This window comes from Aquila chrysaetos, chromosome 10 (assembly GCF_900496995.4).
Source record: "Aquila chrysaetos chrysaetos chromosome 10, bAquChr1.4, whole genome shotgun sequence".
Lineage (NCBI taxonomy): Eukaryota > Metazoa > Chordata > Aves > Accipitriformes > Accipitridae > Aquila > Aquila chrysaetos.
The window spans coordinates 17,867,261-17,989,524 of NC_044013.1; the positions used below are offsets into that span (position 1 = coordinate 17,867,261).

Consider the following 122,264-nt stretch of genomic DNA (forward strand, 5'->3'; position numbering starts at 1 on the left):
GAACGGCCAGTATTAAATTGCCAAATGAGGAAAGCAATAGCATGTTTAATACATGTGAACTAGGAAAATCTAAATGGCAAGACAAAACTGACTAAATAGTACAAAGCACTCTGTATGATTAGTAGCCAAGTAGATAGGAAGACTGCAACAGCTTTCAACCAAGGCAGAGATGCAAAGTGTCATACAACTAAGGTACTACAGAGAACAAACTTCCTTCTGGTAACTATCACTTTACAGGTATGTATTTCAAGGACAAATAAAAACTCAGAGCCCCCAGTTCCAATCCAAATCCCCCCAAAGTGCCTTGAAGTAAGACAATTCTTCCCAAGGACATGTCTATACTGTAGTAGAACACAGTGCCACCAGACAGTGACCGAGCTAGCTCTGAGTGACTCTGCTTAACATATCAAAAGCAATTAGAAATAGCTACATTAGCATGCTGCTTCATACAGATAAACACACCAAGTTTTCCACAAGAATTACCAGCGTGAGCCAAGTGTCAAGCAGCTAACAGTGCACCTAGAACCCAATCTAACTTGTTTGGAACTAGCTCAGGTATCAGTTCATGGCACTACACGAAGCCATTTAAATGAACTTAACAGGATGGGTCCACAAGGAAAAAAGGTAGTAACACATTAATACCAGCTACCTTCCTTAAACTTATTATCTTAACATGAGAAAGAAATTACTTTCAATGTGGTACCTGATATAATGTGTTTCAAATATGACTAACATTAATACAACCATATTTTTCAAAGAGCTTTTATTTGTCTGCTTCCTTTCTTGGATATACGTAACATACACAGCACAGTTTTTACGTTGGTGTATAATTCAAACATGAGATCCGAGTCCAAATACAAAATTCAGTGATCCTCTTTGCTTTGAACACAAGAGGTTAGCTTCTTATTCACATGAAAAGCCAACACTTATCAGAATCCCTCTATACTACAGGACTTCTAGAAGCAGAATATTAAACCCTAGTTCAGATATACATAATTTCATAGTACAGAAAATATATTACCTTTACAAGAAAGAGTTTTATAAGAAATCCTGCAAAAAAGTAAACATTCATATAAGCCTCCACCCTATCAACCTCCCCAAATCAACTGTAGTCAAAGACCACTATGGCTACCTGCGCCTTCTTGACGTAAGACCATTTTAGAAGAGCAGCATTGTAACAGTAAAATTGTCAATCAATCCTTTAGTTGTCATAAATATACTTATTTTGTACTTAAAAATACAGGAATCTCGCATTTCTCAATTACAGTTTGTCAACTTGAATTTATATATAAGCATATAAAGCCATATAGGACCCTCTAGCACAGAAAATCCACAAAGCCCTTACTGTCCATTGTAAGCAAAGTCAAATCACATGTTTTCACAAAACATAGTATTCCTGACACAAAAAAATGTTTAGCTTGGCAACAACTGTGGTAAAAAAAAAAAAGGAAAAAAAGACAGACAAGTTTAAAAGTAGGATAAGTAAAACCTGTCTAAAGCAGGCCCTCCTAAACTACATCTGTCCAATGACCAGATTCAATGTATGTTCTCACAGCAAAAAGTGTACAGTGTTTCACAGGAATTGTTCAGCACTGCAAACAATAGCACTCACATGCTCCATCTCATTTTTGTTAAATCACAGGTTTTAATAATTCAAATAATTTCTCATCCAGATTTTAAAACCCCAAGATACTAGATCTTAAAAGTTCACAGGTTATCTTTAAAATTCCGTTCCCAATCTTAACATGTGTAGTAAAACATACTTTTGAGGCACTGCTGAAAAATCCAAACAGGAATTGATTGTCTTACACATAACCATAAACATTCAAGAAATGGTTGGTCTATTTTGAGTTCAAAATTTCAATGTTCCCATGAAAGGGAAGAGTCTTGATGACTTGATTTTCTGTATTCTATAAATGTTAGTATACAGTCAATGTTAACATACAAAACTTGGCACTAGAACTGCCTCTTTCAAAGCCATACAGTCTTCGCATGCACTGTAACCTACAGTCAAACATAATTTCCAGCTGTGCTGGAAATTTTCTATTATTCTATATCTGACTTTTCTATTAAAAATAAACATAGGCTGGATTTTTGTTTTAAAAAGCCTATCTTCTCCCACAACTTGAAAAACAAGTATCAAAAAGGAACAAACAGCAAAAATAGAAGAAACAAACACATTGTGCTAGTTATGAAGCTCTGACACCTGACAGCCACAGTCTGAGGAACATTAAAAAAATTCCTATATACAAATTTTATATATACACTAAGATTAAGAGCTTAAGAAAATTACTATATCTGTTTTTGCATTTATTTCCACCACTTCCACATCTAGCTGCAACTCATGCAAACGCATTTTCAAATGTATTATTGTGCAATAATCTTCTTTTCTATTTGATCTGGCAACAGAATTAGGTCAACACTTTCACCTATAGGTATCTAAAAGTACACACTTTTTGTTTAAAAATTAGGCCTTAGTTTCTTGGATAAAACATAGCATATTTAGAAGTTCGAAAGCCAAGCAGGTCTCTCATCTCATTTCGGAATTTTGACAAGTCTTGCCGCAATTCATTTAGGTTTTCCACAGTTGCCTGATCCGTGCTTTGCATCTTCTGTCTCATGGAAGTCAAGTAACGGTGGACTAAGCAACACATCACCTTTTGATAATTCTCATCTCTCTTGTGCTTCAGATTTCTCCATTCCTTTAAACAAACACCACACATTTACTATGGAAAAGTGGTTTTACAATCCTAAAGCCTGTATACAGTTATACAGAGAATAATATGAACAAATAACAGAGCTATTTTATAGAAATATCCTGATGCGCACAAATACACAATGCATGTAAATTGCCAGCAAAATTTAAATTAAATTATAATCTGCTGTACCAGCAAAACTGAACATTTTTAATCTACCTGGCTTGGTTAATAGTCCTACGGGCAATTAAGAGTTCCATAATCCTGAATCTTTGTCAGTGCACATTCCATAAACTGTCTGAATATACTTTATTTAATGCTATTTTTGTCAGCAGGAAGATGCAAAATTAGTATGCAAAATTACAGGGTATAATAAAAACATTTATTTAAGAAAGAAGAAAAAAAAAAATCCCTCCCCCCAACAATGAGAAGCTTCAGTGATCCATTTTGGTTATTTGACACTTCTGTAACATGTTTAAAACCAATTGCCTTCCCCAAAGAATACTCTAACCTCACCTTTTCTGAGATTAGCACATACTTCCTTGAGGTTTCTATGAGTTTTCAATCAGTCAAAGCATTTTTTCCAGACTATTTCTGGGGGAATTGGGGGTTGGAGGGAAGGGGGTTGAAATTCCCAAAATTGAAAATTAATAGCATCTTACTTACGTAGAACTAGGTAAGACTTATTTGTTTATATTTTGGACACAACACACATTATTCTATAGTTCCTATTTATCTTAGTAGCACTCACCATGTGACAGGCAGCTTCATGCAGCAACTTGCTGATTCATTTTAGCAAGCAGCACCTTTCCAGCTTCAGAGCCTACAGCTTTCCCAATTATTTCTTACCTTTAGGCTGTTCTGACGTTTCACTTTGCCACTTGATGTATGAGAGCAGATCCATTTACTGAGACTGTTGAAAAGATAACAGATAGTCTTGGGAGAGGGAATAACATTGAAAGGTGGAGGTAGCGTGCATTTGTCATCAAAGTAGCTAAGCCAAAGCTTGGCACGAGCAAACTTCCATTCCTTATCTTCATGATTCTAAAGCATCAGAAACATTAACAGAGATCAGAAGCAAAAATATTAACAGGCTATTTTGTAAGTTTGATTTTCTCATACCTGAAAAACTGACCACTATTTAACTTTGATTATATAGTATTTTAATACATAAATTATATAGTATTTTAATAAATTTTTAAAATAAAAACATATATCTTCAATTCACCATATACTGTAGCGCAAATACAAAATTTAGCTACGAAGGTATAAACCCCCTATCAAATGCCCCAGCACCACACCTTATCAAGAATAGCATCTGGACTTGAACAGGCATTGTAGCAAGAAAGTCTTCAATTCCCAGAGGGCCAAAGCCTTGCACATGTTCAACATGCAAAGTACCCATTTTATTTGGATCTAAGTAAATAAAAGGTTCATATTTGAAGGAAAGATGCCCCTTGTGAGCTCAGAGACAGAGCTCATCCATGGAGGTCTGTAGATTAGTTTACACAGCATCGGAAGAAATTTGTATAAAATCCAAAGATACAGCTAGCAATTATTGGTAATTAATCAGAAACCACTTACTGCTATCAGTTGAAAACTTTTATGAAGCATTGCCACAAGGAGTTTAGTTAATACTATCACAACCACCACATTGTAGGTACCAACAATAACAGCACCCACAAAAGACTGTAATTCTTCACCATAGCTAAAACGTGTGACAAAGATTGCTACATGTGCCAGTGAGAATATATACCAGAACAGAGCAAAACATGTGCCAATAAACCTACAAAAACAAGACAAAGAAAAAATCTGGTTAGGTAAATCAAGCACCAAAAGTGAGTTTACTTAACGTAAATTCAAGTTCAGTGACAAATTCCAGTTTTGTTTAATTATTAGGAATTAAGGGCTAGAACAATACAGCTATTTCATAGATATCAAACTCACGAATGGAATGTGTCATTGCTCTGTTGTTCACAGAAAATACCCGCACAGTCCTTTTCTTCATTTACAGTAAATCCTTTATCATAAAGTTGTGTCAATCCAATTGTGAATGAGAACAAGACAAGAAGAAACATGCCCAGAAATTTTCCAAAATCTTGTAGCATCTGCCCCATTGAAATCTGTGAAATAGATTTATTTCCAATTTTAAGTTATTCTTGTTTGTATTCTCTCCTTCAGCCTCTAATCAACAACAACAAAAAAATCTATTTACATTTTAAACATTTAACTTAAAATGTAAAATGCTAAACAGGCCTCAAATTCGGGAGGTACCCTTGTACCATTTATCAGTGAAAAATTCTACATGTTAATAAGAAAATTTAAGTAGTTTTAGCATCACCTGATAAGTTCATATCCTTCCATTAACCATAAGCAATAGTATGTACACCTTATTCTTTATTTGTAATACCAATGATAATAAGGAACTCGCACGTCAATAGATAAAAGCAGTAAATGAAATGCATATGAACATAAATATCGTCATAGAAAGTTAAGAAAACACTTAAAAAGGACAGTGAATTAATCAAAACATTTGGAATCATAATTCATCACTAATCAAAAAGTAGTATACCAAAGCCCATCTGCAGAACACAGAATTAATTCACTGTATGTTTTATGTAAGATTTTAAATATACACAATGTGTAGGTGTATAAGCATGTGAAAATTAAAGGGTGTAAAGTATAGAAGACATGACACTAAATTCAGATCATTAGTTTCCATTTCAAAATATCCTATACAGAAGTTTGCAACAGTACAAATACAGCATCTTTAAAAGAAATAAAATTATGCTTGTGCATTTTTCAAACACAGAGAAGACCTCGACTTGCTTTTGTTATAAGTGTAAATTTTTACACAGACACAGCATAAACTGTTTACATAATTTAAATTAGTCTTCCTACATACTTCTTCAGAGAACAATACTATTATAAAGAATGCAAATATATAAAATGGGGTCAGGCAAATCTAATCCTGTATATAAATCAGTATGTGGAAAGCCTGATCCTATATGAATCACAATCTGTACCAAATCATAGTCCAGAAATGTATGGTCAGGTTTTGCAAGTACAAGTATACTGGGAGGTGAAGTGCCAGCTCTTGCTCCCTGCCATGCTGCTGGAAACTCACTGAGTACCCATGTTGCACAGCAGATTCTCTCTGATTCTTTGCAGTTTGCCACAGTCATGGAGAATCTGCAGCTGTAGGCAGAGCTATGCAGTAATTCTATCGTTTGGTCAGAGGATGCATGCAATCCCCATTCTACTGTTTCATCACATCTAACCCTATAAAGAAAAAAACCAAAACAACCCCAACAACAAAGCATTTACCCTTTAACTGACACATGGCTGCAGGCAAGAGAGAGACAAAGTAGATGAAACAGGAATGCATAAAAAGTGCAAACCACCCAAAAATACTCTGTTTGGAATACTGTGGTAACACAGCCCAAATACCACTTGCTTTCTTCATGTAGTCATGCTATTCCTTTCTAAGTATTCAGAATATCTAAGCATTTGAAATCTAAAGATCTAATCTAGGGGAATATTATTCTATCTTCTGTTAATAATAAAAAACCACCACACAGCCAGCTTACAAATCTGCATTAAAATAGGTTTTATTAATCAATAAGTAACTGAATGCTTAAAAATAACTCTAATAGCCAAGAGAACATAGCTGCCTTCCCTCCCACACACTGTTGGGTTTCCATGCCATTTTTGATTGCCACGATTTGAACTTTGTGACCTACTTTCAGAAAATACTGTAAGAGTTGTTGCACAAGCTGTACTGGCCAACGGTAATAACATAAGCTTCAGTGTGCCACTGAATGGGGTGACTGTTGACTGTTTTTATTTACTTGGAAAATTTCATAACATAGCCTCCTAATAAAAAACTTGTGAAAGATCTAGTACATAAATAAATATGCACATTAAACAGTGAATCTCTTTAAAATGTGGAGAGACTTCAGTGTTCAATCAATTTGTGTAACAAGCCTAATGCCTACTGCAACATCAATATTTTAGTATTTTTTTCAAAGTATGCAAGTACATTTCCATTTAAAAATGTATAAAAGAAAAAAATATAAAAATAATTAGCAGCAACATAGTCACAGCTAGAGAGAAAAGGGCAAGAAGTAAAACAAACAAAACCCTGAGAGGAGAAACAGGCATCTTCCAATAATATAAAACTGGTTACAAGAACTATGAACGTTCTTTTCAAAGCGCTTTTTATGATGATGTTAAAAAGACCAATTTAAAAAGTGATTTGCTTTCTTTCAAGGAAGCACTATTCTATATGAAGCAAAAATATTCTAAAAGTTAATTATTCATGCAGCAAGATTAAGTACTCTAACTCATTAAAATGAACTGAACCATCAAGCTGGAGGTTTTCAGCTAGAACCTAAAGCCTTGATACAAGATCTAGTGATCTGAGCCAAGATTATTTACTTCAGAACCTCCTTCGGTATAGCTCTAGTTGCAGAACAAGAGTTGCCAAATATTTATTCTGCCTTTATGGCTAATAGTGATAATGTTTTTTGCAGCGTCCTTTCAGGTCATCCTCTTGCAACAAAGCTCTTAAAACTAGAAGAGGACAAAGCGTTGATTTGACCTATTAGGACCAATTCCATCACTATGATCACTGGATGACTACCCTATTTATTCCAAGGGTCTTTTTATTCAAAAGACAATTGCAAACCCAGTGACGATGCTGACAACCAGCTATATTAACTAAATTCTATCATGGAAATAAATAAATTAAGGGGGGGGGGGGGGGGGGGGGAGTCCATCAGTACAACCTAACAGTGATTTGTCTGATCCGATTTGTCGTCATAAGTCTCCCAGAAAGCGAGGCCAGAGAAGCTGAAAGTATACCTACGCAACGCTTTTTTCAGTAAGCTATGCTTTTACTAACAGGTGCTTTAGTTTGTTAGGGCTTTTCTCTGGCAAAGTAACAAAATCAGTCAGTGCTGAGGACTTAAGCTGAACAGAAAAACCACAGAAGGGAAAAAAATGTTGCTAGTGGAATAAGAGGCAATTTCTACTCACAGTATTTTCTAGAAGGAAGCTTGCTTTCTCCTATTACTCTAAAAAGGACTGAGGGAGGTAATTGCATCCTAAATGTGATGTCTTAATAATAGTCCAGGTTCCCTCCCCTATCCCCAAAGGTACTAGACCTTCTGTATAGTGTCATATTGCACCCTCAAGTCGACCCAGTTTATCTGAAGTTTATTACGATGAATAGCACCAAGACTAAGATGAGAGGATCTGTGCTTAAAAAAAGAGAAACCAGCTAACAAAAAACCACTACATGGCATAAAACTCAGTAGAAAACTCCATGTCTGCTCTCAATTCAGGAAAAGAAAATTAAATTCTTTACACAAAACCAGGTTAAATTCCAACTTTAAGTGAAAAATCTGAATTCAGCTTAGAAACTGTTGTGGTCTCTGCTGTTCCAGCATCACAACCCAAGACTGTTAATGCTTCCCCCCACCATCTCTGGATGACTGAATTAAATGCATTACATAATTAAAATGTGGGGTTTTTACTGTCATTATTACTCACTGGAGGGCTCCAGCAAATTCCAAGTAAGAATAAAGCTTCTTATAACTGGCTATAAATAGATGACTATTTCAATACTCTTGAGATATTTGTGTTTTTCAAAGCAAAGCAATTTGCACGATTCAACTCAATGTGCAACTTCAGTGAGATCACAGACATAAACAGAAATGCTTTTGATTACTCTTCCTTGCTACACATCTCATTCATCTTTCTTTTAAAGATAAGAAGTTAGGATGATCATTTGCACAGAACTTTACAAGAAGAACCTGACCCTTACAGTTCTCAAACTGCAGACGCTTATGCAGTACGGTAAGGTAAGAACAGATGAAAACAAAAAGACAGTATAGGTACAGTTATGGAAAAATATTATAAGACAGTGAACTACACTAGGTCTTCCATTCTTTTTCATACCTTTTTCCATTGAAATCAGTATGTTTTACATGAGATTAAAAAAAACAAACTTCAATGCAGTATCACTTCTACTTTTTACTTGCTGACTTTCTTACTTTAATTTCTTCTTTTTGTCTTTTCAGTAAGACTCTTCATAGCAAATTAAGAGCATTAATTTTCTCAAGCAGTAATGATATTCACCTGGAGCGGTCCCAGAATAGAGCTGGTTGTGTACATGAAGAAGAGACGCAGATAACTAAGAACATTAGCAAAAGCAAAAAGACCTTCTGCCACTAGGGTAGGATGGAATGCATCCCAGTCTTTCCTTTCAGCATAATCATGAAACTGCAATATAAAAAGGACAAACTGAGATTACTGACGTTATATGTACAGAAATACACCCATGCACTGCTCCCTACTTCTGCCTCCAGAACAGGCGATAGCATAAAAGAAATTAACACATAGGATTCATTTATGGCTTACCTCTTTCAGGTATCTCACTCTTTAGAAAAAGGCATTTTAAAAGCCATTCCAGAGGGAGCCAGAAATCAGATGGTTTAAATTTAACAGCTAACTCTGCCACTCATGTGCTCAGCAAACCATTTATTCCTCTGTTCTGCTTTCCCTTCTACTCTGTTTTGCACCGTTTGTTGAAACGGGGACTCGTGTACTTTATAAACATATGCATTGTCTAGTGTAATAGGCCTCAGTCAAAACCAGTATTAAAATGCTGCTAAGAAAACTAATGCACACATGCAAGTGCAATGTGCTGACAGCTGCTCTTAACCAGTTTTAGAAAGTTTTAGAAAGACTTAGGATCTGGGGTTCTTTCAATGGATTTTATGAATGACTACAGAGAATGGAAATCACAAGTAAACTGTTGGTGTAAACACACCCTTAAAGTATATCCACTAGATACTATTCAACTAGGCACATAATATCCACAGATCCCTAACTTGCAGCTTCGCTGAAAACATTCGGCATTTATATTACCAGCTTCTGCTGTCTCAAAATGGACATTCAAAAACTAAGGAACTCAAACCAGCTTTAAAAGAACTTGCCCAGAAGTACGCTGCACAAAGATGGCAAGAAACAGGGATAAATATGTTTTTTATACACTGCAACTGCATGTGTACAAATCCTTCTGCTACAGAGACTCTTCCTTTATTTCTTACAGCTCCAGTGCCTACAATACAGGCTTAAGATGTAAACCAAACATTTTTATTTGGTTTTCTAAATAATTTATAAACTATAAAAAGAAATTTTGCCATATAAAAGTGGCAAAAAAGCCAGCCTGTGCCTGTTTACATAGGGCAGGAGTCCTGCATCTTCAAAAAGGTTACAACTTGACTTAGTAGCAAAGCGCTCTTATCTCAGCAAAGGAACTACTACTACAAAAGTGCTGGTTGCAAAGCAAATGGTTGGGAAGGCAGCCCAACATGGCATTCTCTCTCTATTTTTTCCAAGAAATGTAGCTTTCCTTTCCAAATGATTACCAGCCTCTGAATCAAGCAAGGATAGGGAAATGAGCCAAACACCAAGTTAGAAAGAACTGAACCAGTTTATTCCCCTCCCAACCACCAGACAGCTGTCAACTCACAGTTTGCAATACAAAATAACGGTGCTACTGCACTGGCTTAAATTTTGCTAAAATATTCATACTCAATTGGTCTGGCAGCTTGCCATACACTGTGCAGCTAACACCACATGCAACAGAATGAGAATGATCATTTTCAGAACTTGTATCTTCAATCAAATCCAGATGGCTTTTCCCAGATAAAAGACAAGGCTCCTCTATGGTCTCGAGGCTTTTTTGCTTGCTACAAAAAAACTCAAACCCCAAACCCCCAAACCAAACCAACCAAAAAAACCCCACCAAACGTAAAACAATTAAAAAACCCCCACAACCCCCTATGACATTTGAGCATATGTAATCAAAAGCTAAATAAAGCTTTCTGTAACAAAAAAGCTTTAGGCAACCTAAACACAGATATTACTATTAGCTTTCTTCATAGTACTGATTTATGGAATCAGGTGAACTCAAAGGCAAAATCAGATGATCCGTATGGGGAGATTTCCCATCAAGCCATTTGGAAGACCAGCCAGTTCTTACAAGGAAGACATTAGCTCTGTTTGGGGTCCCTGAGTACTCAGACATGTCTTGATGCATTTTCTAACTCCCATTTACCCATCAACTTCTCTTTCAAGCCCAAAATGCAACAAGACCAGAGATCTTGACAACTACACAGCATATACCACATAGAACACCTAACTTGGAAGCCTAAACTGTACCCACATAGTAGGCTATTACTAATGTAGTACACTGAACTACAACATACTACTACTAACATACCACACGTAACACATCTTCACATATTTTACAGCAATGTACTAAAATTATATTTGCCCAGTCAGTCCCAGAGGAGCTTTGGATCTATGAAGATGGGTGCTCACCTTGTTATGGGCAACTACTTTGAGAGCAAAAGTTGCCAAATACAGGGAATTCATGACAAAACTAAGCTGATTACGGGATTCTTCTAAAAAGTCTTCTAAACCATCATACCAGAGTCTTTTAACATCTGACCACACCATTCCTGCAGGAAAAAAAAAAAAAAAGCCAGTGAAGTCAAGCCATTGCACTAAATAGATATTCTTTTACAACTAAAGCACTTTTGACTGGCTTTTGTAAATGATATTTTAGCAAAGAGAAAGAAGTAGACTAATCAAGTAAATTTACTAAAAGCATTGCATTGGATTACAAGCATTAATCATAAGGCAACAAGATGTTTAACCTTTTCAAGCCTACTTTCCAACTAAGAAACAAATTCTCCAATGAAAAAAGGGCATGAGAGGAAATGAACAGAAGAAAAATTAGACAGGAAAAGGTCAAATCTAAATAAAGGTAGAGGGCTAGAATACAAATGCTTTTTCTGAATGAAAAGTATTCAACTTTTTCTAAAAGCACTATAGAAAGCATTACATTGCTATATAAAGTATCAAGTATTTTTTGGAAGTGTGTAGGTATTATAAAATGTTTTTTAAGAATAATCAGCTCAGTAACTGTTACCGAAAAGATCCAAAAAGTAGAAACTTTTCCTACCCTAACCGATATTCAATAACATTAGCAGAGAAAAGAGAGGATGACTTAAGATTACAAAAATCAGAAGTTTAACTTAGAGCAACATACATTTAAATATTCAGGATCTTTTTAGCAAAATGAATTTTGCCATTGTTAATCATGTCTGGCTGTATGGAAAAATACAGTTGCTAAGAATTTTACTAACTGAATGTCTCTTACAGATTTGACATTTTTATAAAACTTGAAAAGACCGTTAGATGAAATATAACGACACCTTTCATTTCTGTGAATAATCAGTTATTTAATGGGTTTTTGAGTACTTCAGATATATGCTACTATATTTAGGACAAGAAGAAAAGCATCATGTGTATAAACGGCAGTTAAAAACTGTTAGACTTGGTTCAGCTTTTAGGACTTTGCAACTTCTCTAAAAACTCTGGCCCATTAAGAGCAAGATCCAGCGAATGGAAAAAAAAAAAATCAGATACTTATGCATCCTTATTTGTTCAGTCAGCTTTACAGCAATGTTGGAAGGCATAATAAAAAAAAAAGCTTGCTGTGCACAGTTTGTTAAAAGACTTACATAAATCTCTCTTCTTCCTGGTTATAAAGAAAATATTTCTAAACCAAAACCTCTGTGCCCCTCCAAATGATCACCATTTATTTTTTACAGAATCAGTAAAAGGAGTTGGAGAAGTAGAAGATGCTATAATTGATGTTATTTACATCAAGAATTTGAGTTCTGTTGCTTTATTTTGCTGGGGAAGACACTTGCATGACTTAGGCTCAATAACTTGGAAAAGAGAATTACTGTATTCACGATTTTGAAAGTTAAATCTAGTAGAACACAAAACTAGCTGCTAACTTTAAGTGTTAGAAATTCTGCTGTGACCATTTTGACATTGATTTTTAGAAACTATTTTAATGGGGCTATGGAAGACAATAATGTAGGTAAATCCTTGTTCAACTTCGTTCTTTTTATTCCAGTTAATGTTGTCACACATTTTCAAAATACGTTCTTTTCAACTTACTGAATATTTGTAAGGAAACAGTACAATATGTGATTACAAAATAGTCATTTAAGCTACAAATGCAATTACTATTTAAAAAAATCTTAAGATTCAATAATGTGAAAAGTAACATGATTTTAATGATTTATATTACTTATAGGTCATTTTTCAATCCTATCTGAAATCCACATGTTAAAATACTACATGAAGAAAATAAAATGTTTCTATGGGCTTTCATTAAAATTTCCAAGACCACCTAATGACACACTTTCTGCCTACATTAGATTTGATGGAACAAAAGAATTTTAAAAATCAGATCCTGAATCTCAAATCAAAGGGAGTCTGTAACACTGGCTTGTACTCTATATTTGAAGTTTTCAACTTTCTTGTAAGACCTGCATGCATTTGTATCGGAGGTACTGGGTATTTCCAAAATCCGCATGAACAACTCAACAGTTTTAATACAGCTAAACAATGAAAGGAATCACAATTACAAAAAAACCCACCCTAAAATAACAAATAAACCACCCACAACTACTTAGATAAAAATTGTGGTGTTTTCCACTGTATCACTGCTTTTTAAAAGTCCAGTCAACCAAATGATACATATCTAATTACCTTACATTAAGGAATGAGTTTCCATGAATTTATCTACCAAATTTTAATGTAAAAACAAACATAAACGAACCAACCAAAACATGTTAAAAGGCTTTATGAGTTTTCAACCAAAACAAAAGTTCACGAGTACTCAACAAAAATTATACCTGTGCTCCCTCTACTGCATCAACCAGAATTAACATGCGTCCTTTCAGGTAGTTATGATAATCGGTGACAATGATGTACAGAAATGGAAAATTACAATATGGGAAAATAATACTTGTTTCTATGTTTTAAAACAAGGATGAGGTAAATGCACACCTTCAATTTATTAGACTATGATGGAGTATGCATACACAAACATACACAACATACACTTTTTTCTTTAAACAATACTCCAACTCTGCAACAAGTCCAAACTGTATTATTAATCACTTTTCAAATCAAGCATTACAGAATTCGTCATGAAAGACTGACTTACTACTTACTGTTAATGGCAATTTTGTATATATTCAAAGTCCTCTCCCTGAGCTGAGCAGAATACTATAAAAATTTCACATTTACAACTATGAAAGAGATTTTGCAGAACCCTAAATTTTGGCAATTCTTTAAAGTTGGATTAGTCCAACAAAAATGTACAGAATCCTCCTGTTCTATCTAGTCAGAGCATATTAAAAGTGCAGGAATTGATTTTATGACTGTAACTGCATGCTCACTCCAACTACTTACAATCCAGAAAAATTATAATTACCTTGCATACAATGCACACTTTTCATCTACTTTATGATTACAAAAAGATCTTAGCTAGATTTTCAAAGAAACAATAACTTTACTAGTAATATTCAGATTCTAGCATAATTCCATATACAGACACACAAGTAATTAAGAAGCTCAGATCATTCCTACTAATTTTTTCATAGAATTCACAGAATCATGGAATATCCTGAGTTGAAGGGACCCACTCGGATCATCGAGTGCAACTACTGACTCCATAAAGGGCAACCTAAAAGTTAAACCATATATCTACGCGCGTTGCCCAAACACTTCTGGTAAAAGAGAGCTGGACGAAATTGTAAGTTTTGTGGATTGCTGGCTGATGAAAAAACAAAACAAGTTTGACTCACAATGATTAAACCACTTACATCCTAAATAATACTACCGATTCATGAAAAATCATTGGAAAAAAATCTAAAGCGATGTCTGAATTAATTTTATTCCTCAACTTAGTACCAAGGAAAACTAGTTGATGACAGGCTCCTACCTGTTACAAAACTATTAATCTGAGGAACACACACGTGCTTTGCCTTTGTTGTGGTTGAACCACAGCCAGCAACTAAGTACCATGCAGCTGCTTGCTCATTCCTCCCCACTCCCAGTGGGATGGGGAGGAGAACTACACAAAAAAGTAAAACTTGTGGGTTGAGATAAGAACAGTTCAATAACTAAACTAAACTATAGTAATAGTAATGTAAAGGAATATAACAAAGAGAGAAATAAAACCCAAGAAAAACAAGTGATGCACAATGCAATTGCTCACCAACTGCTGACTGATGCCCGAGCAGTGATCCGCCCCTCCCAGCCAACTCCCTCCAGTTTATATACTGAGCACAACATCCTATGGTATGGAATATCCCTTCAGCTAGTTCAGGTCAGCTGTCCTGGCTATGCTCCCTCCCAGCTTCCCTTCCCATGCTGGCAGAGCATGGGAAAATGAAAAATCCTTAACTTAGGATAAGCACTACTTAGCAACAACTAAAACATCAGTGTATTATCAACATTATTCTCACTCTAAATCTAAAACACACTGTACCAGGTACTAGGAAGAAAATTAACTCTATCCCAGGACAACCTTCAGGTTATTTTTCTTTCTTTTCTTTTTTTTAAGATCAGAATTTTAAAACGATTAGGAAGATACACAGCTTTTACATTAATTTGTTATTGCACAACTGAATCTCACTTGCATCACTCTGAATGCTACCAGTCCTTTGAAGAAACACTCACATTCCTCCTCAGTTAGATCCTACAACATTCTGATACTTCACTTTCTGTGATAACTAGAGATAGTTCTAATACTTCACATCCCTTCCTCAAAATGTGTTTGTTTGTTTTTTTTTTCTTGTAACACTATCCTCCAAAGAGTAAACTTCGGTCACGCAATGAGTAACATGCTAATTTCATAAGAAGATAGTGCAAATAATTACTGTTCAATCAACATCAGCAATTGTCATCCAACATACTCAAATCATACCTACCAACCAGCCATATTATCAGAAGATAGTCTATTCTCTCAAGGGCTGGTCCCATTGTATTCTTCTTATTCTCATTGTAGACAAGGGAGTACAAATTAAGTAATAACAGAAACGTGAAATATGAAGCTCCATGAATAATAAACTTCATAAAAGGAGTGTGAATTATTCGACCTACTCGAGATTTAGGGGCTAACAAGTAACACAGGGACAGAACTGGCCAGAAAATGCCAACTGTCAAAACAGTCAAAATCTTCTTGCATGTGTGCTTGCGTCGATAGCCTGCCATCTGTCCAAACCATACAGTGTTTAGAAACTGCTGGCAGTTAGACTGAGCAACAAACTGAGGGGAAAAAAAAAAAAAGAAACAAACAAGAAATCAGTCTCGAGTTTCTTAATATAGATTACTAATTTACATTAATAAAATTCATTTTCAAACTATGTGTATTTACCAATGAACAGTAAAAGGCAAGAATATTAAGTTGAAATAACTATCTCGTAAGAGAACAAAAGTGCGATGGACCCATTATGATTATAAACATCCATAACTTTGATCTCCTAAAACCAGCAACTAAACATGAATTATACATACTAGACTTTTAATGGTTTTCAGGTCAAGAATGAGTTTTGATTTCTAATTATTTAGATATCTAGCATATAAGTAACATCATACCTCAGACAGCTTCATTATCTGTTATTATAAAGCACCGTGATCTTATCTGAAGAATAAGATAGTGTTACTGTGAAATATTCACACTGTAAAACACAACATCTTGTAAGATGAGGAGTAAAGTGGCCAAGCAGTTTTACTCATATCAGTTCTTATAGTCTTTATGGCTCTGCTCAGCAGGGTTAATTTTAAAACACAGTAAACTATGTTGTATCAGTCCCTGAAAAGATCATTTTGGTCTGAAGGTTATGTAGATTATGCAAATATAGTTTCAGATTTCAGGTGCTTATTTGCATGGAGTTACAAAGGAATATACTTCAGTAGAGGATGCTTTGTCATTTAATTTAAAAAATATCAACAAAAAGAACCTTGATATTATCATCACGGTTTAGAATACATCACAAAAAACTGTCTCTATTGTAAACCTGCCAGGAATAAAACATATTCTGCAAAGATACTTTCCTCATACCACACAAAAAATGTTATTCTCCAACCACAGTCGTAAAAACAAGCTATGCTTAAAGCCAGAAGAACATCTGAAATACTTCAGTATGCTTGTTTAACACATACCAGAAGTGTGTGATGCTGGTTCTAGGACATTCTGTAACTATGGCTTATGGCTTTTAAACACTATGTATTTTAACAGTTTCAGAAACAGTTTAAGCCTAGATACGTAGAACAGACAGAATTATAATGCCTTCTGCAAATGCTAACTGAAAAAGGATTTTGCATGGAAAGGAAACTCTCTCTGTCCCCAGTCCTTGTACTAGAATCCCACAAATACCCATTTGCCTTCTAGTACAGCAAAACTAGAGTTATAATTTGTCAAGGGATAAAGACAACGACCTACTGCATGAAATAAATTCCATACTGATAGCATAAAAAGGCACTACTATTCTGGAACAGAGGCACTATTCAGTTATACCAGCATAGGTCTAACATAATTCTGTACAGCACAGACGAGGCCTGAGCCAAAGCTGAACAGCTAATGACAAATGAGAGGATGATAAATCATGTATGGCACCTAAGAATCCATGCTTCCCTAGGCAAGGATTTAATGAGGATCTGAACAAATAATTACCACTACCAGAGCTGTTCATAAAAGAGCGGTAGTCTATACTCCAATACAGAAAATACTACATTCTTCTCCACAGTAAATACTGAAGAAATACTCGGTATCTTGCAGTATCATTTCCCTGTTTCACATGCAGATGTTCTGTGTTTTACTATCTCTTCTACAACTCTTGCAAATTTATTTCCACTTCTATGTCTAGAGGCAGAACAATAAATTAAATTAATTACTAGCAAAATACAATATGGAAAGCTTATCAAATTACTGCAAAGACAAACCTCTTTTTGATTGTATTTGATTGCAAGTTTTAAGCGACTTAAGTTCATCCTCTCTTCCAACAATCCTCGCTTGTCTACATGTTCATCACTAGATGTGTGATTCAGAATAACTTCCAGCTCCCGTGAATTCCGTGCTTGTGCAAGCAAATCTTTAGCAAAGGTTTTGCACTGTTGAGCTAGCTCCTCATAATCATTTCTGAAAGACACAAAAACAGTACATACTATTACACTGCTCACATACTTTCCATTAAATCACTGACTATCCATTTTTGGTTGGCATTGTATGTTATGCTAAGACAAATTTAAAAAAAAAAACCCTACAGTCGTATGTCAAGATCCAAGCATTCTGAAGACAATTCTGAGTAGGTTTCATCATGCAACATGACAATTACACTTCAGTTTAGTTTGCAGCTCCACCAGATAGAGAAAAATTGAGAAACAGACTTACAGTATACAAATTATTTTATAAGTTCCATATACAGAGTTAAAGCTTAGAATTATTTCCAGGACATGAGAAGGCATAGTAGTCACAAAATATGACCCTGGTAATTCATCATTTGGACTTTCTACCTGGAAGGGAAGCTGGTTTGGGTTTTCCTTTATTCCTGTCATCTGAAAATTAAAGTCTATTCACTGAATACTATTTATGAATATAATAAACACAAGAAAAGAAACTACACTATTTGCTTGTCTCACCTAGCACACAGTCTATTTTAGTGCCAAACCATATCACAAAAACGCAACAGTTGAGCTCTTATTAAGAAAGATAATCAGCTATAAAATATACCTGATTTTATATATATATATATATAAAAGCAGAAAATTCATATGTTGTTCAGGAAAGCAGAATTTTACCCCATACAAACATTTGCTTTCATGTTCTCATAAAAAATACATGCTTTTGTGCTCATAAGTTTCAAAATGGTAGAAACCTGCATAGTTTAAACTTAAAATTATATTGAGCATATGTTCATTAAATAGACAAGGCATTTTCAGCACAAAATCTTCTACACACATACACCTATTTTTTGTATATTATATATATATACACACACATACACACACACTGTTCAGAGTCTCATAATATGAGGAGCAAAATTAAGAAACAATACCCGATACAACTCCCAACATGAGTCAGGTCAGTATAAACAAGGTGTTGCATACTTCCACCCTGATGTAGGGAAAAAAAAGCGCAGAGTACTAATGAGATATTGATATGATTAATAGGTGTGTGATCTTGAAATAAGTCAGCATTTAGCATAATTGCTATTTATTTTTCCAGAGTAGAGCAAAATTTGCACAGTTGGTGCAACTATACACATTGAACTGCCTACACCTAAAAGGATTTAAAGTAATTAAAGTGTCAAAATGACTGCTAATGAGGCATAAATTATGTAACTTGTTATTATGTCTAATTATCAGTTTAAACACTCCAATTACAAAAAATTAAGAATAAACCTTTTCTAATGCATACACATTTCTATAAGTGTAATTCATAAAAGTATTAAAGTTGGTTTTGTGTTTTCAATTCCTACCTGAATTCAACCTCAACAAGGCTTAATTCTTTCAAGTCTGCACTAAGTTCAAAAGCTCGCAGGATTGGATCCTCCTCTGTCAACATGATTAAAGCAGGACTGGCCAAACACCGATAAATGTCAAGACGAAACCTGTGACAAAAGAATAGCAAGCAAAACGAAAATGTTTCTTTTGATTAGCAGTTTCAAATCGGAACCTATTCCAAAAGTTTGCATAGAACAGTCAGCTGAAAGACAAAACAATGGGTTTCTTAAAATCAGACACTACAAGCATTAAATGTGATATATCACGGAAGACATTGTCCTTCACATACTTAGAATCCCTATTCTAAGTATCAAAAATTGGACAAACCGGTTCCCTCTTCTTTTCCTCACTACTTCAACTGTCATCAGTACATCAGCAGAAGGCCATCAGTTAAGGTAACAGTATTGGTAAAATTTCGACATTTTAAGTGTTATACAGTAGCTCTTATGGTTCTTCAAGTGGAAATAAGAGAGGGAAGTAAAGCATTTAAGGCAATCTTCTATTTTAACAAGCTAAATTAAAAACAGAGGGGAGCTTTAGTGTGCAACACAAAAAAAAAAAAAAATGCAGGGAAAGCATTTGAAGGGATGTTTTCCAAAACTAGTGACTCATGAACGCCAAAACAAAGCCTGTTATCCATTCTAGTTTAAACTAAGAGCTGTTATCTCAAATGTTTCTATTGTTTGTTTGCTTGGGATACCCTGATACCTTTTCTCATACTGAAGTTAATGACATGGGGTATCAGATGGATGTTGCCATTACAGGTACCAGAAGGTAGCCTGTAGCAGCTCAATACCAGTTAACAATTATCCTTTGACTTCCCTTATTTGTCATTTGGATACATACTGGAGTAATCACATAATAATTAATTGTATATTGTAATTGTAGTCCACTTATGATCTTCAAGCTCTGTGATTTTTCATCCTCTTTCACATATTACATTGTATTCAACCCTCAAATATGTTGTCTAGTTAACCAGACAAAATACTGTTAAGATTGGTAAATCCCTTTCCTCATTTGAGCCTTTATTAAAAGACTTTCGAATTTCAAAAATACTGGGAAAAAAAAAAACAGAAAAAAAATTGTCCTTAGTTTGCATTCATCAATTCATGCTACATAAACACTTTTAGAAACAGGATACAGAATTATCCACCTCCTCATTCTGGCTCAAAACCCCCGAAGTATTAACTAACTTCAGAAAAATTTATTTGCATAGCTCCTATACTCCCAAGCCAAGAGTAGATAGAATGTTTGTGACACAACTGGTAGAAAGGAAAGGCACTTAGCTTCACATGCACAGTGACTAAGAGTATAAAACCAAAATGAAAAAAAAGCCACTGCCTCCTACCAGTCTTTTCAAGCACAACCCATCCCCAAGAACTACCATCTCTCACAATAAAGGCTATAATATATTAGAGGAATCCACTCATAAACCTCACCTTAAAGAGAAAAAGGAAATATGCATCTGACCCAAGCAACACCAGAGAATTAAGAAAAGATATTTTTTTTTTTATTACTGTCTATGACTGGTAAGTCTTACCTGGAATGTCGTAGACTATCTTTTTTGTTCTTTGCAGTACACAGCGTGCATTCACAGCCTACAGCATGAGGCTTGGGTAATGATATATCTTGCTTTAATAGCATGGTGAGAATTTCATAGTTGTTACGATGAGCAGCTAAAATGACAGGTGCCACATCCATGGTTGTCGAGTACTCTGGGTTCTGAATGCGTTCCATTAGTTTCTGGAATAAAATGTAGGAAGTATCTAAATTTATTACATACAGTTCTACTACAGTGTTCCCATGTAGGGGGTTTTTCGACTGTTCAACAATGAATCTCTTCTTCAAAATATTGAAATATGAAATAATAACATGAAAATAAGGAAAAATTTCTAACAACATTCAAACACCTCTCGGATAAATACTGGAAAAAGAAAACAGGACACAGAAACGTTTATGATTTATTTCCATAGAAAACCTGACATTCAGTGTCTACCTTCTCCAATATACATGCATGATATTAAAAAGTGTATTTTGCTCTAGTTTGCAAAAAAATTATTATATTTACTATCTAAGCACAGAAAAAATATCCTGACTGTACCATACTCTGTTATATAACACCTTACTTCTTCCCTCCCTCCACCTCTACTTGTGAACTTTTAACAGTTCTTTGATACCTGAGTGCTGGCAAACTAAGTTTCAACTCATTAATTTCAAGGTGAATATTTGATGTTTATAGATTCGCTCAACAAATCTACTACAAAGCTTCAATACATTAATATACCTGTTATAGATCAAGGCTGCTAATTACCTTGCAAACAGTCTACAAGAAAAGATTTATAACCACTCTATTTTTTTCTCTTCTGGACTAACTAGGCATCTGTTAGCATTTGGCACATACAAAGCCACTGGATTCCTTAGACAGCAAAGCAAAATAACGTATTCTATCCTTTAAGACAAAAGAGTCTATAAAAATAATCCCTAATGTCCAGATTCTATCACCTTAGAGGTGTAGAATTTCATTTAAGAACATTGTTTTAAATACTACCGTTACCCAGAATGCAATAGTACAGCCCCCCACTCCCTAACCAAAAATCAAGGAATAATAACACTCAACTACAATAGTTGGTCTGGAGGATCTTTTTGGTCGGTGATTAAGCAGAATGTCAACAGCTCCCACCACTTCAGAATCAATAGCCACCAAAAGTGCATCTGATGACTAAGGAAAGAAAACAAGTCATATGTGAGAACAGCAGTAACTTAAACAGCATAGAGTCAACCTGAAGCCAAACTCCATTTTTTTTTTAATTTATTTTTAAAGTACTAAACCAGTGTTCTGTATTATCACCATGCATATGACCAGGATACAAATTCAGGTTGTCATTCCAGGAGTTAACACAGCATTACTGACAATTTGTTTCATTGCACAAACAGCAGAAGAACCAATTGCAGAAATTATTTTCCAGCAAAGATGATGCAGGATACTTGCAAAAATAAAGTTCTAAGGGAGAGTTTACCAGGTTATTAAAAACATTAAAAGCAAGCATCTGTGTAACACAACTCAGGGTTATGGCATACTTCAGCCCCACATTTGTAGTTCTGTGGTAAAGCTAGGAACGTAAGCTTTTTTTTCTGGGCTGGTAAATACTTCTGAAACTTCTCTTAAGTTGAGCTAAGCAGCTTTTAATTTTCCCTACAGTTGATATTATCCTTTTTAATTCACTTGAGAAAATTCAAATTTTTACTTCAAAAATAAAAGAAAAAGACACAGTTTTTATTATCACCACTAAAAAGGAGATCCAGGGAGGGGAAAGTTTGCTGTTTTTTTCCCATCCGATATCAAACAACCTAACAAATGATACTACTTTTCCCTGTTTTACACACTTTAGCTACCATAGCTACAACTCTCCCAGCAGCAGCAGAAATGCTGCAAATAGTTAAGGAAGTATTGTTGGTATGAAACGGCCTCTGCCATCAAGCACAGATCAAAATTTAACAAGAAAGCACTGCAGAAACACATGCTTGCCTTAACTTAAGATCATCTAATATAACATGCATTCTTCTAACTGTGCTACCGGTTTAAAGTTATATTCCACAGCCAAAGAGATGTCTGCATTCTACACTTCTTAATATGATGCACTCTGACTATATACTGTTTATTTTGCTTGAAGATAATGTATACATTATCTCTACAACAGGATTAACATTTAAAATAAAAATCAACTTGTTAATATCATTGAAAATGTTACTATACATTTGCTATGCCAATAAAATCCCCCTAGAAAAGTAAATTAGTGAGAAGAAAACACTTTCATAGTTACTAAATGGAAAAAGAACTGAACTGCCTATAAAGACAGATTCTATTTCCTTCCAAATTCTGACAGATTAACAGAGAAGATATATAAAGAGTAGAACACACAGATCAATGACTACACTGAAATTTCAGTAACTTGTGTTGTATACCTGGCAGCCATAATCCAAAAGAAGCTGTAGTATATCCAAGTTTTCATTTTCAATGGTTATGGTAACTGCATTTCGTCCAAGCACATCCACACAATTTATGTTCATTTCGCCTGAGCTGTTTTCCTCTAAGAGTTTCTTAACCATGTAATAGTCACCTGCACAAGTAACGTATGAATGTCACTTAGTATTATTATAAAGCACTAAAAGCATGTGAACATTATAGGTACCAACTGCCATCAAAGAAGACAACATTCCATAGCTGACAAGAGACATGAATACATCAGACAATTAAGAAGTCAAGGTAGATAAGCCTTCTCTCATCAGGGAGGAAACTAAAGATATTTCGGGAGGTCTCTTTCAGGAAAGCACTAAGGCATGTACTTTAAACTACCCCTTTATCTCCAGTCCTAAAAACAAGCACACACAAAAGCATGGGTACTTTTCAAAACTGGGGCAACAGCTCATACATAACCTGTGAGACATAGGAAACATTAAGTTCAACTACATCAGAGAAGGCTTCTTGGTTCAAAAAAGCCATACACTCAGAAAAACCTTCTCTACAATGCTACAAACAGGTTTGCATCTTCCTTGAGCAGAAGCCACATTCATCTTCTCTGTATCACTCCAATTTTTGCATATATACCATCAAAGTAGGTGTGATACGATGCTGCAATGTTACAAAAATCAAGCTAGCAACTTTGATGAGCAAGTAAAGCTAACTACAGTAAGATGTACATAAGCTGCACTTTCCTATTTGACTGAAGTATAGACACATCAGGCTGCCCTGTTGCGTATTATTCTGTTTAATTGATTCTTCTTGATAAAGATAAAAGTTTTGAATTATTTTTGTCTCTAGGGGAACAAATTATTTTGTTTGTATAAACAACCCCCCCCCCCCCCCAGGAAACAGACAGACTTTAGTGTAGCCTACTTCTGTATGCAGTAGAACATATACAGGTTCTGCAAGAGTGCTAAACCAGATGTTATATAGACAATTTTTATTATTTTTACACCTTTCTTGTGCATCTTTTTAGCTCCCTAAGCCTCTGTTTATACTTAGGGAGAAAGCTGTGGCTTGGTCTGATCTTCAAGACAGACGACACCAGCAGCATGGCCGCAGGCAGTCCAGCTGTCTAACAGCAGGGCATCTCACCACGAAGGACACCAGAACAAACTTCCTAAGCCGGCTGGCTAACGTCACTGCAGAAACAATACTACTCCGTTAACTAACCTAAACACACAACCAGCAGACAGCTCTGCATATAAACACACCAGCTTCTACAACCGTCCTTATGTCCTAAAGTACACATAACCATTCAGCACATGATTAAAACCCTATCTCAGAGTCTAACACTTCAGACACGTTAAGATCAGTTTGACTTAAGGCTGTGCTTCTACTCAAGGGTAACTAAATATATGCTTAAACTAAGTAGCACACTGTAGAAAGGAAAATCTCTTCCCATCTACCACCATCAGTGCAAATCCCAGGAAACCAGTCTCACTCATTCTGGGGATGTCTAGATAAGCCCCCAATTCCACAACAACTATATACCCACGGACTCCGTAACGGCGAACGCAGCAAGTATCTTACGAACTCCTCTGACACAAAACGCACTCCCCCACAACCACAGAGGGAGCTGGCCCAACGCCTCCCTTCCCCCGCGCCCGCTGGTACAGGGGACAGCGGCAGGCGGCGGGGCCGCGGGGCCGGAGCAGGGCAGCCCCGCCGCGGGACGCCTCCTGAGCCGGGCGCTGAGGCGAGGCCAGAGGCCGCGGTGCCCCCCAGCAGCAGCCGCGCAGCGGGGCACGGCGAGGACCCGCCGCCCCCCGGGTGCGAGGCGCGGGCACTCGCAGGATTTACCCCCAGCCCCCGCCCGAACCGCGGGGCCCGGGGCGCTGCCGCCGGGCGGAGGCGGGCTCGGGCGCTCGGAACGAGCGGCCGAGGCCTCCGTTCCCCGAGGGCGCGGCGGGCCAGGCCGGGCCGGGCGGCGGGGCCGGTACCTTTGTCGCAAGCCAGCAGGAAGAGCTTCTCGTCCAGGGTGGTCTCCTCCTTCACCTGCCGCACGTCCTTCAGCGCCAGCAGCTTGTTCGGCGAGGCCGAGGCGGACGAGTCCGCGCTCTGGTACAAGGCGGCCATGGCGCCGGCTCCGCCAGGCCCATCAGAGCGCGGGCGGGGCGGTGGCGCGGCGCGGCGCGGCGCGACCCCCGGCGCCCGCTGCCACCCCCGAGGGAGCGGGGCGGCGATCCCCGGAGCTGTCAGCCCCGCGGGCGGGCAGGGCAGGGCAGGGCAGGGGGCGACCGCTCCCCGCCGCACTGCGCAGGCTCCAACGGCAGCGTCGCCCCTGCGAGGGGCAGCGGGAGGTGGGCGGAGAGGAGCGGAGAGGGGGGCAGCGGCGACCGACTGGCCGACGAGACACCCGTGGCACTGCCGCCGCCGTCTTCGTCTCCTCGCGCGGCTCCGCGGTTTACCTTCCCTCCCGACAGCAGCTAGGGGCCCGGGGTCGGCCGGGGATGGGACCTGCGCCCCTCAGGAGCCGTGAGGATTTCGCGGGCTTCCTTCAGGGGAGCTCGTCGTCTCACCACACAGTGAGGCGTCAAGAACACACACCGCAGCGCGTCACCAGCATCTGACTACTGATTGTCCCCATTTCTGCGTTTTCCCTTAAGTCTGTTTTTCTCTCAGCTGTTACAGTAGCTGCGGCCTTGCTCACCCCAGCATCAGGCTGTACGGCCGCATGAGCGCTGCAGCAGGCAGCTGCTAAGGGCACCAATTCCCACATACATAGTGAACTGTCTTTCATTCACTTTCCTCTTCTGTGAATACTTTAAGAAATCATACGTATTTCCCTTTCCATGTTAAAATTACCTACCATTGTGTCCTTAAACTTCAAAAATACATTTTTGTTATATGAATTGCCAAACTCATTTCTTGTGTGTTACTCTAGTATGATACACAAGAACTCAGCACTTCCGCAAGTGTATGTTTACAGCATGTGGAGGCACAGAACCAGAGTTCATAACTACTGACTTCAGCTGAAAGTCTGACGCACTGGTTTTTTAATCTCCTTTAGAAAAATCATGTTTAATTAACACTTGCACTCTTCAAACACTCTGAGAAGACAATTCTTTTCAGATGATGTTAGCTGTAATTTATCCTTCAACATGCAGCTCTTAACTTGTATGTCAAACTTTTATGTTGAGAAGCATGAGATGGTTGCCCCTGAGCAACCCTTTCAATGTGATCAAAGAAAGTTTACAGTAATTCTGGACATGAAGTACTGAGCCACATAATTGCAGCAGATTTTTTCCTAAAGGGAACAAAACATTACAGCAGTAGCTGATGGAACAGGAAATACTGACCCTTAGAGAGTAAGTTGCCAAGTGCCTGGGCAGGTAAATACAGTACTTTAGAACTGCATTATCTCAAGAAGAGATCATTTATTCTTGCAGTATTGAGATTAAGTAAGCCTCAATTTAGCCTATCTTTTTGTCTCCAGAATCAGGGTAAAGAACTCAAATTCTGTACAACACTCGGTCATCCTTTGGAACTGGGAATAGAAACCAGGTGACTATCAAATATTAATAATCTATTCTTGTCCAGACAACACAAACCAGTAAACAGAGACAAATGGATCTAAATTCAAGCACTTAATTCTTTCAACTACCAGTATCCCCTTATATAATAGAATCTAAATGGATGCATCTTCTGTCTGTTAATATGTTATGCAAGATACTGAAGATGTAAAGCTTAGTCCAACTGCTCACTCATCATGCCACACTTAGGACTGTTTTCAGGAGCTTAGAGATAAAGTAGCAGCTTCGTACTTTGGGAAAAAAAAAAAAACCCAAAACTTTCATTTTTATTTAGTTTTCTTTCTTTCTTACTGTTTGGCTTCTGGTAACAACTTTATTAAATGTCCAGCTCCAGCATGTTTAGTGAAAATTTACAGCTGCAGAGAAAGGAGTACAAATACTTTAAAATTAGTAAGAAAATAATTATGGACTTCATCTCATCCAGACAATACACCAGTCTTACTAGACAAAGCCTCTGCACACATGATATACACTTTAGGAAAATCAAAGCAATAATCTATAAGGAAATGCAATACATTATGTGAAAACCCGAACTGGACTAGCCAGCTCTTTTTTTGTTTTCTTATATAATATTTTATGAAAAATTAAAAAAAAAAAAATCAGATGTTTAGTCCAACTGCAAAAGCTAATGCGTATGAAGACCTAATAATGACATGATTACATTTCTGATTACTATTTGCTGTTTTTTTAAGACACACACCATAAAAGTTCCTGCTCAGTAACAGAACAAAACTACTACATATATTTAAAGATAATTCCCACAAAAGCGTTTCATCAACTTTATCAATATTCATTAGTTTCCAGACATCGTCATAGTCCTTCACTTGCTCTCACTGAAGTCAATGACAAGACTCTCATTGGCTTCAACAGGAGTTAAGCTCTCAAAGAGTAAGGCAAGGATGATAACCTCTGTGCAGTTAAGAGTAATATAATAGGATTGGAATGCACCTTGAAACTTGTATGACTACATGTACGTAACACCCACAAAAATCAAACAATGCTTCACAGTAAGTCCTGAAATAACATATGTAAAATGATGCAGATTCTTACAATGCTATGGAAACTAATACAAGTGAAGCTTGATAAGTATAGTGGGTTTTTTTAAAGCAGTAAATCTGTGATGTTAATTTAGTAATAAACATACTCTGAAAACAATATTACCCATAAATAATCAATGTGTTATGAAATTAAATAAAACTTTAACTAATATAAACACATTATTAAAACATGAGTATATTTGTGCATACGAATTTTCTCCTTTTATACTAAGCTTCAGAACTCTGTAAACCACGAGGCATTCATCGTGCTTAACATGGCAGAAAGTTATATTACGTCTTGATTATTTTATTTTGTTCAGTCCTCTTCCCATCAAACATGCAAACACTGTCATCACCATTTTTGGCTTCACTTCAACAAGATCATCTGGGAGAGCATATATACGAGCACCAATTTTTCGAGCAACTGAAATGGCATACCTTGGAAAACAAGAGAAAATAAATTTTTTTATTTTCCTTGCATCTACTAGTGTGCCAAGATTCACAGCAACAACAGATTTTAATAGCAGGATATGCCTGTTAAGTCAGTACTTACACTTTACGAGAAAATGGACTTTATTGTGAAGAAAGCATGTATTAGCAATTGTATTGGCAGACGTTTTGCTACTGGTTATCAAAGCATGTATTTTTGTCAAAAACAGTACAGGTTATGACAGGCTATTAATAAGCCAATCGCAGTACAATGGTGGTAGGTCATATCAGCCGTGAATGTGAGTCCATATTTTAAATACACTAGAAAAATAGCTCTAGAATATTAGAATTTATAATATATTCCATTTGAAACAAATCAACTAATATTAGTGTAATCCCTCTCTGTTAACAAATCAGTAAATCATTCATTACACCATGAATTCATGCATTTCCTGCACTTTAGGAAAATACAAAGCACGTATTAAAAACTTACTTAGCATTATTCAGTTTGTCTTGGTAAGAAAGATCTTCTCTCTTGACCATTTCTGGACGAACTGCTTTTGGTGCAATGGCATCTATTAAATCTAGGACAGGTAAACTAGTGCTAATTGATTTGTCCTAAAAGAAAAGACTCAAAAGATTAGCATAAGAAATTTGCTTTGATTATTCCGTCTTCACAATGCAAAAAACCCTACAGCACATCTTACATACCTATTGAAAGATTGCAGCATGTCTTTTTACTTCATTGCGTGAAGGTTTTTCCTCCCCTTTATGAGGTCTAATGTTCTTTTCCACAATCAAAATAAGGTTCACACTCAGTGTTGAAACTACTATTACAGAAATGGTTTAAATTTATTTGATGAAAGAAACTCCCCCCCTTCCCTAAGGAAGGCAGGTAACTTAGAAAGAAGTCCAAGGACCAGACTTCAGGACAACAAAAAGGTATTTAAATTCCCCAACTACTTTTATTTTTCTCCTTTTCTTGTAACAGAACTATCTTCTGCAGTAGTTTATGGCTCACACTTTTTATAATTTTTCAACTCAGAGGGTATTCTGAGCTACTGCAAGCAGTCTGTGGTTTGTATTTAATACATGGACATGTGTTTTCTCCTATTCTTAAAACAGCAAGCGCTATCGCTGCTGTTATTTCTTCCCAACTGTTAGGGCAGATGAACAGCTGATGAGGTCAAGCCAACAGTCAGCACACAGTGCCCGTGAGGCTGGCTCTGTTCCTGCAGGGCTCAGCACATAAGCCATGTGACATGGCTGCCTTTGCCACCAGGCCAGAACTATAATTTCAAATTCAGTGAAGTCCCACAGAGCCACCACATTAATTATACATTTAAAAATAGTAATATAAATCTGCTTGAAGACATTGAATGCATGGAGTATCTCCCCAAGACTGTAAGCCAAAACCCACACCTTCGTCATTTTTATTGTTTGAACTAATGGCAATTCAATAGAACTTTGCTATCATAGTCCACAATAAATATCAGGGACCTCTGCTTTATCTGCTACACCATCTGCTTGCTGCAGTAACTCCAAAATACAGACATAAATTAAAATTGTGAAAGACAATATATATGTGAATATTGTAAAAAAATCACTAGGAAAAAAAGGTATACTGAATAATGTCACTTTACATCAGTATCTCCTTATCTTTATTGGTCTACCATCAGTGGAATTACCTTAAAAACACAACCTATCCCCCCGCAAAATCACAGGCATACCAAAAGCAAGATGTTGGGACAGATTATCTTCATACTTTCAACTTATTTATACCACAATTATTACAATTTATGTAGAAATAAGAGAAGCAGTAATCCCTTTTAAGAAGATGAAGATCTAAGTCACCTTCTAGAGTAAAAATGAAATATTTTTTCAAAAAAATTATTTGATATTACCTTTTGCTTAATGCTTAACTAATTCAATTTCATAACACAGTGAACTCTCAAATATTTAACTTGCTAGGTTCTTATGTTCCTGTTGTGAACCACAGACATAACTGTTTCAGCATATTCAATGAACCTGTATAAGAATGTTGTATTTGCATGCAAGTGCAATTATTAATCTACCATTTCTGAAGAATGAGATTCACACAGCATGACACACCTGACATGACTTCGTGTTTAACACTTTAAAAATGTGAAAGGAAAGCTCCTTTATCAATTTGTTCATATTTGCTGAATGGGAAAAGCTCCTGTTTTGTACAGGTCTGCTGCGCATCAGTAGTGCCAATGAAGACAAAAGATGTCGCTGGTTAACTGGGGCTCCCTCTCCTGGCTCTGCCACGCTGGAGTACATCCTTTTGACCAGCTGTTATTAAAAATGGCGATTTCCACACCAACAGCCCCCTGCCCCCCGAGTATTTCCAAAATTGTTCTTCGTGTTTGTAAAACTATGAGAGTGCCTATCTCCAAAAATTTGGAAGATATATGACATGCCATGCCCAAACTTTGGTAACTTCAGACAGAAGCCCCTTTGAAAGTTCAGCCTTTTTGTTGTTGTTGGGTTTCTTTTGTTTTAAATCTTACAGCAGAAATTATAATTTCTTTTTGTTTCTTATTAATAGACTTGTAAAATACTTTTGAAGAGTCACAGACTGTCAGAAATATTTCCTTATACAATTATGCTAGCTGATGGGAGAGCTACTGTTAAAGCCAGATTGTTAACAGATCAGGTTAAAAGTCCCAGATCTGATTGTATGTGGAAAGAAGAAAAGTAAATTAATTTGATTACCTTGAAACTTGTAATTGAAGTTTTCTTATTTGCTTTTGCAAGTGTCTGATTCACCCACTTAATAATAATTTCATCATTTACTTTTTCCCCTTCTCCGAGGTCTGATAGTACATTCAAAGTATACCTTTAATAAAGAAAATATAAGAGTCTGAGTTAAAGTGAGTGGCAGAACTCGACTCTGCTACCAGTACAAAGCTAAAAGCAAAAGTAAATTATTACTTCAGCACAGTGACAATGCCAAGTACTCATCCTCACAAGGTACTCTTACATTATAAACTATTTAGTACTTTAAATCACTTTTTTGGTTGTTGCAAGAATAACATCCCAAACCTCATAATATTCAGTTACATCTTCTTCATATATTTGTTTTACTCAGCACATCACAACTAATTTTACTTTATAAGCTTCAATAGCTCCCTACCATCCAAGTCACCTTGAAAACTGAGTCACAACAGTCTGAGAAACAAAAAGCATTGAGTGTTTTGGGGTAGGTGTAAGAAAGTTCACTTGTGGAAAATATTTGCAATAAAACACTCTTTATTGAAATTAATTTATAATATATTTTTTCCCTACTCAGTGCACTAGCAAGATTTTGATTTTATGACAGTTACATTACTATAGCTGTGATGGCCTAAAAATTTCTTCCCGTTTTAACTTTTACAGCATACGTCACCTCTTCCTATTTATCTTTCTTTTTTGATCTTACAAATATTTAAATGTCCTGGTTTCAGCTGCAGCAGAGTTAATTTTCTTCCTAGCAGCTGGCACAGCACTGTATTTTGGATTTAGTGTGAGAATAATGTTGATAACACATTCATGTTTTAGTTGTTGCTAAGTAGTTCTTATCCTAAGTTAAGGACTTCTCAGTTTCCATGCTCTGCCAGCAAGCAGGTGTACAAGAAGCTGGGAGGGAGCATAGCCAGGACAGCTGACCCAAACCAGCCAAAGTGATATTCCATACCATAGCATGTCATGCTCAGTATATAAACTGGGGGGAGTTGGCTGGGAGGTGCCGATCGCTGCTCGCGGACTGGCTGGGCATCAGTTAGCGAGTGGTGGGCAACTGCATTGTGCATCACTTGGTTTTTGGGGGGTTTATTTCCCACTTTTTTTTTAAATGTTCCTTTTTATTACAATAATTATTATTATATTTTATTTCAATTATTAAATTGTTCTTATCTCAACCCACGAGTTTTACTCCCCCCCCCAATTCTCCTCCCCATTCTAACAGGGTGGGGAGGGGTGAGGGAGCAGCTGTGTGGTGCTTAGTTGCCAGCTGGGATTAAACCACATTAAATTACTCTCTACTTAGAGAAAGATACATGGAATCAACATGAAATAAGTTGTGCTCTTTTTACTTGCTGCAGGATTTATAATTTTAATCACATCACTAATTTTAGTATATAATGTTTTAATTGTCTCTAAATGGATGTGTACACATACACACTATTGTGGTTTCAATCACTACACAGTATGTAAAACTACAAAACTAATGTATAAAAGTTTGTCTTGGAGAAGAGGGATATTTAGAGATGGGTCTGTAAAATACCTGTTGGGTGAACTGAACACTAGCTTTAATTTGCCTTGATATACAGAGACACACACATATACACATGTACACAGATACATATATATATATACACACATCTATCATATACTGTGCTTATCTTACCTTCTCATCAGCTGCCATACCAAAGCCAAAGTCAGAGTTGGATTACCCTCATTTAGATCATGTCCAGCAATACCAACCAGTGAGAATTTGGCTTTTGTCTTCCCGAGTTCTACTGCATAATTGCAATTCTCAATCTAAAAATAAAATTTGTGTGCAAATAATGAAAACACCTTAATATTTCTGTAATACAGACCTATAAACTATGTGTATTTTGAATTACTTAGGCTAGAAATCTTTCTTTAGCTGCAAATGTCACCATAGGTAGCAGTAAGCCATTCTACACTGTGATTAAAATAACACAGTTTTTACCATAAATGCAAGTATGCAAGATTCCAACGATTATCTTTTTTCACACTGGAGAAACCCAAGTTCACTTCCACTGAAGTCAACAAATTAATATATACTTACATGAAAACTGAATTTGGAAAATTATTGAAATGTGTTGTTCTTAAGCAGACAGTAGTTTTTTTTCCCTCTACAATTCTAGCTTAATAATGATCACACAACTAACTGAAAGCTTGGATTCTGCAAGTCTTGCACAAATTCTGGCAGCATATAAAACTGCTCTGTGAGGAAACACCTCACAGTATAAGAGCATCAGGCAACGACAGCAGTGTCAGGCCTGAAAGTTTTACTTATGTACCCTAATTAGACACTAAATTAATATTGCCAAAATTTGTCCATCATTTAGAAACTAAAGTGATATATGCTATAACTGCTATTTTTTCCTTGGGATAACACCTGGAAGATATTTTTTTCCCTTTTTGTTTTGCCAGGACTGTCTCAGTAGCACACAAATCTAGACAACCCAAATTACTACAAACAGCACAATGGGAGACAGTGAAACTGGATTGTATTACAGAGTATCCACCCACCTTTTTCATATTACCACCGAGTAATGGATAAGGAGGTTTGTTGACGTGGTTCCAGTCAACCGGCACACGAGTCATATCATACAATTGGAAGATTATTAAAGCATCAGAGAGGTCACTAAACCAGAGTAAAACAATGTTTGTAAGTATAAAAGCTCGTATTCACAATGAAAATGTTAAAATACTTGAGACTTCTTGAAGTGTAATTAAGATGCTGAAAAACAAATAAAAATGTGTCGTTCTGTGGAGAAACTGGACTATATCCTATTGCTTGAGTTCTGCAATTATTTACATTAAATTGTATGTTTAATTTCATTATTTCCACATATCTCAGTGAAGTAAGCACAGCCACTGGCTTCACCAACTTTAATTAAACAATTGCTTTCATAGGGTAGGTATAGATGAAACATCTAGCTAAAGAGTTTTCATTTATTGATCTAGTTTTAGTTTCCTTAGGACTTTCCAAAATGTTAAATACTCATGCTTTATCTGCACCTACAGATGCTAAAGAATAATCAAAACCAATATGCTCATCTTGTGAAAAAAGAGTATTAGAAAAAGTATTATCTTTCCATTATAAATTGCATTCCTGATAATCCTCTTCAGCTACTTCTTAAATGAAATTCTCCACGTTAAGCTATCTACAGATGGTATCACTTTACAGAGGTCAGAAAACAGAAACAATGAAACCTAACAGCAAGTATACATGCAAGCAGATGTTCCCAGTTGCTCCCTGCATCCCATCCTTTATTGATAGGATTTGAATTAACTGCTGGCACAATTTGAAAGTGATCAGAAGCAACTAAAAAGCATGCTAAAGCACCCTTTGTTTTGAGGGAATATCACACTGCATAGATTCCTACAGTCTACTCAGCAGACATCTATCCTCTCTTACAGTTTAGAATTACATTACTGTTTTAATAGGTTTGCAGTCATTTCATCTGTCACGAGAGAAAATAAAAATCTTGCATTATAAAACCTAATTAACTCAACTTCTTAGAAAATGTAAATCAAAGTACAAGTGAGTGACATGAGCACATGAAAACTTTTTAGGTTTTCTACTATTTCTAGATCATGAGTAGAACACCTGAGTCAGATACTGCTTAATGCTGTTCTACAGACCAGTTTTGAAGTTCCTATCACACTGTGTGGAAACCTGGAAATCACTGTTCCAGCAGAAATACAACTTCCCTTTCTTCATCCCTTCTTCCCCTATCGTCCAAGGGAAATGAAAGTATTGTTTAAAAAAAAAAAAAAAAAGCCTTACCTGTATAAGTGATTAACATACGGGTTTACACCCAGTGAATTCATCCAGTTTCTGAAAGTCCTTTCTTCATTACTTTCTCCTATGGTGACAAATATAATTCTATATAAATTATTGGAGAAAACACGTTAATAAGCAATGTTTAAATGACTCTCATGCCCTGCCCCCCTCCCCCCCCCAAAATGAGTTCATCCTTTCCCTAACAGTAGTCTCTACTGGCCAATAAGCCAAGGCAATCCTATCAAATTCAGAGTCCCTCAGTTCTGGGCACAAGGCCAGAGGCACTACTGGGAGTACTATTAGACTACATTTTTCTGTGTAAATAGAATTTGATAAAATATAGAAATAGACAGTTTGTTGGTCATATTTTAGATAATTACTGTATCATGGAGAAAATAGTGATGATTAATAATTTCCTAAAACCAAAATCAGTGGAAATTGCATTCAATAGTATCTTTGAATCTGTTTGAAATGGCATATTTTTATTACAAGTTAGTACTAACACACTTACTGCAATTGCATCAAACTCCAGAAATTACAGCTCCACTTCTCTCCACACAGAAGTTCCCAGTAGTCATTTGTGAAGGTCGTCCCCAAAGCAACAGATCTCACCTTTTTAGTTTTTAACACTGGAGACTTAGCAAGGCAGTATTGTATTGGTTAAATTTCTGAAGGTATTTATACTGCCAAGGGGGCTAGTTATTCTTGCACTTTTAACTAGCAATGCTGCTTATGAGAAATGCAGAAAATTCAGCAGGGGAAAAAAACCAACGCCTCCATTCACTGTCCTGACTTAGATTGCTTTTATCTATTGTAATCACGGGTTCCTAGACTAAGGCTCTTTCTCTATAAAGTTACAGTTTGCAGTAATAACATTGATTTTCTACATACAACATTACCTAAATTTTAACAATGTATCTGTGGCCAATTGCATGTGAATCAGTGCTGCATGAGCTGTTTTCTCTTACATCAAAGAAGAGCATTTAAGAACATATTTAGCCTGAATATGTGAGCTTGGAATAACCTCATTGCTTTGTTCCCCTGGGTTGATAATCCACAGTTAAGAAAACAGAAAAGACATTAAGGAGGGAGAAAACCTCCCCAAACAACAAAAGAACAGATTTCCCAGGACTGAAACACATAAAAATCTAAGATTTTTCCTTGCTTTTTTCATTTGTTCCTTAGAGCCTAATGGTACTGAGTTTGTCTAGTGAAGTTTATGTAGCATGAAAACTGTCTCATTTAGTACTGCAGTTCTATGTTGACTACAGAACAATGAATGTTTTTGCAAAATGAAGCTACTGTATAAACATGTATTTCTCATTAGAATAGAAAGAAAACCTCTTAAATATTATTTTTCCATGAAATAGACCTATGTCATAACATCGATTTTTAGACAGAGGTTACAATTTTAATCTAGGTCTCTTCCCCTCTTATACAAAAAGTTCTGGACTTCAGTATATTTATAAAAAAATTAAAGTCAGAAATTTCAGCTGTAACTGACATTTTCCAACAGAATAAATTTCATTTAAAAAGTTTCAGCCAGCTTACCAGTTACTTTTCTTTCCAATTATTATGAAAAAGATGACACTCATCCTATTGATATATTGTCTTTCTAAATTGAGGTCTTTCATATACAATTCAAACTAGTATTTGTTTGAAAGATTTACTTGTAAAAATTACCAAACAGTCACTGATGAATACATGCTGAAACAAAGAAAAATACTATTCTGCAAGGTCTTCAGGCAGTCAGCTTTGTTTCACATATTTCTTTCCACAACAGAATTCAAAAGACAACAAAGACTCACATTTTATGACAAAGTTATTAAAAATATCAGTGGTTTTCCATAAAAAAGATACAATCAAAATACAAGCATGATATATAATTTAAGTTTATAAACTTAAGAAGTTACAGTATTTTGAAGCAAGTCCCTTTTGATTTTTTTCTTTTTTGAAGCTGTTAGGCTTACTGAGCTTGGAGTTGGTTTGCAATGCCTATAATACTGACGGCAAAGTGCTTTTAGGAACACTTGTCCATTCCAAACACAGTAACAAGATTATTTAATGAACTCTTACTAAACAAACTGTAGCTACAAAAACAGATACTCAGCAACTGCACTCAGACCAAGAATTTTAAAATGCATGCTTAACAGTGTCGAAAGAATCCAAAGTAGCCAAGCAGGAGCAAGAACATGCAAGTTGAGCAGCACCCTTTTGGATAGCAGGAATCCAGGAACTAAATGCAGTATAATATATTTAATATGCCACTCTAAACAAATCCCTTTATCATGCAACACATAAGCGTTCGTAAGTTTTCCAGATGGCTGAGAGCTGACCAATTTTTTCTCTCTACTCTTTTATTCAAAATATACCTTGTGATCCTAATCAGGAGCATATCTTCTGCTGAGTGGTGCAGCAGATTGCCAAAATCATTGGAAAACTGCAGAAAGGGGGCAGAGCTACACAAAAGAGAGAGGAGCAAATTTGGTAGTATCCTTTATATTTATTGCCATCTCTTTTTTTGAGATATTATACTATGGAACTGAGTGGGGAGTAGCCATAGGGATGGGGTCAAGAATCCAAAGGGCTCCAGATACCTACGAACCCCTCTGAAAGGCAACAGAGCTCAAGATGCAATTTGCACCCCAAGTTCAGCTGGCCTGAGTGGAAGTAGTTAACCCTCTCATGGTAACAGCCTTGAAGGCTGCCAGCAGCAGAGGACATCTACACTGGAGGAAACATGGGTGGACAGAAGTCCTTCCTCTTCCTCCCCCCAGAACTCGGCTTTCTGTGTGACTTAGACTCCAAACTTTGCTGCCTTCCCCACAAGTGAGAAGGTTCCTCAGAGCAACAGCAACACTCAGTTAAAGGTCATGCACTGACTGAGGTCAGGACTCCCCTCCATCCCCACACAATACCAAATGTTCATTTTGTTATGTCAGTATACATGAGGGATATGCTCTCTGTATACAAGTGCACATCACCAGAGTTGTTATCAGAGCAGGTGCCATTTTATGCACAGTGTTCATTGTCTTAAGCCAAAGAGAACAGCCACATCATACTCTTTGGGTGGAACAGTCACTGAAAAGATGGTATTTATGAATGAAAATGAAGACTTTCAGAAAGCTCTACTCACCCACACATACCTAGAACTTTACATCTTGGTTCATGGAAAGCCCCTATTGGTTAAACCCACAGAAAGAACTATATGGCATTTGACTTACTGCAAGTCCTACCCTCATTTTATATGCATCATGTTAGACCTGTAGGGGTTTTGGTTTTTTGGTTTGTTTTTTTTTTTTTTTCCTCTCCTTTCTCATTTACTTATGACGGCATATTAAAGCAACAGAAAAATACAAGAACAATGCAAAAATCAACCAGAAAAGGACAGAGGTGATTAAAACACTAGGGAAAAAAAAAAAAAAAAAAAGAAGAAGAAAAATTGCAGTATAAACACTTTTATGGAGTACAGAAAAGTACTAAATACAGTACCTACATTAGGAGGGGTCAAATCTGCATTTCATGAAGCAAAATAGGAAAGCATTATAAATTATGAGTCAGATTTCAACAGACAATCTATGATGAAACTATAAAGAAATGAATGTCTTATATTTTATATCACTACCTTGAGAAAACATCAGTAAAAGCACAGGATTTTATAGAAAAAATAAAACAAATTAACAGAAAAACCCATTAACAACATCGTCTTTGGCTGAAATTACCATTTTGATGGTTTAGATCTACATGTCACCACAGGAGTTATTATTTGGGGGCAAAGGAGAGTTGTCTACTTGCCTTTGAACAGATAACATTGGCATGATTCTCCATCTCTAAAATATATACTATAAACAGTACGTTAAATTTGGCCGGTATTTATCATTACAAAATTGTAATCTAGCATTCAGGTGATTGTAACTTTTTACAAACTGTTGTAGCTGAGACTTTGATCTCATGTAAATATTTTACAAAAGTTCAGAAAGTAATTCAGCTGGTTTTTGCCATGCCAATGAAAACTCTTCTAAATTTGACCAAGTTTTCAGTATTTCAAGTCACACCTGCAACTTTATGTTCCAAACAGAGAAGCTGAACTGAACATATTCCACCTCCACACAGCTCCTGTATATATTTCCAAGAGCATACATTTCTAACAGAATTGCAGCAGAGGAAGAGCAGGCCTTTCCTTCAATCATTTGTCCTGGACAGCAGGGACTGCAGTGACTAGGGATATCACAGCTAAAAAGGGAAGACTACCTCCTGTGCTCTGATACCTCTACCACAGCTGGCACCCAGCTGAAACTAGAAGAGCAGGAAGCCTGAAACAGGAGTGGTCTGAGGGATACAAGATTTGTGACATAGGGATGCAGCAGAGCAGACAAATTATGAAAAAAAAGAGGAGCAAAGGAAGATGGACTCACCTAGATGGAAAGGAAATCTGATAGGAACAGTAAGAGGAAGGCAGGAGTAGGCAGTGCAGAGGAATGCGTGAACATTGCTGATGATTCTCCCCAGCGCGGCACCCCTGATTCTCACCATTCCTTTGAGATCAGTGAACAACTGTGAAATACACTGGCAGGAGCCATTTCATTATCCTAGATTAGCTGGTCCACAGAAAGGGTAACAGCCAAAGATTGCTACCAATTATCCCTTTATCTCTAGCATTAGGGATCTGAACTGTACAGTTAAAGTCCAAACCTGCTGATATACTAGGATCTATATAGGTTGCTGATGTAATAGATTAATATAGGTTGCTGATACAGAAGCCTTTTTGTTTGTTCGTTTCCTGTTTTAAAAGCCAACAAACTCATACACATACAGACACATATATATAAACACAATATGTGAGAAGTACTTTAAAAGACTATTACAGTTGCATAGTATAGCACTGCAAATTAGGGAAAGCTAGAATTTGTGCATCAAATATAAATATTTATATAAATATAAACAGTAAGGAAAGAAGCACAGGAAACTGGAAAGGGAGTAAGAGGACAGTTTTTGCTCCTGCAAATGAATGATAGAATGTTATTCAGGAATATCCTTTGGTCAGGCTAACACAAGTGAACAATATTCACAGTAACAGGGACTTCTACTAAGGTTTATATTGAAAGCTAGTGAGAAAGCTCTATACACTGGTGTTAACACAGGGACCACCACACAGGGATCCTATATCACAACCTAGAAGGAATACTTAAATAGAAATCACTAATATTCTTGTCTCCTGTATGCTTAGTAAGTTGAGTACCTTCTAATAAATTGAGATCATAAGATGAATTGTCAGGCTTGTGTAGGGCTGGATATGTGTTAAAGAGATTTGCAACAAAAGCCAAATTGAGTTTAGGGTTGCCTGCAACCACATCAGCTGGAGTTACAAACTGTCTGCAGCCCAATTTATCTGCCTGTTGAAGCATGTACTCAGCCCTCCTCAAGTCATTTTTATCCTAAAAGAAAAAAAAAAAAAAATTTGTAATGAATACTAGCATGTTTCCATTCTTTACTGAATCTGCAGTTTGGCAAATCTTTAAATGACCCATGTCAGTTCCGCCCTCATTCCCCCAATGCCTGAGCTAGCTCTTAACAGCCCATAACAATTCCTTCTTCCTATCTTCCTTCCACTTTCTCTGTCCTTCACTTCTGTGGCTGCCTGCACAACATTCCTCATGAATCACAGCAACAGCAGTAGCAGCCAGAGGTGTAGTGGTTATATTTCCATTTCCAGGCTGTTGATTCCCACACTGCATATTCTGCTATATGTGCCAAAGATTCACCACCATTGCTTTAAACTGATATTCTCAAGCAGAGTAATTACAGATGATGCCCAAAACCCTCAGCAAGAGTCTGAATGCTTCAGAATGTGATAATCCACTACCTTGCTTTCCTTTTAATATCTTTGCCTCTGAATCATTTTAAATTGGTAACCTATGTGTTATTTTTTTAATTTGTCTTTATTATTAATCTACATAGAAAAACATCAGTGTTCAAAACCATGAAGCATATACTTTTTGCCTCTAATCTTCACAATGCTAAGAGTTACTATTTATAGGGAAATGAGTTAGTAATTGAATTACTGTTAGAATTGAGTAAGAGTCAGTAATTTAGCATTGGTACACTCAACCAGAAACTTGCTCTAGAACAAAAGTTGTTACATGTTACTGATACTGCTTTATAACCCATTACAGAACATGATTATATGAACTGTAGCAAATTACATGGAAAAAATTAATTACTATCCTGTTTCACTGCCCCAAAAAACTCCAAAATAAAAGCAAACAAACAAAATGGAGCTCTCCTCATGAAGCAGTTTGAGAGGACTAAAGCTTGTAAGCAAACATAATTTTGCATGTGGGTTTTCATTACTATAAGGTATGACGAGATTCTACTTAAGATTCTGATTGATGCATAGATATCTGTATCTCAGACACACAGTTCAATTTTGTATCAAATGCATTCTCAGAATAATCCTTCCAACAAGCATTATGTAGCAGCTTAGAGAAAAGTGTTTTCACATCTATCTAGGCTGGTTTTAGACCCTCTATCCCTTTACAACTTAAACCTTGATGGATGCCACACATTCCTTTCCTACTGGTTACTGGAAGAGCTCACATGTCATTTCTGAATGCTCTTTAGTTTGAGGAAGGATCACAAGGTTTGTGAAGTCTACTCTTTTTCCTTGTCTGAATTCCAGAAGAGCAGAACTGAGCAGGATGTTGTAATATTCATGTTGGAGGACCCAACTGAAAATAAAAACCAGTTAGACACTACTCCAAGTAAAACATAGCTCCAAATTTTACGCTGCAGGATGCATTATCCTGTTTCAGCAGTGCCCTGGAACTTTACTCAAGTTTTTACCCATTTAAAGCTTTTGTGACATAGAAGAATCTGAGCTTTTGTATGCTTTACAAAGCAAAAGAGGATTCTGGGACAGCCCTGTAACCAGGATGTTGCATGCATACATACATAGAGGTCTCCGATAATTCCAGTCTATTTTTACATTTCTGGATACTTACATGAAATCCTGAAAAGTCAATTTTAATGTGCAATTCATCAAGGTCATCTCCTTTGGGTGCAATCTGATTTAACAGATGGTAGTATGCTCTTGAATCCTAAAACAAGCAGTGTAATATTTAAAAAAAAAAAGAGCAAGTATGTAGCCTTTCATAGCCATTTACTGCTCTTACAGTCCCATTCAAAAGCCATAGAAGTGAAAAATATGGCACCCTAGTTTCAGTGAATATGGATGAGGTCATGCAGCCATTTTACTACACTATTTCATATAGAACTTGCTTAGCCAGATGACAGAGAAAAGGAATGTCTGCTAATTATTCTGGACAACGTTGGTTAAATTTATTCTGCTGGATATGAACTAGACAGTTGCAATTAAGATATTTAAGGCAAATGTATATAGGCTATCCACCCCCCCCCACCCCCCCAGTATGGATCTTCTTTTCAGTGCTGGTATTTTATTCCTTCACTGTCCTTTTCAAATCGACTGTTTTATATTATCTTGTCTTTCTTAACTGATGAGGTAAATGGAATTAAAAATGGAGAGCTAAAGTGGCTCTTTTAGGCTGAATCTATAGCAACAAAAGAAATTATATTTATTTGATGCAGTTTTCAGTATGCTTCTGTTTTTTTTTCCCCGCTAAGAAACTAGGAAAATAAAACAAAAATCTGCTGGTTTTAGAAGTATTTAATACTTCTCCTAAATAGCATGTAATATTTTTACCATAGTAGCAATTTTTCATATAAAAAGGTTTGTTAAAGGTTTAGTTAAAGGTTTGCTTTAACAATAGCCTTCTTGGTGGCATTTGAAAAGATATAACTAGCAATTAATAACATGGTTTTCTTCAATAAAGAGGACTTATCACCTTAGGGAATCTTCCTCCTTTGCTATTAGTTTTAGAAAGTTGGGTTTTTCTCTCTTCAGCTGGACTTACTACAGTACTCTGCATACCTTATGCAGAATGACTGAAGAAGAGAGAAGAATTATGCAGATCTGCCATCTGCCCCAAGGAAACATTATGCCTTTCAGTCCCCTTGTGTCAGTAAATTGGCACACCAGCAGAGCACAATGACTGAGGGGGGCTGCTCTCTCTTTGGATTAAGAATCAGTAGCTACTCCAGACTGCCCTCTGAATGACCGTTCTTTCCTCAAGAGGTTTCCTACTCTTCTGTAGAATGCTAGGTATGAAGGGCAATCATCATTAGCAAATATGCACCAGGAGGAGATTTAAAGCCATACACTTCTTTAAAACAACAAAAGAAAGAAAAGATGGGTTTCTGCAGACCCAGGAGCAGGGAATGATGGACAGGAAAAAGGTAACTAATAAGGTAGTGCAAATTGTCCTAAATAACTCTAATAACAGTCTTAGAACATAGAACTTCCCTGAATATGAGCTTGTTGGAAATGTTCGCTTTGCACTGTGATGGGATAATATATGGTATGAGCAACTGCACAGGATATAAGAGATCAAAATAATGCTCTTTCAGTGTTGAAAAACGCAGGATGAACCTATAGCTAGAAAAAGCAGATGACTACTATTTTTCTTAATACTTCTGATCTGACTCATTTGTTCCTATGCATAGTGTGTTTCAATACCATTATACTCAATTATCAGAGTGATAACTACATACCTTAATGTCTTGGCTAAAGTTACTGATTTTCTGCCACCCTGCATTGGCCAGATGGTAGTTCACCCAGCGTAGCAAGAGCTCTTCTGGGGAAAGCTTCATTAACTGATCTAGTTCTTCCCCTTCATTTAGCAAGGCGATAAGAGCTAAAAGCAAGTTTGAAAGAAAGCTGAAATTATTGCTATTGTGGTCTCAGTTAATTCCAAGTTGCCAACATTGCTATACCTGCCATTACTCTTACCTTCGTTTCTGGAGATCTCAATATCAGCAAAAAGACCAACTTTAATGATCTGCCACAAGAGTCCCAATACCAAGTGTGGTTTTCCTTCTTGCAAATCTTGTGATCCAATATTGACAACCGTACAGCCAATAGCAGATGCTGAGTTCAGAGCCAGGTTTAGGTTTTCCTATTTGGAATATCATTAACAAATTTATGAGGTTGTAATTCTTAGTAAATTTGTTCATATTAAATTTTGTAAATTTCAGAAGTTATAAGAAATAATGCATTAGTTCAATGGTTCCCAGTGGAAAACTGCACTCTGTGGAGATTATCAAAATTTAATAGAAAACATTATTGACAGTGTTTAATATGGACCCACCAAAAAATTGTGGACCACCTTCTGCAGGTTGGATCACTGAGGAATACTGTAATCAAAATACTTTTTTGTAATTCATAAGTATCACATACACAAATTAAACAATATTGCTCAAAATATCAGGGGCTTGATCCTGTGGAAAAATGTGCTCATATGGAATTCTGCCCTGTGCAGGAGGCTACTGACATCACTGTCATTCCATCTTAGATGTTATACAGGCTGACACATTTATTCAAGCAACTGTTAGACTGTAATTGAAGAGACAGCATAAGAAAATCATGGCAATTCAACATCCTCATATTGGAAGTAAAGCTAGTGATTGTCACAGATGAAACATTCCAAGAAAAAACACCTGGCAGCTCTCGTAAATATTACTCTCTATTTTCTTTAAATATCTACAAACACACATAGTATCATTTTTGCTGACACATCTTCTTTAAATAAGTAGAGATTACAAAACCCACTTGGACGATTTAGAACATGGTATGTTTTAACTTCTCATATTTTAATGTCACAGCCTGAAATGAAAAGTCTGCCAATTAACTGAGGGTTTTAATCAGGTTTTTTTTTTTCCTCATTAGGATGGTAACTTATGATCTACTTCCCTCTTCCAGACCTGTTTTCATATACTCAAACCAAGGTCTTAAAAACTGTTTCTCAAATATTTTCATGACTTCATACACAATAAAAAAAACAGAGCTTCTCATCATCTGTCCAAGCTGCTCTCCACTACTGAAAATGCATCGTCCTACCATACAGTATACAGCCATGCAGATACCTTCTGCATTGCTAAAATACGACCTGACCATCCACTCAGAAGTCTAAAATTATTTTCTTCAGATACTTAGTAAAGCAAAACAGTAATAGCAAATAGGGAAAGAACTACAGAAAGCAGGAAAAATACAAGTTTTCCTGTAAATCATCTAAGAAACAGGAGAATTCAGCAGAGTTTATTAGAAAATACAGTTTCATGGTTTGACATTTTTTAATACATAGGACTTTTTTTTTTTTCCCTCCACCAGAAGAACTGTCATTAAAACAAAGCTATGGAAACATATTTTACTTTTTCATTTATGGCAAGTTCCTATCTGTGCAGTACTTACAGAAATAGTGAAAGGAGTGAGTTTCTTCTTATTAATAGCCCTTTCATCAATTGTATCTGGTTGTGAAAAGTTGATCATTTTGCTAAGGAAGGAAAGTCAGAGTTTATTCAAACTTTCATTTCTCAGAAAATATATTATTTGATTATAAACTCCTAACACTTTAAACTAGCTGTAAATATTTCTGACAAGGTTTAAAAAAAAAAAAAAAAAAAAAAAAAAAAGACCACCTCATCCTCTAAATCTCCTCTCCCTGTTAAATAATTGCACTTTCATCCAGAAACCCCCAGATAATATGTAATTATAACTTGGGCAATTGGGTTTTATACTTAAGTAACACAGCATGTTTGTGCTGTCAGAAAAAGTTATTGAGAAGATTAAAACTGTAAACTAAAGTCAGTTAAATAGTCTCTAGTGAAAATCTTTGTAATATAAACAATATTATTTATGTACTGCATTTCTATAGTATCTTGCATCTGCAAGGATCTCAAAGACTAATTCACATCAATACTAATATGCTAATCCCTTGTTACCATGGTGTATGAATAAGTACTATTAGTCTACTTTAACTAACTAGAAAGTTACAGCACACTAAAGGTAAGGGACCTACTATATGCTCTCTTATCAGATTTAATTCAGATTTCTGTTCCTCCCATCCTATGATTTAGCAACTACGTTTAGTAACTTTTAAAAATATTTGAAATAGCAAAGTTTTCTCATTATTCCAGCTAATGAATATATAAACTACGTAATTATCTCCTTTATAAACAACCTGCATATATCTGACATGCATAATTATGGGTCTGAAGTGGAAACCCACTTCATAATATATGCACAGTCACATAAAAAATTTGCTAAAAATAACATTTCTAGAGGCAAACAGATTTTCCCCATCTTACACATTGGCTGAAATATTTAAGAATGGAGTCTTGAAGTTAAAGCCTGTCAGAAGTTTTCCAGTTCATGTCACTGTGATTAGCATTTAACCTTTGAGATTAATTTCTTTTTTTTCCTCACAGCCCTGGACTCACCAAAGAAGGATGCCATCTGCAAGGGATTTAAAAAGGCTGGCATCTGATGGGTTCATAGGTAGGAGGTGCTTACAGTCTGAGTCATCTTGTAGAGCTTTATTTATCCAATTAACAAAAGCAACTTTTTCTTCCTCTGAAAAGAACAGCAGCATTAAAATAATCTACTATCACTTCCATGAACACATATTACTAAACATCAGAGTTGGGTCAAAGAGGTTCATCTGCAACAAAGCCCCTTAGTTTCACAGGGGCCAGTTATGGAAAGAATCAGACCAGTGGCAAAGAACACAAAAAATGTCAAGTACAGATTGATCTTTCTCCTACTGCACCCTCTGAACATCTGATGATTTTCTGAAGGACAACATAAAAATCATAGTGACATAATGAGGAAGGTATCATCATGACTGACTTCGAATTCAGTTTCTCAGCAATTACAACGAAAAGAGGGAAATTTGTTATCTGAAGCATGCAACGTCTCAATTGATACACCCTTGGTTTAAAATGAAGCATTTCATTCTGCCTTCTACCAGAACTTCAGAGACTGGCAGTATTTTTGAGACTATCACCTGGATTACTGTGCTGTATTTAGCTTTGAGAAACTTAAAAAGTTTAGTAGGTCAGATTTAAATTCTCTTTCATATTTAGTGCAGAATTTAATGTATCTAAGAATGCTTATTGGGAAAACAGACAATCAAGTATCAGTATCCAAACTCCCAGACAGTATAGGTGGTATTCACCTCCCTTACCTCAAGAAGCATACAAGACGGGTACCTACATGTGACTCATTACGCTTCTTTCATTGTCAGTGGGAAGAAACATGAAATTCTAGTGCACACTTCATGTCAAACTAGATGGCTGGTGAGGCCAGGTTAGATGAATTGCACTCTAGCCAGGTCAGTTTCTCTCACCAAAAATGAAAGGGAGTCTAAACAATTAGCTCTGATTGTGACCGCCCTACAGGCATCCTTTGAGATATATTCTATCTCCTGCTTTTGAGATATACCAAGTGCAGCTGGTGCTATAAGGAGAATACCGAGAGAGAGGGTATCACCACCTTTAGCTAACTGAAGTGAATCTTCCTCATACATCCAATCTTAACACACTTCTGGAACCACAGCAAATCCCAGACTCGAGTCAATCAAAAAAGTTGCAATATTGCTTATTGCAATATGATCCTGGAAGGTGGTTAACATTCTGACCAGGAGCTGCAATGCAATTAGGCACAATTACCAACTTAAATGACATGCAGCAGGGGGAGGTAGAAGGAAACAGAGATCAAATATTAAATGCAACTTCTGAAGTATGAGATAAGCTACGCAAAAATAATATGGGAGTGAACAATTCTGTAATGGCACAGAGACAGCTGAGGAGGCCCTTCCATCCAGAAAGGATATGTGGTTTGTTTTGGGTTTGGTTGGGTTTTTTTTCATTTTGGTCAACACTGTGGAAATGAAAACAGGGATTCATTTTTATCTGAATATAGGAATAAGAGTAGATTAGCATGTAATGAAGTCAAAAACTTTACTAGCATTAGTAGAAGTATGCTGAAGGGGCCATTTATTTCCCCTCACATGTGCTGTCAGTGCTTATTTTCATTTTTTGCTCTTGCGAAGATGCCTAACTTACCTCTGAGTGCAGCATGAAACTAGAAACCACCAAACAGCCCACATTTTAATAAACTACCACCCACACTTATCTTGTCTATTTCCACATGCTTTTTCTGTGTTAATTTGCATTCAACAGCAACATTTTCCAGTTGTTTTTTTCTCAGTCTGTAGTACAAATTTAAAGAGTCTTCCTCCATGCAAAATTTGGTCATGTTTATTTCTTACCTGAATAAGAGTGCTGTGTCCCCTCACTAGATATTGCTGATGTTCCTCCAATTGCTGTAATACCTTGCTTTTTGTTTATTGATTTTCGGAATGATTTGCTAACATCTTTACTTTTCAATTCCTGAATTATCTGGAATTAAAAAAAATAGAGAGCATTTTGTGATTGATCATACCTTCAAATAACTAAGTGTTAACTCATGTAAGTGCTCTAGAGTCAGTAGTTAACCTGACTGCCTTTCTTTGGTATTTACATTGACTTCTGTTCTGAAAAAAAATTACTGTATGGGCAAAACCAGTTTAAAACCCTTCATGAAACTTGCATACTGGATATCTAATTTAGTATTTCTCAGTGAGTACCTCAAGTGCTACCTTTATTAAGCTGTGCTTTCTAAAAAAGTAGACCTTCAACAGTCTACACAATTTTTCCACTGACATTTTTGTAAACCAAAGAAAACAACTAAAGATACACATTTTCAATGACTATAGCATATTTCTTCCACTTATTTCATCACATGCTTTACAGTAAAAAGTTACTACATGACAGTTACAAATGCCCTTAAGCAAGCTGATACCATTTTCCACCTGCAATGTAAACCACATTGGATATACTGGTATCTCCTAGATTTGTCCAAATGCTGCAGAGGTCTCAAAACTGACAATGAAGTATAAGTAACACATACAGTTCAATACCTGGATGCAAATAGTTGCATCTCACCTATGAAACATTGGAAATTAGAATCTTGGAAAGAAAGATCAATAACTAGTTCAACAAGCAACTGGCTGCAATTAGCAGCAGTACTCTAAATTCCAAGCAAAAACTAATCATCCCCAAACACACACACACACCAACACCCTGAAAAGTTTTTCTTTCTCTTAAATAAACCACACTAGCAAGTGATCCATATTAAAAAAGTCTAAACCTTTCAAATTTGCTCACTAAAAGTGAAAAACCGTACCCCACTGCCAGTAAAAAATAGCCTTTAGTATAGAGATTAAGCACAGTAGCACAAGCATTAGCTTATCACTAAGAGAATTCAGAGGCTGGTATCTAATTAGCTACTCTTTTGTCAGGGCAAGGACTTACCCAACAGTTACTAAAATATGCACTCCATCCCCTCATCTCTGAGGAAGTAGAAAGTAGGACTGACTGCAGCTACTGTGCTCTCACATGCTGCCCAAATTAAATGAGAGTGTGAAATATAAAGACTGATAAATAATTATATAGGATATTGTAAATTGTCACAGAAAACTTTCCCATTCTCAAAATATTAGTTATTTGTATCAAAATTGTACTTAGTTGTACCACTTAATTCAGTTTTCTATCCTAGTTCTCAACAGATATCAGACAGTGGAGAAACATCCAAAGGGAACATCTTACAGAGACAAATTCTTCAAAGTTGATTCTCCCATCCTTGTTGCTATCTGTCACTGCAATGATTTTTTCTACAATCTCCCGGACTTTGTAACCAGGCAAGGGCAGACTTGCTTCTTTAAACAGGTCTTGAAGCTCATAATCACTGACATACCCGCTGTTGTCAATATCTGTAAAATGAAAGCACAAGTTGTTTTTATACTTATGTAAAGACCTAAGTATAGTAACTGTTAAGAATAAATAAAGTGTGAGAAATACAGTTCTAGGAGACAAGTATTTCTTCTTCTGACATAGATAAGTAAGCATGAAAGAATACTTGTGGATTAGAGGCACAACTGGCTAGGAGTTGTGCCATCTTGTTACATATTTTCTCAGGAGCTATCTTATAATCCCAAAGCACAGCTATAACAAGATGGCAAATTTGTAAATAGCAAAGTTTAAGCTTTTTTTTTTTAAGACTCCCAACAAAATTCTCTATAAACCTTCAAGTGAAAGGGATATCAATTATTATATTCTTACTGTCAATACTATACCATTTGCAATGAGTAAACTCAAATCTGATGCAAGTTGTTATTAGAAGAACACACTTACACAAGAAAAACTACTTACACAAGAACGCTGCCTGACTGCATTTTGTTTCTTATCCTAGTATCTGATAGACACTTTGTGTTCTTCAAAACTTTTGATGTGGTTAGGCTTACGTGTGAAGAATAAATCTGGGATGATCTGTATCTGTTTATGAAAGGTGACCTTCCTTAATCTATTAACTAGCTCTGTTGGGAGCAATTTGTATTGCCACCTTCACCTACATTTGGCTTCCAAGACCACATGTCAGGAACGTCCACACACAGCAAAATATCAGAATACTTTTTTGAACAAGAGGTATGGTATAGCTCCACAACTGTGGAAAGAAATGAATGGCTGTATCACATAAAAAATAAATTAAGAAAAATTCAGTGTAATTTGTGTTATTCATGATGAATAACGCAGGAGCACAGAAGAAATCATAAAAATACCCTTTGTACTTCCACCTTAGGCCAATCTGTGTGCAGAAGGCTGTCTTGAATTCTTGTCTTAGTATAATAAAGCATCGTTTTACAAACCTGTAATATGTTTTTATCCAGTGCAATGCACAAATGAAACACATTAACTGTTCCTATTTTTTTTATATTTATGCATATTTCCATATATATGTATACACATACCTATACGAGCAGAATCTGAGAATGTCCATTAAAATAGCCTTACCTGTACCTGTAGTGCAATGTCTATGCAATGGAGAGAAGTACTTTTAAAAGCAGAAAAGCTACAGTCCATACACAGTATAGATGAAGCTCAATCAAATACAAGAAATCATATCCAGCGTAACTAGTGCTGGATATAATGTCCATCAATTTATATATTTAACACTAATATTTTCCATGTTTGACAACAATTTTCCATCTCTTTCACGATCACATTAAAGCCCTTGAAAAACCTGAATTAATAGTATTTTCCCAGTTCTACAAATGATGCGTCTAAGATAAGTAATTTAAGAGAACGTCACAAGTAACATGAGTCAGAAACAGAAGCAAGATGATGTGGCCACTTTTCTGACTTGTCAAGGTGCTCCCACTTTTTTTTCGTTTACTAGTTAAAAGACTTCTCTTCATATCGTGTCTAGTATCAGAACTCAGCCAGTAATACCAGAGTGGATAAATACAAATCACATTACCAAACGGCAAGCAGAGAAACATGCTTTCCCCTCTAGCCATAATTGATTGCTATACAGTAATTTCCCTGTAATCCACACTACACTATGTAGTTTTTGTACAGCTTCATAACAAGGCCACATTTCACTGCTGACAAAAGGCTAAAATACCTCTCTGTGGTTTTGATACTACCAACAATTCACAAATCACTACACAGACAAACTTTATGTCTGCATATGTATTAATCCATCCACTGTCTGGCTTGCAGACATGTAACAACACACGTGACGTGTAACGGGAATGGTCTAAAAAGCAGAGGACATGCTCATGAGCTCACTCAGATTACCAGCTATTTTATTTCTCTAGGTTCATCTTTCACTGAGGGTAAGTTTCCATGATGACAAGCAGAGTTCAATAAATGCCTTTTCTCTCAGTTTACCAATATAGTTGCAAGCAATTTATCCATAAAGACATTGGAAATGTAAAAATGAAAAAAGCAAAAAGCTAATGATGCTTAATTTTTCTATTTTAGAGAAAGCATAATACAGTAAGGAATAAAATGCTTTTCAGTGAGTAGAAGCAGTACAGACAATTTTAGAGCAGAAATGTGAAAACATGCAGAAGAAAAGGGAGAAAAAGAAGGAATGCAGATGGTGAAAACCAAACAAATAGAAAAGCTGTCAGATAACATCAGTGAGTATCTATCTATCCTAACACCTCCCAGTAGATTGATACAACTATACAGTGCTCTTTTCTTTGTTCTGTCTTTCCAGCTCCTGCAGGCTATACACTTCTTGAACTACAGACTACGTCAAGATGATTGTTTAATAGCAACTCATGGATTACCTTCCATGGATGTATCTTATTCCTTTAGCATTCCTACTCTTTTTTGGTCTCAACAAAATCCCGAATCAAGGGGTTCATGGTTTTATTATTTGTCATGAAGAAAAAATTACTACTTTTTTTTTTAAGCTTTCTGACTCTCTACTGGGCATCACACAATACATGTATTGTCAGAAACTGAATAATTCCCTCTTCACCTTTTCCATACTAGTCATGGTCTTGCAGATCTCTAACATACAGCTTCCCAATAGTCTCTTTACCAACCTAGAGACTCCTAATATTTAAGACTTTTTGCCTAAAGCAACCCTGTTCCCCCATTATGAACAATTACAAATATGTTTGGTCGATTTGCTGAGCTGCACAGTTACATATCACCCCCTCAGAACTGCAGCAAATAAGAAATAAAGCACTTTAACATTCACAACGGTATTGCAATCTGGAAATAAGGGTTAGTTGCTATATAATTTCTCACTCTTTCTGTTTACTCTCTGATTAATCTGCAAACATCCTGTCAAGCATACAGAATTGCACAGTTATTTATTAACATCTGTTAGCTCCAAAAGCAAGATCAAAAAAAGATCTCCAAGTTCAGCTTATTTAAAATGTAAAATCTGATCCAATAAACGAAAAGAAAAATTACTCGTTCACTAAAGCATACAAGTAAAGCAAAACCAAAGGGTCAGTAATCTAACATGAAAATATATTTAACAATTGACATTTAATCAAACATTTTTTTCAGATTTAAGGAGTTCAAAAAACTGAATTCTCAGACCTATCATGCTGCATGTACAATGGCACAAATAATGCAACTGCCCAGCAAGAAAATGTATCTGTTTTCATTGCTGAAGTTGAAAGAAATTAATAAACACATAGTTTCAGTGAAAATAAGGGGGTTTATGTAAACATTCCTATTTTCTTAGATATTACTGGCCACATAGGAGAAAAACATGGCCCTATCAAAACACAGTGATCCATAAAGATTTCTTCCACAAATCCTACATGCTTTGCAATGTTAATGGCATTCTTATTATTTTCTTATTTAAAACATACCTATTTTACTGAATGCTTCTCTTAGTTCTTCAAGCTCTTCACGAGAGATAGTAGTTATGTTGTTTTCCATCTCTGGACAGCAAGAAGTGTCGTCCCCAATTGCTTATACCTAATAACAACAAACAGGAAATATATAAGGCTTTAATTCCAAGCACATACTAATACAAGTTACTGATCTTTTCAGTACAAGGTACCAGACCTGAATGACATTTCCAGGTCTGACACACTGAAAACATTACAAACAACACTTTAAAGTACATCAAACACCTAGCAATTCTTTTCATTGTAACAGTGACTAAGAATTCACAATAGCAGCACCTGTTTTCATACACTTCATATATTCATTTGCATAGAATAAGCACTGACCAACAATCTACCTCCATTGCTTGAGTGGTTTTCCAACATTAAAATCATTGCCTTATATTTCAACAAACAATTTTTAGAAAAATTAATTTCTGAAGTGCAATGCAGTATCATTGCCAATTAGTAGTTAGTGCTAGGATCTAGTCCTGCAAAGCACTGACCACTCCAACATTTGCACAGTAATAAACCTCAGTGGGACACTTTCAAGTACCTGCTTATAATTAGTGGCTGAACACTGATGAGCCTTTCCACAGCTGCTGCAGAATTTACTACCTCCTGATCTTTACTCTACTCTTCTGACAAGCCTGTTGTCTCATAACACTGTCAAAGAGCCGAATAAAGGCTTTTATTGAGAGTCCAATCTTTGTGCTCAGTATGAATCTACTTTCTCTACCCAGCTACATAAAAAAGTAAAACAAAACTGAAGGAACCTTCCCAAGCATTGATAAACCCCCAGGACATATCCTTGTCCATTTCCCTTTACTACAACAGGATGATTCAGATGCCTGTTAATAAGTGCAAGTTTGTAAAGAAGTCACACACAGTTGTCTCAGTACACAAACTTATATTTGCATTTGCCATTTTCCTCTGTGATCATGCCACTGGCACACACAAAGTAAGCCTACGGCAGCACCCATCTGCATGTGCTAAGCTCCGAGCAACACTTGGCTGTAGAGCAAAATGTGCTACAAGTGGTGCTGTGCCTACCATAAAGTAAAAGTTTTGTCTTTGCTTTTACTTTATAAGCCAAAAGTGGCAAAAATCCACCTTACATAAGTATTTTCATCAAAGGTGTCCTATACTTGTGTATGTTTTCCCTTCTGGTTTAGTTGCTTCTGGTTTAGTGTTTTTGCTTTAGAGCAAGAAAAATATTCCTGTAATGGCCAGGTTCTTATTTGCTCGTAATAATTATCTTCAGATCTGCTATATGCAGCTGCTTCTCCCCCCAGAATTGTGCATAACAGAACTGTACTGGTACCCACTGGATGAGACACTGGAAGGGGAAACCTGAATTCAACAACTGGTTTTACCATGGACCTGCTGGATCCCCTTGGGCAAGGCTGTACCTTTGTATGTCCTGACTAATCAGGTTACAGACTTTCCCAGTGCAGGGACTGCCCCATAACTAGATGGTTGCACAATGCATGCAACAACAGGATCCCTCTAAGGTCTGCTGTAAGACTGTAATAACGGAATCAGAATTTGGTTCAGAATAAGAGATTAAACATTATAAATCTGAATTTCTGTTAGAAAACAATTTCTTCCCCATTCTAGCTGTGTCAGTTTTCTTTCAATCCTTGACAATCTGACAACAAGAAAAAAAAACAAATGAAGCAATTGCACAGGTCGCCAGCACATGAGACAAGAGGCAGCAGAGCACTACATCAGCCACAGTTTGCTGAGGGATTGTGCCAGGAAGTCAGACAGATTTCCTGGAGGTTCCCTAAGGAGTGCCCAAGGAGTGCATACAATACTGCTGATTTAAGTTATACCTACTCTACTACGAAAACAGTTTTAATACAAAATAAATTAGCTGTGGTCAGCCACAGACAGGTGTAACATTGCCTCACTACATTAACCACTGAAGTGTCTCCCGATTTCAGAATCATAAGCGGTGACATCACTGCTGGAGATTATTTCACTGAGGAAGGTATCACACTTCCATATTAGTGATGTCAAAACCCAACATATTCTGCAACTGGGTAGAACGTTTATTTATCACAGATTGCCTCTCCCTGCCTACCTATGAAAGGAGACCAAATGAGAAGTACAGCAAAACCTGTTGGCTTGTGTGGCGTTCACAGGTTGCCCCCTTTGCTCAGAGTGAAGAGCACAGGCTCGGCCTTTCTTCCGTAGCTAGCTCCAGTTAACACAGAAAGTGAAGATTCCCACTGTAGCCAATGCCTAAGGCTATCAATATTCTAACGTCCTCATACTTACACAGTATCTTTCAGGAGAAAAAGGAGACATTACACAACTTGTCAAAAACCCCCAAAACAAAGAAAAAACCCATATGGATTAAAAAAATATTTGCAAATATTAAATTGTTAAGAAACATAGTTATTCAACATATTTGGATACTATGTTGGAAAGCATGTCACTGGATGGAGATCTAGGTAGCCAGAAATTAGAACTTGACCAGGATATTGGGACTGATAATTTTACTCAAACCTACCAATCCAAAGCTATGTATTATAGCATTCCTCCTCATATTATTTTGCCTTTTGTTGAACCCAGAATGGTATACTTTTTGTCATTTAGATTCATATTCTATATAAGTTATTAAATTAAAACCTCAGCTTTTTGGAGATGTTTCTTAACTGTAAGTATGCACACGTTTAGATTGCTAAGCAGTATTCAATAGGATGGGTTTGATTCCCTCAACAGCATTTTCATAAATGCAAAGTAAGTTTTTACCTTTGATTTTCTAATACAAGAGGCAATGGGACAATTTTTTTGCTACTGTTTTTACTGCTGGTAAGACAACTCTGTATGGGAGAGAATAAACTTTTCTGTACTATGAAGCACTCACTAAGAATTCTTGATCTGTTTGTAATGAAAAAACACTCTCTGCAGGAAATGCTGGAAAGGTCTCTAGAGCTAAAAAAGAAATGCAGAAATGCTGAACAAAGTATCCTACATGTACCTAAACCTGTATGCGTAATAACACGAGCAATGCTCATGAGCTAGCAATGAGTAGTTCCCAACTTTTAAAAAATACTATTTTTAAATAAACAAAGCAACTATTTGTTAAAAATACTACAAAGTACCATGACTTTGTTTTAAAGAACATTTTTTACACTTTTTATTTTTCTCTTGGTTTTTTGTTTGGTTGTTTGGTTTTTTTTAGTCTTTGCGGTTTATGTTTTGACATTTGTGCTTATCTGAAACCATCAGAGTTGAATATTTCCTTCAAAAAGAAAATGACTTGGAAGTTAAGATTCTCATGTAACAAACTTCAACTGGGGCTCAGGGTTTTAAGGAAAACAAATAACATAAGATGTGGTGAAACCTTCTAGGATAGCAATTGTATTGCCAGACCATTCAATAAAATAAAATAAAAAAAATATATATTTGTCACAAGAGTATGTGACCACTGTCTCAAAGTACAAAAGTAAAAATATTTATTTGGGTCCTATATGCAACATAAGCATTTATTTATCTACACTTACACTGCTGTGTAAGAGAAAAAACAAGTCATGCACTACGTAACTGATTCTTATCTCAGCAAGTGTTTCTGCTTCTTTTAAGGCAGTAGTTTTCCTTTCTTCCATGATAATATAATAGTAATTTAGTTTTCTTCCATGACACTATATAAAAAGAGTTCCTAAACAACAGTGGGATATTTTAATGAGATCTTGTCTACTTTACTCGAGTTAGTATTTTCTGTGTCTTCACTGGGACTGTTCCTGTGGGTCACACAGGATATGGCCTTCAGTGTGGGTGGTAAGTTAAGTCTTTTTCCTTCATGTCACTCAATCTTATTTAAGTACTAAAATCCTACTCATCCATTTTGCTAAGCTTACTAGCAGCATGTACCAATCTTCATACTCAAAAGAAAAAAACATTTAAAATATATATTCAGAAAAAATTACCTTACGCACAGATGTTCTGGAAGTGCAAGTACCTTGATTGGAAACCTGATGTGGCAATTAAAAATAAAGAAGTAATGAACTGTGGAAAAACTGGGGAAAAAAAATTAAACACTTAAATCTGAATTACTAAGGAAATTTAAAGGATTCTTAAGCTACAAAAAACCAGAAGACAGTCCTCTGAAATACAGAAACAGCATGTCAAAGCCTAAGTGAAATATTTAGCCACACAGGTGCAAAAGAGAACACCACTTCTGTCATACTGTTAATGTTTTTATCTATTTACCATTACCATGAGTCAGATTTTATGAATAACAATTTCTGCAAAATTGCAATGCAATTAGTTTCACTCCTCCCCTTTTATGATTCATAATTTAGATTGTCCAACGTATTCTATTTCAGAAAATAGCAATTTTTGATTTCCAAAGACGTTGAGTATTTCAGTAACACAGTAGAAACATCTGTTCTTGCATGAAGCAGATAAATAAAGCTAATACCTCTGCTCTAAAAGGACAGTCTTAAATGCCCTATTATATAATTACAGGGTAAATTAGCTGGTCAACTAAATGGTAAAAGTGCAACAATCATGGTTCTGTCATTCAGAAGATATCTAGTTTGAGCAGAGACAACACCTAAACTAGTCAGACATTTCAGACAATTTCAATATAGCAGCAGGGACCATTTATCTAAGCTAATAAATACCTTGCACATGCACGTTCATCACCACCCAAGATAACAGCCCACAGGCAATTCTGACAAGACTTAACATTAAGCCTCTAAAGGTACATGTCTATTGGAACTATGACTACGTGCTGAAAGATATATTAATTTCCAGAGAAGACATTTCTCTGTACTCTGGTAGTGTTCATATGACACTTAGGTTTTCTGTAGTTGATGCTTACATTAAACCACTTCCTGCTGCCCCAGGACAGGGTAGGTACAAAGTGTTTTTATGCTAAGAAAGTGCCCTTGATCCTCTTTTCAGTCTTTGCCAATATGTTTAACGTGAACTGACAATATTCATCTATCCCTAGCCTGCCCCCTATGCCTAGAAGGCTTTTTGTTATCTAAGAACAATTCACTGGAGCCTCCTGGAAACATTCCACATCCAACATTAATACAGATACAAGCTACTGTTGATACCATTGTGGCATTTCTTTGAGGGCAGAGGACTATCTGTGGCTGAGCAACCATGAAGGATGAAGTGAGTGGGCCAGTTCCTGCAGCTCTTTTGACCTGTTATGAAAGCTGTCAGAAAAAAACAGAGCAGTTAATTGGCAATCAGGCCCAATCATTTTCTCCATCCCGGCTGGCAATTGGCAATTTCTTTTCCAGCTCTTCATTTCAAATTCTATTTGCCTTGTTTCCACGCGCAGCTGCTTCTGCAATGATAATGGACATGGCAAATGCTGACTCAAAAGCTTATTTTCTTTTGTTGCTGTTCTTTTTGTCTGGCATTAGGAACACACCTCCTCTGTCCCTGGTGCAAATACCACTCCATTGCTGCACCATCCTTAAATCTGTTGTTTCTAATGTCAGCCAGGCTAGCATAATTTGCAAATACAGGTTGTGCTTTTATGTCAATAACCAGCCGGTTATTAGTATGGACTATCTATAATTACAACACATGAAAATTCTGTTTCTCTTATTGGGCTTTGAATCAAACTGCTATAGTTTTTAATGCAAAAAAACCCTCACAAAACCCATAGTTTAACCTGTAGCATTCCTGCATTAGTTTATCTGGGATTCTTTAAGCCGATGTGGTGGAAACAGGGTAGCTTTCATGCACCATTAGTCTCTTTTAAGCTCTTGCCAGATTAAACTAGGAGTTCTATCCTGTCTCAGTGAGAAAAGAGTGCATTATAAGGTAAAAGACATACAAAAGGAACTTTAAAACAAAGACATGCATCAGATGTTCCCTTTAGTCAGTAAGGAGAGGAGAAAATGCTGCTGTATTTTAACTGAGGAAATGCTCATTAAGCATTAGTGGAAAGACTTGCATATAATAAAAATTTGAGCAACGGAACTAACTGCCGTTGATATACAGAATGTTAGCTTTATATGAATATACACACACAGAAGTTTCTGATGACTTTTCAAGAAGATAAAACTACCCAAGTTTTTGTTTGCTCTGTTTGGTTTTGGGGTTTTTTTGGTTGGTTTTTTTTTTCCCCAGCTTATACTGAAAGATCTTTTTACTTATGCCAAGATTATTCTTGATGCCCAAATATAAAGATGATTAGGGGCCAGCTAAACCAATCCTTTAACAATGTGAAAGGACAAATTATTTTCAGTGTTTCACTGGTGGTCTATAATAAAACAGCAGTGGAGATTACCTCTTTTTTTTAAACTTAGTGGAGATTAACTTTTTATCTTACTGTGATAAGTCTTTTAATCTTTATGACAAAATGAATAATCAATAGGGTTCAGTGACTTTATAATTTTTTTATTATAGTTTACACTGGTATAGGATACGAAAAGATAGCTTATCTTTTCCATATCAGTGAAAAAAACTGCAGGAGACATTAATAGGAGACAAATACACTTCATGTTACACAAAGTGAAAGAACCCTTGATTGCAGAATATAGTCATAGAATACCAGGTTGGAAGGGACCTCAAGGATCATCTGGTCCAGCCTTTCTTGGCAAAAGCATGGTCTAGACAAGATGGCCCAGCACCCTGTCCCGCCGAATCTTAAAAGTGTTCAATGTTGGGGAATCCACCACATCCCTGGGAGATTATTCCAATGGCTGATGGTTATTGTGAAAAATTTTCCTCTCGTGACTAATTGGAATCACCGCAGGAGTAACTTGTACCCATTACCCCTTGTCTTTTCCATGTGACTCCTTGTAAAAAGGGAGTCTCCATCTTCTTTGTAGCCACCCTTTAAATACTGGAACATGGTGATAAGGTCTCCCCTAAGCCTTCTTTTCTCAAGGCTGAACAAACCCAGTTCTGTCAGCCTTTCCTCATATGGCAGGCTTCCCAGTCCTTTGACCATCTTTGTGGCCCTTTTCTGGACCCTCTCCAGCCTGTCCACATCTTTTTTGTATAGCAGGGACCAAAACTGAACACAGTATTCCAGGTGTGGCCAGTCCTCTAACCATAGAAAGCAAGCATCTAATAACCCTGTAGAATGATGAGCACTGGGTCTTATAAAGAAAGAAGATACAAAAAAAGATCCCCTCCTAATGCAGCAAAGAGGATACTTGTAAACCTTTAAAACAGGAGAGCTCCAAAACGTCAAAGTAATTAGCTAAATACATACACCTGTATATAAAAAAAAAAATTAAAGAGATACTGCAACTGCTGAAGCACATTGCTAATTTTTGAAAGAAGAGGCAGGGTATAATTATGGTATCAGGTACAGTCATTAACAGAGTAGTATGAGGTGGAAAGTTCTTTTAGTATCATACTGTCAGTCTGAAGCTTCACTACCTGAAAGAGTCAGAGAGTATGTCATAAACATGGCTGGATACATTTATGACCATCAAAAGTATTTAATTACTGTAAGTTAGAGGATAACAATGAAGAAACGTTACGCTTCAACATATAAACTGATAATCCATGGAATTTTCCTCAGTCTTCTACGTACAGCATTACAGTGAACAAGGTACAATCTAAGAGGGAAAAATTGGTATTTTTTTAACTTCTTCCAAAACCATATGCACTGATCTTTGTTAGAGGAGGACTATCAAACCAGCTAGAGTGCTAAGTTCTGTGCCCATGAAATATATATCTTCTGTAAGGAGGACTAGAAGATTTACACTGAAGTTAATTATTCACTCTATAGAAATTTATTCAACAGAGTACAGTAACTCTGGTGAATAATAAAATCAACATTTTCCACTATGCCTTCAAGATAAACATGGGTGACTCAAGAATAAAGAGTAAAACATAAGCTGAGGTACCTAACTGTTAGACTGGTCATGGGCCTGATCTGATTTCACTTACTATGCCATAAGTACAGAATAATTTCATGAGGCTTAAGTCAGGATGAAGAGCAATTCTATTATAAAGCAGATACGAGTTTACTTTAGAAAGATATCTTTTCATCCAAACAAAATGCCTTCAGCTTCCTTTGGCTGCCAAGTATAGAGAATAGCCATGCAAATTCATCAACAGTATCAGTTTCACATAGTTTCCTCCACATGCATCATTCAGGAGGATCTCAGACTGCCTGTGCTTTGTATTGTTGCATTCAGCACTCCGAATAAAAAACATCAATGGAAACCTTACCTATGCCAGAAGGACCACTTCTAGGAAAGTAATTCTGAAAAAATGCTCTTGCATGCAGAGTTCATAGAAGTACCTTTTCTGAAACATTTGGCAAACCTAACCCGTTTACAGTTTAGCTACACCAACACTTTGGGCTGAATTTGCCCAAACTGGTTATCTCAGACCATGTATGACCTGTTCTGGTTTGGTTAATTAGTTATTTTTCTAAAAGTTCTACAAGTTTCACCTGCCTCCAGCACAGGGCTGGGAGTGTTTTAACCCCTGTTCTGGTTTGGTTAATTAGTTATTTTTCTAAAAGTTCTACAAGTTTCACCTGCCTCCAGCACAGGGCTGGGAGTGTTTTATCCCCTGTTCTGGAACAGGGACATGAAATCCATCTACCCCATATCCACAGGCAAAGCGATGCCTGCTCATACAACATTAACACAGATGTGGCCTGATTTATAAAACTCATAAATTTCTGCTTGAATCTGCTGTGTCAAGGTTTGAAGCTGTACTCTACCATTTCATTTCCACTAAGCTGCTACTACTACTATGCTGTAGTCTAGAATACCAGGTGGTATGCAAGAATTTGCCTCTGCAATTGCTCCTTGCAGCTGCCAAGACAAGGCACAGCACTTTACCCTCCAGTTCTAAAGACAAAGGGCAAAGCAGGGAAGTGAACTCCAGTCTTCCAAGTCCCACAACAGATTACAGGCCACTGCTTCACTTCTCATCTCATTTGCTTTAATACAATAAGCTATAGTATTAACGAGCATGTCATGTAGAGCAAATCTGAAATAGTGACGTTCTCTGTGAAACCAGAATACTGAGGTAATACAATACTACTAGCCCTGCAGATCTGTGTGCATGAGTTACTGCTTTCTAACTGTATTCTCTGATGTTTATAAATACAGTAATTCATAACACACTAGTTGTGGTTAGATCACTTTTGCAAGTAACACAGAACAGCAAGGAAGTTAAATCTGTGTATTTCTGCAATACAGTGTGTTCTGGGCTCCCTACCTGTTAGCAAACCATTTCCAGATGAAAAATATATGCACAAAGCTGCTTCCATGCAACAGGTAGCTTTTATTTAGGACTTGAGAATACCAGGCAAATCAGTATTGGAAATACAGAAACAAGATTTTTCTCACAGATCTCTTGATAAGAGACAACACTTCTGGTTTTCAGAATACAAAATCAGATTGACTGCAAGAACAATATACCCCTTAATCTGAAGCAAAATCATCCCGGTTTTGAGATGGGCTTTACGTTCTACTTGATGAAAACTTCAAGATTAAGTATTCTGAACTATTTGCATATTTTATGTAATTTAAATATAACATATTAGCTTTCCAGTAAATTAGGGAGTACAGAAGCAAAGTATACAATATAAAATACTAAACACTTGTGCCATAATAAGCAACAAATTAAGGGACACAAAACTAAAGTTTCCCCACAGAATCTCTAACATGATTAAATTCAAAGAACTCTGACCCAAAGTAAAGGTTGGATACAGTGAATCTGCTAAAGTAGCACTTGCTCGGGGTCTTACTATGCACAACCTTTGCCTTGCTCAAAGTTCAGTAACAGCACACACAGGATATCCAAGCTCTGTCAAGAGAAGTGCAGACACGTAAGGAAAATGAAAGCACAGTAGGAATTTGAATACACTCAAACCACAAATCTTAATTATCTTTTATGCTATCTCAACATCTTTCATGATCAATTTGAAATATTTTAAGTATTTGTTTCATTCCCCAACAACATAAATATTTAATCAGAAAAAAGAACACGAAACACATAAGGACTTAAAGTTTAACATAAACATACCAACTATCCACTATTAAGAGACTGTTCCCACTAAAAAGTGTTTTCAGAACTCTCTGTGAATAAAAGAAGCTTATGTTCTCATGGAAATGAAATAGAATATACAAGAATAAGAGTTGTTACAATCTACAGTAGAAAAGGATGGTCCTATTATGCCCTTTAAAGACGTTCAAGCCTACTACTTGCAGGCAAACAGCTTGGAGACAGAGCTAAGGGTGCACAAGTTCAAATGCCTGGATGACTTCAGAGGCTAGGAAGATGTGCTACCAACCTATTGCGATTCAGTTCTAAAACACCCTAATCAAGCCTTACAGTTGGTCTAAAGGGGATTAGTTACTTTTGCACTCAGGTACAGAACATCTTCCAGAGGCTCACAATGCACCTTACTGGATACTCTCACAGCAAAGGTACCATTTATTAAGGCCAAGTTTTTCAGTTGCATTCCAGCAACTTCAACTGGAGTCAGCTGAATTTGTGGATTTTCAGCACCTCTAATAATGATGCCATAAATAAGCTAGTGAAAAACTTTAGAAACAAATAACTCAAGTACAATGCAACTGCAATGATATTCCTTCCAAGACAGACAGAAACAGTTCTTGTTTAGTGCTGCCATAGAAATGCAAGTGTTAGTGTAAACAGAAAGGTTCCTCAAGGTCTCATTTCCACAGTTCATTACCGTGACAGTGTGCTTCCCCTTCCCTTCCTCTCCTCCCACACCATGACCTTTATTTCCCATAACCCTGCTCAAGTGATAACCACCAGTGGCAGTTGTATTGGATGGTCAGGTCATGTGGATTCGGGGGAGACGGATAACACCACAATAGCTAAGGGCTAATTTGAGCAATGCACCCACCTAACCACAGTGCTGGTCAATGTCTGACTCAAGCCAAATCTGAAAGAAACTAACATCTGTAGCCAGTATGTAAATATGACTATAAGCCAATTATCTTACTCCATAAATAGTGGACAGCCCAGAGCCCATTGAGCTCTCCTATATGGCAGCAGGCTGCATACCATGATCTCCCCTCGAGTAGGGACACCTCTCAACATTACTCCTTGAGGCTGAGAGAATCTTTATCGCATCAGATAGTCGGTAACTGAATTGGGAATAAGAGCGCTGAAACTTTGGAATCTTAGCTAAGTGATATAAAGGATTGATTGCACATATATAATCCTTTAGACATAAACCATTGACCAAGTCTGGGACTAAGTCTGGATCCAGCTGCACCTAAACTCCCCTCTAAGAAGGTGTTTAGAATGCAAGGGGGTCCTTTCTGAACATCATGACTCAAAGGGAGGGTCTCCCTTACAGTTTTATCTGATCCCGTCCTCTATGCAGTAAACAATCAAGTGTACCTTGCCATCACATCTTGTTAAACCACTGTCGCATTTACTATCAAACTTTGTTAAATCACTGTTTTGTATCAATAAACATATTTCTACCTCTCTCTTATGAGTGAAGTGCATCACTCCATCTGCGACAATTACACATACGGAAAGTCACAGACATACTTGCTAACATTTTGATTTTACAATAAGAAACTCTTGCATCCAGCAGTAAAACCTGCGTGCTGTTAATGGCATACAAGGATGGGAAAGAATAGACAATAACAGCGACAAGAGAAGTGGGATCAGGGAATTCCCTTGGGAAACACGAGATCATGCAGAAGACCTTCCCTTTGTTGAGCAAACCCTAGAACAAGTGTCTTCTCTAGACTATTAGAAAATGTACATTTGTGGAAACCACTAGGATTGTAATACATGTGATCTTTGTGGGTGTGGTACTAACCTTCCCAATGTAAATCATTTTAGTGTTGCTTTAGCTTCCACCATACTGTCCATAGTCTAGAATAATTTTTATTTTTATTTACTAATACAGTTAAAACTAGTGCTCACAAAGGAAATTCACAAATCCTGGTATAAAACTCATGAAACTTGCAGCCCATTTCTGAAAGCTGTGTGGCTTACCCTTGAGACACCCATTCTCCCCTCTTGAGATATATAACATAGTTACAATTAGGTTTGCTTCTATTCACAGTTATATTCACATGCATTTACACTGAAAAATTTTATTCACATTAAGCATTAACATGTTTTCCCTATACAGCTCAAGAACACTACCGAGCCTGCCCACTATAACTCAAAATAATAATGGTAACAGAAATGAAGCAACCCCATCATCTCATCTTTTTATCCAAGAATCTTAAGTTGAGTTTCTGAATATAAATTAAACATTTAAAGGCATTGTTCTGAAAGCAACAATCTTGCTTTTCCATTTTACACATGGCAATGTCTGTATTCAAGTAATCCATGGTTGCAGACCTACAATCAAATTAATTAGCAAGGTATTAACAGTTACGATGGGGCTCAGGACAGATTAAGGTGACTTGGTGGAAGAAACTTCTTTACAAGTGTAAACACCATAATGTTTACACTCATCCCAGAAGCATTTGCCTGAGCCTTGAACAGAAGCCAGATTTGTCTGTCTTTCAACAAGTTCAATCAACTTAATACACTGTTTCATTTTATAGGACCTTTTCTTATTTTCTTCTTTTCATTTTATAGGACCTTCTCACGGGCAGTTATCATTTGCCCTCTGGATGGATCATCTGATACTCTCCAAAAATCAGTTAATTTTACTAAAACTTACATCCCATGCTTCCTAGTCATTGTGCTTTGCAATTAGCATTGGATGTGGTGCCTCGGATGCTACCACCAAAAGCAAGGAAAAAATAGGGGATGAACTAACAGAACAGCCACCATAGCACAGGGTGCCAAACCCAGAAATTGTGGCAAAATGAATGCCTACTAAGGTGAAAGCATCATAGCAGTTTTACCATGCAAATGCATGTTAGATGGAAAGAGTCTACCATTAACAGATAGGAAATTTGATGAGAAACTAGGAACCTGTTTGTAATAAAACCCATCTGATAACCAGTCACTGATCTGAAGAATAGAGGTTTTGGGGTTTTTTTAAGTCCAAACTTGATTTCTCCGTGACATTTCATTAAAGCAAACCACACTAAAATATAAATGGAAAAGCTACACTAATAAAAGCAAGTTCACTCAGGCACTCCATCCTCAAGTCATTCTTTTGTGCCTAGGCTGACATTACATATCAAGTTTACAACAGCAAAAGGAAATGAGTTAAGACACGCCAGCAAATGATACTTAATCTCTTTCTTTCTCTGTCTAGGTTTATACACATACAGCTTTTGTTAGCATGCAACTACAATGACAAATAAAAATTGCATTATTTTTATAGGAAATTCCTATATAAATATTCTCCTATATATATCTTAATTAGGAAACAAATCCTGAAATTCTTATTGAAACATTTCCATCAATACGAATTTTGTCTGTGCATGCAGCAAAACTCATGCTCAGAGCTCACAATGTGTTGACAGAACCCTCATTTGACAGAAGGGCTTTCTGGGTGTCCCAGTACTCTACAAATAAGATTCACAACTTGGGGGTTATGCTTTAATTATTCTTGTACTTCCTTATTAAACTACAGCACTGCTAGTTAATTACCAAACAGAAATGCTAACCAGAAGCAATAGTCATAAACCCAACTTTTCAAAAACAATCACAAGTCAGACCCTAACCAAGTAAAAAAAAAAACACCAAAAAAAAAAAAAGAAATGGCAAAGGGTTTTAAAATTACTTATATGGAATGACATCCATCTTCTGTTTTCGGATACTTCACATTATTCTCAGATTAACTTTTCAAGCTTTTCTCTGTAACTGGAAGGACTAGAAATTTGTTTTAAAATTAAACAGATCCTCACATAACTTCTCAACTTCAAAAACCATGACTTCTGAGAACATCTTCAATTTTCACGGAAAGCTCAGTCAAATTGTGAGAACTGATGATGTTGTAGAAGTCACTGACTCACCATCTTCTGGTCTGCCTCTAAATTACAATTTAAATAGTATGTTTCTAAAAGTGATAGTGCTATTAAAGTCAAGTAGTTGCAATGTTATCTCCACCTCAGCATTTATAGTAAGGAAACAAAAGTAACCAGAAACATTAAAATACAACAAATAGCACAGCTTTTCACTATCTACCAACTTCTAGCACAGCAATTGTTATTACCAATTTCACAGCCAAAATTCTGCTGCTGCTATTACCAATTTACAATTTCACATTATGAGCTTCACAGTTTTTCAGTTTGCTGGATTTTGCATTCCATCTACTACAATCAAAGTATACTCACCCTCAACTGTTTAATCTGTTACAGTATCACTGATATTTTTACAGTATCTTTTGCAAGGCTGTCAGTTTTTGTCCCAAGCCTCTATTTCTTCCAGATTCGGTGCCTCTTGAGAAGTAGGACATACTGTACTCAGTGTGCTTTGCTAAGGAATTTATCCTTCTATGGCACTCATAACTTCAGAAAAGTATCTTTTTCTTAAGCCAACCGGAACATCATGAACCATTTTTCTCTTCTCCAAGCGTGAAAATAACATTTAGTTAGCACGTAACTTAAAAAGCAAAACTATGAACAAAGCTATCAGTGAACAAACAGCCTAAGAGGCAGAAGGGGAGGCAGATCTTAAAACAGTGCAACTGCAACACTCCAGAAAACTACTGCCTTTATCCTTCCGTGTGCCTGCTCTCTGGTAGTCTGAAGTAGGAAACCTCAGCTTGCTACAAATACTAAAACTCCACAGAGTGCCACAGGCTAACTCTTACTAATGAACTTACTTTTAAGGTCACCCCAGAAGTTAATCATGTGAAGATCATTAAGAGTAACAATAGAAACGCACATTCATTCTCCTGCCCTCAGCAATTCAGTTTACATCCATTTATTCTTCATATTCTAGCTAATTGCAATAACTAAATAATACCAAATAGATGTGTGTTGCCAGAGTATTTTTCAGTTTTCATTAATTATCAGATGGCAGTATGGCCTTCTGTCACCTGCTAATTCCTCATTCAACTCTACATGGTTCAAAAGATTATTAGAAGATTAGACTGATCAGCTACTATACTACAAGCAAGCCAGGATTTTCTGTCATGGAAAATTCATAGGTTATTTTTGTTTTTCTTTTTTCATTGGTCAAGCTAGAGGAAAAAAAGAGGGTCTTCTACACGGCAAAAGCAAATGGCAGCATTTTAAAACCATCCAGTCTCTGTAAGAGTCCACAGATACATAAATGCTACCCATTTGCCAGTTCATAGCCTTAAGGAGCTATGTTTGCTGAAGTGCTGAGGATGAAAGGAGCACATTAGTAAATCTGAGGAACTATAACTAGGGTATTGTTTGTAGCTTCTAAACTACAAGACTATTTGGAGCAGACATGAAGTTCATTTGCTGGTACTGTAGTTCTTAATAATTAGGCCAGAAGAATTCGTTGTTGTTGCCAATGGTCAATTTTAATAATATTTTGAAAAGGAAAAGAAAAAAAATTTCTGAGCAAATTTTTTGCAACTAAATTATTCAAAACCTCAGCCTTAGGATTCATATGATAGGAGATACCTTTCATTTAAGAATATAAAGTTATTTCTGATGCTTAGGTGAAAACTTTACCGTCTTACAAACATCAGAAATAAAAATTAAAAAAACTTTATAAAAATCTTGGGTTTAGACAAATGCTTTGATTTTTTTTTTAAAAATAGTTTCAGCTGGCAACATGAGCAGACATCCCTAAGCATTTAAATCATACATTGCAACTATGCAAAAAAAAAGAAAAAAGTCACGAGTTTAAAAAAAAAAGTCTAAATGGAAAATATAGCCAGGCACTTCTACTAAAACAATACATAGCAAACATTTCATTCATGTGCTGCAAAACAATGCATAAAGATGTCCATGATTTTATTAACTAGAAATTTTGTTTCCTTTTTCAAGTATTATAAAACCATTCATCTTACAAAATAGTGCTAGGCTAGTAACAACCCTTACAAACCTAAAAATGACAGTTCAAAAACATTAGGTCTTGCTTTAAAATTAATGACTGGAAGTTCCATAAACTGAGAAAGATGTGCTTATACAGTTATCTACAGTCTAGTAAGTATAGGGCACAAGGCTTACTACACAGAACATCCTGTAAGCTGGTCATGAAGATTACCTTTGTAAGGAGTCTCTAGAGCAGATCTTACAAGATACACGTTTTATTTCATATAATATTTTAACTAAATATGCAAACATTTGGGATTTTAAGTTAGCTACAAGTCTGCACCAAGGGGCTCATCCTCCTCCCACTGACCTTCACAAAAACTGAATAACCCTAATAATAATCATTTACTGTCATTTTACAGTTACAATTCATGAAAAATAACTCCTATTTCCAACTCTCCAAAATCTCTCTTGAGCATTAAACAGTAATCTATATTTAAATCCCCATTTTAAAATTTCTAAACATGGTACAGAAATATTTATTATGCTATTACTATCCATTAGCAAGCCAACACTATGCTTACCTTCCATACTTTCATTCAAGTGAGGGACAAGCTATTCCATTATTACTGGTCTATCTCCCTCTGATTGAGGAGTCCAGCTCAAAGCAATACAACTGAGTCACATCTTAATGAAGAACTTCTTAGGTAGCACAGAGACTACAGTTGCACCCAATTACTCATCCAACATATGCTTATTTGATTGAGAAGGACTGATGTGGATTAACCCTATTGAGTTTAAATTCCTTGATCTTAATTAACTTAGTAAAAAAGCAGAATGGTAGCTTAAAGAATAAATTATATGACAGAAGAATTTGTTCCAGAGATTAATCACCACAAAAAAAAAATAATTCAGGAGAGAAAGCATGCAGAAATTTTGGAATGCAACAGAAGTATGTGCTCAATTACTATAGATAATTTCTACTTTCCCCAAGGCAGTCTATCAAACAGAACTTTATTAAAAAGCCCAGCATAGCTGACCCAGTAGCTGTCTTTCACCACAACAGAAGAGCTGCCATTTTAGGGTGCAAGCCACCTTATGGAAACAAACTGTCATGGTTTAACCCCAGCCAGCAACTAGGCACCACGCAGCCGCTCACTCACTTCCCCCCACCCAGTGGGATGGGGGAGAGAATTGGGGAAAAAAAGGAGAACACATGCGTTGAGATAGACAGTTTAATAGGACAGAAAGGAAGAAAATAATAATGATTATGATGATAATAATAATAGAATTGGAATATACAAGTGATGTACAATGCAATCGCTCACCACTCACTGACCAATGCCCAGTTAGTTCCACAGCAGTGACACCCCGCCCAGGCCAACTCCCCCCAGTTTATATACTGGGCATGACGTCACATGGTATGGAATATCCCTTTGGCCAGTTTGGGTCAGCTGCCCTGGCTGTGTCCCCTCCCGACTTCTTGTGCCCCTCCAGCCTTCTTGCTGGCTGGGCATGAGATGCTGAAAAATCCTTGACTTGGTATAACCACTACTTAGCAACAACTGAAAACATTAGTGTGTTATCAACATTCTTCTCATATTGAACCCAAAACACAACACCATACTAGCTACTACAAGAAAAAAATTAACTCTGTCCCAGCCAAAACCAGGACACAAACATAACACAGAGTGTCAAAAAGAGGGATTTGCTCTGGCATGACAAACAACAAGTCCTGCGTGGCCATTATGTCCTTTTTGGTAGGACGTGACCAAACCACCTTACCCATGCTCAAGAAGCCAACTGGGAGGTTTGAGTTTCAGGCAGAACAGAGAGTCTTAAAGATTTTTGCAAATTTTGGGGGAGTACACACATTAGTTTTAATTTTTTTTTTAATCTCTATTAAAAAAAAGATTGCATTCCCTTTCAATACCATCTTGTTGCAAAAGCTCTATCACCTTGACACACATAGCATTACCAAACTGCAAGAGGCAACTGAAATTTTGCCAGGCTTAATTTTATTAGAATGACTTAAAAAAAAAAAAAAAAGAGTTGGAGTAATTCCCATATACACAATGGTGTACTTTGTATGGTGTACCCACATGTACATTTTAGTTAATGCTGATAAAGTTATATTTTACTTTATTCAAAACATTACAGAGTACCCAACACCGTAGCTTATAGAGGATATATATTTTCCATGTATGTTTAGCAATATTTACCTGGAGACACATAGTAATAGCAGAAAAATGAAATCTCTTTGGAAAGATCAAAGATATATAAATAGCAATGACTAAGATGAACAAGATAACAGCTTTTGGAAGAATTTGTCCAATAAGCCTTGAATGAGTGAAGGAGTTACCTGTGGATACAACTCTAAGCACATGATAACTCTCTTTTAAATCAATAGACTTATCGATAAAATGTAAATTTATTTCTGTGCTATAACATTTTGCTAATTTGGAATGTGAAAAATATTCTGCCCCATACAAATAAGTGGCTGATAAAGGTGATGACAAATAAAGCAAAATATATCTTTATATTCAGTTATGAATTGTTTTCTCACTGAATACGTCATGTTACCTAAGGGGGAAAAAAAAGATCAATCAGATACTCAGAGTCAAGTCCTGATGCCAGCTATATCACTGGCAAAATCCATACTAGTTTCAATTAAATATATCTTGATTCTATAAATCAAGCCTAGAAGGACTAGAAACATCACAGAAGTAAAATACTTCGGTCAACAGAAAAGGAGAATTTCGTACTGCTTTATATTGACCTGCCTTTAGGATATGAAAGAGCAGAATCTAGTTTCCCTTTGTCATAAAAGGATAAACTAATGCAAAGAGAAATGGTAGGACATGTGGAAACAGAATGGAAGAAAGGGAGACATGGAGCTAAAAGAGGAGCTTGATAAATCAGCAAGACAAAAAACATTCCAAACTATAAAAATTTCAGAAAAGAAAAACCTATCAGGAACACCTGGTTTGAAAAGGAAGAGCTAGCTCCTGAAGCTCACACTGAGACAAATCCTTTAAATTAGCATTCAAGTAAATATAATCTTGCTGATAACATATGGCCTAATATTTCAGCTTTTCTACATGTCAATGTTTTTAATCAGTCCATTCTACCAGTGATTATTAGTAAGATGAAAGGATGAATACACTAAGTGACTTAAAGTGGGTAATGCTGGATCCAGCAGTAATTTTTTTTGCTAGTGCCTATTATTTTTAAGGCAAGAGAACCTACAAGAGAACCCTGAAAGTGGGTTGATAATCCTTTTCTCACCAAAAGCATGCATGTAGAAGCACACAATCTGCTTTATCCATAATTTATTTCTGATGCTTAACAATACCAGTCTCACTGATGAGCTATTGTGATGTACTACCTTTATTCTCCTTGGACACCTGTATGTAATAGCAGTAACTAAGTACACACCTCCTCATAAAAACCTAGAAATTCATCAAGTAATTTACATTTAGACATACCAAAACAAATAGTTACGTATATAATAAGGTCATGACTGACATTTAGTATTTCCTGCATGTAACCAGCTGAATCAAAGCTGAAATCATGTAATTAGTAATTTTATCACAAACATAATACACTGGAGAATAGATAAGTCACCCTTACTGTTTCATTTTGCAGCCCTTTCTTAAAGGTGTAGCAACAGTGATGCTTAAAAACCCCTTAATAAAGTGGGATTACATGACTGTAATGCAGAATTGTATCCATATTGATCTGACCAATGCCAGTTGTTTTCATTGTTAATAGCCCTTTGAATATCACAACATGACCACTAGTCAACTGTTTGCTCAGTGAATGTCAAGGCTGAAATGAGCTAGTGAGACAACATCTTACACAGAAGATCTTAAAACCTAGGTTTTAGCTTGATAAGCATTTGCGGTTGCTTAGCTAGGTATCTTTTCCCAGCACTACATTTACAATTTATTGTTTCCTTATTGTCTGGCACAGTACAGTGGAGCCTTCTCCAGTAATAATTCTATTTGCTAGTATCAGATTCTTTTACTTGCTAGTTCTACTTTTATTTAATCCATTTATGTAGACCTAGTGATTTTTTGAGATTTTATGGCAACAGTTATCAGAGATGTGAAGTATTTCACACATCATGGAGAATGCTATGAAAATACTTTATTTAATTAATTACTGCAATAAGAAGGGTGGCAACTAAACATTAGACACAGACTTTACGTGAAGTGTTAAATGTAAGGGTACAATCTTTTTAGTTTAGGTATTTCCATACTACATGCTGTTAAGGTGGTGTCTATTCTGTTGACACAACCTTTACAGAGCAGTACAAGCTCCAAGTACTGCAAAAATACTCATCAAGTAACACATGCGCCTCCAAAAGGTAATAAATACTGTTCCAACATATGTAAGTTTAATTTATTTCACTTCTAAATAAAAAGAGGGTAAATGGACAAAAACCATTAATCCCCTTTTTCCCTCCTCCATTGCGTTGGTTTGTATAGTAAGCCATGCAATGGGGAAAGTTGACATTTAGCAGAACTTTTACAAATATTCCCATGCATAAACTCTATTCTAGTCTTAATTTGTATGGAACACAGAACCAGATGGAAAATTATTTCTCCTCACATTAAATCTCTCAGAAAACAACAATTTTCCACTATGAAAGTTGTAGCTAGTACAGTTACTCAGATTTTCACTGAAGAAATTCTAATAAAAGAACCTATGTAATTATAAAGAGCCAGAATTTTCAAACGTAGTTTAAATGACATTTTAAATTAAAACACTGCACAATTTTCTCCCAGCATGACTAGTACAGTTTTGCACTTTATTAAGGGATTTTTAATCATCACTGTTGCTACAAGTTTAAAAAAAAAATTTCCAGAGCCAATTAAACCACAGAAAAATTTCTCCCACGAAATCATTATGACAGTTACGTTCTTTGGTTCTACATTTTTTTTTAGTTTTTAAAATCAGCATTTAAGATTCTGCAAATTTTGCCTTAGGGAACTAGATTACAGGCATCTTAACTCTCATTCAAAAATTATCAACTCAAAAAGTCTTGATGTTACAACACTGATCCTGGTAGTACATACATTTCTGTGCGTTTCCTCCACAGTTACTAGCCTCAAGAATAATTTCTCTTCTAGAAATACCAGAAAGCAAGAAACAAGTAACAAAAAGATATATACAGGCAACTACTTTTAATAGTAGTAGCTGTAAATAAGCAAAAAATAGTCATTGCTGCTATACAAATAATAAGGCCAGGTTCCAAAAGAATGTATCATCTAACATGCTATCTCTCCAAATTACTCAAATGTTTAATTTTACATCATCAGGTTTATTCATGTAAAAAATATGATAAATGCTTGCGGGGCTAGGACCTGTCTAGATTACATATAGAAATAAAAGACATGAGAAAAACAGATTTTAATGTCATATATTTTCTTTCCTCACTTTTTTTCTTCTCTCTTTTGCCTGTTAGTTTTTGCTGAGCTGTTGGATGTTCAAATTCTTCTTTTAGGCTTCTGGCTTGCCTGTTGTCCTTACCACCATTTACTGTTTCAATTTTGTTTCAATTTTTCACTTTTTTTTTTTTTTTAAATCATCAAACTAATATTCTGTACCCCTTCACTCCAGCCAAGTTGACTAAGTAACACAGGCATAGATAAGAACAGAGCATGCTGGAATACACATTTTTATGGTGTACAGGAACAATGCAATGTGTTCAAAGGTCAGGCAACTACTGTGACAACCACTTTCATGACTATATATGGAAATTCATCTTCAAGTAATCATACAGACTATCAGGTGTTATTACAGCAACCATGCAAATGATAAGCCATAAGCATACCTTGATATTACATGAAACTACTTAGTAGTACAGCTCAGAGGACCTCCATGCACCATCTTGCCTGCATTTCCTCTGACCACTGTATCAGCTTGTATAATGTTCATATTTCACAGTTCATGAAATCATCAAGGAATACACATGTGCATTTAAATGTTTTAGTATAATCACTTGTGTTTACCTGCAAGAGACAGCTGAGATTTAACTGCAGTCACACTAACCACACCCACAGAGTGGATGAGCCCCAAGAAGAACACTAATTCTACCTCAGAATTAAACAACAGAGGGAATAGAAGTACAATCAACATGCTCTTGTGCTCTGGGACCTGCCAGCCCGAGGTAAAGTCACTCAGTGTCTGAAAATAAGTACATTGACCTGCAGAGGCGTGTGGTAAAGAAGCAACAAAAGCCAAAGAAGATAGAGGCCTTGGTGTGGAAGAATCATGCAATTATACAGTGAGAGGACTGCGCAAGTGGGGAAAAGGGGGGGGGGGGGGATTAACATCAGCTTCAGCAGAAATCTTGGTAGTGTCACATACACTGGATTTGATATTTAGCTCTACCTATCTGCATGAATTTCCCCCTGAGTTCTGCAACCTGCAAGCTCTGCACACCTAAGATTCATTTCACCAATATGCATGCTGCATTTGACAAGAAAATACAGAATGGTCTCAAGGCACACTACTTTCATTAGTAATTATTCACTCTCTCCAGCTGGATAACAACACACCTGGCTGCTCCTCCTGAGGGTCAAGAGACATAAAAGCATAAAATAATGGGATAAGGAAGAAACCAGGACATGAATTAAGAGTTTATTGAACTGCTTACCGTGTGTTCAAGAAAAGCAAGGAACGAAGTCAGGTGTTTCAGTTGGTGCTTCTTTGGACGGTTTGGGGAGTGCTAGGTTTTGTGCGTGCCCATAAAAATGCTTTCATGGGGAGCATCTAGAAGAGTTCTTACATCCTCACAGCGCAATGAAGTAATTATGGGCAGTCTTACATAGAATCTTATAAGACCACGGTAGCAGGAGGAACTTGATGATATGGTCAGAAGGCAGTAGATGGGGCTTTATCACCAGGAAAGAAAAAAGTATCCTAACTTTACTCCCAGTGAAGACTGGAGAGCAGGAGAGCTCTCTTTATTGGGCTGCTATAAGTACTTATCACAAAAAAGAAAAAAGCCTGAATTACATGCTTGGTAAATACTTAAAGAAACACCACAAATTAAAACAGCATTCTACCTATGACAAATGCAAGCACTTCTACAATACCTATATTAATATGATCTCGCTGTTGACTCAGGAGACTTCCAGGCAAAAGGACTGTTTTTCGGTTTGTTTTTTTTTCATTAAGCACTTTGTGTGCCCCACTTATGCTTTACCAACAACAAGTAAAATCACCTATGATTCAATAAACTTATCATATTTCTTAGGATTGAAAGCTAAAGAATAATATAGCCTGCCCAAACTCTCCTAAGATCCCAACAGATATCTTGCCATCTTTTTTAAGTTTATCAGGGATGACATGGGAATTTTAACTCTACATCAAATTCACAAGTAGTGCAATTTACACCTTTCTTAGTGCAATTGTTGTCTCAGGCTTGGAAGTCTACATTCAGCATGTTGTTTTCACAATAGATTTTTTCAGTTGATATTGTGTAGAAAGTTTTGTTCAAAATAACACTGATAACAAAACCCAGACATACCTGGTCTTGCTGGACCATTAAATTTCTACTTAACAAAACACATAAAGGTACATGGTTTCTGCTTTCTCTCAAAAGGTATTTAATATCAGCTGGTAGAAAACATTGCAATATGTGTTGAAAAACAAACTAAGATAAAACCCAGTTATGTTTTGTAAAGTTCCTCAAAGTATTCCAGGTCCTTCCCATGTCAGGGAACCTTTGAAAGGTCAGCCGAATTTCTAACAAAACGGCATATATGTATTTTGCAGGATAAATGTAACCACCTATGAATGAAAAATTAGTAATAGGTTCCCCAAAAGCATCCATCTGAAATAATTAAGTAACTGAAATACACACACGCACCCACTTTATAGACTGTTTTACATGCAAGAGACACAGCCCTAGCACAGTGGAAACAGGCAACAGAATTAGTAGCCTCTGAGAGGATTTTATTTCAGCCCAGAAACAACGCTAAGACAAAGTTCATAAACGAATGCAGAAAGAGCTATACCTCCTAATCAGAAAAACAAAGCTCAGGCTTCAATTTTCCCTCATGTACTCTCCCTGCTATTCCTATCGAGACATAAATCCCCTTATTTTATCCTTTCATACTCTGAAGTCTTGCAGACTTGCTACACAGGTAGGGCCCACACACACGGGTCATAAGCTTACGTCCACCAGCACGTCCCAGGACCGCTACTAAAACACACCTTCCGCTCCGGTGTAAGCCGGCACGTAACTCTCCACACACGGCACGTAACTCTCCACACACTGCAGAATGTTTAAGTAGCCTTTCGGGTTTCTCCTCAAAACCTTTCGTACTTCATGCGTTTAAGTGCGCTCCCTCAAAGGAACATTAACAGAAAACAACATACGCTAAGAGTAAAAAAACAACCACCCGCCCCCCCCAAACCCGCAGCACCAACAAACCCCCCCACAACAGTGTTTTAAATATTGTTTAAATACGCTCCTCACCGCTACCTACAGGGAGGAGTGCTGGACCGGTGGGCGCCGAGCCCCCACACCTGCCAGAGTGCGCCCCCCCCCGCCACCTAAGCGAGCTGGGCTCGCCGCCCCGGACACGGTGAAGGGGTGACACCCAGAACTGGCCACCGGCGACCCGCTCGCTCCGCCGCTCCCGCCCTACCTGCCGGCTGCCGCCTCCCGCAGTGCCGCGGCGCCCGCCGTGGCCCGCCGCCACCTGCTGCCGGCGGGGCGGGGCGAGCGGACGGGCAGCGCCGGCGGCCAATGGTAGGGCGGCCGGCGGCAGGGGCGGGCTGAGGCGGGGGTCGCTTGGGGCCGTTCTCCGCAGCCCGAGGGGTTCGTCTCCCAGCTGACGGAGCTAGAGGCCGCTCAGCCCGGGGCTGCGCTCCGCGGCGCGCTGAGGAGAGTGCCGCCGTGGCCGGCCCGGGCGGGCAGTGAGCTGCAGGCAGCGCTCTGGCAGGGGTTTCCTAGCCAGCACCAAAGTTTCCTCTTCGTCGTCCCTCAGGCCGGGGCGTGCCGCTGTCTCCCCTCGCTTTAAGCCGTCCTCAAAACTGCGGCACCTCCCTCCCCCGCTGTGCGCTGAGTCCCCTGGAGCCGCAGTCCGCGCTCCGCCGAGGCGCCCGTCGTGGCTGGCCTCCGGCTGGCGCTCCCGGCGGCCCCTCAGTAGCCGTGCCGGGAAACGGCCGCGGCTCGGCGGGGTGCGCTCGGCCCCCGCTCGGTTGTTAGCCGTCTGTGCACTGCGCCGCGGAGGAGAGCCCCGCTAGGGCAGCGAGGTCCCCGTGGGAGGCCGTTAGAAGCCGAGCGCTGAGCCGCTGTCACCCCTCTCTCGTCTGGTGGTGAAGCGGTTAAATTTCAGCAGCGCCACGGGGGAGCGCAGCCGCCCGTCCGACAACGCAGGCGTTTTGGGTCCTGCCGCACACCGTCACGCAGTTCCCGCCTCAGCGGCGCGCGGCCTGTTTCAAAGCGGGAGCCATGGCCGACCAGGGCCTGGAGATGGCCTCCATGATCCCGGCGCTGCGGGAGCTCGCCAGGTAGGACGGGCCCAGTCTCCGCCTCGTGGAGGGGGGGAGTTGCGTTGCGCTGCGCTGCAGGAAGCGCGCCCGGCCTCGGCGTCAGAGCGTGGCGTGGGGAGGTGGAAAACTAGGTTCCTTCGCCGCCGCTCTGCGAGGTTTTCCGGTGCTGGGCCTGCGCCTTCCCCTCATCATGGTCGCATTCGCCCGCCTCCACCTGCCTGGGTTGCTCCCTCCCTCACGGGTGGTGCAGGTAGAACCTGACAGGAGAGGCGTGTTGGCCTGCATAGCACCCAGCGTCCTGGGGACTTCGTTGTGTTTGCAGTGTCACTTCACTGAGAATTAAACGACCTTGAAAATAGTTGGCTCTAAAGTTTTAATGGCAGTATTAAGACTGCAGTTTTGTTTTGTGGTAGGAAGCTAATCGACGTGGAGGTACAATTGTATGTTGAAGATTTGACCTGATAAGAGCTAGTTGCCATCTTGGTCACCTGAGCGGTTGCTATTGACACTTCTTACCCAGGGTGTTGGTAGCTAATCAGTTGAATAATACTGGTTAATTCCAAAAGTGAAATGGGGTTCTTAATTTTTTTTTTTTATCCACTGAAGCTGGTTTGTTGCTTGGTAGTAGCATGCGGATAAATCCCTTAGTCTGCCAGGTGTGGATTTAATATATACCGAACATAATTGCATAAAAAAATTAAATGATCTTCAGCACTTTGTAAAACTTTGTACTTCTGAAGAATAATGAGAAAGAGGAACGTGCAATAGGCTGGTCACTAAAACAAGGAATCAATTTGTACTTCTTTTTGAAGGTTTCTAGTAGAAAAAAAAATAAGTGTTTAACATTGTGTTGTTGAGGTAGACTTCAAATAATTATTTTGTATTTTAAAATGGATAATGTCAAAATAATGTACTTTTAATTTTAGTGCCAGTCCAGAAGAATACAATACAGTTGTGCAGAAACCAAGACAAATACTCTGCCAGTTCATTGACAGAATTCTTACAGATGTAGATGTTGGTAAGTATTACATCCCTATCTTTTAAAATTATTATCTGCTTTATGCTTTAAGTAACTTGTGCCAAAAAAAAAGTTACAACTCTCATTTCAACAAAGATCTAGTAGTTGAATGCAATACCATTTATGACTTATTTTTTAATAACTTCCCTGATGAAGTATGTGCTATTATGATGTGAAGTAACCTAAGTAAAAAAAAAAAAAAAAAAAGGAGGGGGGAAAGGCAGTGCAGGGTTCTATGAATATAAATGCTCTCAACATTGAAAATCAGGAGTATCATGTAATGTTCATTGAGTAATATAGCTTGCAAGTCTTAATACTCACAGGGTCTTTCAGAATTGAAATACTTGGATGTAAATGGCTTTATTTTTAATTTTAGAATTCTAACAAAGCCTTATTTCAATTCTCCTTAAATCATGTTAAGGTTTCAATTATTACACTACTTTAAAATATTTTGGTAAATATGAAATACATATACTAAAATATTATCACTTGTAGTTATCTGTACATTAGCATCAAGGAGAATCACAGTGAGGGTAACAGTGTTTCCAAGGTATAATTTCATGTAGCTGTTTCCTGGTTTCAGCTGGGATAGAGTTAATTTTCTTTCTAGTAGCTAGTATGGTGTTGTGTTTTGGGTTCAATATGAGAAGAATGTTGATAACACACTAATGTTTTCAGTTGTTGCTAAGTAGTGGTTATACCAAGTCAAGGATTTTTCAGCTTCTGATGCCCAGCCAGCAAGAAGGCTGGAGGGGCACAAGAAGTCGGGAGGGGACACAGCCAGGGCAGCTGACCCAAACTGGCCAACAGGGTATTCATACCATGTGACGTCATGCCCAGTATATAAACTGGGGGGAGTTGGCCTGGGCGGGGTGGGGGGGGCAGGGCGAGGGCTGTCACTGCTGGGGAACCGACTGGGCATTGGTCAGTGAGTGGTGAGCGATTGCATTGTACATGACTTGTATATTCCAGTCCTATTATTGTTGTTGTTGTCATTTTATTATTATTACTATCATTATTAGTTTCTTCCTTTCTGTCCTGTTAAACTGTTCTTAACTCATGAGTTTTACTTTTTTTTTTTTTCCGATACTCTCCCCTATCCCATTGGTTGGGGGGAAGTGAGTGAGGGGCTGCGTGGTGCTTATTTACCAGCTGGGCTTAAACCATGACAAGCTGTCTCAGTAAGACTGATATTTTGTCTAGTGAATTGATCAATTTAAGTATCATACTCATGTTACTGTATAGATGATGTGTTTGTTAATTGTCTTATAACCCTGAAAGGGAGGGCTATAAAAATAAAAACAAAAAGCCAATCTGCTTCAGATACTGCTTTTGAATACATAAGTGTTGTATTTTATCATTGCCATGTAACTTTTCTGGTTAATTGCTATCTGAATCTGAGATAGTTTTCTTCTTGTGCTAACTAACCATGTGGAATTTGGACAATTCTGATGTGATTCAGATACCTGTTTCAATGGAGCTGTACAGCAGCATTAGATATGTTTAGTATTTTGCTATAACTTTCTGATCCAGTAAGCTGAACTTACCATTTAAAAACTTCTTTTTCTTGGAGATTTAGAACAATTCTTAGAGTTTTTTTTCTGCCAAGATCATAAGCCTAGGGAAAATTGTGTCATTAAAAATTAAAATGTTAACTATTTGCTATTCTTCAGTCATCAAACAGTTGGATATAATACTAACTAAAAATGCGTGTAGTGTTAATGAATAATATTTAAGCTGAGTAATTTATATTTTTGTTCATACAGTTTGGTGTCACATAATGGGTTTACAATATGCACAAAATCATCTTCATGGATTAATAAAGCACGCTCCCAATTGATAATTATACAGGTTTAATACTGTATCACAGTATTTTGTATAAAAAATTTCTTCTTTCTCTTTAGGTGTGAAGAAAATTTGTGAAGTTGATTTATTGATTGCAATGCTAATTCAGAAATGTGTCTTTTTTTTTTTTTTTTTTTTAAAGTTGCTTTGGAACTGATTAAGAAATCAGATTCACAGCCAAGTTCTGTAATGTTGCTTGATTTTATTCAACATATCATGAAATCTTCCCCGCTTATGTTTGTAAATGTGGATGGAAATCAGGAGGAAACCAAATGCAGTTGCATTGGTGAGTTTGTTGAAAATGTTTATGTTGAAGCGTGATATTTTCAGGATTTAAATTTTCTGACAATGCGATCATATAAAAGAACAAAAATGAGAAAAAGGCAGATTCGTAAATTCAGTGTTACATAGTTATAAGTAAGTGAATATTATGATAGACTTTTAATGTTGTGAGTTGGTTTGCACTTGTGGTAACGGAAATTTATCAGGACAGAGTTTGACCTTATTCATTACCATTGCTTAGTGGTATTACCCAGCTCATGTTGATGAGATATCTTGTACAAATATTCATCGCCTGAGGGTTTTTTCGGCAGAGGAAAATGCCTGGAACTACCCAGTGTAAAATGTCTGTCCCCTGTCGTCGTCATCCCCCCCCCCCCCCTTCTTCTTTTTCAATGAGATCTGCTGAAGAAATGTTCCAGTGAAGGGTCTTTGTTTACTAAGCCTACATGCATTTATCTCAAGGAGTTTTCTTCTGTTTTACTGATGAGCAACCTGCTCTCAAGGAGGTGCTCATAATAGGAGGTTTTGGTTGTTATCTTAATAATTTTCTGTTTCTTTTCTTTTTTATTGTCCTAGAATTTAGTAACTGGATTATAACAAGGCTTCTCCGAATTGCTGCAACTCCAAACTGCAATGTACTGCACAAGAACATTTGTGACGTCATTTGCTCTTTACTTTTTCTGTTTAAAATGAAGAACTGCTCCATTTTTGAAGTACTAACAAGAGACTTGCTACAGCTTTTCCAAGACTTAATCTTCCTGCATGAAAGAGGTGCACAAAAGCATCTCTGGGGAGATGGACTGGTCTGGCCAGTGACTGTAAAGAGGTTTTCAAGCAATACAGGTGACAATGTGGGGTATTTAAGATTGGCACCATTACAGCTGATGGGTATGCCCAATGTAGAATGTTTGGAAGTTATGTTAATGTCTATTCTGACAGATATTGTTGCAGATGTGTTTTTTGTACGACAAGATATTATTCTCTGGGGTATAGGCTGCTCCCTGTTGGAGTATGGCAGTCCAAAAGTTAAAGCTTTGGCAGTGAAGTTTTTAGTAAAATTAATTCATTTAGGAGGACCTCCAGAACAGCTGGCCAGTGTTTTCTTCACAGTCTTTTTTGGAATTCTACAGTCAGCACTTGAAATGGATACTGAAGAATCAGAACTCTTTGGAGAACCATTTTTACTGTTGGTGAGGACATTGTTGCCTTTTGAAGCAGATTCTTACAGAAATATTGAACCTGTCTACTTGAATATGCTATTAGAGAAGCTCTGTGCATTGTTTGAAGATGACGTGTTTAGGTGTCTTCAGTCTGAAAAGCTGAAAGCTGCTTTTTGCCATATACTGCAATATTTTCTGGAGTTTGTTCCAACTGGCTATGAATCTGCCTTACAAGTAAGAAAAGTCCATATCAGTACCATATGCAGAGTTTTTGTGAATGTTCTTGGAACTCAGGAAGAACAGGAGGTAGGTTAATTTTGGAAACTGTATTCATTGTGTGAATAGATCACGTACAAAAACCTACATCTGTGCAAAGAAGAAAATCTAGGAAATGCTATTTTTAGTTGCGTAATTAGATTCATACTCCTTGTTTCTCAACTGTTTCACATATTTGTACAGGTCAGAGTTCTTTAATTAGTTGAATGTAGCTGGACCCTCTGTTTTTCAGATGTATTAAACTATTGAGAAGCTATGCAGGCATAAGGCTCTGTCTGTAATCATAGTATAAAACGGGGGTAAGGCACAGAGTATGCTCAGATAAGGGCAGCTTTACAAGTAATTTCCCTTCATCTGAACTGGTCTTACTTTCTAACCATATGCTTTTAGTCATATTTTTGGGGGACAGGCAGACAGAAAGGTTTGAAATAAAATAGAATCATAGAATGGTTTGGGTTGGAAGGGACCTTTAAAGGTCATCTATTCCAACCCCCTGCAATGAGCAGGGACATCTTCAACTAGATCAGGTTGCTCAGAGCCCTGTCCAACCTGACCCTGAATGTTTCCAAGGATGAGGCATCTACCACCTCTCTTTGGGCAACATGTTCCAGTGTTTCACCACCCTCATTGTAAAAAAATTCTTCCTTATGTCCATTCTAAATCTACCCTCTTTTAGTTTAAAACCATAGTGAAGTGTTAATAATGAGGTGTTGGTATGCTGAGTGTTCCCTTTACACCCACATGCGTATCATATCCATTGTCTTAAACTTGGTGTGTCTGTCTGGATGGCTTTGGTAGCAAGGTATTATGGTGAGAGTTGGGAAACAGCTGTACAAGCTGCATTCTGTCTGGTAGGAACACAGGAAACTTCTTTGCTTATGAGAGTTTTCGTCTTGTAATTGAGAATTTTGAACAGAAAGGTTTTTAAGAACTTTGTTACCACAATATTTTGAAATTTTATATTTTAAGTCAGAAACAATAATGTCGTGTCTGTCTTTGAGAAGTAAAGCATAGCACACATCATGGTACCTCTGTCATTTGTCTATCCCAGTATCTGGTGAGCCCACTTTATACAGCATTAAAAATACAAATGGAAGAAATCTTTCAGGAGCTTCATCAGAACCAGCTAGATACTTCCGATACTGATGGGTGGAGCAGCAGCGGTGATGAAGTTCCAGAGAAAAGACAACGACTAAGCCTCCCAACAAAGCATCCAAAGAAATCACCTGCACCAGTAATGTATGGCACTTACTCAATAACTACTTTTATAGTAATGTGGCTAGTGAATAATAACAAATGACAACTTTTTTGAGTCAGTTTCTTCGTAACAGCCACATTGAAAGATCTTCTGGGAAAAGATCTAAATGATATTTTGAAGCATCAAAATCTACAGATGTTTTTTAAGCCAAATTTTAGTTAATTATTTTCACTTTTACATACTGAAAATGGAAAAGCTGAGAGAATACATACAGAATGACAGAATCATGTATGTGGCTATGCTGTTGCACTGTATGTGCTTAAAGCGGGTCTAGTTAAGTCAGGTTGTTCTCAGATGAACAAAGCCAGTTCTCTCAGCCTTTGCTTGTGCTGTGCTTGAGCTCCCTGATTATCTTGGACTTGCTCCAGCATGTTGATCTCTTTCTTGTATTTGCATACTCAAAACTGGCTCCAGGATGCTGTACTCCCGGTGTGGGCTCACGATCAGTCTTCACTCCTGATAATACAGCTCAGTACATAGTTGACCTTCTTTGCAACAAGGTCACACTGCTCTTATATTCAACTTTTCTGCAAGTCCACCAGCTCATTTTCTCCAAAGCTGCTTGCTAGCTAGTTAGCCCTCAGCCTGTTCTGTTGCACGGGGGTTTTTGTGCCAGTTGCAGGACTTTTCATATGTCTCTGACCTTCATGAGGTTCTTGTCAGCCTAGTTTTCCAGCCAGTTGAGGTCCTTCAAATAAGCAGCTCTTCTTTTATCTGCAGAGTTACCTGCCTCATTGTAGAAAGGAATCAAGTTAGTCTGGCATGATTTGCCCTTAGTAAATATGTGCTGACTGTTCCCAGTCACCTTCTTGTCCCTTATGTGGCTAGAAATGAGTTCAAAGAATTTTTCCATAACCTTCCCAGGGACTGAGGTTAGACTGGCAGGCCTTTAGTTTTTTGGATCTTCTTTTTTGCCTTTTTTGAAGGTGGGTGAAACGTTTGCCTTTTTATGTAGTCATCAGGAACCACCCTGGTCTCCATGACCTTCCAAGGATTGTAGAGCTATGCCTTTGTAGCCTTTCAGTAAGTCTAATTTGAATCATACTTAACTTCAGAGGTAGTATCTTGTTCTCCCAAAGAGCACATTTAAGCTAAAGCTTTGTTTAGTATTTTCTTAATCCTGTATCCAACATGGATTAGCTCTGGTTTTGCTATGATGATTTATCTTTTCTGAAAAAAGTATGTGTTGGAAAATAATTAATATGGTCAAATTACAGTCTCAGTCCTGTAGACATGAAATTGAAGAGTACTCTATGGAATGCCATCACAAAGAAAGCTGCATCCTTAATGTTTATCCTCGAGAGAGAAATTCTGACAGCGGATATTCTTCAGACTGTAGAAGGGATTGCTGTAATTCTGCGACTAGCTGCTTTGTGCATAGTTCATTGTTCTCCCTCAACAAATTCTACCAGGTAAAGTACCAAGGTGAAACTGTGAGACCAGTAATTTCTCATAACTGTTCTTATGATTTGTGTAGATTAATGCTTGTCCGTGTATCAGGACAAGTATCGGTTAAGTCCTGTATGTTTTGAGGTAGTACACTTTCATAGTAACTTTGCCGACAAGCAATACAATATTAAATGTTATAGTATGTTGCATTGATCATATGATTTCTATTTTAACAGTATATATCATAAAGTAGCTCATCTGTGTAACTCTGACACATGTAAGAATACTCCGAGCTCCTCAGATTCAGTGGTGAATATACAGTTCACATGGATTTCCTCTGATTTTATCACAAGAGTAGTGAAAGTCTGCAGAAACCTGTTAGAGGCTGCTACGCAGATTGTTAACCTAGAACAAGTGATTGACAGAATAGTGAAAATCTTTGATGCTTTGCTGTATGCACAAGGTGAGAAATCCTTTAAACTAGCATGTCTTTTATTGTATTTGCAAATTAGGAATGCATCTGACTAAATTGGTCTGTTGTGGTAGAGGTACTGAAATGATAGATTTTGTGTTAGAACTCCAATTCCTGTACAAAAAAGGTTAAATTAAAAAAAAGAGCATTCTTCTCTGTTTAGAGAGTTTGCTTTGCATTCCTCTTTGAACATGATTTGCTAGTCTTTGTCTGTACTTCTATTGATTTTTTTTTTTTTTTTTTTTTTTTTTATCTGAACAAGAGACAACATGGGGATAGTGAATATGCGTGAGAAAGAAAACTGCTAAAAGTTCATTTCTTTTTAAAACACACAGAGGCAGCATGCCTTACTATCTCTGTTCCACTCAAAGATTTCAAAGCTTCTGACCAACTTCAGCAAATGTGGCATGCAGGAAGTGTACCAAAAATATTAAGTACTTGTATGTTTTCTTTAAAAGTAGCTGGTAGGATGGAGGACAGACTCTACTAAGACTAAAGTGTTATTTATTATGACTTCAGCTTACTAGCCATCCCAAAGTCCACCAGAGAGTCTTCATATAAATCCAGAGATACCAAAGTTGTGTTCATTCTGCTGCTCATGTATTACATGCTGTCAACTGTTTAATGAAATTTTTAGATTATTTTGATGTAGCACTACATTATTTATTATCATATGTCTAAAATGTAGAATATCAACATGTGGGACTAGTGATACTAATCTTTGTTGATGGAAAAAAAAACATTTTGTAGCAAATTAAGAACATAAAATGTGCATCTGTTTCATAAACTATACAGAGCTGTAAAAGTATCAGTGTTTTCTTGTTTTGTTTTATATTTTGCCCCCTAGTGAAAATTCCACTGAGTGATCAGATTCTTGATAACTTATGTGGATTGCTGTCTCTGCCCTGGATTTACAGCCATCCTGATGATTCTTCTTTTAAGCCATCTGCTTTTGGGTTTGATCCTCTAGTTTTGAGTCAAAAAACTGCACAGAGTTTCTGTAAGTATGTTAAAGTATGTAAAACCTAATATCTCTCTGGAATGATTGTTCTCAAGTAAAATTATTTTCTTTGCCCTCTTATGATGATTGATAATATTAAAAGTTTAAATCCAGTAATTATCTGCTTTATTTTGTTTTTTCTCTTTAGCACCCCAAACTCAGTCACACTGTGTGCTCCTTCTGTCTCTCTTCCCAAGAAACATTAGTCTGGATTGGAGAAAATCCATTTATCATTGGGCACTACAAAGTCCCCATGAAGTAATTCGGGCTACTTGCGTTAAAGGATTCTCTCTCCTGCTTCATGCGCGAAGTGTGCAGTCCTGCAGTATGATTCCCAAAGCTCTTTTGTATGTATTAATGCAAGAAGAAAAATGGACAAATAAGAAATGTAGTACAAGCACAAAAATAAATATTTATTTCTATTTCATCCAGAATTTGCTAGATCACAATTTCAGAAATCTTAAGACACCAACAGGATAGGTTTAAGTGATGATGTCTGTATGGTAGAATAGTGTTTGCTTACCATGTCAGTGTACAAGTTACTTTGCTAGTTGAAGACCTTATTTCTAATTAACAAAGTTAAACTACAGAGGGGAAAGGAGATATCTTTGTCAGTTAAATATATGTGATATTTGTCCATATGTCTCTTAAAATCTTTGCAATTTCTCTGCCTTATGTATATACAAATCTTGGTGTCTTCTGTCTTACTGTGTCTAGTCTTCAGTTTCTTTATAACATGCCAGACTCACCATGCCCAGTGCTACTTCAAACATTTAATAGAACTTGAGGGTAATCTGAAAAGGGAAAAATAATTTAGTGAGACAGATCTTTAAATTGTTCTAATAGTACTTTCAGTATAGTTAGAGAATTCAGACAATGTAGAAATACAAATTCTTAGGTAGATGATCTATTTTAAAGGTTTCATATTTGTTTCCATTTCAGAAATCAAATCAAAGATGAGTCTGAGCTAGTCAAGGAGGCTTGTGCTGCTATAGTTGGGAAATTATCTTGCTGTCTTTCTGGTACCTTCAGTGTACGACCTTCCTTAGCAGACTCTGCTATTAAGCATGTTACTTATGATATTTTGTGTAGCAGCCTTACGGTGACTTCTGCTCATGAAAAAACTTGTTCTGTGCAAGCCTGTGTTTTCAAGCCATTTCTTATTCTCCTCGAGAACAAAGTATCCAGTTCAGTAAAGCTAGGTATGTGACTTTATTAATATTTTGCACTTCTGTATGAGGTACTAAGTCACTACTTATGTACCGTTCTCCATTCCTTTTTTTCCTATATTGTTTTTTTTATAGCTGCAATCGTGCTTGAAATGTTATATTTCAGTTGATGTCACTGCTAATGTTTGATGTTGTCATTGATATTCTTTTTAAACTACCTTGGTTTAATTTTGGTCTATGGCTATATCTAGCAATGTAATACTTGATAAAGTCTGAATTTTAAATAGCTTCTCTGGTTTGACAATATTTACTCTTTTGATAAAAAAATATAGTGTGCTTTATGGCTTACTTGCATCACTGTTCTGTGCACTTCAATAGATTTTTCAAAAGCATTAAAAATATATTTTCCTTTCCTCCTCCAACCCATGCCACCCAGCATTTATAGAAAATATACCTCATCTTTGCAAACATCTGGATTTTAACACTGATGAGTCCAGTGTGAAGATTCTTGTTGGGTCTTTATTAAACCTAATGGAAGATCCAGACAAAGATGTAAGAGTGGCTTTCAGTGATTGCATAAAGAACATACTAGAATCCTTAGACTCTGAAGAAGGATTCATAAAAGAGGTGAATTCATATTTATTTTTGGTTGTTTTTCCTAACTTACTATGGTTTTTGTTTCACTGATGTCAAACACTCTTGAATTACTATTTTTTGTTTTCATGTGTTCTAGCTATTTGTTTCAAGAATGAAAGAAGCTTATACAAATGCCAAAATATCAAGAAATAATGAGCTTAAAGATACCTTGATTCTCACAACAGGAGATATTGGAAGGTATTTTTGATAGTATCTTGAAAATTCAAAGTAGTATTAGTTTGTGATGCAAAGTAACTTTTTTGTTCAAGTGTAAATGTAAGATTAAATTACTTAATTCAAGGTCAGCTGTTGTCCAGAGTCCTTTGCAACTGTACTAAGCTGTTGATTCATATAGAATATTCCTCATTTTCTTCTGCCCTGTCATAGGAAGTATGGATAAGCTATGCAAATACAGTGATGAGTCATTTTGCATTATGGTAATTGTATATTCTTAAGTAATTTTGTTAATGCAACGATTTTTTTTCCTTTTTAATTCTTTTTTCTTCTGCTTACTTTGTAAGGGCATCAAAAGGAGATTTGGTACCATTTGCCCTCTTGCATTTGTTACACTGTTTGTTGTCCAAGTCAGCTTCTGTAGCTGGAGCAGCATACACAGAAATTCGATCCCTGGCGGCAGCTAAGTCCATAAAACTGCAAGCTTTTTTCAGTCAGTACAAGAAACCTATCTGTCAGGTAAAAAGAAAAGAGTTGGAGTTTTAGAAAGGCATATGTTTAGGTTATTTTAGTGTATTTTGAAAATGGTATTAAAGGTAAAAATTACAGTATTATACAAAAATTTTATAGGATGACAGAGAGATGATTTAAAAAACAAAACAAGAAAGACCCCACAAACATCCAGGAAGGAATGGGAAATCTTTGACTTTGTCATGATCTTCTCCCCTTGACACTATTGCTTTTCTTTTTTATTTCCTGTATGCTGTTGTTCTGAAATAGAGGATCTATATAGTTTCTTGCATTGTGTGGTACCATTGCCACAAGAGGCTTTGATTTTAATATTGGAATTGAAGTCAACATTTACAGTCATTATACGGACATGATTGATTTGTTCTTTAGTTAAACCCATTACATAAAGACAGAAGTTCTGTTTAAAAGAAAATTATTAAAACCAGACTTTCCTAATTTTGAGTATTTTTAATAATGCAATGTCTGAATCCAGGGTTACAAAATTAAATGCAATTATTAAGTAGATGATAATCCAGTCCTATCGCAAAGTAATAATCATAGATCTATGTGCAATGAATGAGAAAGGATAACAGATGCATAGAAAGAGGAGTGAAACTCTTGTGTTTATTTTTAGGGAGCGAAAAAGGGAAAAATAATACTAAATATATATTTCTTCACGCTTAGTTTCTAGTGGAATCCCTGCACTCCAGCCAGATGGCAGTATTGAGTGCTCCATGCCAGGGTAATGAGCTACAGAAACAAACAGCTGCTCACCAGAGAGAAATGGCGCTGGACATGTTATCCGAGATTGCCAATGTATTTGATTTTCCAGATCTAAATCGCTTTCTCTCAGTAAGTTGGGCAGTCCTTTTTACTTTTGATTTTTTTTTGGGGGGGGGGGGGGGAAGTGGTGTAGGGTGTATGTGTGTGCTTGTGGATTTCTGGTTTAGTCCACAATTTTTCTGTGAATGTCACAGATCTGATTTTTTTTTTTTCCTCCAGTTGCTGTTGTTTGTTATAATATAGAATATTTTGGGATTGCTGCAACTGGGGGCTCAAATACAGAGGAACATATTTATCAAGGAGTTACAGTGATGGCTACAGTGCTAATTCAAGTATGACAGATGATGAACTAATGTCTAGCGTACTCATTGAGTATATCTATATTAATGATTTAGTATGCTTGGAGGGATTCTTTGTAAGGTGTGATTTTTGTATGGTATCTGCTTTCTTGTTTCAAATGAAGAAAGCTATTGTTCCGTGCATAGATCTCTTCTTGGTCTGGTTAGATATCTGTTTTACTTGAAGCCTAAGTAGCTCGTATTTTGCTAGTTGGTAGATAGGAAATGCACAACTGTTAAGTAAGCAGTGTTCTAGTTGACTGGTAGGTTGAGGGAGTGGTGTTGTGTGTGGGTGTGTTGGGTTTTTGTTGGTTTTGGTTTGGTTGGGGTTTTTTTTTTTTCCCTTAAGATTTCCTTTTGTGGAGAATCTAGATGGACACAAAAAGTGCTAGCTCACTTTTTGTTTGCATGTTTCTCAGTATTAATTAGATGAAGCACCTCCTTAAGTAATTATTTTATGTGCATTTTTACTAGGTATTTCAATCTTATTAAAGTAGTTCTTTAATCATACTTACAGTCATACATATGACCAGTGGTGTATGTTGTTGTACTGACACAAATGGAAAGAAGCTGAACCCTGGGTTTTTGGAGGGGTTTTGTGTTTGTGTTTTCCATTAAGTGTTGTTCTTAATTTACCAGCGGACCCTACAAGTTTTGCTTCCTGACCTTGCAGCCAAGGCTAGTCCTGCAGCCTCCACACTTATTCGAACCATAGCAAAACAGCTGAATGTAAACCGAAGAGAGATTTTAATTAATAACTTCAAATACATCTTCTCTCATTTGGTCTGTTCGTGCTCCAAGGATGAGCTTGAGCGGGCACTTCATTACCTCAAGGTAAATTGGCATTTGTTTTATTATACATGCAGATTAGGAGGAACAATTGATGAATAGTGAGCTTTCTGCTTTATTTAAGGTATTGCAAAGCATAGGTGGGTAAATTGTATATGCAGAAGTTTTGTTCTTGTTATTTATAATTTGTTCTGTTGGCTCTGAGGAACTGTTGCAAGATATTCTGCAAACTTAAAAACTCGTCTTATCTAGCATTAAGCTGATTGGAAGCTTTTTCTTTGATTTCTGTGGTAAATCAACCAGAGTCCAATGCCTCCTGTCTCTCAGTGTGCTAGTTCCATTGTGATGAAATGAAGACTTGGCTTCTGTTTGCTATTTGATTATAGAATGAGACTGAGATAGAACTGGGCAGCTTGCTGAGACAGGACTACCAGGGACTGCATAATGAATTATTGCTGCGTATAGGAGAACACTATCAACAAGTCTTCAATGGTTTGTCAATATTGGCTTCATTTGCATCTAATGATGATCCCTATCAGGGACCTAGAGAAATAACATCACCTGAACAAATGGTAAGGACATCAAAATATTAATGTTCAGTTTTGTTCAGTAATTTTTTTCTCCAGTCTGAGAGTGAAGACAATTGGACGTTCTTTGAATGCCACTTATTTGAGGCAAAACGTGGAGAAAAGGCTGGCATTTCACATTAAGTGTTCCTGTAATGGGGAGATACATACGAAGTATGCATTTAAAAAAACAAACACCAGCCCCACCAAAAAAAAAACCAAACACCCCCCCACCCCTCAAACACCAAAATCCTACCAAAACAAAAAAACCCACAGCCTAATAGGGATGTCTTTCATTAACACTGATGTTTCTTAAAGAGTAGTGTATGTATTTGGGATTCTTCTCATTTATCTTTCAGAATTAGTGTTTCATAGTTGCTTTTTAATTTCTTAAGCTTAGAAATGTGTTAATAGTAAGATTATTTGGATTTTCTACTTTTTTTTGTTTGTTTGTTTGTTTTGTTTTTTTTGTTTTTCCCCTCCACAGGCTGATTATCTGCAACCTAAATTGCTTGGTATCTTGGCTTTTTTTAATATGCAGTTACTGAGTTCCAGTGTTGGCATTGAGGATAAAAAAATGGTGCGTAATTTAATTTTTAATATTAAAACACACTTAAGCAAGGGCTATATTAATATTCCAGACTCATGTGATTGTGCAAGTGTCACTGAAATCTCAAAGGTACTAAAGTTCTGACGTGATTCTTGAAAACTGATAGTCTCACTGTGGATAGGACTTCTGTGTAAGCTCAAAAGTTTTTGTTTTGTTTCTTTAATTGTCAGCTAATATACATACTTCAGACAGACATAGGATATGTAACAAGTCAGTCAACCAGTAATTATAGAGGAGGAATCCAAGTTTATGTTTTTTATGTGTGAAAGAAACAAAGTGGAGGATGAAGCAATATGGGAGAAAACTTGGAGTTGCTGCCGGGAGTAGGGTTATAAGGGCACCAAAGGGCAAAGCTAAAGGAAATAAGATGCAAATCCAAGAGAAACTGCGCTTTATTGGTTTTGCTTCTCACAGAACAGCTCCTTTCAGCTTTACAGTAGAGAGCATTTAGAGAAATTAGAGCTCACAACTTGGACAAAGTCTGAAAATTCTGCTCTGCTGAGGCAGTGCTTCTAACCACAAGACAGGCCTTTTAGCCACCTCACAGAGGTAGTGCAGATGATTTCTGTAGGGAATTTTTCAGTGCTAGAATGTATATAACCTTCACGTTGATGGACTGCATTTTCTCTAGTATATTTTCCAGCTTTTTGCTTCTCAGATATTAACGTTGAGATGTTCTCATTTTCGTAGCCCCATGTCTTCCTGCTTTCTGAATTTCTTCATTTGTTTAGCATTTCTTCTGCTGCACCTGCTATTGTTTCTATCTTTTCTTGTTCTGTTTTTCGTTCTTGGTGAGTTTCCCTTTCCATGATCTTTCCTCAAGCTCAGGTTTCTTCCTGTATTACTGATCTGTCATGCGGGATGTTGTACTACCTTGTTTGCTACAGTGTTACTGTGACTGAAATTTCTGCATCTCAGTGTTTCTCTTCTGTCTTTCATCAGTCCCATTGACAACTGAGCTATTAACCTGTTCTTTGAAGCTTAATAATCACTTCTGGCAGAAGCTGTATGCCAATTCTGTTGTTGGTGTTTTGTTGTTTTGTTTTGTTGGTTTGGTTTTTTTTTATTGTGAGTTTGGTTTGTCTGTATTTCCAAAACCTGCTCTTTTCAGCTTCTAAAACTCTGGACATGTAGTCAATCATGTCTTATAACAGAATTCTATAACCATGAACTCCTTTGGTGTCCACAGTTCTTCCCTCACCAATCTGTCAACAGCCTAAATAATGACTTTTTTGTTACAATACTGTCATTACAGATTCCCTTTCATTCTCTTTTCCTCTAACCCCCGAATTCTGTATTGAAACATCAGACTGAATTTGATATCTTATAGGGTATGATTTCTTAAGCCAGGGTAGCCTGTTTTTATTAGAAAATATGGCTTGTATATGTTTTATTGAGTACCTAATACACTAAAATGACTTTTCTCTATGTCTAGGCTTTAAATAGTCTTATGTCTTTAATGAAGCTCATGGGTCCCAAACATATCAGTTCAGTAAGAGTGAAGATGATGACTACACTGAGAACAGCGCTAAGATACAAGGATGATTTTCCAGAACTGTGTTGCAGGTGAACTGATAGTGTACCCAAACAGTGACATACCTGCTATTTCTGTCCTTGAATACACTGTTTTGTTTTGTTCTAGACGATAATCTAAACCAGAGCTGAAGTAACTTCAAATGCTTCTCACGACTCACCTAAAATGTCTTTATGCAGGGAAGAATCATTGATTACTATTGTTTTGTTGTCTCTTTTTGTTTAGAGCCTGGGATTGTTTTGTTCGAAGTCTGGACCATTCTTACCTTGGCTCCTTGCTTAGTCATGTGATAGTAGCATTATTGCCCCTTATACATATCCAACCAAAGGAAACTACAGCAGTATTTTACTTTCTCATAGTTGAGAACAGGTACCGTACAAAATATTTTCAGTTATATTACGGGAATGCGGATAACCCTAAATTAAAGTTGTCCAGCACTGAGATGAGAAAACTTGCTTCTCTGCAAAATAGTATGTTGTTCTATAAAATTGTCATTTCTCTAAATGGCAATGAGATTTTGAAATTTGACAAGTGATAGCCTCATCTGAAAAGGTGTTTTTATATTGTCATTATAAAAATATATGACACTGTGGCCAAGTTACAACCCATTCAGACACAACCCTGCCAGGTTTTCCGATTCTGCTTTTTTTTCTGCTGGTATGGAAAATGACTTCCCTCTACACGGCACACAGACAGAATAACAGTAATTGCTAACATTTGCTCTACTCTAGAGAGAAGTATATGGAGTTGGAAATAGGGAGGAAATCAGTTTTTTATTTGTTTCCTTCAATAATTAAGAGTTATAATTATGAAGTGCACAGAATTTAATGTTGGGTAAGATTTCATACATCCTTCAGTTGGTGGTTACACCAACTGAAAATAAAATCGAAGTCTAATACAAAAGGCTTAAATTTTTGTGACTTTACCTTTTTGAAGACAATGTTGAGTCTTAATTCTTTTTTGTTTTAGGTTTCGTAGCTTAAAATTATGGGGTTTTTAGGAATAGTGATAGTTTTTATCTTAATTACTTTTGTTGGGTTTTAATTTTTCTTGCACTATATCATACCAACACTATTCAAAATAAAAGGTGACAGTAAGAACAATAAGGCTCTTGTAGAAGTCCGTAATAGCAAAATTGAAAGAAATTCCTTCATGTTAGGAACACAGAATTCTTTTTTTTGGTTGTGTGTTTTCTTTTCTTATGAGGAAAACTGGAACTGGATTCACATTAAATGGGATTATTCTCACCCTTTGGCCGGTGTCCAAAATAAGGAGAGCTGATCCTGGTAGACATGAATGGCAACTTTGAAAGCTTTGGAAAGAACTGTCTTTAAAAGAGAAAGTAATTTGAAGTATAGAGGAGAAATACCTGTGGCTTAGTTGAGTAAAGAGAGAAACAAGTTGTTTAAGACATACACTTAATTAGATAAAAAATTAATGAAATTTACTTTTTTCTGCTTTTCAAAGCTGTTGTTCTTCTAGTCATTACATTTCATTGCTTTCTTTTGATGGGTTCTTAAGATTTTTCTGAATCAACTAATGTTTTCTATGTTCTTTGCAATATTTTTTTTGTAACTATTAGGGATGCAGTACGAGACTTCTTACATGAAATATATTTTCTGCCTGACCTTCCAGAGCTAAAAGAAATTCAGGTCGTCCTTCAGGAATACAGAAAGGTACAGCTTCTTTTACTTATTTGTTTATTTTTAATGCATCAAATGAATTCATGACAAGTGAGGAAAACATGTAAAGTTTATTGTTAAGTGGAAATAGTATTTATCTGCCTCCACAACAAAACAGAATTTGCGTATCGCAGGAATACTCTGAAGCAGGTTCTGATTCTTCTTTAGGAGTGAAATATGCTCATGCTTATTTAACATGCTTGTTTCTGTAGCATCTCCTAAACACTGACTTTTCATCTTTATGAGACTAAAGAGATTATAAGATGAAAAGTCAGCAGTATTAGCTATGGCAATGACTGTGTTACAAGAGAAGTCACTTTTAATTTGATCCCTCTTCCATATTCTCTTTAAAGGTGACAAAGTCTGTCTATTTTTAGGAGTACTCTATGGTCCGTTTCTTTTGCTTGCCCTCAGAATGGTTAGGTAATAGCAATTATTTAGTGGGAATGAGGTAACAAAAGTAAAAATTAATTTGATTTTAGATAATGAGGTATTCAAAGCAAAGGATTTTCTTCTGATTTAATCATTTTTATTTACACCATCATTATATTTACACAAAAGTGTAAATATAGCACCTTTTTGAGGAAAACATATTAAAAAAAAGACAGGAAGACAGTGGTATATGCATATAGATGAGAGTGTAGGCAGAAAGGTGGTTGGCTGTATGTATTCTCACTTGCGTTATTTGAGATGCTGCTTAACTGTGTTCTTGTTATACTTAACTTCAACTTCTTATGTCATGTCTTGTTCAGGAATCCTCCAAAAGCACTGACTTGCAGACAACACTGCAGCTGTCTATGAGAGCTATTCAGCATGAGAATGTGGATGTTCGTATTCATGCACTTACCAGCCTGAAAGAAACATTATATAGAAATCAGGTATAAAAAATCTCCTTTAGTAGAATTTAAAATAAATCAAAGTAGCTTCCGCACCAACGATCTAAAACTCCTTACTGTTGCTGGGTGTTCACATGAACTGTGTTATTCTCCTCAGTTTATTAAGCTAGCTGTTTCTTAATATAATGGGGAGAAGGGATTCTTTTTCATCATGTCTCCTTGTAAGAGGACTTTTGAATCCTCCAAATCTGTGTGGTGCTGATTCAGCAAGGCTAGTGGTACATTTCTTATCTTTTTTCAACTCCGAGGAAAGATGTATCTAAGAAGTCTATTTCAGCAATCAGTTGTGTGGGCTTGTTCCCTGTTAGAACATGTATGGCTTTTTGCATCAGGAGACTAATACATTAAAGCCAGCATTTTTTGTGTGTGAGTGTAATATCTGAAAGAATTAAAATGTGTGTGACCACCTCACACCTTAATTTTTTTTCTCTCTTCCTTTTTAGCCTTCCACCTGCAAAAATTTGAATCCATTGATCATATTCAAATAAATTTTATAGCCATGTACAAGTTGAAGACTGCTTTACAAATCTGTGTGGTTATTAGCCCAGAGGGGTGTATGTGACCTATTTAAAAATAAAATAATAAATCTGTCCCCTTAGTAACTATAAGACTGTGGGACACTCTTTAGACAGAAGATAAAAAAAAAAAAAAAATCCTAGCTAAAAGAACAAAGAATCATTGTGTATATTCCTGGCCAATCAGTAATTCTTGCAGCTCAGGTCAGCAAAATCTTGCCATGTCTTGCTTAGTTAGAAGTCTAGCAAAATAATTGAGGTAAATCAAACTTAATTAATTCCACAGCTTGTGCAACTATTTGCTCTGTTATGTTGGCTGTGGTTTCAGTTTTCATTAAACATAACAATGGCAAACATCTTCACATTAAGAGAAATTTTTTTTCTGTATTTGGACTACATGTGGAACTGGGGAATAAAAGCTGGCCCAAAAATGAAAAAGAAAGGATATCCAATTAAAATGATGGGCATTGATTAAAGGACTTGAAACCCTGGGCTATTTAGGACTAAGAGTGAAGAAATGGCCAACAAATGGGAAATAATAAGGATAGAAATGGCAGTGAAACCAGAACATGTGATAACAGCTCCATGAAAGAAATTGGGAGGAAGTACCAGAACACATGAGGAAAGGGACAGATAAGTGAAAAAGTTAATGTAGAAAAGAAGAGAGGGTCTTGGTAAGACAAGGAAAGAAAATGAAGTTAGTAGAAAGGTGTATGATAATGAAATACAATATTGGCCGTGACAGCATTATTAATTGAGGCCCAAATCCCTCATTATTCATTTGTTTAGCCCTCCCTAGGGTAACAAGCAATTCAGAGTTTATAGTTACTAAATGACAGTATTTGAATGACTAACCTAAAGTCATGGCTAAATGAAGTAGGAAGTAAGAGTGAATTACAGATGGAAAATTTCTGAGATTATTTACCATAAACATGGTTGTAGAATAACTCATCTGTATTTTTCGACTTCCTAGGAAAAATTGATAAAGTATGTAACAGACAGTGAAACTGTGGAGCCAGTCATCTCCCAGTTGGTAACTGTACTTTTAATCGGCTGCCAGGATGCAAATTCTCAAGCCCGACTACTTTGTGGAGAATGTTTAGGTGAACTGGGAGCCATAGATCCTGGTAGGCTTGATTTTTCGACAAGTGAAACTCAAGGAAAACATTTTACATTTGTGGTAAGTGTTGCTGTAGTGTTTTGTTTAGCATTAAGGGTTTTTTAAAAGTACTTGGGAGTAGGGAACCTCTTGTCTTTAGACCCTTTGAAAATCTATACTTGCTTTCTCATCTAAAACAGTTTAGAGTCAGGCTTCACAGTGATTATTTGGAGAATAAAGATACAGCTATTACTCTGTTTTAATAACACTGGCATTCTGTTTGTGATTGAGGCTGGTGTGGAGGATCCGAATTTTGCCTATGGTTTATTAATGGAACTGACCAGAGCATTCCTTGCTTATGCTGATAATGTTCGTGCTCAGGATTCTGCAGCATATGCAATTCAGGTAAGATACATGTTTAGATACTATTTTCTTCTTCACAGATTATTTCCTATCACACTGAACTTAGAATTATGCAATATAAATGTGTATTTTGAAGTACATGTTTAAATATTTGAAACTTCATCCTATACAGCTTTAAATTACAAGGTAAAAGGTTACTCAGGGTAGTGATTTTTTTTATTTTTTAAAGTCCTCAGTGCTCACTTAGAATTCTGAGGAGTTGTCAAATGAAAGAAGGTTTGTTTGCTTTTGTGTCACGATATTTTAGGAGAGATCTGATGTTTCAGAGGTAACTAACAGTCCATACATAGTGATTCAAGCAGTAATCCTGGGACTGACATAGAAATGGTGCAGGTTCCATAGGCAGAAATGAAAAGCAGTAAGTATTCCTAAGAGGGTTTCTGCTTACACTTTTAGGAAGCAACTGAAAGGGAGCCTACGCTTATTTTCAGACTCTAGTCTTTTGTGCTGGTTCGCCAACTCCAAGCTGATTTGGTGGTTAGTTGGTTTTGCTTTTTGTTTTTGTTGTTTAATATCTTTGTGAAAACTTCAGGATAACTCTTTGCTCCCGGGGAAAATAAGTGACCCTATGTAGTCAGCAGAATATGAAAATTTCATTAGCTTATGCACAAGGAGGAATCGAACTAACTTCTAGTCCTGGTTTATTGGCAGATGTGAAGAATACGAGATAATGTGGTCCAAGCACCAACTGGCGAATCTGGGGAATCAATAGTTAGATGAAATCAATGCCGCCTAGTAATAGGGGATTAACAATGTTGGATGAAAGTTTTGCAGTTATAATTTGTGAATTAAGCGTTCTGTAACTTCTATCTCATTCCTTCTGGCTATACACCAGTTTTTGTTACACTGCTGTGGTCATGAAATACCTTCAGTGCTAACTTCGTCATGTAAACTATGCCTTTTCAGGAGTTATTGTCTATCTATGACTGTAGAGAGACAAACACTGACTGCCCAGGCTCCAGGCTTTGGAGGAGGTTTCCTGAGCACGTGCAGGAGATCTTGGAACCTCACTTAAATACAAGGTATATGACAACTTAAGCAATTTCTTTTCATAACAGCTTTAAAAACTTTTTTTTTTTCTCCAGGCTAGCAATAACTTCATTTGGTTTTGCAATTGTTACTCTTCTGTGAAGAGTGATATGTGTATATACAAAATTCACATAAGGTCTTTCTACGTAAATCTGAATTAGCACTTCCTTGAATGTAATTCTCTAGAAATCAAACAAGCAAAATTCTGAGCTCATACTTTGCCCAGATCTACCTGTTTGTCCCTAGAGCATTGTCGTATACGATGTTTTGAAGCTTTTGTTTCTGTTTTCTTTCCTCTAAAAATTCTCACTAGGATTTGAGTTTGTACTCCAATATATTAATATCCCTTTACTGCTACCCTTTATAGGAGGAGCACAGTGGGTTTTAATTTGACTTTTCATTTTGTTGCGTTAATCATAAAAATAATGTGAAGACAACTTCAACTGATGTATGCACCTTAATTTGAAATTATCAACAATGTTTCTATTTCCTCATGAAGACAGTCATGCTTATCTCTGATAAGTTTTACCTTTTTAGAAAACAAACTTTTTGGCATTTCTTGGCTTTCATGTATGTTCTGGGTTTTTCCTGTCAAAAACATAGTACTGAAATATTTATCAAACTGCATTTCTTAAAACTGATTTAAACAACACTTTGAAATATACTTAAAAATTCTGGTAACATGTTTGGTTGTTTGTATGTCATGTTTCATTTTCAGAAGCTCTAGAATAAAAAATGTTGACTACTGAAAGTATTTTCTTAATTCTTTTTTAAAAGATTCAGAAGATGAAACCTAATATGATTCCAGTCAGGGAACTTCATAATTAATGATGTGCTATTGGTTTTTATTATATTAAATAAAAAAGTTAGTTTTATTAAATGGATATTCTAAAATTACAGGTACAAGAGTTATCAAAAGGCTGTAAATTGGTCTAAGATGAAGAAGCCAATTTACTTAAGCAAATTAGGTGATAATTTTGCAGAATGGTCAGCGACTTGGGCAGGTTATCTTATAACAAAGGTAAGAGAATAAATCTGCTCTCTATATTGGTATATGCAACACGGTTCTTGAACCACATTTTGGTTTCTGAAAGTCAGGGATGGATGGGGGAATATGCCTATTTGCTATACACCTGTTAAAGCATGTACCTACTTCTTGCATCATCAGGATAACCATGCACCTTCCCTTCCCCTGCATTATTGCTTCTTGGCTAGGCTTCACAGGTAGTGTTAAAGCCAGAAGTCTATGAAGTTTGCCCTTGTCCAGAGACTCTTGTATAGCTGAAGGCACTGACAGATGCTTGTTTAAAGTATCTGAAATGCTTCTGGAAAACCTCAAATTTACCTTCTCAGTTTCTGAAGGATTTGTTTTGTTCCCCCATAGCTCCACAGTCCCACCACATAAAAAGTACTTGTCCCTTTCTTCCTTTCCTTTTGCCTTTCCAACATGTAAGTGACCCACTGAAAATTTCACTTCTAAATCAACCACTTTAAGAAGTGAATTTAATTGCAATAGCTCAGTAGCTACATTGTCCTCTTTCTATTTCAGAGAAGAATTGAATGTCTTCCTAAGTTCATACTTTTTGCAGGCTTTTAAGGGCAGAAGAGAGGCTGAGTGCAGTAGTAGACTCTTGGCCTTAAGGTTTCTTCTATGGCCAGTGCAAGTTCATAATGGTGTAGAAACCATGGGCAAGTGGATCATGTAAGCAACGCTTGCCTGTCTTTTTGTGGTATCAGCAATTGATGCACGTAATAGCAGCTGCCATCTGGCATCCCTGTTGCAGTTTTAAGTCTGATGAACCTTCTGTAGGAGGTAAGTGTCTTAAAATTGTTTGATGGAATAGAATTTGTATTTGTCAACAAAAAGAAACCTATTAATTGTTCAGGCATTTGCACTTTTGTAATGATGCTTTTCCTGGAAATAATATTTTTCTATAGGTGCGACATGATCTTGCCAGAAAAGTTTTCAATTGCTGCAGTATTATGATGAAGAATGACTATAAAGTTACAATTTATCTGCTTCCGCACATCCTTGTCTATGTTTTGTTGGGATGCAGTCAAGAAGATCAACAAGAGGTGAGATGTGTAAGATGGTAGTGTTCTTCATAGGGAATGTTCAGGAGCTGTTCTTCCTAAGAGCTGTTCAGCTCTGCAGAATTACTGTAGACCTACATGAACAAATTTTATAGGTGTTATACTCCTTTTCCTGTATTAATAATACAAATTTGCTGCCAGGATTTTGAATATACTCATACAAGTTTGTGTTGAACTGCTGTTCTGTGGATTTCCATCTATTTCTTCAGTAGGGCCTAGGACGAGATATTATGTGGTTAATTATGACTGCAGTAAACATCAAGAGCTGGAGTGGGTACAAAGAGGAAAAGAGTGCAACACAAACAAGGAATAAATTCAGCTTGTGTACTTCCAAGAATTCAGACCCATAATTTTTTGTCTCCCTTGCATACACTTAAAATTTATGTGAAAAAACTACTTAGCTACCAGATTCATGCAGAACAGGATTCATAGATGTCTTGTAGCAAAGGAGGGATAGGAGAGAAGAGAATCATCCAGTCTGCTTTCCTTCAGTTTGCTTTAGCAGAAGTTGAAGAGACCGAAAAATAAAACTTACATTCTATTAATTTGAAATTTCATAGCTAAGATACCTGTCTTTAAACATTGTGGGTGTGTAGAGGTGTGTGATGATTTTTCTTTTGTGAACAAGTTCATCCACAGTAAGCATCTATTATGTATGTTAACTTGTAGTCTGCTGATTACAACAAACAGGAAGCAGGTCTTTCAGCATGGTATTTACTTAAGCAAAAAAAGTAGATCTGTGATCTGGTAGCCAGTAGATAACTTGAAGTACTGTATTTGCAGCAGAAGTGCAGTAGCATTGATTGTGTCTTGAAACCTAGAATTCCAGTAATTGTGATGGTTACTCTGAATCCAAGGGTTTGCTTTTCAAAGGCTTTCTCCCTGTATGGAATCTCCTGACAACAACTGCTATGTGGTTTGCCTTTTCTTCCTCTTAAGATTGTGGGACAAACAGAGCTTGCAAAGAAGCCCAAATTATTAAAATATACAGTTAAAATATCTAGTATTTTAGTTTGATTTTTGTGTTAATTGCTGTTTCCTACTATTTTGATGCCTGTATGGTGCTTCTGTCTTTTATCATATTAATGTTTGTGTAGGTTTATGTGGAAATTATGGCTGTTCTGAAACATGATGACCAGTCTACCAGGAGACTTGAAGACAGTGCATCTGATCTAAGTCAGCTGAGCACACAGACAGTGTTCTCCATGCTTGATCATCTAACTCAGTGGGCTAGACATAAGTTTCAAATACTTATTGCTGACAAAAATACTGGCAAGTCTAGCAAAGACAGAGGTGATCTAAAAAGTGAGTGATGCTTAATTTATTTAAAGTAGCATTTACATTCTTCGGATAAGTATTTAAATTTGCCACTTCACATTATGACCCCTTAAGAATGCAATATTACTATAATATGTTAGTCTATGATTTTTTTGCTATTATGCTGTGACTTCCACCGCCTCCCACCCCAAATCCATTGGTTTTAATGCCTGTTGCAAGAAATACAGATTCAAAATAAAAAAATAAAATGTTACTTTCTTGGTAGTTTTCTAAAGGTTCAGTTTAACATATTGTGTGCTGTTTTGCAAGATGTAGGAAGTTCACCAGGATTGTTTTAAATAAATTATTGTTGACAGAAGAGAAAAATGTGTTCTTAAATTAATCAGATCTCACTAAATTGTGAAAGTAATTAACTGAATTTTGATGCATAAGGTAATTCTTATAAATGAAACCTCAATGGACAGACTTTTTAAAATGTCTTTTTTCTATAGCATCAAGTGAGGACTATGGAGAATATCAAAATGTGACACGTTTTCTAGACCTCATACCTCAGGATACACTAGCTGTGGCTTCCTTTCGCTCTAAGGCTTACACAAGGGCTGTGATGCACTTTGAATCATTCATCACAGAGAAGAAACAAAATATTCAGGAGCATCTTGGATTTCTTCAGGTTCTGAAGTTCTTTTCAGTTTTTGCTTGTTTTATTTTAAAACGAAAGTAGACATTGATGAATAAAGCTTTGTCAAATTCTTCTTTGAGATGGGAAGAAGAAAACATGTAGTCAGGCTCTTGCAGTTGGATACAAGTGTTCAGTCATTGTCTTTCAGCAATATTTAGTACTTCCCCTTGCGTGGCATGCTTCTTATATGAAAAGGAAGGAGTAACTTTGTAGTTTATAATAAAAGATTGTAAGATCCTGAAAATAATTAGATGTGTTTTTGTTGAAAGTATAGCATTTATTGCTTTTAGTTAGCTCTGTGCCTTTTGTCAGAGAAAACACAGCTAACTATAATAAAAAAAAAAAAAAAAACTAAACACATTTGAAGGAAAGCTAAGTGGCTTTTTCTAAAGTAGAGAAAGAGCTAATGCTAAAGGTGTTGAAAATTATTTAAATTCTTTTCAAGAAGTATTTTAACCTGTGGGATTAGCCTGTTTGTGGTTCCTTATGGTTTATATTCCTCAGTGACATTTCAAATTTGAAAAACTTAGTATGTTGCTTTTCCATCTTAAGTAATCTGCAGCTTCATGTTATACAACTTTATCACGTAATAATAGGGTATTTTGTCCTTTGTACAGATTGTTTCAGGTAACTTGATGTGGTATTCTTTCTGTAGTACGAGATCATGAGTATTACAGTATGCTAAGCAAAAAAGTAGGGCTGAACTTCGGAAGTAGTCCAGCAAAACTGACATTTTCCATGAAAGCTTAATGCCAAGAAGTCATACAGAGTAGTTTGTTCTCCATTTTCAAGAAGATGCGTGATTCTGAGCATGTTATATATAAAATATCATTGTCTTGTCTTAAGAGTTGTTTTTAATGTCCATTTCCAATTCTGTTTGAATAAAGAAATTGTATGCTGCTATGCATGAACCAGATGGAGTAGCTGGGGTGAGTGCAATTCGGAAAGCAGAACCATCTCTCAAAGAACAAATCCTTGAACATGAAAGTATTGGTTTGTTAAGAGATGCAACAGCCTGTTACGATAGGGCTATCCAACTGGAACCTGATCAGGTAAATACAAGACAAATTTTTTATTTATTTTTTAAAATATATATAATAGTTAAGGAGATTAAAAAAAAACCTAACTCAAGACTAAGCCAAAAATACCTCTTCAGAGTGTTTAAGTAACATGGGCACATAAGTGTTTACTGCAGCAGTTGCTGAATAATTACTGCTATTGGAAGTGTCTTATGAACTGAAACACATCTCTTACTGGGTTTATACTGTAATTTGCAGGCTTGGGTTAATAGTTGGATGCTTATGCCCAGGTTTTTGTTAGGATAGCTTACCAATTAAAGTTCAGCCTTTGCTTGGCAAGGCCTGGAATTGGGTTGCTTAAATATCAATCAGTACTGGTACATGTCAAGAGAACTATTAAAGCAAGTTACCACTGGTTTTATTCAAAGTAATTTTGACTTACTATTTTTGATTATTGACTTCCAGGGAAAATGTTCATAATATAAGAGCTATTGGAAATTGATTAAAGAAAACTTGTAATTATTTGTCTTCCATTCCCCTTTCCTTTATTTGGAATATATAAGTATAAGGTACTGTAAAGCTGAGCTGTACTGGAAAACCATCATGCTTTTCATATGCCAAAGTGAATATACAGAGATGTGATGATAAATGCAAAAAGAAAGTTGAAGACGTGTATTACCCTTTCTATATTTGAAATACTCTTCTAATGGAAATTGGTAAAAAGTTTCCTACACTAGGGTATCCGTATGGTTTCTTGCACTTCCCTATGAAGCAGTGGTTATCTAGCACAGCTGATAACAAGTATAGTAAATAGAGTGTTTTGATGGCCCTACTTCATTCCCAGAATATGGAAAACATTTTATGAAGAGTGAAATTGCTTTGGGTTTGGGGTTTTTTTTCTTCCTGTGACTTTTTTCTTCTTGTTATTGTTAATTTCTTTAAATCAAATTTTTATTCACAGCTCTGATATGGGTATTAATAAATCAACATCAAACTGTATTTGTGGTGAGGTGCATTTCAAAAATTGCCAATGGTGATTTAAGTTCTTTGGTAATCCTAGACTTTTTTAAATTTTGAATGTTCATTTAGCATATGGTGCAATTGGTTATGCCTTTTCATATTATAAAAAACATCCAAATGGACATATTTCCTCCTTCAGACTGCCATGAATTTCGTTAATGTATGTGTGGGTTTTTTCATGTTTTGTTTTTGTTTTGTTTTGTTTTTTTTTCCCCACCCTATTTCTAGATTATTCATTATCATGGTGTAGTGAAGTCCATGTTAGGCCTTGGTCAGTTATCTACTGTAATTACTCAGGTCAATGGAGTGCTTGCGAACAGGTACTGTAAGCATCTAATACAATGTTTATTTGAGTAATATGAAGCTCTTGTGTTACACCTGTGTCTCAGTAGCCATTTTTGCACGTTATCAAGCATTTGAGGCTTATCAAGCATATCCAGTTAGTAGTGAAGCTAGAAAACTTTAAGTGCTTTGTCTATAAATCATTTATTTCAAGACTGCTGGAAATGTTAGTACTTTTTGTCTGCACTGTGTACAGTGTTGATATGTGCTTTAGTTTGTTAAATAGAATCTTTCATTCATTGTCTTGCATGTTACTGGTTCTATAACTGTTCGGTAGCCTAATAGGATAAATGAATTGGAAGATGGTAATTTTAAAAACGTGCCATGGAAGTTAAATACACTACTTGGAAACTGAATTTATGGGATCATGTTGTACAGCTATTATTTGTTATCAATGCATATCCTTTGGTTTTATTGAATTTTATTAAAAGCAAGCTTACCTTGCTTCTTTTCAAGTAAGAGAAGTTTTGTGTAAAGAATATTTGCTAATATAATGTAGGACTAACACACTGAGGGGGGAAAGGGAAAAAAAAAATTTAGTTCAGCACAAACTTTTATTGCCTTTTTTTTTCTTTTAATAGGTCTGAATGGATTTCTGAATTGAATACTTACAGAGTAGAAGCAGCCTGGAAACTGTCACAGTGGGATTTACTGGAAAATTATTTGGCTTCAGGTAAGTTATGATATCAAAAGATGAATACTTCCTTGCATTTCTGAACAAGTGTATGTTTTAGTCTAATCATCTTGAATCAAGGGGCAACTGTTGTAATTTTTTTTGTCTTGGGTTTTACTGGGCGGAGGGTTCGTTCTGACAGTCTTCTAGATTTTGTAAATGTATTTGATTGTAAACTGTATAGTCTTTGAGTAGAAATTTCAAGCAAGTTTAAGGCCAAATTTCTTCTAGGTTTGTTTGGGGGCGTGGATTGTGGGGTGGAATTATCAGTATTTCTAAAATTCAATTAATTAGTTCTGAGAATAACTTATTTTTCCTGTAGTATGTTAAGACAAATTAGCATGTTCAGATTAAGCTGCTTAAAGAAACGGAGTTTGAGAGGCTTTTTTTTTTCTCCCCAAAGATGTGAAGTCCACTACTTGGAGTGTCAGACTAGGACATTTATTATTATCAGCCAAGAAGAAAAATGAAGCAGCTTTTTATGACACACTCAAGGTTGTTCGAGCAGAGCAGATTGTACCTCTTTCAGCAGCAAGCTTTGAAAGAGGATCCTATCAGCGAGGATACGAACACATTATCAGGTTTCTGATTTTCATGTCACTATCTTCAAATCCAGAAATCACATAATCAAGTATGCAGCAGCAAGAATTTTCCATTTCCACAATAAATGGTACTGATGTGCATTTTCTGTCACCTCTTTTTTTTTTTTTTTTTTTTTAAATACTCACCCAACTGGAAACCTTTGATTAATTGGGAATTTGTATTTATCCCCCGTGAAAAATATTCACAATAAAACTGTTGGGTATAGTCTTTCAAAATCAGCAAGCAAGTTTATGTAACGTCAGGTAATAAAAATAAAAAATTTAATTCCATGCTTGAAGTAGTACATATAGGCCAGTAATTCCATTAACTTAAGAGCGTTGCTTTTAATCTGTATGGTGGCCTAAAAGCGGTCTCTTCTTTTGTCAACAAACAGCAATAAGAATTGAAACCCCATCCCTTTCAGTAGTTTTTCTTTTTTAATAAATTTTGAAGTTGGCTATAGTAGACTAGAAAGTTAGTAGCTTTTTCATTTTTTAATGAAAAAAGCTTAATACTTCCTGTGCACTGTAAGCGCATCCTTACGGCAAGATATTGCATGAAACTAGCCAGTTGAAGTATATATTTCTTAATTAATTCTTAATTCTATTCTGTGTTGGTAATTTTTGCAGTCTTATTTTATTTAGGAAATGGAGTTTGAATATTGAGAAAGAAGTGTTTCAAAATAGTTCAATTGAGCTGTTGATCTGGGCTACTCGGAAGCCTTCAGCCACTGTTTTTCTGTCAGGTATATGCCAATGAGAACTTAGGTGTTTACAAGCTCCCAGCTTTGCAGCTTTACAGTGACAGCTAATAATAATAGTATTTTTAAATAAATGGAATAACTTTATTGTAAAGGAGGTGTTTAAGTAACATAGTATGTTGCCTTAAATGGTATTTGTTGAAAATAACAGACTTTTTGAAGAATTATTGCTAAAAGTAATGGATAGAAATACTCTTTCTAAAGACTGACTTCCTTTCCAAGTGATCTTCGTTGTCTCTGTGTTCAGCAGCTTGGCAAAGGAATAGTGAGAAAATAACTAATCAGTTTACAAATCCTTGATTTTGTGTGTTTGGTTTTGCTGCATTTTTGCTTTTAAAAGAAGTCCTACTACTTGAAATTACTTACGTGGCCAGCTTTTAGAAAGAAAATGGGAAAAGCTTTGTAAAACTTGCATATATGTGAAGCAGCAACCAATTTTCAACAACTTTTTGCCTTTATTTTGCTAACACAGGTTACATATGCTGTGTGAGTTGGAACATAGTATTGGACCAATGTTTCAGCAACCAGATGGTGACCACAGTAGAGATTCCTTGAATTGGTGTGCTCGTATTGAAATGACCCAAAACTCTTACAGAGCAAAAGAACCCATTTTAGCACTGAGAAGGGCTTTGCTTAGTCTCAGTAAAAGGTGAGAACGTGACTATTTCTTGTCTGTTTATGTTGTATTCTGAGTAATATTTTGTTTTCCCATATGCGTGTTAGAAGAGAGAAGAGAAAACTGTGGAAATTTATGTTGTAGGCAAAAGCAGTCCTCTCCAATATTACATACCTTCAAAATAGAAAGGAAAAGTGGTGTCTATGGGAAAGATAAGGGAGAAACAGGGGGAAAGAATATTTGTTTCTAGGCCTAAATGGAAAAAAGGTGAAACAGATGTATTACAAATAATTTTAAATGATCGTAATGTAGTATGTAGCTTATTGAGAAACTTTGTGTTTCAACACATTGTGATATTTACTTCAGATTGTAAAGCAGCATTCATGACTGAAATTTTTCATTTTCTGCAAAAATATCTCTGCAGCCAGGATTACAGTGAGCTTGTTGGTCAGTGTTGGCTCCAGAGTGCTAGAGTTGCAAGAAAAGCTGGTCATCACCAGACTGCCTATAATGCTCTTCTGAATGCTGGGGAATCTACGCTCTCAGAACTTTATATAGAAAGAGCAAAGTGGCTCTGGTCCAAGGTAAAGAAAATAAAAATAGAACTTACTTTCTTACATGCAAGAAAATAATCTTTTTATTTTTCTTCAAGAAAAAAAGGCGCACAATCACTATACATAAAACAAAATATGTCAACTGGGACTATCAACACAATCTGACTGCAGCTGAGCCACGGGAAGTTTTTACCTCCAACTGCTAGTCAGGCCTTTTCTGTATCCATTGACTTTTCTGGCAGCTATGTATAAAACTGGTGGACTACCTGCCTCTGTCAAAGCAGCCCAGGCAAATTTAAGTTATCTTAATAGTAGACCTTTCCTTAATTTGTATCCTTTTAACTAATACAGGTAGGCAGCAAACACGGGAGCAATTATTGTGGTAAACCTAAAGGGACAACAATATTGAGGTAACGAGGGAATATAAGAAGCATTTGAAGTCAGTGATACTCAGTTACCACAGCCAGAATGGTCTAGAATACACTCAGGGACATAGCTTTGCTTTAATAACAACTGTAAGATGGAAGTTTTAAATCTCTCTTATTTAAAGTATATAAAATGTTTTCCTCTTTCCCTTAGGGTGAGGTTCATCAAGCACTCATTGTTCTCCAGAAGGGGGTTGAGTTATGTTTCCCTGAAAATAAAGCACCATGCAGTAGCAAAAATCAGCTCATCCATGGTCGGGCAATGCTGCTAGTGGGCAGGTTTATGGAAGAAACTGCTAACTTTGAAAGCAATGCAGTTATGAAAAAATATAAGGTAATTTGATATACTAGTGTTAAGGCAGTAGTTTTGAATAATAATAATATATCCCTTAAGTAAGCTATTGTTATGCTCCTGATGATGTCAACCAAGGATAACATCGATGGGATTAAATGGTATGTCAATGTGTAGGAGGGAACTAGTTCTTGAAAAGACTTAACAATCTGAATTAGCTTTAATATAACACGTCAATACAGGGAAGTCTACGGTTCCCAACAGCAGGAGCTAAGAATACCTAATGTAACTCTTTTAGAGTAAAAAACAAATTACAAGAGCATGGCTTTTTTCTTATGCATGCACAGGTTAGAATTCCTCACTAAAATGTGGGCTACTGTGGATAGACAGTGAGATAACTTGATGACACATTGCACTACTCTTCAGTGTTACTTCTCTCTCTGGTTGTGACTTACAACTGTGCTTTAAATATGCTTGCAGTCTCTGAAGAACTAGGAAAAGGGGCAACCAGTATGTTTTACTTCAAGAACACAGCACTACACTGCTTTGTCTTGCTATGCCAGTGAAATATTGTCTTGGCATTGATTAATATTGCCTGCTAAATTAGTAGTAGATGCAGATCTTTATGCTTCCTTAGAAGTAGTGTGTCTCCTACCTAAGTTTTGGCATTTGATACTGTTAATACTTAGCGCTGTCTTCCTAATTAAAATATTTATGTAACAGTCATTTAGAGAAAAATCTAAGGGATGTATCAAATCAAACGAAGGTTGAAATAATGGAAACTAATGAAATTCCTGTGGATTATATTAAAATACTAATGATTAGAATTCTCTGCTGTCTAAATATTGGCACCAGAAACAAGCCAGTGTTAGAGAATGGATGTGCCACTTGCTAAGTGAAAAACACAGAATCATAGAATCATTTAGGTTGGAAAGGACCTCTAAGATCATCAAGTCCAACCATTAACATCCTGCTGTTTCACTTTTCAAAAAACTAAAAGAAACACAGTATTGAGTTTATCAGGTTCAAGAACTTGATTATAATATTTTTAATGAAAGTATAATCTTTCCTAGTTGAGGAATCCTATATTATCCTGTCTTGAATTATCTTGCTGTTTTCAATTCCAAAAGGTATTTTAAGAACAGACTTTTAGTGTGTACAGGCATTTATCTTGGGGCAAAATTACAATTTTTGGAGTTACAAAGTTACAGGTAATACTTTTTTTGCGCATATTGCACAAAGGTAACTAATACAAGATTCTTGTTTCTTGAGAATCTTTTTCATTATTGTTTTATTTTAAATATAGCATCCTCTCAGAAGTAATTATCTCTTTTTGATTTTGTTGCAGGATGTTACGATTTTCTTGCCAGAATGGGAAGATGGACATTTTTATCTTGCTAAATACTATGATAAATTAATGCCAATGGTAACTGACAACAAGATGGAAAAACAAGGAGATCTGATTAGATACATAGTTCATCATTTTGGGAGGTTAGACCCTAGGGGAACTTTGCTTAGTTTCTATAGAAGGATGACTATTAAGCTGAAAAATCATTTTATAGGAATATATTGTCTTTTGAACAATTCAGACTGACTCAAATTTTATGCAGTATTGTGAAACAAAATACTGCACGCTTCCTTTTTGTTTTCATACCTAATTAATTTTATTTCTGCCCTCTGACTAAGCAATTGTCTGTCTTGTGTAAGACAGTTAATTATTTCATCTGCAGTTTTGATTAATAAAAACAATACCTTTGTATATTAGTAAGCTTTAGTAGTTGCAGATGCATTAAAATGCTGAACATAAATTTCTAAAGTCCAAAATGGAATGTAAGACAATTAAGGATGTAACATTTGTAATGCTTCTAATAAGTATCATTAACATGCTGTGATTTAAATATGTAATCACAGATCTCTACAATATGGAAACCAATTCATCTATCAGTCAATGCCAAGAATGCTATCTTTATGGCTGGACTTCGGAGCGAAAGCATATGAATGTGATAAAGGTAGAACACAGTACATACTTCTTATGTCATACTTCTGAATATATGATCGAAAGAGCAGTGAAGTATATTTATAGTTCTTTGTTTAGACTTACTGCCTGAGATTATATGGAAACAAGAAAGTACTATTATTCTTTTAAATTACAGGGGATGTTAATGTGCAGGGGAGTATTAATTATGTTCATTAAACCCTCCAGAACTTTTTTTTAAATATACAGTGAGGTAGCATTGTTCCTTGGGTAACTGAAGTCAATAAACTGATTTAGGGAGCATCCTTGCATGTCACCTGTCACCTTTTCTAAGTTGCATCATGAGTAATGAGTAGTGGTTTTGTATATGCTTGCTACAGTGAAGTGTTAGGCTTTGGAGCTTTTTTGCAGTTTGTCTTGGTTCAAGTTGTTGAAGGAATTTTACTGAAATGTAAATGGGGGGGGGGGGGGGGGAAATCCTGTAGGCAGCATCAAGGCATATGAAACTACTGCCATAGATGCATTTTGGGTGGGAGATTTTTGTACAAATGAAAATTGCAAACGTTGCCTGTGGGTCTGGAGTGAAGCAGACAGTTGTGGCTCCTTGATCTTGACCTATACACTTAGGTCAACTGAATTTGGCTGCAGGCACATCAGATGCTGCTGTCTGTGTTGTTGATGTGCTACTCATGCTGGGCCCTCAGGGGCAGGGGTGGAGACAGGAGCAGATGTGCTAATTTCACCCCTTGTAAAGACTTTCTTCATTTGCTCTCCACTGAAGAACATTGGCATCCTTTTACTGCGGAAATACAGGGAGTGTTTTTGTTTTGTTCTGTGCCACTGCATCACTTCAGAGGAGTAAGAGATGTTTTATTTTAAGAGTGTAAGGAGAGCTTTTCTGATATTGTCTGTTCCATGTTCCTGTTGTCTGTCCTTGTTTATTTCCTGTTATTGTGGTTAGTTAAATAGCATATGTATTAGGTCATTGTACGCTATGTTAAAAAGAATGTTACCCTAGGAGCTTTTCCTTCTTGAGTTTTTTTGGCTTATGAAAATTGCGAACAAAATGTGTTTCTGTAGGCTTGATTTAAATGACTTCACATTTCTGATGGAAAAAAAGGAACATAGTCTTGTCCTCTTGTGTTTTTCAGCTAGTCGTTCAGAACGTGTTCAAATGAAAAACGATTTGGCTAAAATAAATAAGGTGATTACAGAGCACACGAATCACCTGGCACCTTACCAGTTTCTGACAGCTTTTTCTCAGTTAATCTCCCGAATCTGCCATTCTCATGATGAAGTCTTTGCAGTTCTGATGGTGATTGTTGCTAAAGTGTTTTTAGCCTATCCACAGCAAGCAATGTGGATGATGACTGCTGTGTCCAAGGTACCTTGATAAGTATAGCTACACCTTTATTAAGTTTGTCAAACTTTTTTCATCGGAAAGAAATGTGAATATAACCTATTTTACTTGAAGAGTTAAGAAGGAATTGAGAGTTTCAGTGGCTGTGATACCCTGTTCCACAACACTGTATCCATGCTGTCAGTGCAAAAGATTTTATTGCAGTCTGAAGTTCAGATGCCACAGTTTAAATGTTCCAATTGGAACGCTAACATGCATCCTGACTTGTATGATGTATTAGGAAGGGAAATTTGAATAACAAGTAGCTGATGAATTGGGTAGTTATGGACAACAGATTTTGTTGGTTTTAGTAATTGTAATAGTACTTCCAGTTTTATAATCAAATAATCAACTCTGTGCCTTGATTAAAATGAGACAGATATACCACTTAGTCCTAATACTTACCCGGTATTAAGGTCATTCCAAAGCAAATTGGAAAGCATGGTGCATGCTATTTCTTTAAGGCTGGTGAAATAACATTCAGGATACACTGGCATATTCTTGAATATTGGCCTTAGTGTTGTGGGACTCCCAATAATGTTTTCAGAAAGCAATAACCCACAGAGCCACCAACCGTACTACTTCAGTACTTGTTCAGGTACCAAATTTCAGTTGGAGGACATCCTTCTCCAGGTATTAAATATGACAAGCAATAAACAGGGAAAAGAATATATTAATTACTGGGGTGGTGGTGGTGGAAGTGTTAGGATTCTTTAATTGATTTGACTGTTGTTTAATAAATTTTAACTTTCCTCTTTTTTCAGTCCTCTTATCCTATGCGTGTCAATAGATGTAAGGAAATTCTAAACAAAGCTATTCACATGAAGGAATCTTTAGGAAAATTCATTGGAGATGCAACACGCCTTACGGATAAGCTATTAGAACTATGCAATAAACCGGTACTTGCAAAAATAAACAAATTAATGCATGTAATAGGATTATTCAAAAATGTTATACAAAAGCTTCGTCTGATAGCTTTCATTAGCCAATTCATTACATTACTACAATTTAACAGAAACTACACTTACTTGTAAAAGATTTTATTTTTTTACTTAATAAAAATATTTTTTAAAGCAGAAAATAGCTCTAAATTGAGCACATTGTGAAATATATCAGTACATAATGGTACATTTCATAGTGCATGGGCTTTACATTGTTTTGTGCTTTCGTGTGTGATTCTTGCCAAGTAACTTTCACAGAGCTTTACTATAAAAATAGGCTGTTTGTGTTTTCATGAACAAATGAACTTGATAATAAAGGTAAAATGAAATAAATTCTTTCATTTTTCTGTATTTACATTCAGAGTGAAAAATACATGTGCCGTAAAGGCCAGATATATTTACTTTTGACCACTCCCATTTAATTTGAAATGTAATTTCCCATTTTTCTTATTACCATAAGCATTTATTATTCTATTCTATTCATTAGTTAATGTAAAACAGCAGTAATATTTTAAGTGTTTATTGTTAACTTTTGAACTTTTTTTTTTCCAAGGTTGATGGAAACAGTTCAACATTAAGCATGAATATTCATTTCAAAACACTTAAGAGATTAGTGGAAGAGTGCACATTTAGTGAAATTCTCATTCCCTTACAATCTGTAATGATACCAACTCTTCCTTCAATTCCTGGTACACATGCTAACCATGACCCTTTTCCTGGATGCTGGGCCTACATTGCAGGCTTTGATGATACGGTAAGCCTCTAGCTGGCACCTCATTTTAAACTTCATGTTAAACAAATGTAGCTGCAAATATATCTTAGTTCTCTAGAAATGGAGGAGTGGGTAGGAAACTTCATAATTACTGTCACGGAAACTGAGTGGATTCTGTCATAACAACCTGAGATAGATATGGCCTCTTGGTACTTAGATAAAGTTTTGGCCTGAGGTTAATATGCTGTGGCACCATGGAAGTGCTAATGTGATTGGTTGCAGTGGTTTATTACAGTTAGACACTTTATTTTGTATGATCTGATACAGGTGTTAATAAAGAATTTAATTTTTTCCTTAGGTGGAAATTCTTGCCTCACTTCAAAAGCCAAAAAAGATCACCTTGAAAGGTTCAGATGGGAAATCTTACATTATGATGTGTAAGCCAAAAGATGATCTAAGAAAAGACTGTCGGCTCATGGAATTCAACTCGCTTATTAATAAGGTTTGATGAGTTATACAATCAGATGCATATACTTATTGACCAGAACAAAATGCTGAACTATCTAACAAAAAAAACCAGCTTGCCTTGAGATAAAGCTTTACTGGAAGATAAGTAAACTGTTGCAAAATATCTTGTTTCAGCAGAAATCAATAGCAATCGAGAATGTATAACTTCTTACAGATTTATGAAAAAAATAATAAAATGTAACATTTTGCCAAAACAATTGCTTATTCCAGCAAAAATATACAGGAAAGGTTATTTACAGTAAATAAATAACTGCCAACTTTCTGTTGTCATGCTTCATATTTCAGGATTTTCTAATTTTTTTTTATGAGAAATAGGTAAATTCATCTTTTCATAGTAAAAGTGTTGCCATACTTCCTCTTTTAGTTATGTTTTGCTTCTCAGCAATATGTTTAAGGTTAAGATACTGTGTTTTCCATGAGGCTAAAGGAAATAATAGCATCTCTGAAACACTAAAACACTTACTTCAAATACTGCTTTTAAGGGATTTGAGCCATGTACAAGTTATGCAGTTTGACTATTTTATTGCGAAATTAGCTTTTTTTTTTATTTACTTCAGAGAACAGAGGATCATTTTGCTTGCGTTTGACCTACTGCAGACAGTGAAGCTTAGAATTTTAAATTCTAGATCGTGTGATTGGAAAATAGATATAGACAGAATAGTTAATGTTATTGATATATTTTGATCCTATCTGTGTTATCTGTTAATCTCCTTTTTCTTTTGTGAATAGTGCTTAAGAAAAGATGCAGAGTCACGTAGGCGAGAACTCCATATTCGAACCTACGCAGTTATTCCATTAAATGATGAATGTGGTATAATTGAATGGGTGAACAATACTGCTGGCTTAAGAAATATCCTGATAAAACTTTATAAGGAGAAAGGTAAAGAAATATATTAGACTATAGTGATATTATATTATATTATTTTAAAGGGCTTGTATCTTAATTAGTAAATGAGACAAACAGCAAGGATCAGACTAAATTCTAGGAAGATGCAGTCACGTGTATTTTTAACTATCTGCAATATATTACTGTTCGTATGTGTGGCACGCTTTTACTCTTAAATGGAAGAGAATTGGTGCTTGCAATAAACAAGTTCCTTACAAGAACTGATAACACAATCATCTTAATACATTATTTTATACAATAATTTCAGCAGCAGTGCCATCAGCATGGGAATGTATATGCAGCACTGAATAATAGAAAAGACTGGACTTTTTCTTTAGATTTGATCTGTTGGTTTTTAATTTCTGTTACAATTGTGTGAGATAATTAAGATCATTTATAATTGAATCAAGGTTGAGGGTACTGCAACTTGCCAGGGAAAAGATCAGATTTCTTTTTCATTTCTTGTTTAACAAAGCAACTTTCTGGTCAGTGCAATAAAATTTTTGGGGAAAATTTCACACATTATCTGTGTGTATGCAGATATCTTGGGAGTTTGGAACTCCAAACATCTCAGCTGAATATAATGAATGACTTTGTGAGGCTGGTGGGGGTGTTTTTTGTGTATATGTGTTCCCCCCACTCCATCCCATGGTGATTGGTAAAACTGGAGGCTTGTTTGCCAGGTCTTCTCTTTCAGTTAACATTATGATTTTTTAATTTCCTTTCCAGTACTCCACCACTAACATGTTCTATGAGTTATTTTCCATTTTTTCATTTATTTCAACTTCATGGAGATGTTTATCTTCTCTAAAATACCATATTGTAATAGTACGTATAAGGCTTTATTTTGGGGGATTTCTTTTGCCTAATTGAGGAGGTCTATTACAGGTATCTATATGACTGGAAAAGAATTGCGTCAGCATATGCTTCCAAAGTCAGCACCTTTGTCTGAAAAGCTGAAAATGTTCAAAGAAGTCCTTCTGCCTCGTCATCCTCCTCTCTTTCATGAATGGTTTCTCAGAACATTTCCTGATCCTACTTCATGGTGAGTGACTGGGATTGGGCTAGCTCAGGAATACCTACTTTGTGTATTTCGCTGAGTATTAATGATATTACTGACTAAAGACAGATAACCCAAGGAAGTGACTTAGACGTACCTGATTCTTATTTCTGCAGGTACAATAGTAGGTCAGCCTATTGTCGTTCTGTTGCAGTTATGTCAATGGTGGGTTACATTCTTGGTCTAGGAGACCGTCATGGTGAAAACATCCTGTTTGATTCTTTGACTGGTGAATGTGTGCATGTGGATTTCAACTGCCTTTTCAATAAGGTGAGAAATGCCACTTGCTGAACTTGCTTTTTATTTTGCATGCATGTAAGTTATAAATTTCTACTGTCTTGGTTTTTTTCCACTGTTTTTTACTTCAACACATCTGTTGTGTTCTCTCTCTCTCTCTTTTCTTTCTTAGTTATACCATACAAACAGTCTGGGATGTGTAAAGAGTATGTGATTGTTCTGCATACTGTATTAATGAAGGCCAGCTCTTTGATTTAGCCAGTATCAGATGAGCTGATGTGGATACACTTAAACAACCCAAATTTTAGTGTTTGTCTTTCTTGACTGTCCTCTCTCCACTACCACCATCCAAACAAAGCTGTAGTTACTACATTCAGAGTTCTGCTGCTGTGAAGAGTTTCTTTGTTTTTTTTACACAAATTCAGCACAAAAATTCCAATGGTTCTGTAAAAATAAACAGCAGAAATTGTGGCCAGAGTGGGATTTGGAGTTTTGGTGTTTCTGCCGAAAGATGCTTTTTGTGTGGGACGTGCCCTTTTTAATTCAGATAAGTGAGGTAGAGATATTTTTTGTTTATTTTCTCCTGCTTTCTTTTTAGTAAGCCTAAATTGACCTATATAACCCTTAATTAAAAAGAATTGTTTTTAAGCTAACTTGAATATTATAAAAGAAAAGTTAGCATTTTGCATGAGACTGCAGAGCAGTAATATATATTTAGAACAAAATTTTGTACCTTCTATTGGTATATTAAAACAGGGAAAAAGAGGTTATTTGGACATAGGTATGCTTTATCCACTGTAATTTCCCTTTAACAGCTGAGAAGCACTGTGATCTGAGCAAACATCTCTTGTCAGCTAGGAAACTGCCACTGATAAAGATGGGGAAAAAACCTAAAAACAATGCAAATGTTATCCTTTATTTTAATAATGCTTAAAACACTTAGGACATACCCTTTTTTATCAATGTAAAGGGAGAAACTTTTGAAGTTCCGGAAATCGTTCCTTTTCGTCTCACTCACAACATGGTTAATGGAATGGGTCCAATGGGAACAGAAGGTCTCTTCCGAAGAGCATGTGAAGTCACAACGAGGCTTATGCGTGATCAAAGGGAGCCTCTAATGAGGTATGGCAACTGGTTTTGCTACAAACTCTGAAAAAGCTGTCTGTAGTCTAAACATCTGAAACAGTAACTGCTGGTGAATATGCCAGTTCCAGCATATGCCTATCATGCAGCTCAGTCTTACTATGACGTGCAGTTAAATATAAAACAGTGTAAATATCCAGCGCTAACTTTAGACCCCGCCAGTGTTTTTGTTTTGAAAATTGAATGTATTATATGTATCTTACCCTTTTTTTATTTTTAATTTTAGTGTCTTAAAGACTTTTCTCCATGATCCTCTTGTGGAATGGAGTAAACCTGTTAAAGGGAATACAAAAGCACAGGTGAACGAAACTGGAGAAGTTGTCAATGAAAAGGTTAGTTTAAAACAAGCATAGCTTAAGGTATTCAAATGTCCGATGTCCATTATGGTTGCAAGTTAATGTATTTTCTAACTGAAACCTTAAGTCTCTTGTTTTTTCTTTCATTTAAGAATTCCTCTGGTTGTTTCTTCTTGATTATCTCTGTGTTCATAATTTTTATCCATAAAGAGACTATTTTTATTGATAGAAAATGTAATTTATCTACTAAAGAACCAAACAAAATAGAGCCTCTAATTCTCTTGTTAGTGTTACTAAATCAAGGACAACATTGACAGAAGCAGTAGGATAGGCGAGGCTCTTGCTACCCCTCAATCTGACTGTTACACAGTCCTCCACATCTACAGTGATGGTAACATCTGGAGTCCTTTCCATGTGTATTTTTGTGCTTTTTATGAGAGGATGTTTGTTACTGAATAAATACGTATCTTGTTACATGTCAAGGAATAATTGGTTAAAATTGGGATTTCATACGTACCGATTCTTTTGTAGCTGCTGATTAATACTATATTGTTCATCCAAAATATAGCTTGCACAACCTGTAATACGTATTCTCTTTCCCATTTGCAAAAATTCTGATTTGTCTCTTTTTGCTTTAAAAGGAATATTTAGTGAAAATAAATATGTGTAATAACAGATAAAACTTAGGCAGCGCTGATAAACATGGCAACTAAGATAAGGACAAACTACAGTACTGAAGCTATGTTACAACAAAGAACTTAAGTGAGCTATTTGAGCACAGAAAATCTCCTGGTCTTCAAACAATTACTAAACAGGCTGTGTCTACATAACCTTTCTTTTAGTTGTAGGACCACCTACATAGTTGTATATGTTAACTGTTTTTTCTGGATAGGTGCCAATGTTATGCTTGAGCTTTAAAAGAAAACGTGCAAGTATAATTGGTATGAGCTAGCTACTCCAGTGGGCCTCAGAACAGCTCATTTTGAGTTGCTCAGCACAACCTGTTACTAGACTTCTTCATTTTCAGTTGCTCATCCTTTTGGCCTAAATTTTCCAGACTAGGTAACTTCTTTAATTTTATCCAGAATTCCAAGAAAAAGGCTGGGAAAATTTTGCATTTATTTGAAAGTAATTGTATGAAATAAAGCATTCTAACATTTTCAGATACATTTGCATAGCTTTTTCAGTTTTCACTGGTAAATTTTATCTGTAAAAATGTAAGGCAGAAGTTATAAATTGACCAATACTCTCTCCATTTTAAAGAATGATTTTAAAAAGTGAGTATCCTTTATTTTCAAAGTAACTGGTGTAGACATCTGAGAGGTTCGTATTAAATTAGCATACAGATTTCAAACACATCCTAATAAATCCTTTTTTAGTTTGAAGTGGAAGTTCATGGATAGTAGCAATATTCTTTTTTTTTTTTTTTCTTTGTTTCCAGGCCAAAACCCACGTCCTTGATATAGAACAACGACTGCAAGGTGTCATTAAGACTAGAAACAGAATAAAAGGATTACCCTTATCTATTGAAGGACATGTTCATTACCTTATTCAAGAAGCAAGTGATGACAACCTGCTCTGCCAGATGTATATGGGCTGGGCTCCATATATGTGAAATTTGTTCACTTTGGAATGACACCATTCACAAGTGATGTAGCTGTAATATTCTTGAGAAGGTATTAATCAATGATAACTGGTTACTTCTGTTGATTTCTGATTGTAAGCAGCAGAACAGTGTTATGTTCAATCGAAATCTATGTAAAATATACCAAACACTTGCAAGTATGTTATGAATACACTTGCAGATGTGTAAGGCGTTACGACTTAGGTTTTGTATACATATAGAAGGCAGTACATAGGAACTGCTTAAAAATTAGGCTGCGCAAGACTCTGCAAGTTTCTTACTCTGACTATATGAAAAATTTTCACAATGTTGACAGAATGCACTCTAACTACTGTATATATTTGTAAAGATTTTTCTCATTCAGCTTACCTGTAGATTAGAAAATCTGACATTAAAGTTTTATACTGATATGACGTAAAGTGGTTCTTTCAACTTTTTTCTACTCATAGTTCAGAAGGGCTTTCTAAAAATAATTAGTGTTTCTTTTCAGCAGTAGACCTTGAATTTTGATTTCCTTTGACTTTCTTCCATATGGCCTGGCTATGTCTAGAAAATAATGTGGGATCTTAAATCTTACCATGAAGAAACTGGTAAAGTGTTACAATGTTCTGAAACTTGTTTCCTTAGCCCTTGCCAGCTGTGCCAAGAAACCTTCCTGAAAGAAATGACACAAAGCTGCAAGTTAGAGGACCCTGGCAGTATGGCCGTAACACTAGTGCAGCAGGCAGGGTATAGTACCTGTGACTTTAATATACATTCAGGCTCCTAAGACTTCTGGACAGGCCCTCTCTTCCTTCCCTTGTAAAAAATGTGGCCATAGTGAGTGTTTTTCAGACTCCATTTCAGAAAATCTGTTTTGACATGGACAGGAGTAGACTAGCTAAATATGTTCAGAAGGTGTATGCTGACTTAAGAGTAATGCTTGCTTCTATAGGCATCCAAACTGTAGGGAAATGAGGGGGCGGAGAGGGAAAAATTATACTCCTATACCCTACGATAGGATATCATTAGAACTTTTATACAGTATTTTTGTTACTGCTCTTCTGAGAGACAAACAATGCCATTAGTTTGTGATCACAGTGATGCTGTGTCGCGAGACTCAAGTTTTAGTTCAGCTAAACTCCAAACGCTTTGGAGAGTAAACTTATAACCAGTCGTAAACCCATTATTTAGTGGTTTTGTTTCTCTGAGGAACGGGTGGGTAGTCTTCTGTAAGCCTTGTGACTGTCTCATAAATCTGAAGCTTTTTCCAAGTAAGGTCTTTGTACTCTGATCTTTTCTGTGGTGGTGGTGTGTAGGAGTGCTTCACCGGCTCTTCCCTTGTACCACAGCGCGCAGCGACCCTCGCACCGAACTGTTGCACCAGGTACCGCTCAGGGAGTTACTGATTTCCGTCAGTGCCCTCCTGAGGGCACGGAGGCGCGCGGCGGGCGCTCCCGGGCGGG

At 36.5% G+C, this 122,264-nt stretch overlaps 3 protein-coding genes across 15 annotated transcripts; 1 reads left to right on the forward strand and 2 right to left on the reverse strand.

Moving 5' to 3' along the window:
* Positions 1-746: 746 nt before the first annotated feature.
* On the reverse strand, positions 747-25,640 carry TRPC1 (transient receptor potential cation channel subfamily C member 1). Of its 2 annotated transcripts, none has more exons than XM_030029288.2 (13): positions 25,116-25,630; positions 23,115-23,269; positions 21,769-21,870; positions 20,692-20,894; positions 19,127-19,258; positions 17,592-17,787; positions 15,578-15,914; positions 11,094-11,233; positions 8,841-8,984; positions 4,644-4,819; positions 4,281-4,482; positions 3,546-3,740; positions 747-2,702 (listed from the first exon to the last, which is right to left on the reverse strand). In XM_030029288.2, exons 1-13 carry the CDS (start codon positions 25,249-25,251, stop codon positions 2,475-2,477), a joined length of 2,346 nt encoding a protein of 781 aa, XP_029885148.1. In that variant the 5' UTR covers positions 25,252-25,630; the 3' UTR covers positions 747-2,474. The 2 variants fall into 2 exon arrangements, 1 of the variants encoding a protein (XP_029885148.1); XR_003925577.2 differs by having other exon boundaries at positions 2,669-2,702; positions 3,546-3,609; positions 25,116-25,640.
* Positions 25,641-26,949: 1,309 nt separating this feature from the next.
* Positions 26,950-77,467, reverse strand: PLS1 (plastin 1). Of its 8 annotated transcripts, none has more exons than XM_030029290.1 (18): positions 77,382-77,400; positions 53,436-53,545; positions 52,862-52,970; positions 49,284-49,447; positions 47,906-48,035; positions 46,074-46,206; positions 45,046-45,127; positions 43,588-43,753; positions 43,350-43,492; positions 41,723-41,818; positions 39,961-40,156; positions 38,214-38,234; positions 34,725-34,803; positions 33,461-33,575; positions 32,586-32,719; positions 30,914-31,037; positions 28,668-28,792; positions 26,950-28,183 (listed from the first exon to the last, which is right to left on the reverse strand). In XM_030029290.1, exons 3-18 carry the CDS (start codon positions 52,929-52,931, stop codon positions 28,048-28,050), a joined length of 1,914 nt encoding a protein of 637 aa, XP_029885150.1. In that variant the 5' UTR covers positions 52,932-52,970; positions 53,436-53,545; positions 77,382-77,400; the 3' UTR covers positions 26,950-28,047. The 8 variants fall into 8 exon arrangements, with proteins under 8 accessions (XP_029885150.1, XP_029885149.1, XP_029885152.1 ...); XM_030029289.2 differs by lacking the exon at positions 77,382-77,400 and adding an exon at positions 67,090-67,519; XM_030029292.2 differs by lacking the exon at positions 53,436-53,545 and having other exon boundaries at positions 77,382-77,467.
* Positions 77,468-78,108: 641 nt separating this feature from the next.
* On the forward strand, positions 78,109-121,232 carry ATR (ATR serine/threonine kinase). Of its 5 annotated transcripts, none has more exons than XM_030029285.2 (47): positions 78,111-78,249; positions 79,158-79,249; positions 81,237-81,380; positions 81,953-82,842; positions 83,864-84,051; positions 85,288-85,482; positions 85,696-85,922; positions 86,779-86,931; positions 87,080-87,278; positions 87,874-88,133; positions 88,537-88,727; positions 88,834-88,934; positions 89,258-89,429; positions 90,105-90,272; positions 91,181-91,375; positions 91,717-91,902; positions 92,384-92,476; positions 93,942-94,072; positions 94,266-94,409; positions 95,623-95,716; positions 96,475-96,600; positions 98,107-98,313; positions 98,524-98,637; positions 99,562-99,677; positions 100,585-100,705; positions 101,623-101,760; positions 102,876-103,083; positions 103,548-103,726; positions 104,623-104,787; positions 106,003-106,094; positions 106,698-106,789; positions 107,193-107,370; positions 108,604-108,780; positions 109,172-109,331; positions 109,881-110,060; positions 111,367-111,509; positions 111,930-112,027; positions 113,145-113,377; positions 114,157-114,291; positions 114,887-115,087; positions 115,404-115,547; positions 116,303-116,453; positions 117,348-117,504; positions 117,636-117,789; positions 118,727-118,878; positions 119,126-119,231; positions 120,637-121,232. In XM_030029285.2, exons 1-47 carry the CDS (start codon positions 78,191-78,193, stop codon positions 120,808-120,810), a joined length of 7,983 nt encoding a protein of 2,660 aa, XP_029885145.1. In that variant the 5' UTR covers positions 78,111-78,190; the 3' UTR covers positions 120,811-121,232. The 5 variants fall into 5 exon arrangements, 3 of the variants coding, with proteins under 3 accessions (XP_029885145.1, XP_040982397.1, XP_029885146.1); XM_041126463.1 differs by having other exon boundaries at positions 88,024-88,133; XM_030029286.2 differs by having other exon boundaries at positions 83,921-84,051.
* Positions 121,233-122,264: the final 1,032 nt, after the last annotated feature.

What these genes read in the sequence shown, in the direction of transcription:
- TRPC1 (XM_030029288.2), bottom strand. Translation starts at nt 25,251, where the DNA reads ATGGCCGCCTTGTACCAGAGCGCGGACTCGTCCGCCTCGGCCTCGCCG. An exon ending in CCTCCAGACCAACTATTGTA is followed by an intron (nt 20,895 to 21,768) that starts GTTGAGTGTTAT and finishes ATTTTATTCCAG; the next exon opens with AAACTAATGGAACGCATTCA. An exon ending in AGCAATGACACATTCCATTC is followed by an intron (nt 4,483 to 4,643) that starts GTGAGTTTGATA and finishes TTGTTTTTGTAG; the next exon opens with GTTTATTGGCACATGTTTTG.
- PLS1 (XM_030029292.2), bottom strand. Translation starts at nt 52,931, where the DNA reads ATGGAAAACAACATAACTACTATCTCTCGTGAAGAGCTTGAAGAACTA. An exon ending in TCACTCCTTTCACTATTTCT is followed by an intron (nt 43,754 to 45,045) that starts GTAAGTACTGCA and finishes TATTCCAAATAG; the next exon opens with GAAAACCTAAACCTGGCTCT. An exon ending in ACTTTAGCCAAGACATTAAG is followed by an intron (nt 41,819 to 43,349) that starts GTATGTAGTTAT and finishes TGCTTGTTTTAG; the next exon opens with GATTCAAGAGCATACTACCA.
- ATR (XM_030029285.2), top strand. Translation starts at nt 78,191, where the DNA reads ATGGCCGACCAGGGCCTGGAGATGGCCTCCATGATCCCGGCGCTGCGG. An exon ending in GCGCTGCGGGAGCTCGCCAG is followed by an intron (nt 78,250 to 79,157) that starts GTAGGACGGGCC and finishes TTTTAATTTTAG; the next exon opens with TGCCAGTCCAGAAGAATACA. An exon ending in ATCCAGTTCAGTAAAGCTAG is followed by an intron (nt 88,134 to 88,536) that starts GTATGTGACTTT and finishes CATGCCACCCAG; the next exon opens with CATTTATAGAAAATATACCT.